The sequence below is a fragment of the Zosterops lateralis genome (genome assembly GCF_965231275.1).
Source record: "Zosterops lateralis genome assembly, chromosome: 4".
In the NCBI taxonomy this organism is placed as follows: Eukaryota; Metazoa; Chordata; class Aves; order Passeriformes; family Zosteropidae; genus Zosterops; species Zosterops lateralis.
Genome location: NC_139765.1, coordinates 18,708,931 through 18,853,109, shown reverse-complemented (window position 1 = coordinate 18,853,109; position 144,179 = coordinate 18,708,931). Strand labels below are relative to the sequence as shown.

The following is a 144,179-nucleotide window of genomic DNA, read 5'->3' as shown; positions in this document are numbered from 1 at the left end:
TCCCAGGAGCCAGACAAGGCAGTTATCTTATGGAGAGGGATGATTCTGAGGTTCTAAAAACTTTAGAGCTACTAACTAACCCTGTGAATTTAAGCAGGCAGCTTTGTTCTGCCTTCAGAAGGAGTTTGCACTCCCAATATCAGGTGGAACTAACACCCCCTGTGCTTCCTGGGAGCCACAGGCCCATTTACAGTGATTTTGCAATGAGTGTAGAACAAAGCATCTGAGTCAGGTTCTCTGCTGGTGAAATCAATGTACTTGGTCAATGAAGGGCCTGGCAGTCTGTATTCAGGTCCTGCTTGTGCGGTGTAGAATGTCTTTATTAAACTGTAATTGGAAATCAGCAAAGAGATAATTGGCATGTGGATTACTGCAAAATATGCATAAAATAATTCTGCAAGGCTTAGGCTGTAAATATGTACCTAGAGGATGTGCTAGCAATAAGCTGCTCGCTTGCTCCTAGGACTTAATTACATGTTACCCTGATCAATGAAAGGTTAAAACAGTTGAATCAATATTTTATTGCACTGCTGTAAACTGTGGTTATAGCATATTAGACTATGAGTGGCTGGCAAGTTGAAAAGCATGTAACTGAATCAAAGTCTGAGTAAGCATTGTGTGGCAATTTAGGAACAGTTAATACCTTCCAATTGAGAGGATTTGTTTCTAATTAATATAAAAGCTGTTTATTTAAATCCTAGGCAGGCAGTATGTAAATACACAACAAGTCACCTGGGAATCCCATCTAAACCACTTTGTGGAAAGCTGTTATGTTGTGCTGAAATAAATCCATGAAGTAACTGTACTCTCTTCATTCAGAGTGTCAGAATGGTTCTCTGCGTGCTGTTTTCTTTTTTCTTCTTCCTGAATATGCTAAAATATTCTTGGCCTTATTCCACATTAAGGACGAATGAAAGTTACAGTGTTGCTACAGTTTCCTGTACTCTTATGGCCTGCATATCCTCAGTCAGCCATTGGAAGCACTTGTTTTGAAAAGGTGTCACGTATGAACAAAATGAAAGATATGCACTGACAAAAGCAACACACAAAGTCAATAAGCTGGAGACATGCAGTATGCTGAACAACACAACATTTACAGAGTTTACAAATTATAGTTTCTAGGGCTCCTAGAATACATGAGACTAGGACTTTGTTTTCTTTCAAGTGGACTTAAGATATTTTTTAAATTTTTGTGAGGTTTTAAGGGCTTATAGGTATCTGGGATAGCAGCATCAAAAGGTCTTATAATCTTGTTAGCAGAAGAATTGCAAATTTCTTTGACTTTAATTTTTAAAATTATTTTTCTTTTTCCTCTTGCTTGAAAGGGTAGAATAAATAATGCTTTTATTACAAAAAAAAAAAAACCAAAAAAAAAAAAAAAAACCAAAAAAAAAAAAAACAACACCCAAAACCATTTGAAAGTTAAGAATATTTCTGCATAATATGGAGTGAAAGAGTTTTAAAAACATTCACAATTTTGTGCTAATCCATCTTTCATCAGCAGTACATACCTGTCATTCATTTTCTCCAGGTAGCTTCATTTTCTTCCCTCCATTTCTTCCCTATTTCATCCAACCTCTCCATTCTCCATCTGTGTGCACTGTGGTGACAATGACACCTTCAGCTCATCCTGGACCATATCAAAGAAGAGGCCACCAGCACTGTGAAAAGTGGTACTGGTAACTCCCTGCTTCATCTGCAGTTCAGAGAGTAGGCTGTGAATTTTAGCAGTTTCATGAAGTGGGGGAGTGGGTGAGGAAAACTTTGACTGTTTGGGCTAGATTTTACTGTGGGTTTGTTGAGCTGGGTCCATGTAACGAGTCAGCAATGACCAATTCCTTTACTGTCTCATTTTTATCATGCCCATCACATGACAGATGAGTTTGTCCCTTGCAAACTTGGGGAAGCCAATGCCTTAATTTCATTTTCTCCTGGCATAGTTGTAAAATCAGCCTCAAATAACTTTCTCTGCTTGTCAAACATGTGCTAATGAGGTTTTTAATGAGTATTTATTCCTTCACACATCTTCCTCCAAGCCTCTCAGCTGAGCTCCAACTCCAGCACTGCTCGCCCATTGCTGCCTCCACTTAGCCCAGGGATATTTGCCCTGCAGGAAAGCAAGAGTGATGTAAACGGAGATTTTTAGCTGGCAAGTCTTTCTCATGCCATTGCATGAGGCAAATTTCTTTGAAAGGAATAAACAAATCAGCTGATTAAGGTCTATTTCTTCAAGGCTTCTCTGCTGCAGATGGTTTCTTCAGTGTGTTTTGTGGCACCTCCGTAATGTGCAGCTTTAAAATCTCTCAGGAGAGTAAAACCTGGTAGTTCAATCAGTAGGATGGAATGCCATTCTATCAGGACTGTGGAGCAAGGAATGTTTGCCATGCAGACAGTTGTAATTTACAGGCTATAAATGAATCTATTTAGATAACAGAAAAATGAAGCCAAGCCTTATCTGTCTTTTTTCTTTTTTTTTTTTAACCCAACGTAAGAGAGGTTGCATTGCCTCCTAACAAACTTGCTTCTGCACATCTCTGCTTTTTCCCGTCTGCTGCACCTCTTGGCAGCCACCTCATAGTGTGTTTTACGATGGATGTGTCACTAAGCAGAGGAAAGCAATTTCCCATAACAATGATAAATTCCACTGTAAATTGAGGGCCAATCTCTGCATGAGGATCTTATGGATTTTAACTACTGACTGAAAGACTAGCACAGCTTTCAGTAGCTTTGAGGATGCCTTGGCTCTAGTAATAAGCTGGGTGGTTGGTGGCATGAGGGTTATCAGGAAGTTAGATGCCATCTTCTGCAAGGCTTTGAATAGGCTCTCCATAAACCACAGGTGCATTATGTTGGGTTAAGCCATTTCAGATTGGGCAGCATGCCTTGGGGTGAATCCGGAAGAAATCAGTCAGTGATCAAATATTGATATATTTTCATACCCACTGATGTTACCATAATTTAAGTCTTTTATGAGTCTTTACTTAGTGAAGACTTAGAAGTGTGCTAATTTAGAGCCTGGGTTATCTCTGATCCTATAGAGCAGGTGGCCAGGCAGTGCTCAGGTGGGGATTATTGCTGCTGACAGTGCTAGAACACTTGTTTTGCACCTGCCTCCTCCTTAGAACAAGCACGCTAAAGATAAAAAGAGTCCGATTCCCTGGCACTGCCAACCAACTCCACCAATCTTTCAAAAACAAATACTCAAGCCTGACTGTAAAATTAAATAGAGAATAAGAGTTACCACTACCTTCTATTGCATGTTGATTGACCTGAGCACTCTCCAATCGCAAACATAAAAGATTAGATATCACTTTCCATACAGGTGTATGCAAACCATTTTTTGTCTAACTGGATGAACGAATTGTTCAGCGTTCTGGAAAATGTCCGTGTGCACTTTTACAAGTGTACTTAGCAAAAGGAAGGCATTAACTTATGCCTTCAAAGGTGGTGATTTACAATGTCCTGTCTAGTGTTTCCAAAATCAAGAATTTTGTTTAAGCTTTGCAAAACGTACTGAAAGGAGATTTTTGTTGCAGTGTGTGTTTACAGTGCAAATACAGGAATGGGCTTTTTAGAAGTTAATTACTCAAAGTGATCACACAAAGGAAAGAGCTGGCACTATAAGGGATGGGAGAGAGAATCTTCTCCTTCTTAGAGGCTGATGTAAGCCACGAAGGAAGAGAAGGTTTCATGAGATAAAGTCAGTCTTGGGATAAATGAGGGAAACAAAGTGAAGACACAATTTCTGTTTGGAGGAGATGGATAGCATCCTTGAGTGTCACAATGGTTTTGAATTCAAAATTCATTAATTGTCTTTACTAAAAATGTTAGATGGGTTAAAAAAAAAAAAAAAAAAAAAAAAAAAAAAAAAAAAAAAAAAAAAAAGGAGGGAGAGACAGAGGGAAAAAGAGTCTACATTTCTGAGAAAATACCAAAACTTGGTTGCAGTGCTGAAAGCAGCTCATGAAAATTTTAAGATCAATTTTCAGCAAGTATTGATCATTTATTTCACTAAAGACTGTTCTATATGCTTCCTAAAAAAGTAAGTTTGAGCAATGATTTCTCACTTGTTTCTTGAATGGTTTGCTATTCTCCAAAATATGTGAGTCCTCAATTTCTCTTCCAGTGCTAGTGAAATGAGTATTTTTCAAGAATTAGAGATGGAATTTTTGCCCCCCACAAGAAAGGGCCTACCTTTGCAGCAGGTACCACAGCAAAGAGAAAGTCTGTCCCTCTTCTGCCTTCAAAGATTAGTTATTTCAGAGGCTAATTGTCCTAGTCTGAAAGGATTTATTGATCCAACAGCTGAAAGCAAAAAAGCAAGTTAACAGTTCTGCCTGGGCAAAGACAGCTTTTTTCCTAGTTGAGAGAGACTGTTAGCTGGCTGCTGCTGTGATCTATATCCTTGTGGCTATTTAAAATCAAGGACAAGATTTTCCTTTTCTTCACTGGTGTGTTCACATAGTGTCTCATGACACAGGAAAGCCACTGAGGGGGTGCTGTGTTTTAGTTGCTGGCGTGTTTCAGGGCATGGCCCAGCAATGGTCAGAGTCAGTGGGAAGCTCTGGAATGTGCTGTGGTGGACACGAGGTTAGGTCCACACTACTTCATGACGGTTTCCACATGAACATTCTCCAGGTCTGACAGACCTCATATCTGGGCAGATGTCTGGTGGGTCTTGGCCAAGTGGGAATTCTGAGGAGTTGGCCCTGGCACTCTCACATTTTCCTGGCTCTGTGCAAGCACCATGATTCCCTCTAGGAATAAGGCAAGTGGGAATCACACACCACCATCACAGCTGGAGTGGTGAACACCTTTTCGTACAATATAAACAAGCAATTTTACGTTGTCCTCTTGTCAGATTCATTTCAGAAAACTCTGCCCAAAATTCCATTTTCTCTCTTTTATGCAGTCACTTCATATATTACTGTGGGGAAAAATATTCCTATTACATTACGGGACATTTGTCTTTTTTCCACAACTATTTTTAAAATGCTTTTCTATGTTTATTCCTTTTGTGGAAAGTTTCTTGACTAATGATTTGGGCTAGGAGATGATAATTTGTCTTTTAAGGCCTTCATACTTCTTCATCTCACTGTTTTCCTTTCAATGGGCTCTACAAATCACAACTGCCCACCCTTCCTTAAGAGGGTTTTTTATTATGTTTTAATTGCCAGAGGCTAATAGAATTGACTCACAATAGATTGACTCACAAAATTCAAGGCTTTTTCCACTCTTCAGGCTGTAATATTCAGGTTGTTCAGTCCCAGCCAGGAGGTTGAAACTGTAACTAGATGCCCTGTTTTCCAGGCTGCATAGGATCTGTACTCATTCTGAGACATGTCAAAGTCTGCATCACTAAGCAGCTACTCACTAAAGTGATGCTCACCTCCAGCTATGCTTAGGCATCTGCTCATCTGCCTTTGGAAGATGTATATTCAATTATCATCTCTGAAAACACAGATCGGAGATCTTCCTCTTCAGTTTCTTAGGTTTCTGCTGAACATCCTAACTTTCCCAAAGTGTCTCTGCATCAGCAGGCAGGGGCTAGAGTCCTTGCTGCACCATTGTCTCCTGTGCTGCAGCCGGGAGGAGGAGATAAGCTGTTTAGAGGATTGGGCAAACTTGCTTCCTCTCTGAGCAAAGGCCAACTTGGGGTTTTCAAGCACATGCTGCATCTCTTGCTCTCAGATCTGTATTGCCTGCATTCAAGCTCTGTGGTGATGTCATGAATTAGACCCAAATGCTGTTTGACAGCCACAAGGCTGAAAATAAAAATGTAGTAATAAAGCCAGTACTTTGTTACAGCACTATACACAGTATCTGGTACTGTGTTTGTCGTGGAGGATGATTGCAAAGAAATCTAAGAAGCTAGGATTGGTAATAAATGACAGGAGTGTCTTTCCCTGTCTCACATCATACCTCACAAAACAATCAGAAATCATGAAGGGGAGAGACAGAGGAGGGTCTTTTACTCTGCATGTTTGGCTGAGCCTCAGACAAGGTGAGAGAGATCATGGCTGCATTGTCAGGGAGTTTAGTGAAAAGACACCCTGTTGGCTCTGAATTTGCTAGTTCAAGGCCATGCATGTGTTGACAGAGTGCTGAGCTGAGCCCAAGTGAATACTCCTGGCTGAGATGAAAAGCCTGTGTGTGTGTCAGGCTTGATAAAGCTACTCATCCTGCTGCAAGTGTGTCTGCATGGCAGCATGCTTTCCCATGGAGTCCCCCTGAGCACTGTACTCCACTGAGCTCTGCCCTCCACTTCAAACTGATTTGGGAAACGAACAATTTGCTCGCTTGTAAAAGAGTGGCTACAAAGTTCTCTTTCTCCCACCTGGTGCCCGTTTAAACTGTCAGATCTATTACAGCTGTGAAAGGGTTGTATCTGGCACATCTACACCCTTATTTCTCATAACTATTGCTAATTCAAGAGATTCCGGAGGTGTTTATGGATGGTTGAACACCACAGAGCACTCTAGAAGGGTCTCATGGTCATTGGACAAAATTTGTACTCTGCACAGCACATTCACAGAAAATCAGAACACACTTTCTATTAAATGTGTTTTTAAAATCCTAGAGAAATGACTACACATGGTATCTGAGAATCACAGTTTAACTGTGCTTTAGTCTCACATCCCCAGTTCTCCACAGCTCAGGGCTTGGCTGGGTGAATATTGCCGTATAGCACCCAAAATCTGTTTCTTCTGGTATCATGAAAGGGAGTGTTGATACAACAAAGAGTGTCTGTATAGTTGATCAAAAAAGATACTGGCTGATAGCTGGTGCTGAAGATGTTATATTAGGCTTTTCACCTGAGCTCTGTGAGTAGTACATCTAGACCAATGCAGTATGAGCAGAGCCTACAGCCAGTGGCTCTCAGGGTACGGATGTCGCTCAGACCTGCCTGCCAGTCACAGAGCTAATTTCTACCCATAGACTGTATGTCATCTGTCCATGAATCTGCTTTTCTAAATATCACCATCAGGCTCAGCCTGCTGCTCAGTCTTGCTGCTGAAGCAGCCTCTTTTGTGCCCAAGTAGTGAGCACTAAAATTGGAGAACTCCAGCTGTTGTGTCCCAATAATGCCAAGCATGCTTTAGCCATTACAAGTTTAGCAAGAACCACAGCCACGTTCACCTCAAAGCTAGGAGCGTCATCTCAGCTAGGCCACTGCTTCTGAAGTTTTGCTGGCTAAGGGAGAAGCTATTATGTGGGCTCATGCAGGAGTATGAGGAGGTTCAGTGGTGTTGTGGCTCATATCACCATGATGCATACAAAGTATTAGAAATGTAGCTGAGAACACCTGGCCATGGCAGCTTTTCTGTCCTGAAGTGCAGCATGGAAATAAAGCTTTTCTTGATGTGCTCAGCTGTAGGAATGTTTTCCAGATAGGCATGTTTCCTCAGTATTTAAACCAGGTGATTCAAATGTTCCCTTTGAAACTAAAGGGACTGGGCAGGGATTTTGGCTTGTGCATGTTGTGGGAACTGAGAGCGTTTCCCGGGCCAGGTGTGGGCGGGCGATGGGCGCTGTCCATGCTGCTGCCCGGCGGCGGCAGGGGGTGCCCGTGTGGGAGGCGTGCGCGTCCGTGCACCCGTGTGTGTGCACAGGTGTGAGCGTGAGTGAGGGTAAAGGTGTGTGCAGACAGGTCCTGCGGGTAGGTATGGTTAAGTGCATCATGGAATCACAGAAAAGGTTGGGCTGGAAGGGACCTTAAACACCATTTAGTTCCAAACCCCCTGCCATGAGCAGGGATACCTCCCACTACACCAAATTGCTCCAAGGTCCATCCATCCTAGCCTTGGATACTGCCACGGATGGAGGATCCACAACTTCTTTAGCAAACCTGGTGCAAGGCTTCACCAGTCTCTTTTTATGATAAAATTTAAAAATTGTATAATTTTGATATAATTGCACAGTCAAGATCTCAGTGCAACAGTACAAGTTCCTTAGACGCCTGCAGTTTTCAAACCCTTCACAAGATAGATAAATCAGCATGGACCAGTGAAAACTGTATGAGTTAGTATTGTCTTCATATCCTTTTACTTCCTCTGTTAGAAACGTCACAGATTTTAAAAGAGATTGAAATATTTCAAAAACCTTTGAGTTATTGGGCTGATTATTGTTTTCTCTGCTTGGTTCTGGTAGTGAGCAGGATGTGTCCCATTATTTATTGTAATATTTCTGTCATATGATACTAATGCTGCTGGTGATTTTAAAACTTGCTGGAAAAAAACCATCCTTTTTGCTACAGTCTGCCAAGCTTGATTCATTCATGTGATTATGAGCACAGACACCACCAGCCCAGGTATGGGAATCAATATTTAGTATTTCAGAGAAACCAGTAAAATTGTTGGGCAAAAGCTGTCTTGCAGATTATGAGATATGTCCCATTGCTTCATTTCTGAGCAGCATTTCTTTTGCTGCTTATCAGCTAGAAAACTATTTTGGATCTATTGAAGAGGCACAACCTGCCCATTCTGTCATGTTCTGCTGATGGCAGGTACTTCTTGATGTTCATGCTCTCTTTGATGTTCATGCACTCTTATAAATAAGCAACCTGTGAAGAATAACAGTTAGCCCAGTAGGCTTTTCACTGGCAGCAGAGTAATGCTCCCCACTGTTAGAGTATACAGATGTGGGTCTGAAATTCCATTCCTCCTTGGGGTGGTGGGATGGTTACTTGTGTAGACTTCATGATTCACAATGTTCCTTTGCAACTCACCCCAGAAGAATTACCCAAATGCAATCACAGCTAAGCCTCAATGGAGAAGCCCAAAGCCTTTTTCTGTGTCTCTCTCCATGTATTTTGATGGTGTCCTATAGGGTACCAAATCCTTTCTGTGATAAATTTGGTGTAAAAATTCGTGTATAAAATAATAATCCAATGTATAAAAAGAATGATGTTAATAAAATGTAAAGTCTAGTAGGTAGCAATCTGATCCCCAGCCTGCACGGCTTCAGTTGCAAAACAGGAGAAGGACCATCAGACTGAACAAAGACGCTAGCCAGCCCCGATAAGAATTGCACCCTTTCCAATGCAAGGAGAATTCCTTCTTGACGACGATGCAGATTTCATCAATGCCCTGGCACGATATGCAAACTGAAATCAACATAAGACTGACCTGTATAATTGGCATAAGAAAGAACCTTCCCGGAATGGATCAACGGGACTTGACAAGATCTGGGAAGGCCATCGAAAAGAAATTTGGACTATTTGGCCCACCCTGGACACCTGGACTGCCTCAGGGCAGAAAAATCCTATAAAGCGGTGGACTGAGGGCCTTTCGATGTGGATTTGGGCGTCCTGTACCCTGGCGTGCAGACCCCTATCCACCCAGCGCGGCGCTGCTAATTTCCTATTTTGTGGTCTTCTCTTTCATTGGTGATTGATATCGTGTTATTAATAAATTGTTTCTTTGTTAATCCGATATTTGCCATTGCATTTATAACACTTTCCTAGGATCTTAGTGTAGGGAATGTAACAGAGACACTGGGGGCTATTTTGACTCACAGGATGCCCACAGCAGCTGCTCCAGCTCTGGCCAGCTCTCGAGCACCAGAGATGCAGCTGCTTTGCACTCACTGAGGATCTGGGGATGATTTTTCCATTGCCTCGTGCTCTTGGTTTGAACCTTCCAGTGTCTCTAGGCTGACCTTTGCATACTTACCCTCCTCTTATTGGAGTGAAAGGGACGAGTAGTTCTTGCCCCTTTGTTTCAGAGAGCAGTTCATTGTCCACTCAGTTTTCTAACACAAAATAAATAAGGAAATAAATTCATCATTAGTTGTTAGTTTGGCTGTTTTTTAATAGGGATCTAGGGCAGCTGCACGGAGGTTTGAGAGTTTCCTTAGAAAACCACAGGCCTTAAATACAAGAAGGGAACTCTTGGATAGGGTAGAGAATGACAATGTACTTCGCTCTCTGTGTTTGGCAGAGCTTGCAAATGAATATATAATATGTCTCCTAATCACAAGGAAATCTGTCATGTGATCAATTATTCTTTAATTTCATCACTTCAGTAGTATGTCATCTTGGATTTGTGACACTGTTGGGCAACACAAATGACCAATGAGGGGGATTTGGCCTGTGTCAGTGAACAGCATCTGCTCAGCCTCATTTCTGCTTCCCTCAGCAGAAATGCCTGAGGGAAGGTGTGAGTTTAACTTTGTCCCTTCCTCAGTAGATTCCTGTTTCTAGGCTGAAAACAAATATAGGATGTAAGGGAAATCATACAAAACTGGAAAATCCATTCTGATTTACAATTTAATTCAGTTGGGTTTTACCTTTGTTAGAAACCAGAGGAAAAAAGCCAACAAAAGAACAATAACAACAAAATCCTAGCTATTTTGGATCCCTGAATGCAGGAAAGGTATTAATTTAGCTACTTATCTGGCCCATTGCCTAGAAACCTCACACTCCAGTGTTTTCTTCTCCACCACCACCGGACCACAAAATGGGTGATAATCCTTACTTTACGGACGGAATCTGAAATACACGGAGGCAGACTGTAGGGCCAGACTGTAGGCCAAGGCTACTTGGCTTTTCCAGCTTGCCTTTCACTATAGCATACCTCAGTTTATGCCAAGAGGACTCTCTTAGCTTCTCCCTTTCCCTCTTCCAACTGCAACTTTTGTCAAAGTTTAGTAATCAGGGTATGAAAGGTGTTATAAATGCAATGGCAAATATCGGATAAATAAAAGACAATTTATTAATAACAAAATATCGAGCACAAGAAAAATGAGAAAGCCACAAAAATAGGAAATGGTCAGCGCTGCACTGGGTGGATAGGGGTCCGCACCGGGGTACAAGACTCCCAAATCCACGCCGATGCAGCTTTCAGTCCAGCATTTTATAGGGTTTTTCTGCCCTTAGGCAGTCCAGGTGTCCAGGATGGGCTGAATAGTCCGAATTTCTTTTTGATGGCCTTCCCGGATCTCGTCAGGTCTCATTGTCTCATTCCGGGAAAAACTCTTTCTTATGTCAATTTCATGTGTTAGTCTTATGCTGATTTCATTTTGCTTGTTGCGCCGGAGAGTTGATGAGATCGCCAGTGAGTTGATGAGATTGGCATCGTTGTCACGAAGGAATTTCTTCCTTGCATTGGCAAGGAAGTGATTCTTATCAAGGTTGGCCAGTGTCTTTGTCTAGCTTGATGATGTTCATCCTGTCTTTGCAACTGAGACTGGCAGGCTGGGGGGTAAACGATTAGCCCTATACTGGATTTCACGATTTTTATTAACATTATTCCCATTACACATCAGGTTATTATTTTATACACTAATTTTTACCCGAAATTTATCACAAAAGGTAAATAACACTTTCCACCAAAGATCTCTGTTGAGCTCAATGCTTCTCCATGAATCAGACTGGCATCAGGAAAACAGCTGAAGACGCATTCTGAAGCCTCAGCCCCACAGGATCGTTAGGAATATTACTGTCCCGACCTAATGAGCTACCACTGATCCTAAACAATGTCTAGGACAAAAGACTAGAGGGGGATTGGCTCCCCTCACCCTGCTGCCTGCAGACTTCTGACAACCCATTAAGGTTATAGCTATTCAGCTCTGTTCAGGCAGCCCTTTTTTCCTTCTTCCCCCCCCCCGCCCCCCCAACAACTCCCAGCTAATGAGCAGACAGCGTTACTTTTATTTTGTGCAGGGAATGTATGGCTAAACAGGTGTCTGTGCATGGCTCTGGAAATTGGAATGAGATGAGGAAAGCAGAGGAAGAGAGACTGGAAATCTTTTAGAAATGTCCCCACCACCTTCATCTGTCAGACAGAGACCCTTAGCTGAGGAATTCCCCTCGCAGGGATGGGTGATGATTTGGGGCTGAGCCTGTGACATATAGGGCTCACAGAGAGACAGCAGCCCAGTCCTGCTGATCCCTAGTTTTGCAGAAATGGGCAGGGGATGCAAAGCTAAAAAGCATCTTGGCATGGGCCGTCGGCTCTAGACACTCCTTGGACGCTGCCCTTGCCGTGTGCCTCCATCTACTTTTACTATAAAAATTGCCGAAGGCGCCAATCTCTCTTCTCCTTGTGCCTGGCCCCCCTTTCCCTCGTACTTTACCAAGTGATTGGAGTTGCCCTTTTCCTTTTGTGCCTTCCCACCTCCTTCAAGCTCCCTCTTCAGCGACAAGCAGCATCACTAATTGCTTTTTAGGGTCTCTTTTCTGCTCTCTGTTCAAAATTCATGGGGCATTCCCTGGCCCCATTATGCTCCTTTCTGAACCTTTTCAGCTTCTTTTACAAACTTAGTACTTTCTGTGCTTCTCTTAGCCTTTTGGAAAAAAAAAAAAAAAAAAAAAAAAAAAAAAAAAAAAAAATTTAGGTGGTTTTTTTTTGCAAGCAGGCGCCCTCCCTCTGCAGCCCCCCCCACTCCCTGCCAGAAAAGCACATGCACAGGCCCGCCTCCCATTGAATGGCGGGCTTTGTGCAGGGAATTTCCGGAACACAGCCCAGGGCTGGAGGCGCAGTGTGAGTGGAGGGGCTTTGGGCAAGGAGCCTCCCTTAAGCCCACCCCATTACCACGGTCACTGTTTGCCCTGGGCTCTCTAAAAGGACTATTGTTGCCTGTTGCCAGGTATTCCCTAGCAACACTTAAGCCAAGCTGCCTCCTCTATTTATGGCAGAAACTTTTCAATGGTCTCCAAAACACGTGCTTGTCAACTTCAGAGAATACCTTCAACAGACACAGAGGGGGAAAAATAATCCCAAGCACTTGCTTTTGTTGAAATATGTGAGTTGGAGGTGTTTTTCAATTTCTTGTTATTTACCTTGGATCAGAAACCCAAACTACCACAATTCGAAAAATGAAGAGATCCCTCCCCATCACCTTCTCCCCCTGTCCTCTGCACTGCTGAGCCTTTCCACTGGCAGGTGGGTGGTTTGCACAAAAGATTGTTTCATTATTTTAAGACAGATTGTGATTTCTGTGTTTGTGCCAGAACCCTTACAAGAACCACCAAACTTCTTGTGTTGTCCACAAGCAAATGGCCAATTACCAAGGGGGATGTAGGGTGGGAAAGGAGTCACTAGTATACCTGTACAGCATAGACATGGCACCAGCAAGTCACATAACCAAACAGTTAAGGTAATCCTATGTGCTGGATGCACACACCTGTGGATTTATTTCAGGAATTCCTGTGCTTGCATTTCTGCAGTCATTTTGTCAGTTACAGACAGTCGTTCAATGAGAGAACTAAGCTGCTGCATCTCAAAAAAGTTGCATACATATTTTTGTTAAAAATGGGCAGGAGACAATGTTTTCTCCTTAAAATGCCTTTATTGATCAGCTCTCAAAGGGGTAGCTCGAGGGATGGTCTGAACCCTCGCTGCTCTTCCTGGTTCACCTTTGAGGAGGAGGTGCAATTCGGCTTTGCAGCTTTAGTCACTGCAGAGCCAAGAGCCCGCTCTTGCAGGTGTTCGCACAGCTCACTCTAGCCAGCCCGCTCCAGGGGTATCCCCGCCTTCTCGGGCACCCTTTAAGTTACAGCGAGATACAAAAAAAAAACTGTTTACCAACACTTTAGGGCATAGCCAGTTCAGTACTGTCTTTTGTGGGTCCGGATTTTGCATCGGTTTGTCTCGGCTGGGGATTTTTGGTGCCGATTTTTTTCTGGCTTACAGCAGGGTTCCTGGGTGTTCTACTAATTTCCATGCCAGCAGGAAATGCCGACGGGGCGCACGCGGTGGCCGTGCCAGTGGCGGCGGGGCGCACGGGCGGAAATGCAGACGGGGCGCACGCGGTGGCCGGCAGTGGTTGAAGGACCTGCGCGGCGGCAGCTGCGGCAGACCCGCACTGCCGGGGGTGCTGGGCCAGGCCTGCGGCGGTGGCCCCGCGGTGGCGGTCCAGGGACGGTGGCGGCGGCCGTGGCAGCGGCGGCAGGGGTGGAGGACTTGCGCCAGTGGGGGCGCAGGACCGCACCGGTAGTATTGGCGGTGGCAGTGACTCAGGCGGCCCTGCCGCTGCTTCCTTCTCGCGGGGAGCGGGGCCGTCGGTTTCCAAGGAGCGAACGTGCTCCCTGCCTCTGCAGCGAGACCACGGAGCTGGCCCCCACTGCCACACCACAGGGGTTTATTACACAAGTGTACCACAGTACACTTATTACACAACCAGAGGATTTTAACACTTTAAACTTTCAACATATAACCAGGAATCTTTTTTACTTTATTTCAGTCATTTTGGTGATCAAGTGTAATGATGTGAGAGAAAAGCTTTTTACAGCATCTCACCTGATAAAAATAGTCTTTGTGTGATGTCATGCAAAGAGTTCCAGCATGGAGTCTTTGCTTCTATCACATTACTTGCAGGTTGTTACTAAAAGCACTGAAATTATTGTCACTTTTGGGAAAATCTTATCAGATAACCAGAAAATGTAAGTAAGTAAGAATTACAAAGACAGCTGAAGCAATGTGGCAGCTAACTCATCGTGAATTTCAATGGACCATGAATAACCCTGAGCTGTCCACCTACCTATCCATGATAGCAGTGGGGGCATTCCTAGTGCTGTGGAGGACAGTACACTGCTGTGGTGTCAGCACCATGTCTGCAGTAATAATCTGAATTTTTCTCATCTGCAAATTTTCATTGTGTTTCCTGACATGTCTTTTAAAGCTTTGGTACATTAACGTGACATCCTGGCCCTGGGACTTTTTTCTTGGCTGTACCCTCCATTCTGCCGTGATGGCCCCAAGAGCTGAGCTTCCCAGAGCCATGCAGTAGGGCAGCCTGAGGCAGCTGCCTGTTGTGGGAGCACCATGGAGGACTTCAGAGCTAAAGCAAAGCCCCAGGAGTGAAATGGGACTGACTGACAGAGAAATGCTGTGCTGCCATTTGCTGCTTCTCTCCCGAGATGGCCAAGGTCAAAGTTGCCTTTCTTGCTCTGAGCAAGAATCTGAAAATATTGCATAGATGCTACTCATTCTGAATCACAGAATCACAGAATGTGTAGGTTGGAAGAGACCTTCAAGATCATCGAGTCCAACCCAGCCTTAACACCTCAACTAGGTCATGGTATCAAGTGCCACATCCAGTTCCTTTTTAAACACATCCAGGGATGGTGACTCCACCACCTCCCCTGGCAGACTATTCCAATATTTAATTACTCTTTCTGTGAAAAACTTCTTCCTAATATCCAACCTATATTTCCCCTGATGAAGCTTAAGACTGTGTCCTCTCGTTCTGTCAGTTGCTGCATGGAGAAAGAGACCAACCCCCAGCTGTCTACGACTACCCTTCAGGAAGTTGTAGAGAGTGATAAGGTCACCTCTGAGTCTCCTTTTCTCTAGGCTAAACAACCCAAGCTCTCTCAGTCATTCTTCATATGGCTTGTTTTCCAGTCCCTTCACCAGCTTTGTTGCCCTTCTCTGGACACATTCAAGCATCTCAACATCCTTCCTAAACTGAGGGGCCCAGAACTGGACACAATACTCAAGGTGTGGCCTGACCAGTGCTGAGTACAGGGGAAGAATGACCTCCCTGCTCCTGCTGGCTACACCATTCCTGATACAGGCCAGGATGCCATTTGCCCTCTTGGCCACCTGGGCACACTGCAGGCTCATGTTCAGCTGGCTGCTGACCAGAACCCCCAGGTCCCTTTCAACCTGGGCACTGTCCAGCCACACTGTCCCCAGTCTATAACGCTGCAGGGGGTTATTGTGGCCAAAGTGTAGGACTCGACACTTGGACTCATTAAACTTCATTTTGTTGGACTCTGCCCATTGACCCAACCATTCCAGATCTCCCTGCAGAGCCCTCCTATCTTCCAAGCGGTCAACACATGCTCCCAGCTTTGTGTCATCCGCAAATTTACTAATGAAAGATTCAATACCCTCATCCATATCATCAATGAAAATATTGAACAGAGCTGGTCTCAGCACAGACCCCTGAAGAACATCACTGGTGACTGGCCGCCGGTTGGATACAGCACCATTCACCACCACTCTCTGGGCCCGGCCATTCAGTCAGTTCCTAACCCAGCAGAGAGTGCTCCTATCCAAGCCCCGGGCTGCCAGCTTATCCAGGAGTATGCTGTGGGAGACAGTGTCAAAAGCCTTGCTAAATTCCAAATAGACAACATCCACAGCCCTTCCTGCATCCACTAGGCGGGTCACCTGGGCATAAAAGGAGATCAGGTTGGTCAAACATGACCTACCTCTCCTAAACCTCAGGCTGGGCCTGAGACCCTGGCCATCCTGTAGGTGCTGCATGATGACACTCAGTATAAACTGTTCCATTATCTTGCCAGGTACTGAGGTCAGACTGACTGGTCTATAATTACTGGGATCCTCCTTCCTACCCTTTTTGTGAATGGGTGTCACATTTGCCAGTTTCCAGTCTTCCGGAACCTCACCAGTGAGCCAGGACTGATTGTAAATGATGGAGAGTGGCTTTGCAAGCTCATCTGCCAGCTCCCTCATCACCCTGGGATGAATCCCATCTGGGCCCATAGATTTATGAGCATCCAAGCATCTCAGCTGTTCCCTGACTGCCTCCTCTTGGATAATGAATATGGTTTTGGGCTGTGACTCTCTGATGAGCTGTGTTAGGCTTTTAGAAAGATTAGAGCATATAACAACGCGGTAGTTCTCTTTTATGATCTATAACTATGGAAGCTACTCAGTCAATGAGAATGCATGCTTACTCCAAAATTACATGTGGGTTTTATGACAATGCATCTTTTACCAGATGTGTGTGCCAGCATCTCCACAGCAAAGTGAAATATAGTATAGCTATCTATCAGCCCTGGTGCTTCTGCATTCCTATCTGCCATGGAATAGTTCCTGCTCTCAGCTCAACCTTCAAAACTCCGGTTTGTTTCCGTTTCATAGAAGTACTGCAATTAGAAGATGCTAGATTTCCGCTGTTAACGTATTCCCCTGAAGAGCTTGACGTTACAGTGAATGTAAATGGTTTCATGAAGTGCAAGATTAGGGCTGTTTAAATAATTGTTGTAATTGGAAATATGTGTATTATTATCTCTCAAGATGTTTTAGATTAAATTAATGAAGTTCACATCTGGAAGAGCAGATATTAATCCTTTATGCATTTCTGATTCCTTATCAAGGTGATCTGAAGCTCAGATTTCTGGTCCAGCCTCTATAACACAACTGTTCTTAGCTTTAAAAAATACTGTGTTTTATACCTTGATATTTATTTTATCAATCTCTGGATTACACTTGTCTTAGAGCAAATACATCAAAACCTACCAGCTTGGTCTGTGGAAAGTCTGTCCCATAGTTCCTACTAAAACCAAAGGAGTACACAAGACATAATAGAGATTTCTGCCTGGCCCTGCATTTAGTTAAAAACTATATAGCAAAATATTTCAGATAGCCAAGATTTTTATTTCTGCATTCACTGTTGCCCTTCTGCATGACTAGAGGCAGCGTGGGAAAGAGGCATTCATATTCCTTTTCTAAGTCTCTCCAAAGTTTTTAACTATTTTAGCCCTATGACCCCATTTAACCTATCTTTAGCACATAAAGGTGCTCAAATAACTTTAAAAAAGCATGGAGAAAGGGATTCTCTATGGAGGGACTGATCACTCAATACTTTCTATTTATTTAAAAGGGTTAACTTCTAGCTCCTGCCTTTGCACTGGCTGACATCCATCCTAAATGTGATTCTACCAGCTGGGCAAAAATGGTGATTTCTGGGTGAACAGAAGGATACAGAAACTCTGAGTAAGCTGTTCTTCTGTGGACAGGCTTACCTATGAATAGCTGTGGTCATCCCTGCTTGCCTCTCTCAAATGACACAATTTTCACTTTAAAAACAACCCATAAAAATGTTTGCAATTGTCAGCCACAGTTTGCCAACGGCCAGCACAATTGTCTGTTACACCCATTTTGAATAAATGATCTACTAACTGAGATAGTCAGTGGGTGTTAGTTTGGCAACTACTCATTGATATATGTCCCAGTGCCTGAAGTGATTCTGGGGCAGATTTTTCAGCTTCTGATTAAATTCAGCTTTCTTGTCTCACTGCCATATGTAAAATCACACACCTGTCCGCATTCTTGAGGGTACAAAATTTACTTTCATCAAAGGAGAAGCATGACTTCAGTCATCCTCAGATTCCAAAACACATTAGTTTGCACCTTGCAGACACCTGTAAAAGTCTCTAACTTCTTTAAGACTTGAATCCCAGCACTTGAACTCTGGCCCTCTAGGAATACAGAGCCATCACTGAAGAATACAGTCTTTCCTCCTGAAGCACCTGGACTACAAAAAGATGCCATGAGCAAAGCTGGAGTGATTCTTACTTCTGTGTCCATATGCAAGTCATTCTTGGAATATAAAGTGTGTATCTTGCACACCCAGACACCATGGTCTTCACCCACCAAGATCTCTGGAAATCTCCATCCAGTTCATCTTTAAGCAACAGTTACCTTCAAACTAAGGTAACTAAAGAAACAGAGAGGGTGAGAGGTGTGAAATAAGGTTTAGCTCATCACACTGTCCAGCAGATAGCTGGCTGTCTCACAGGAAGCATGTCCCACATCTGTAATAGCTGGTTCCAACAGAAAAGCCAAGGACATGGCTGTGGTGGAGATACTGTGTCCTTCTTGGTGCCATGTGACACAGAGCATGGTAGAGGTCTGATGCCAGTGGGGACCCTTGCCTTGTTCCCATCCAAGTTATGATCCATATGGATGCAAACATGCCAAGGAACTTTCACACACAGGAAGCAACTAAAGATGCTTTTGTATAAGCATTAATTTTTTGTTGACTTTTTCATCTTTCTCAGAATCACAGAATATGGGCTCCCAGACAAAATATTTCCCCTTCATAGGCCTGCTGATCCTTGCTGGCCCTTTTTTAATTTTGTAGAAAGGGCATACTTTTGTTGCTTCCTGACTTCAGTGAAGTCACAGGAGTCCCAAATAGACTTGGAGACACCATCTACCTGGGAGGACAGTCATTGATTTATAGAGGCACAAACAAGGCTGAGAGCCAGAGGCCATGGCATGCTGAGTGAAAGGGCTCCCTGCTGCTGCCTTTGCTTCATCCAGGAGAGTGGTTGTCTCACACAGGCCAACGATCCCACTGCAGCAACAGGTTTTTACCTTTCTGAGGCAATATCTTCCAGCTACCAAAGCTCTCTGTCTGTCCTGCCTAACCCCTACTTTGGGGCTGATAACCACAGGCTAGAAGAGCATCGCTGAAAGGTTGTTGACCCTCATCTACTCCAATCCTTTGCCCTGAAGGCAGTGTCAGCTACACAACCATTCAGAGGTTAATAGACTTATATGCACAGCATCACTATCATGGCTGTACAGAAGTCTGCTCACAGCTGATTTTATTTTTTTATGTACATATTTGAGGCAAAGATTAGTTTAAAACCTATAAAACAGTAGGACATCCACAGTGCATAGCTGTGGGTTGACTCTTGGCATAAGGACTGGAAAGCCTGGATAAAGAGAGGGTAAATGTTGCTTTGCTTGCTTGTGTTCATAGCTGGACGTTTCTTACTTCTTTCCCCTATCAGTAGGAAAGGAGTAGGAAACTGTAACTGTTCTGAGTCTTCAAGTTGCATACTGTATTTTTCCTGTTTGTGTTATAGTGTTGAAAAATTTCTGAAAGCAGGTGTTCTCTACCACACTGGACTCTGAGGCTTGTTGCCTACAGTGGAATTGGAAAGGCCTTTTTCCCAAAGGCTTAGAGCCATCTCTGTCTTCACTCTGGACATAAACTCAACTGTGATTTATTTGATTAAACCTGGATGTGGAGAATCACTTACACTTGTACCTAAATCTGGGACCATGAAGCCTCTCTGCAGTCAGGGTCTCAGGGCATTATGGACTGGACTGGGAGACAGCATTCTTCACGGGAACTCAATGTTCTTATGAGGCTTCAATATTAGCACAGTGTTTAAAGGTCCTAAGCACTTTAATAATAATAAAAACAACAACAACAATAGCAATAACATAGACATAGATGGACATGGGTGCATGGACGTTATATTGCCCCTCTAGTTCACAATCTCTCTTGCCTACAAAAAAGACAGAAACTAAAACTAGATGAATTATTAAACTGAATGTGACTGCAACCCAGCTAATACAGGAACTCTTTTCAGTCGTGGCGGAATTATTTGGGCTTTATATTATAACTAACAATGGAAACAGGAACATATTTATACTATCCTAAAATTATTTTTCAAAAGATAACTTATGTCTGAAAGACAGACTCCATCAGTAGCTGTCTTAACTTTTCCTTTCTATTTAAAACAACCTTATAAACAGAAACTGGATTTTCCAAAATCACTCTTATTAAGGCTTATGCTTTCAAAAAAAAAAAAAAAAAAGTTTGTAAAGCAGTTTTTTACAGACAGTTTTAAACTGGGTACAGATCCAATTGAAGTCTGTAAATAAATTCCATAGCCTATTTCTGTATAGAAACTGAAATGAAGACAAAGCTTTCACTTAAAAGTCTGCTTGGATTTTCAGATTTCATTACGGCATGAGTTTCCAAAGATTAACTTTTTCACTTTCACACTGCATTAATAGCATTAGGCATCAATTAATCAGATTCAAAATTTGGAAACAAAGAAAGAATTTTGTCTGTATAATCACTGAGAGGCCATATACCAAAATCTTTTCATACCAGCCTTTTTAATGACTATTTCAGTCCAGATTTTTTTAAAGGAACCGCTAAAATCTAGGCTTTGAATTTTGTAAATGAGCCTGCTGCCCAGTGCACCTCTCAGTGAGATAAGGGCAGAACGGCATTTGCAGAAATGTGTAGCTATCTTTCTAACAATCCTGCTTGGTTGTGGGCCCCTTGGTAACAGCTTGGCAAATCTGCAAAAGGAATGCGACTATATAGTTTGTATGTGGATTGTTGAGTCATTATAGCCTCCAAATTGCACAGCAGATCATTAATCATAGGCCAAGATAGGCAATCACTGCAGAAACCTGATGAAAAGGCTCCAGAATAAAGCCTGCTAAATCATGTTTAACATGCAGACCTTGCCTGTGCAGATATGGAAAGGGGGAGGTAGGGAAAAAAAATTATTCCCCTTTTAGGAAAGAAAACTTCTACTTATCTTTGATTTGCATTCAGCCCTCCCTCAATAGTCCTTAAGCCTGTTATTTAATTCATTTTGGTGCCAGGTCCCATCACAAAGCAAAAACCCTAACCAGGACCTATGCAGTCTATGACCTCCAAACTCTCTGTCTTTTCTTGTCAGTTCTATGTCATTTGTGCAGTTGAACTCCACCAATTTGAAATGCTGACCTCTTCCATAGACAACCTTATTCTCCTTGAGTGAAAGAAAGGGCCAAGGCCTACAAACCACTCAAGCGAGAGATGGCAAGAAAAGAGAAAAGTGGTTGACTCATAAATCAATTTCCACAGCCCACCCAAAACCCACATGAACAATAACGATGGTATTTTTTAAAAGTTGTGCTGTTGTGGTTTTCTTAATAGAGCTTATTCTTTTTAGAAAAAGTTTTGAGCAAGGAAAATTGTTTGTTCAGGGTGGAAAATTAGGTCAGATCTTGCTCCCGATCCACTTCAGACCAGGGTATATTTATATGGAACCTCCACTCCCACCTGTCATTTGCATAGGAAAGGAGTATATCCTCACAACAGGTCTTTGTCTGCACTGGAGGATGTGCAATATCTAAAGAAAGGGAAGCATTTGGGGCATAAATATGTCTGTGCAGTACCAGCATGCAGGCGGAGTGATGGTACCTGTCTTTGTGCCGCACAGCCTGCCCACATGGAAGTTGCTGAGCAGCTCTGTCTTTGGGCCCTGCCAGCCCAGCCCCACGTGTGTGTCTGTGGCCTGTCCCAAGCCCCTGGTGTCCTGTGAATAGCAGAAGAAGGCAGAATAGCAGAAGAAGTAAGGGCTGCATCAAACCAAGCACACGTAACATGCAGTACATACACATGAGCAGGCATGCAGGCAAAGAAGCCAGGGAGAAACCTGCCACCACACAGTGAGGCCAATTTTTAAAGACCTATATTACACTCCCTGGGGGCCTTATTCTGCCTGTGTTGCTTTCTCAGGAAGTTTTCCTACTCCTCAGGTGGTCTTATTGGATTCAATAGCTGTGTCTTTGAAGAGCAGATGCAAAAATTGTCTGGAGCACACCATGCCCCAGGCCCCCATCTCCATTAGCATCTTTACACTTTTCAGATGCCTGAATCTGGCTGTGCTGTTTCTTACTGCATAATCACATCTCTAGGTGTAAGTCTGGACATCTTGAAAGAGCATTTCATGTCTTCTCAGTGGGAAATAGGTCCTCTTCCCTGCCAGACTGCTGTTTCTCAGTCCTGCTCTCCCAAGATCATAATTTTCTGGAGCATGGGATGGCTTGTTAGTCTCTCAGCAGAGGTGGGTCCAGCCCTTAGGTTGAACATAACAAATGATTCTTTTAAATTTTCTCATTGACTGGGTTTAGTTTTATATACACCCAAAGCTTAGATTCACAACATATTTATGTCAAGGCAGAAAAAAATCTTTGGGAGGAATTAAATACGGTATCACTGCCTCGGCTCCTTGAGCCATAGGACACTGAAGGTAGTATTACCATGTGCTTCCCTTTTGTTACTTTTTTTTGATTGTTTGTTTTACCTCTAGCATTGGCCCTTTCTGAGCTATTCAAACCTTCCCTCCAGCCTCGCTTTCTTGAAACAGAATGCTGGTACTTTATGATCTGAAAATGTGTGATACCTTACAAGCAAAATTCAGTGTCATGTGTTGTTATGAAGGTAGGAAAGTTACTCCATCAGAAAAGAAATACCTACAATGGGAGACTAAGTCCTCCAAGGAACCTGGTCTATTGCATTGTATTTTCTCAAAATTTCTGTGATAATGCTGGTGGGATATAGTTAATGGGAGGAATTCCTCATCTGGGAGAGCAGATGCTCCAAAGGAATCTGCCTGTGGAGCCTGCTCAGCCAACATACCCCCATCGGGTCTGTGCCTGCTTGCTCTGGGGCTTACCAGCTCCGAGCCCTTGGGCAGAAGGGAGATTTGGAGCTGTTTATCCCACTTGACCCTCCATACAGATGACCTTCCATCATCTGGGGCCAGCTAATGCTAAGCAGTAAATTAAATTCAGTGGCATGCTGTCTCAGTTCTCAATGGTGTTTTAATGCGAGTGTCGGAGCCCATAGAGCAGGGCTCATTACACGCTGCTGCAGCAGCTGGAGCTGGGGGGTGTCAAGCTCATTACCTTTTATAATATGCCCACCGGTGGAGCTAGGTGTGCTCTAGATGGATTTGTCAGAGGCCAGCACTTTTGTCTGGGAGTGAAGCATTGCATTAATCTGACAGGCAAGACTCCACATTAAGGAAGAATTCAACAGGAAACAGATGCGTGTGGATAATAATTGATCAATGTTTTTGCAACCTGCACCTCTGAATACAGCATCTGTAGCAGTAGAAAGAATATATTCTCTCCTTCCTCATATGTTTTCCTCAGCAAACCGAAGCTTATGATAAGCAGTTTGCAAAGTTTGACTCCAGTGCTGTGAAATCCTTATGCGGTACTGAAGTTTTCAGCAATAATTTTCTTGATTTTCTTGGTCAACTTTGCGTACATCATTGTCAAGCTCAAAATTCAGAGATGATTTTGCCTCTGAATTTTTGAAGTAACACACCAAAATCTTTATTCTACTGCTCTTCTTACTATTCTAGCATACACTTCCATTTCAAGCTCACCTTCCAACACAGTTTTGTTTGGAATGGATTGCAGCACGTTTCAGTAGTCAATGTGTGTTCACCTAATTTGTTGTACTCCAGAAAAAAAGTGACATGCCTGTAAGGAAGAGAAAATGGCAAAATCAGAGAAGAAAACTGGTGGTGCCCAGACTCCCTGGATAGATAAGGCATCTCTTGAATCCATTCATTAAAATCAAGATCTTTGGGGAAAAAGAACCTCAGATGTATAACAATGAAGTCAGAAGAATAGAGAGTTCCTTGCTGGCTACTGTCCACACAGCACAGCAGTGGAGAGCTAAAATGGAAAATTTGAGTCATCGTAGACTGTCTTCCTGGGAGCTTTGTTTCTTAAGATTTTTAAGGATAAGAAGCTCTTTCTGAAATTCTGAGCTCATTAGTACTTATTGATTACGGCCACTGGTGTACTGATGGTGTACTTCTTACTCCTCTGCTAGAGGAGTAAGAAGTTTACAGAGCTAGGAGGAGATGAGCTCAAGGGAATGCACTGACATTGTACACCTTGTCCTTCCAGTGCCCCCTGATTCACATTTCTCAAATCCCTGATAGAAGAAGTAGGCAGCTCTACCATAGGTGGGAACCTTACACAGGCCCAATACTGGTGCAGACAATTTTAATTTCCTGTTTCTTAGAAAGGGAGATGGTAAGGATATCTGTGAGTGGCCTCAATTACAGCAGCAGCTGCTAGCAGGCGTGCATTTAACAGTGGTGTTAATTAGGCACATGCTCCTGGTCATGTCTCACAGAAGTAGTTGCTCAGCCTCTGCTTCTTTCATTCTGTGGTGTCATCTGGCACAGTTAGATCCTTGTTTGGGTTATTTAATTGCTTCTTTGCCTGCCTTATGCAAACTCCATTTATAGCTGGGCTTTTGGGCAGTTGGACCCATGATTGCACTGCATTTAGTAAGTACTGCTCTGTCTGTAGGCAGGATTTCACACAGTCACCCAATGACTTTATTCAGTTTGCTGCTCCGCAACATTATTGTCACTCTGCATCATTTACCAATACAATTTTCACAAACAAAATTAGCCATTGCAATGTAGGTGTATGGAAGCTGTCCCACTCTGGAAGAATTCATTAAAATTCCCATAATAGTCTTCTTGTCCGGACTCTTGCCTGCTGTCTGGGAAGTATTTCAACAAATCTGTCCTACTGTTGTATTAATTAAACATTGTTCTATTTATAAATGCTCCGTTGGTCAGTAGCATTTCCCCACACACAGAGAGAGGAGTAGTGGTAACTAAAAGTGAAGTGCCAAGAAGATGGAGGTTGACCATGCAGAGAAGTCAAGGGACAACCCAGACTGAGCAAAGTGCCCCTCTTGGATCTGTCACTGTCCTCGGGCTGCAGTGGTCCTCTGATAGCCAGCTTGGAGTAGGGGAAGAGGGAAGGAAGTTTGCTCACTTTCTCCAGCAACTATTTTATTTCTGTTTGTCTGTACATTGTAATCTCTTCACAGTGATTGCCACAGGGTCTTGGAGAAGGTGAAAATACATCAAAAATACATCTGCCTTCAGAAACAGATCAAGTAGCTGAATTAAGGATAAAGCCATTGTCCTCCAGTGCTTGTTTCACACTCCTGCCAGCCCTCTCTACAAGCTTCTCTACTTACACAAATACATCTCTTCTGACATATGCAAGAAGAGGGACCTGTGGGAGCCCTGGGGTGCTGCTGACTCCTGTGGAATAGTATCCTGGGGCTGGCACTGCCTGGGTGTCAGGAGCTCAGCATTGCTCTTTCTATATGCTCCCATTTTACTCATCAGAACCACGTCCAGTGCCAGCACTGCTGTTTGGTAGTGCCCCTCTCCCTGTCATGACTTCTGTGACTTTCTGCCACAGCATCTTGCATAGCATCCTCTGACACTGCAGGTCCATGACATCCTCCTTTCTGCACATGTAGAGACAATTCTCAGCATTTTTACCCAGTGTTATTTTCTACAGGTTTGCTGGCCTCAGAGGCAGAAGTTGGCCACCATCCTCACCAGCAGGTCCTTAAGGGGCAGAACCCGAACCTTTGCGAAGACCAGGGGGATTTGGGATTCAGATAGGTAGTACCTGCTATTAGATACTTCTGAAGGCTTCATTTGTGCTTTCTTCTTGGTTTCCTGGTCTCCTTCCAGCCCATGCTTGTTCTCAATATACAGTGCTAAGGAGAGATATGAGAATGTCTACATGAAGATGTTTGCCAATGGGTCTTTACCCTGGAAGCTGGTTCTGGAATAACTCTCAAGCTGGTGCAGGCCCAGATATGAGAATTGGGAGGCCAAAGAGGAAGAAGAGAAGGAAGCAAAAATGAGACCAAAAAGCATAACATCTGTCTAGAACCTTAATTGGCTGCTGAATTCCAACTTCAAATTATTGAGCATGCAAAGTCTATGAGAACCATGTAAGACTCTGGGGTTCATCTGAGCAGCAACACAGCCAGGCAGAGGTGGAAGCCATACTCTGGAAGCATGGAAGTTGTGCCTCCTATATATATATATATTTTTTTTCTTTTTCATAGGCATTGTAAGTGTCCTTGCTAAGTTGGGGCTCATAACTAGGTAGGCTTACATGATGTGCACTAGAGTAACCTAAAATGTGGTTTGCCATGAAACTTAAGATGAAGCAAAGTATGTCCCACTGCCTGTTTTTCAAACTTTTGCATCAGCTGCTCCAAATGGAGTCTGTATGGCATGGAGGAATATAGACACATATATATGTGCAAGTAAAAGAAACTGCAAGTAAAAGTCTTGGGTCTTTAAAGAACACTTTTCGACTACAAGTTTCAAATGGCTGGTGATTAGTGGTTAAAGTAACCCTTCGCTTGTTAACCAACAGTTTGATATTATTCCATTTACTGTCTTAAAGCTACAGCTATTCTACGGAGACACAGTAATGGATGTAGGCAGGACTGTGGGTTTTGTTTCAGCTGGTTCTACCATCATTTGCTGCTGTATTCCCTGAGATGCAAAAGTGAAGATCTCCAGTACAAGGACCCTAAAGCATGTGCCTAAATGTGACTGCCACTTAAGAGGTGGGCTGGCTTCCTGCCTTGCTCAGGGAAACCTCCATCACCCTCTTGCGGGCCCTTGGCAAAGCAGGGTGGGGAACCTTTGTGCTGCTGCTCAGGCTGTGTTTGTCCTGGACATGATGCAGGACTTTACTCTCCTGCACTGTCAGTCGGTTGCCTTTCAGGAGCACTGTGTTCACATCTACAAGTGCACACATGAATTCTTGTTTACTCAATAACAAATCAAAAAATTCTCTCCTATTCAGAGCAAACCATAATGATAAAAGAGAGCTGATTTCCACTATTATGAGTACCGATTGATGTGTTCTCTTCTCTTGACTGTCTTTATTTCACATACAGGTGGCTTTTCTTTTTCTTTTTTCTTTTTCATTTGAATATGTCATCACCACTTAATTAGCAATGTGTTGCTACCTGAAAGTAAGAACAAACCTTAGGCCATATGTCAGGGTTTTAATCTACACTGTCACGGTATAATCATGTCAAAATGGCTTCCTTTTTCAGTCAAAACTGCATTTCACTCACACTTTACTAATATGGGGCTTTTCTCTTCCTGTTCCAGACTAATATAGCCCTGACAGTCCAGCAAGTGCAAATTAAAATAGCTCCAAGCAGTGACCAGCAGGAGGAGGGGAGAGTGAGCAAGAAGGGACTGATGTGACTGGTGGGGAGGGAGGAGGACCCCTGCCCAAAACTGGAACCTATGCTCTTTCTGTGATCTGCTTCTGTGAAATTGGACCAAATGAGTTTGAGGTCCATTTAGGAAGACAATTCCCCTCCTCTATAGCGAAGGCCTGGATTATGCCACTGGGGCCAGTTACTGGGAGTTTTGTGAAGTGTACCTTTCCTTCCCCAGTGCTATTGGGGATATATAGAAGCAGAAAGCAAGAAAGCTACATGCTTGTGCTAAGCAGGAGTGACCAGCAAAAAACTTTTCAATTTGCTGTAATTTTTTACAGGGTCTAAGAGAAGATTGAAATACATGGCTTGTTGGGTAATATTTTCAAAGGAATTTTACTCCTAAGCAACTTACAGGTAACATATTGTACAACATACAGATGTTCATTCTGATGTTTTAGGATACATAATTATCCTTTTCCAGGTGTTAGGTAAAGACCAAAACCAGGATTGAATCCTGTTTGCAGTGGGATAAAAAGAAACATGGGTTGTCTGTCCCCCAGAAAAATAAGGCACACTCTTAGTATGCACTGGCTCTTCCCACAGCACCTTGCACAAAGGAGAGTCTGGATCAGAGGCCCCCTCTCTCTTGGCAATTTTCTCATGTTTTCCCAATGCTGTATATCCCCAGCTATCTGTGAGGAATTACTTATGGTCTCTATTTGGCACCTGTGGATCTCAGGCTAAAATGGATTGAGTCAGGACAAAGTCATAGTCAGTAATGAATCTAGATACCTTCAGTCCATGATCAACACCCTTAGTTTCCCATGCCTGCATTTTTACTCATCTTATGCCTCTGTGATTAGAATTATAAGTACCAGGTAGCCAGATAGAGGGACAAAAAGTATCTCTTTAAACTTCTCCCCTCTCCTACCAGTTGCTTATGTTTCTCCAGGACAAAAGTGTCAGAGCCAATGAAAGTCCCAGCTATCCGTGAGGCTTTTCTTTTGCATACATCCTTCAAAGGACATATCTGGTTCCAAAGCCACAGGAGATCCCTGCCTTCTCTGAAGGAGACCAGCAAGTATCATTTTGTCTGCATATACTGTGCTGCTCTAGGGTGTGTATGGGATGGAGGGCTGGAGTTCCTGTCCCCAGGGTTAGAGTTTCCTCCCCACAGGATATATAGGAATCATACAGCTCTCTAACCATGGGCAGTCTGATGTTTTTCACATGCTGTCTAAACTGTGTTGCTGTATCCCTTTACAGATATAACCCCTGGAAAACCACAGACTGGACAGTTGGAGGTACTCTTTCCCCTCAGTCACTTTGTATTTTGCTGGAATTTCATTTTTTCAACCCCCATATGAATACTACAATGCAGAGCAGTAATCTCCCCCACTCTTTCCCACCCAGCAGAAGGCTGAATATAGAAGCTGCTTAGTGCTGATCTGCTCCTTATCAGTTATTAACATATACATGTATTTGCAATGAGACAACAAAGGCAACAAGGGCAAAAGAAAAAAAAAAAAAAAAAAAAAGAATTTAAGTGATGCTCTGAGGTTTTGCTCACTGTAAGAGACAAACCAGAGCTCTCTTGTTATTTAAATGACTGATAAAACTCTGTGCTTTGACCAGGAAAGTCAAAGTCTAGATGTTCACTTACAGAAATCAACATCAGTGTAGGGAAAGCTTTAAATATTTTAGTGTTCTTGTCAGTAGGTATTTAACTAGGGAAAAAGACTCGAGCATATGGGTAGTTGGTCTGGCTAGTTAAAACTGAACATTTGAAACAGATTTTCCTAAAAAATTCTAAAGAGTAAGATAGCTCTGGTGCTATACATAAGCACAGCTTCTCTGACATGAGGTCTTTCAGCCCAGCTGCAGTTTGGCCACACTGGACATCTGCATGGATACAGACATGGGCACTTAGAAATGAGAGTGGGGGGAGCAAAAAGTGGTAACACCTCTGCCAGGCTGCTGTTTCACCAGGTACCTCGTGTACTTGGCAGGGCTGATGCAGGAAGGGGCTGGAGGTGTAAAGGGACAGTGTGAGTGTGTGTGTGCAATGGTCCTGAGAACAAATATAATTCTGGAGCATGAAACAAGATGAATATCAAGTGAGAACATCCAGCTGCAGGTCCTTTCCCCTTCTTTTTTCCAGCTTTTGGATGAACTGCAAAGCCGTGGGGGACTGTTAACTGCCTGGGCCTGTCCATTTGTCTCTCTCTCTTTACTTCTCTGTCCCTAACCGCACCCCCCCCCCTCCCTCTGGAGGGTGGAGGTGCAATTCGCTATGCCCGTTTTTTATTTCCAGCATGCTTGACAGGCTGGGCGAGGAAGGCGTTAATGTTTTCTGACAGGCCCCCTCTAATTGTTGGAGCTTTTCTTCTCTGCCTTTTCTGTGAAATTCTGACTTAGGCGAGCAGCATAACAAAATGCTCTGGCATTGAAATGTGCACTTGCACTACACTGGGCTCGGGGAAACAGCATTATTCATGAAGATTTTCAGCTGGTTTTGTCTTTTAACTAACCTTTGAGTTTGATCAGAGGCTAGCCGGGCTCCCTTTCTCAAAAGGCGGTCTTGGCAACCCGACAATGGAGCCAAACTGTTTTCCCTTTTAAAGAGATAACTATGCCGTTAAGTTGGTACATGGAGGAAATTAATCTTCGGGCGCATACAAATGATAGCTTTACCTCAGTCTGCAATCACCTGCATGGGATTATTAATAGGACAGGGGTAAGGAGCAGGAGAAATTCAGGCTGGAGCAGGGAACTTAAAAAGCCAAAAAAAACCCACCTAAGCCCCAACCCCATCATTCCTTTTGATTGTATAAAGCCTGCGATTGATTCTTCACCACTTGCCTTTTGCAGCAGGAATTAGCCCCGCATTGTACGGCCTGACACGCTAAGAGCTCGCTCACTTGGGAGCTTGAGGTTGCTGCGCGCTGGGACGAGCTGGGGGGGAGCGGGGCGGGCGACCAGGGGCGGGGCGCTTCTCCCCTCTCCCATTTCCAAGAGGCGAGGAGCAAGGAGATGCAGAATCGCCCCACGCTTCAAGTCGAGCTAATCCCTGAATGCGCTGAGTAATACACGCTGCATTATGGAGCGGCGAGCCAGGGCGTCCCGTGTGTGCCCCCCCGCGCCCCGCCCGGCCGCACCCGCCTTTACTTGGGCAGGTGCCCGCTCCCCTCGCGTGCTGCCGGCCCCGGCCGCCGCTCGGCCCGGGCAGCGCGGAGCGGAGCGACGCGGGGCGGGGCGGGGAGCGCGGGCGGGCGGCAGCTGCGGCGGGCGCACACCGCCTCCGAGCCCGGCGGGCCCCCGCAGAGCCGCCGCCGCCGGGATAAAGGCTGAGGCACGACACGCGCGGGGACAGCGCTGCCCGCTGCCTGTCCGGCCTCCGCCGCCCCCCCGCCTGCCCCTGCTAGCCCGCACACAAAAGGCAGGACCTGCGCCGCGGGGAAGGGCAGGAAAGAAAAAGGAAGAAGGGGGGGACACAAATAAACTTTTTTTTTTTTTTAAAAAAAAAAGGTGAGGGGGAAAAAAAAGTCGTTTAGAACAGGGAAAGACCTCCCGGGCTCCCCAAAAACCAGTACTAGCGGAGCTGGGTGCAGGTCGGCGCTTCTCTCTGAGGGGAAGGTGAGGGGAGGGCTGGGGGTAAGAGGAGGCTCAAAGGGGTGTCCGCAGCCCTTCCCGTGACAGGGCCTGGGGGGCTTCCCGCTCCTTTCTTAGCTGTGGGGGAGGGGTGGAGGGCGCGAAGGCTCCGCGGGGTCGGCGCTGCTCCCGCATCACGGGTCGAGGAGGGGGAGGGGGGGGGTGGTGGATGTGGGGAGGGGGCAGCGGTGGAATAGGAATGGGAAGTGCGGGTACGCCTCACGCCGCGGGGAGGCTCCCCTCGGCTCCCGCCCGGCTCCGCGGGCGCGGATCCCGCGGGCCGTGGTGTGGGGAGGCGGGGGCAGCGCTGCCCAACGCCGTGGGCCTCGCCGTGCTACCCCACTACGTGAGGGTCTTGGCTTGGGGGAGGGCACATACTCCGGGAGGGGCATTTGTTAACGGGACATTTTTCGTGCATTACGGTAAATAAACACACAGGTAAATAAATTAATAAATCCATGGCCAAGCAACCTTCATCTGCACGCATATTCCCCATCCCGCTCCTCTTCCCCCACCCCCCACCAAATCCTGAGTAGTTCTAAAACTTATACTGCGCCCAAAGAAGTCCCTGATTTATGGAGTTTACTAATGCTAACTGAATACTGTCTGTCAGGCAGCGCTGAAAGGCTCTCCGCACTAATACAAGAAAAGGCTTTGTGTTGCTAAGCGATTAGAGCAGATGTAATGAGATTTACCCCAATCCTGCTTTGCCCTTTCCCTATCTTCAGTAAAATTGCGTGTGTGTGTTTTCTTTCTTTCTTTCTGGAGGGGGCTGAGGGGAAAAGGGAGGGAGGAGGTGGTGAGTTTCTGAGCCTGTCTTATACATTGTAGCGAACAACAGCGTAACTTTGCATTTAGTTTAATGAGTCTGGATATTTACTATTCAGAAGTGAGCAAAAAAGAACACCTGTCTACACAAGGAAGAGAAATTTCGCCTTTGTAACAGAATGAAACATTATCCTAATGTTATATTCATAGCTATAAATTACTCGCTGCACTTTCTTTGCATATCTTATCTGTACACTTGCAAAAGTGGGTAAATAAAAAAGGAGATGCTGTAAAGGGAGAGCGGATGGCGGCATATAACGGTTGTTATTTTCATTACTAAACATTAGTTCCACGAGCGGTTAAAACAATGAGTGTTTGTGCTGAAGTAATGAGGGATTTCGTGACCCCATCGTGTCCCGTCCTCCCCTTCCTCTTCCCTCCCTGCCTCCCCCCGCGCGATTAAATCACGTATTGATCATTTCAGGGCCCGGGGGGAGGAGGTCGAAGGGGTCGACCTGTGTATTCTTTTAAAGCAATGCAGGAAGGGCTATGCATTGACATACACACGTAAAAACGTCCATGTGTGCATATGCGTCCGTACATATATATATAATATATACATATGTAGTTACACATACACACAGAGGGAAAATTCTGGGCTCCTCCACCAAAGTTTTTCTCTCATCTTTTTTAAAATTCCCTCTTCTTTTTTGTGCAACTCGACGGCACATTTGTAGCGGAGTGGACTAAACTTTTTTTCTTTTTAACTCCCTACGACACACTGGCTCTCCCTGGTCTTTTTTTTTTTTTTTTTTTTTTTTTTTTTGGTAAGATGCATTTTGAGCTTAGCTTTCCGCTTGGCTTGGTGCACGCAAACTGAATTCGCAAGTGATGCAGGAGCCAGGCGAAAAGAAGGCGAATTCTGGTCACGTCCTTGCTAAGTTAGGCTAGCAGGCTAGCCAAAAAAAAAAAAAAAAAAAAAAAAAAAAAACACAAAAAAACCCCCCCAAAAAACCCACAAACAAACAAAAACAAACAAAAACAAAACACAAAACAAAACAAAACAAAAACAAAACCAAAAACAAAACAGAGAATGGAGGAAGAGTCCAATTTCTTTTTGAGTCTTGGTAACTGGGTACTTTTACAGGCAGATCACGCTATTTGGGCAGAATAATAAATTTGGAAAGACCAATATCTCTACGCTGCCACTGATGTCTACTACTTTATTTATTTAAATTTATCTCCCTTCTCTCGCTTCCCGTCTTCCTCGCCACGGTTTTATTTTCCCAGCCACTGTCTTCGCAGAGGCAACACAGCGCCCCGTGTTTTGGGTGGCGGCGGCTTTGCCATCCCCCGTGTTTTCTTGCCCCGTCAGTTCAGAGCCGCGGAGGACAGGGTTACACCGCCGAAACGCGGGATGGAGCGCCCTCTTTTTTTAATAGTTGGGCTTTGGGGGGAATTTTGTAATGTGCAGTGCTTTCAGGAAGGACAATGCAATCATTAATCATCCCCTCGCCTTTTGATTTGGATACACATTTGCAACACAGAAGGGCAAGAAAACAATGGTGATAGCGCTAGATCTTTGCATATTTATATAGAGATAAAGATATATATGTTACATCCATCAGATAAAAACACTTCATATGCAAGTTAGCTCCGGTATAACATCGATTAATATTCTGTCCTTACATTCATCGTTGTCAATGGCAGAAAGAAAAAAAAAAATTGCATGCAGTAGGAAGCTGTTCATTTTAATTAAAAAAAAGTTTTATTACAAAACTAGTTTGTATAAAATAGGGTTATACAGGACCTTTGTAAGTTTGTAATAAAACAGTAGGAAAGGCAGTGGGAGGGGGGGTGTTCGTTTGCTTATCTGGTGGTTTTGTTTTGTTTGTTTGTTTTTTCCCCCCAAAAGGCAGCATATGAAAACAAATGGGTACCGTTTTGCGTTTGGACAATAGCTGCATAAACTTTGTTCACTTTGAACATTGTTTAATGACATTATTAATACATTAACAAAGTTTCTATAAAGTAAGACACATTGGTGCTAAAGTACATCTGGAGGAAATCCAAGTCCTTTACAAAACCAGATACAAAAATGGCAGTTGTAAGGTAACGTTGACTACGAGTCTAAACATGAAGAGGTAATAAGCATTACTCATTAAAAAAAGTATCAAGATATACACATTTTAAACCATTTGTACAAAACCTCTATAAATCTCTCTCTCTTATGTACAAAAATAGCTTAATATATCCCCAACCGGGTTACAATAGATACAAATAGATTTTCTTATCATAAAAAAATTCACCAAAAAAAAAAAAAAGAAAAAAAAAAAAAAAGAAAAAAAAGACTGGAAGCATTCTATGATGGAAACGAGAGGAAAAGCTTGGATCGACGGGAGGGAGAGGCACGGGGAGATGGGGGATGGACGGGGCTCCAGGGACTTCTTTGAGTACAGCATAGCTTGACTTCAGCATCTCCACAGACATCGGGAAACTGTGTCCACAGGTGATGAACGCCAGTCTCTGAAGGGCCGCGGCGGCGGCGGAGTGCGAAGATGGGCCGCCTTTCTGCTGAGGAGGAGGAGGAAGAGGAGGAAGAGGAGGAAGAGGAGCTCCTCCGCCGGCCGAGGAGCGCAGCGCCCTTACCCGCGGTCCGGGGCTCCCCCGCTGGACACCCGCTCCGCCGGGGCGCAGTCCGTGGCAGTGCGACGGAGTGCAAAGGCCGGCCGGTCTCCAGGGCCGGGAGCGACCGCCCCGACGGCCCCCGCGGCGCGCAGCGCTGTGCCCGCCCGCCGAGAGACGTGCCCACGCCGCCCTCCGACGGCAGAGAAGCTGAAAACGCAACAGGTTCTTTTTCTGCGTGGATTTTTGTCTCTCTGTGTGATCTGTTTTTGTGGGTGTTTTTGATTTTTGTTTTTCTTTTTGTTTGCTTGGTTGGCTTTTTTCCCCCTTTTGCTACAGTCCTGTAACAATAAAGGGGAGAGGAGATCAGAGCCGCGCCGGCGGGACTAGTGCGGCGTCGGGCCGCAGAACCGCTCGTATGTACCGCGGGACCCGGTACTTACGGGGCAGCCCGAGGGACAGCCCCAGCTGCTCCTCCTCCCCCGGCGGCTGCGGCCCCGCACCCCGCGCCCGTCCCCCCGCTATCGCCTCGGCCTCCCCTGGCCCTCCGCGGGTGCCTACCCACCTGCCGGGAGGGCGGCCGGCGTTCAGAACCAGCTTGTGAAGTCAAGAAGCTCCTGCTCCTCGGGGCTGAGCGGGTCGTAGGAGCCTTCGTCGGAGGAGTAAGAGGAGACGGGGGACCCCGCCATGGAGTTCATGTCGTGGGAATAGCTGGGCGAGATGGTGGGCGAGAGGACACCTGCCTGGAAGGCGGCGCTGACGGCGTCATGCTCGTCGAGCAACTGCTGCAGGGCGCGGATGTACTCGACGGCGGAGCGGAGCGTCTCCACCTTGCTCATCTTCTTGTTGGCAGCGCCGTTGGGGACGTGCTCCCGCAGCGTGGCGAAGCCCAGGTTCACCAGCTTCACCCGGTTGCGCTCCCGCTCGTTGCGCCGCGCCACGGCCGCCGGCTGCTGCTGCGGCAGGTTGTACCCGAACCCGCTGAAGTTGAGCCTCCTCTTGCAGCGCATCAGCTCCGGCGAGGCCGAGCGCTGCCGCTTGGCCGCCCGCGGCGCCGAGGGCTTGCCGCCCGGGGAGGGTTGCCCGCCCGCGGGGCTGAGCTGCGGCGGCGGCGCTCCCGGGGGCGGCCCCGGAGGGGCGGCGGCGGCGGCCACCGCCGCGGCGAAGAAGCACGCGGGCTGTAGGAAGGGCGGCTGCCCGGCGGCGCTGGACATCCTGGCGGGGCTGCCGCTGGCCATGGGCGAGGGGACGTCCTGCGAGGCGGGGGCGCCCGAGTGACGGCTGGTCCCCGTCCCCCCACCACCACCACAAAAGAAAAAAAGGAAAAACTAAAATAATCAAAAAGAGAAAAAGGAAAAACCTGCGAAGTTAAATTCAAAATTAAAAAAAAAAAAAAAAAAAGAGCCAGGCGACAGACGGCAAGGGAAAAGGAAAGCGGGGACCGACGGGAGCGGACGGCGGAGCCGGGCAGGCGGCGGGGACGGCTGCGGCTCTGCCCGCCCCCCTCCCTCTCGCCCTCCGTGCGGCGGCCGCGGGGAGGCTCGTGGCGCTCGCGTGTGCGCAGTCTGCTTTGCAAAGCCCCTTTTGCAAAAAAGTGGCTGAGGATTGTGTCTCTTATAAGGGGCGGACGGGGCTCGCCCCCCCCCCCCCTACACACACACACACACACACACACACACACACACACACACACACCCCTACTCCTCCCCCCGGCACCCCCTGCGCTCACACACACACACACACTCTGCACCTTACGCTCCCCGGCTTTGGCGGCCGCGATGCGCGGAGCGCCGCCGCCTTTTCAGCGCGGGACAGACAGACAGACACACAGACACAAACACACACGAGCCCCCGCGCCCCCCGCCGCACACGCGCTGGCGGCCGCGCGGCCGCGGCCCCGCCCCCCCCCCCCCGGCGCCGCTCCCCCGCCCCGCGCGCCGCCCTCGCCGCTCGCGGGTTTGTTGTGGCAAGTGCGTGCGCCCGGCGCGTGCCGCACTCCCGGCCCTGAGCAAACACCCGCGCCGGGGCGCCGCGCGGGCCGGGGGCGGGGCGAGGGAGGCGCGCGTGGGCGCCGCGGGGCGGGGAGCGGGGGCGCGGGGGCGGGAAAAAGGGGCGCGGGGGCGGGAAAGCGTAAGGGAGAAAGGGAAAGTGGAGGGAGCTCTGCCCCCCGAGGGGTGTCCCGAGATGGGGTGCGGACCGGGCTGCGGGAGAGGCAGCGGGTGACTCCCGGCGGAGCCCCAGGTTGTGCGGGGGATCCCCTGATGGGACCACCTCGGCGGCACCTGCCGGGATTTGGAGGGGAGGGAGAGCCGCGGTGCGGGATGTGTAGGCACGGAGGCGTCCCGGGCCGTGGGCAGCAAAGCGGTGCGCACCCGAGAGAGGAGCGCCCTCGCCATTGAGGGACGCGGCGCGTTCGGGGAAACTTCGTGTGCGGGACCTCGGCTTCTCCTTGTCCCTAGAGAGCACTAGGACGCCCAGTATCGCTCCCTTCGCTCACCGAGCGCTGCTAGGCTGAGTTCCGTGAGTGTCCGAGCCCCACTGCCGGAGGCTGCCGTCTCCCCCCGCTTCCAGCGGCCGCAGCCGCGTGTGCCCGGCACCGCGCACGCCTCGCAGACGGCCTGATGGCTCTATTAGCCAGCGACAACCGCGAGGGAGCCGGGCTGGGTGATAGGACGAGGGCGGCTGAGAGCAGAGCAGGGTAGAGACTTCTCGGGAGAAGTCACCTCGAATTCCCCCTCTGGAATGCTGAGCACCACAGGGTAAGCCTGTCAGGAGAGAAAGAACAAACCGCTCTTGGGTACGTCCAGCACGGGGAGGGAGGAGGTTTGCCTCATAAAGTAAGGGTGTGTTGAGCAAAGCTAACAGGGTGTCAGCCCATCCTTCACTGCCAGATCCCATTTCCCAGGCCACACGGTGCTTTCTGGGCCTGGGACAGCCACTGACACCGGGGAAGCCACTGACTCCCTGCTCCTCCCATAGCATCCTGCAAACTGGAAGTATGTCACCAGCTTTCCAAGCAGGCAATAGCATTGGCCTATGACTGGGGAGTCAGGATGGACTGGTCTATGCAGGGGAAATTATCACTGCTCCCAGGTGAAGTCTCACTTGTGGTTCAGGACCAAATGAGGAAAAGCAGCACTGAGGTGCTGAGAGTTTGAGGATAGGTGTCACACTGACCTTGAGGCTGCAGAGGTGTAAGCAGCCTGGGAGGCATGGCCAGGCTCCACACCGGAGAATGCTGATCTTGGCATTCTCTCCCTGCCTTCCTGCCTTCCACATGCCCATGTATTTCTGAAATCTTTAGCAAATTTTCTGCTTTCTACTCTGTCCCATTTCCACTTCTCTCTGCACCTTTCCACTCTGTAAACTCAGATGTGTGTGCTTTCTAACTCACTAAAAAGAGCAGAGCCATGGTATGACAGCCTTGCCATGGTGTTATTATGGCTCTAGGAAGCCCCTGGCAAGTGGCTTTAATCCCTGGTACTCACACCAGCTCCAAAGCATGAAAGGAGGGGACCTGCACAGTCCATGTTAAGGTTTCAGTGGAAATGACTGCAAAAGCAAGCTCTGTGCTGTCGCTGACCTCAATTACAGCAGCCTGGAGCTGTAGAAATCACTTCTCATCTGCCACTGCATCTCTGACCCCAGCTGTGTGTGTGAATTTAAAAAGTGCTAACCAGAAATATAGCCCAGAAGAACCTCAATGTGGACCTGCTAGCTAGTATTTTTATATATTTTTTTTTTAATATGTCAGCTTTTAATTCATGTGTGATGAAAAATGTGGAATGGTTTGGTGTGGTCATATTTATTTTGGGGCTTCTTCCCTGATCACTGACCAGTTTCTCACTTCTAGCCTACTGTCTCATCACATGGGAAATGTTTTAACTTATTTTATCCACTCTTGGGCAGAACAGCCAGACATTAGCAGGATGAAATGTTTGCTTGTATTTCCTGTTTGGGGAGCTCTCCTTCCGTTCCAGGTCTCCTGGACTGTTTGTTCAACATCCCTTGTGTGATGTCAGAATGGACTGCACTGGAAGCAGGTTGTATCACCAGCTCTGCATTGTGACTTTGGGAAGAGCTAACAGAAATATCAAAATAATTGCATCCCTGTAAACTAATATATGTATTTAAACAGACTAGTTCTTCTGGAGCAGCCCACTTCCAGAACGGGTGTAGAAACACCATATAGGGACATTCCTGCCCTTTCTTCCTGGAAGTGGCAGGTCTGGGTCCCTTCTTCTCCATCTCAGAGGGCTCTTAAAAAGGCAAAACTGGTGAGTCCCAGAGGTCACTCATGTGATTGTGCCTCTGTGGCCCTGTACCCATTTGGCTACCCTGGGTCATGGTATGTGTTTGTGTGGGGGATGGATGAGGGGGGCAGAGCCTTTTCCTCCCTTCTCTCTTTCCTCCCACTACCACCAGGGAATGAACTCTCCTGTGTGAGGTAATTCCAATCTCACCAGCTCCTCTGTGTGCTGACTGCACAGAGTAAGGGCTCTGGGGCTCTGCTCACTGTGCAAAGTAAGGGACCAGATTTCTAGATAATAAATATTGTTCCAAGATTTCCCACCTCCACCCACTCCTATGCACAGTCTTGCACCTGCGCCTTAAAATTCTTAATTCTAATATAATGATTAATAGCTCTTGCCCTTTCCATTTGTCACTTTTCAGTTATTTATTTATTTATTTAATCTTGAACTGTCATTATTTTCTAGTGACTTTTTGTGTGCTTAAATTGTAGCCACACTCATGAGGTCTTTTGAAGTCCTTGCCTTTTTAAAAAAAAACAAAACCAAAAACAACTCTGGTATGCTTTTTTTTTTCCCCTTGCCATTTCTTTTCTTTTATAAGGGCCATTTACATTATGATTAAATGCTGTCTTGGAAAAGCAGAACGAAAGTCGTTAATCTATATAGATCTTCAAAGAATCAATACATTTGGGACTTCTGTAGGATTTGTTACACTCCATTTTGTTACAGTAGGCAGCTCGTCTGGATTTGAGCACATGTGTTTCTCTCCCTCCTCTTGCCCTCCCCCTCGCCTTTCCAGCTTCCCCCCCAAGAGTGAAAATAAAGTAAAAGGTCTTTCATGGTAAACAAAACCAGCTTATTCTCCACATAGAACACATGAATAGCTGGAAAAAAAACCTTACAATAAATGGTGCATTTTTTTCTCTGCTGGGTATAGCATTCAAGATCAGTCCAGTATTCAAGAAGCAGTCCATTTTTTGCTCAGCAAGAGAGTTTAGAAAAGAAGCGTGGGGTCTATTCAAGGATCTTTTCCCCCTTCACAATTGCTGGGCTTTATGAAACCTATCTTCCATGCCTTGTCAGAGTATTTCTGGGGACCAATTAGTGCTTTGTTGCAAGGCTTCTTTGCTGAATCTTTGAGCAGCAAGAAAAAGCTCTCTTGAGTCTCCCCTTATTTTGACTATTTCAGTCATTACTCAGTGTAATAATTAATATGACAACTGGACGCTAAAGTTTGTATAGAAACACCTCGGCTGCAGGAGAGAGCGTGCAGTGGGTGGTAACAAGCTACAGATCAGACCGAGAAGCCACACACACAAGGAAGGGTGAAAAAAAGAGAGGGAGAGAGAATAATGAATGAAAAGAAAGAGAGAAAGAATAAAGATAAATAAATAGTTGGTGCAGCCCGAAGAAGCATAATACAGACTTGGAAGGAAAAATAAAAGCACTTAGACTGGAATGTGTGTGGGGGGTCAACCCCAGAGAGGTAAACTTATTTTGAAACAGTTTCCATGTGAATATAATTTTCAAAATTTTCTACTTTCAGAAGTGAGGAAAGTGATTTTCTCCTGAAAATGCGAGATGTTCCTTTGGGTAAGTAATTTTTACAGACCGTGTGTTGGCACTTTTGCATACTTGAAAAAGTTTAATGGCTCTTTCTTAGTGTCCCTCTATGGAAATAAGAACTCAACCTTATTCTTGAGTAATTGTTGCCTATCCTGTTGCATAGGATGGAGAAGGCTGGTTGTTGGGCTAGCAAGCTCGAGTTTTCTTGGTGTTGTATTGTCTACAAGAGGAATAAAGCCTGTGCCCCAATGAAGAATTAAAAATGATGTTTGACCAGGGCCACTGCTGAATTCTCCTCGAAAGGCATCTTGGGATGAACACTCATCACTTTGCAGACGTTTCTTGGGCTGCCAATTAGAGCATAATAAATAATTAGAGGTTTTAAGCATATTAGATACAGCTCATGCTAATGAGCTACATCAGGTCTTGTGCTAACCTGAAGTGACAGTTTGCATATAGGGCTGTAAAAAAAACCAAAAAAACCAAAACAAACAAACAAACAAAAAAACACCACCAAAACCAAAAAACCAAAAACAAACAAACAAAAAAAAACCCCCAACAAAAACAAACAAAAAAACAGAACCCCAAACCCAAACCAGCTGCCGAAGCAGTTCTTCCCCCCGCTCGCCCCTCCGCGGCTCCCGCGATTCCCGCCGGGGGATGCAGGCCGCTGCTCCCCTGCCCTCCGCGCCCGTGGAGCGGAGCCCTGTGCTGCCGGCTCTATCAGGTGGCCCCATTGTGCGGCCACGAGTTGTGCGACCGTCACAGCCACGGGGGATAAATCCTCCCGCATACCCTCAGCTCCACTTTTTGGAGAGCCAACTATTTTGGGTGGGGGGTGATTTGTTCCCTGCTCCTCCGAAGCGGTGGTCCCCTGGCAGGAGGGGTAGGAGAGGGTTTGGGTGATGCCTGCGCAGGCTGGGAAGCGGATCCCCCGCTATTCCTGGGGAGAGCAGGCAGCCAGGACAGCCGGGATCCCCACTCCCGCCAGCCATCCGTGAGGACACAGTGCCACCTCTCGGCCACCTCGCCCAGGAGTGAAGGAGCCAGGATAAATCGGGGAGGGATGGATGGGGTGCACCCTTGAGGCCATATCCGGGGATATGGCTGAGCGGCTTTGCTAGCACGATGCAGAGGGAGGTGCGAGGAAATTCTGCCTGTCTGGAGTGTAAAGGAGAGGTACAGCACCCTGATAGCTCTAGTAAATGCATACACGATATTGGTAAGAGGGATGTCTCCCTGTCATGCACAAAAATACAGAATACTTAAGATACTCATGGAATCCTCATCTGGGAATTTTTCCCACCAGCTTCTGTTTCCATTAAAAAATCCCACTTTCATTGCTCACTCACATGAATGGGGACATCCTGAACCAGCAGGGAAGGCAGAAAGCTGCAGGCTAAGGATAGGCCCAGTGTCCTGGCACAGGAAGGGACATCTTTGCCCAGACACAAAGACTCACAGCTCCAGAGAAGCCGCCACTCTGCAAATGAGTAGCAGAGCAGACTGAAAAGCAGCCAAAGTCCGTGGCCCCTTGAACTCACATCGTGCAGGCCAGGGGAGCCTGCCAACTTCAGTGCAAAGAGCCCTGTGAGCTGTTGCTGAGAGCACAGCCAGAAAGGACTACATGTATATGCGTGTACCCAAAGAAAGTGTGTTTTGATTGGAGAACACATGTTTTTAGGCAAAGGCAAGGTGGGACATCAGTGCATATCTGCATATAGTTGAAAGGAGAGGGGTAGCATTGTGCTGCAGCAAAAGCCCGGAGCAGAACTAACAGATGTAAAGCCCAGGTGCTCACACTGGCTGGAGAATCAAGCACATGAGGGAACCTGAAACCCAAGGGGGAAAACCTGGTTGGCAGTTTCACTGCATGGGGATGAACTCATGCTTGTTATGCTGAAGTAGTACCTCAAAGAGGACAGGGAAGCTCCAGCAGTTTGGACTCTGAAATGGCCCAAGGTAACAGATGCTGATGCAACTGCATATTCCTAGAGTAACATAACTAGACACACACATACGCATCCCCACACACCACTTCACTCCAAAACAAGAGAATTTGGGAATTCCTCCTGGCAAGACAGAGCTTTGTTTCCTCCTGCTAGAACCTTTTGCTACCAGGCAACCTTTAGCAGTGGAGACTGATTAAACAGTGAACTGGTGGCAATACACTGATGATATTATTATGATTGTGTAACAACAAGGGTAAGAGATAATCTTGTAAAATAAATACAAGATCAGGGGGTAGGAGGCAAAACAGATAACTACAAAGATTTCGCATGAGCAGTATTTTGGGTATTTGATATTTGACTTTGTCTTGCCACTACTGTTGGGTAGAGTGAACATATGTAAGAAGAGGGATGGAGAAAGGGAAGGAACAAAGACCAAAAGCATGTAAAAGCCACAAAGAAGTAAAAGCCACAAAGAAGTAAAAGAGAGAGAAAAGATTAGTGAAAAGAAAAGAAACAAGAGAAGAAAGAGGAAGGCAAAAACAGAGGAAATAATAGTTAATCTTATTGAAAAATACACCAGGTGGCAAGGCATGGTGTGTGGGAAAAGTAAACAAGACTAGTTGCTGTGGTCTGTCTTGTCCTGCACAGGGGATATAATCAGACTTGTCACCATCTTTATCTCACTGTTACTTTTTTCCAAGGTGGCCTTCAGTCTCTCTATCATGGATAGGGCTGTGCCTTGCACTGCACAAACACAGGACACAAAATATTTGCTACCATAATAAATTTACTGTCTGAGTAGTTAAACCAGTAGTTTTTCTACTGCTGGCAATTACTGGGGATACTTTCCCCTAGTGCTCTGCCTTTCCTTGCCCCATCCCACTGCCCATTTGAGCAGGGTCCAGTGTGTTTAGTGTGCATCACATTTAGCTATCTTGACCTGTCAGCCCATACTTGCTTGTTGATCACTTCAGAAATAACTTTCTATACCTAAAGGCAGTTTCAGGATGCACAAAGAAGCAGCTTTTCTGGAAAAGGTATGTATTTGCACCCAAAGCACTGAGTTACTTCAGATGTATGTTATATAATTGATAATTTCAGTGGGATGGATTCTGACTCCATAGTCATGGGGTCCAACATGGATTTGGATTGAGAACCACGAAAATGGCTTCACTCGGTTTCTCCACTGTAAGGCTGCTGGGATTTGTATGTTATGTATGAACAATTTACAGTAAGTCTTTGCTAGTGTTCACTACTAGCACATGCACAGGTATGTGTAGTAGAGCTTCCCTCAAGGACAAAATAACAGTAAAGAGAATTTGTCTTCATCATGAAAATATAGCACGGTGACCTGCCTTGGCACAGTTTGTCTCTGTAAGACTTCACCTTCCCAAATAGCAAGATACTTGCCTTGTTGCTTCATTTTTTCACCTGCCCTCTGATATTGGGCTAGAGCTTTCCAATTTTTTACCCCCTTAGGTGACTCTTATTAAGCCAAACCTGGGCTCTTTCATATCAATACTTTACTAACTTTTCCTGAAATAATTTATGTGTCCCACCCTGTTCCCCTTGTGCTTTCCATGGCTGACACCATATGTAAGCACATGTACATCATCTGCAGTTTTTCTACAAATTCCTGCCTTGGAGCTCTGACCTACTCTTTCCTGCTCCTTTTCTTCCTTTACCTCCTTCCCTTTCCCCATTCTCAGGCTCATATCCCTGTGTGAGGTTCATGCAGCTAACTCATATCTCATGCTTCCCTTTTCCTGTGTATCTCTCCTATGTCTGGTGAGTGGAGTGGTGTCTCCTGCTCTCTGACCTCCTTGGAAGCAATCCCAGAGGCCCTACTAAAGGACAAATCCATAAGCTGCTGTACCTTGCCAGGGCCTTCTGTGCCTGATGTTTGACATCCAAAGAGCACATCCTGGAAAATGTCTGACATCTGCTCAAGGGGAGTGACCCCACCCCGATCGGAAACCCACCTGAGGCTGAAGACGCAGCTGCAGTGGGAAGGAACGGATGGGAGGCTGAACTGAAAACGATGTGTTGATGTGAAAAAATGAAAACAGCTGATGTTGACCAGGAGGAGGAAGGCTGTTAATTCGGAACATGCTGCTCCTCCACGTTGGGTGTAGATAGAAGCAATCTGCTGGAGAGCCGCTCCACTCAGGCGTGGAGCTCCCAGGGGATGGCTGGCGTGGAGCAGCTGGTTCATGCGCCAGGGTGGGTGGGGTGAGCGTGCAGGGAGAACGCCCCCTTGGCATGTTGTCCAGGGGAGGGAGCTGGGGAAGGGGTTGGCTTTGACTTGCTTGCTCCGCTTTAAGTACTTTTGCACAGATCTCTGGCCACTGCAGTTCAGTCAGAAGGCTTCACCTGCTATAGTGAAGAGATCTCTCTGTGTCGGCATTGCTGCCTCTGCAACATGGACTCACAGCACTGCAGAGTGAATGGTGACTCTTTCCAGGTAAGTGATAGGGTGTGTGCCTGCTTTTTGCAGAGGTGGAGGGGTGTCCTGCCTCACTCCTATGCTTGTCTTCCACTTTCTGAGAGGCAGTGTGACCCAAAAGGGGAAGAATCAAGGTGGCCTGTAGTGATGCTTTGCAGTACCTGAACAGTTTTGGCAGCCTCCATACTTGTCAGCTGTTAATAGTGCTCGCAAAAAGGCAGTGAGAATGCACACAAACATCACAACATGCAAGTATCCTTGCACACATGGGAAAAAGACAAAGAATCAGAAAAACCAGAAGCTTGTTAAAGCTCTCGAATGTATGTAATGAGAAAAGCTGTCTTCTTTTGTTAAAGGAAAACAGATGAAGTTATGTGCTCTTCTGGTGGAGCTTTTTGTTACATTTTGGGACTCTCTTGTCCTCTTTTTTCACATTTACTGATTGACTTTGAACTCTGTGCTTTGGGAAATACAGGAAAGACCTGAAGATCATGCCTTTTGAATACTGGCATTGATGTTACTGCAGGGGGAAGTGATGTAACCTGAGGCCAGCATAGTTAATTATTAGGACCAAACTTGCACTTATGTGTCCTATGCAATGCTGCTGAAGCCAGAGACAAGCTGCATCAGATGTGCAAAAAAAGGGCTTCTATTTTTTATAGGAGCAGATATGCCAAGGAATCCTCTATTCCTACTGCTTTGTGTGCTGAGGCTGGACTACCAAAATACTTCTCTAGGGTCTCACCTTGCTGCTTATCCAAGTTGTGTAATTGCTTGGTTTCAGCCACTGTGGTGATCAGCATTTAAATGCCTTAAGAAATCTGACTTGGAAGCTAGTTCTATTTTCACAAGTAACTTAGAAATCTTTTAATTTGAAATATTTTTTTCCCTACCCCCCATTTTGCCTATCTAGTAAGTTTGAACTTTACAACAGAGAAGTGAGAATTTTATATCCCTGAAATTGCGAAAAAAACTTTCTGAGGCTTTAATAGTGTTGGACTCACTCTAAAGGACTTTAGCTAAATATCTCAGGAATGGATTAGAAGGCTGACAGGATTATGTTATTGACCCCTAATATTACCTGTGTCAGAATGGCAATACTGATCTATGTGCAAAGTGGCTAACTAAAAATGCAGCTGTGTGCTCAGGAAAACCTACCCTTGCATCTATATAACACCATTTTCTTTGAGACTGTATTAGGTCCAGGGATGGTTGTTCATGTTCATCAACTGGTTCTTATTTTATTTCCTGGAAACAAACAGACCTGGAAGAACATTAGGGATGAATTTATTGCACACTGTAAATCACAAATACATATCACAGAGACAATACTTCAACACAATAAAATTATTTCTTTGACTCTGAATCAAAATCACAATAGTAACACAACTGTAGAACTACCCCAAAGCTGCAATTCCTCCCCATATGTTGAAGAACAAGAAGTTTAAGTCCAAAGCGAGAACAGAAAAACCGATCAGCAGTTAAAACTATGCGTAAGTACTACAAAAAGCTCAACAATAGTGTGAGTACCTGTGTTTTTACTGCTATCACATCCAGTGCATATGCTGAGGTTTATTGTCTGCAGTGTGTATTGATGCAGGCTACTTTCATATACACTGATAAGAACTGGGTACCAGGAAACCAATCATTTTAGTCTTCTCCCCCTTTGCAATTAAAGATGTCACCTGTTATCAGGCTCAGGAATGGAATGATGCTTGTAAAAGACTTTTCAGGGAACTGAAGGCATATGCAGATGTGCAAGCAAATATGGGGCTGTGCACAGCATTAGTGCCTACTCCCTACTGCAGTGTCTTTCTCCTAAGCACCAATATAAATTCATTTACAAGAGTGGGAAAATGACTGAGGACACATTGAAAGCAGCTGATATCAACAAATCAAGGCTAGCGACCAATGAGTTTGAAAAAGTTTTTGAAAGCTTATTTGTGCAATCTCATTGTAAAAAGAGATCAATTATTATAATCAGAATTACATTGCAGGACTTCAATTTTGCATTATATCTCCTGCAAGTATCCAAACCACAAATTTTTCATTTGTCGCACACATTTGAGTCAATCTGTCCTATGAGTTGGTCCTCACACTGTGACTTAGTAAGAATATTTTAAATGTATTACTGCATGTCTTTTAGAGCTATTTTATTGCAGCCAGTGACAACCAAAATCTTGATCCAATGGACAGACAATGATGGAGCCAGTTCTGTCTCTAAGATCAATTTTGTCTGTGGTGGTTGAAAACAGAAGGAAAAAGCAATGCATGACAGTATTTGAGATGACAGTTTTGGCCACACTGCCATAAAATTTCAGTACTACAGACATTTGTTTTGGCTTTTGCCAGACTCCTGTCATCGTTTTCCCTTGTGGTTGCTTGAGGTGTAAATGGGTTTCATTAGCCAGCTGATGCATCACTTCCAGCTGCTTTTCCTTGTGATCCTCCCCATGTAAGAGCTGGGCTGACTCCCTGGCTGGATGAGGACTCAGGGGATGCAGAGATGCTGCAGGAAGTGTCCCAGCTGAACAGGTGGCAATCTTCCTTCTGGTGTGTAAAGCCAACACTTCTACTACAGTTCCCACTCGAGGTCCCTCAGAAAACTGGAAAATATTTGTAAAACCAAATATTTTTGGTTTGGCAGTCTGGAAACTAAGCCAGATAGAAAAACGTGTGGCCAGTCTGTTAGTGGCAGCCTTGAAGGATCAGCAATTATTTACTTTACAAAAGAAGGCAGCTCTTTGTAGCTCTGCCTCAGGAAATATTGGCCCACCAAGAACTTTATGGCTTCAGGGCAGTTGCATTTGATTATTAATTTGTCTTCTACAAAGGCTATCTTTACAGAGGACAGTAATTGGGAACTGGGACTCTTTTTACTCTGATTTATATGTTCAGTTGAGCAATAGCCATAATGAGGGAAAGCTCTGCCCAAAAAGTAGAGATCTTTATAAGGAATATTTGAATGGGTACCTTGAATCAAGCTTTTGCCCAGAACACCAGGACTCATCTGTGCTGCAGATGTCTGGTGTGATCTTTGAAATACCAACCACAAGCAATTTATCTAAGGCCAGTAGATGTTATTAAAAAAACAAACAAACAAAAAACCACAAAACCAAGTAAGATGTTAATGTGGCCTCCAAAAGTTTGTGATGGTTGTGCATCAAATTTACTCTGGTATCAGAAAAATTAAGTGAGTGAAATCTCAGCAGGCATTTACCTGCCAAGTACCCATGCCAAGTTTTCAAGACCTTCCCCCACACTAGGGCTTTTTCCTCTTTCTGAAGTGGTGAAATAGCTCTTCCCTGCTTAGCAGGGCTTTTGTGAAAATAAACACATGTAGAGACATGCAAAGACATTTTAGTAATGAGAACCATGAAAATAAACCTTTGAAAGTACTGGAAACTGCCTTTTGGAATTTGTAGAGCAGAAAATCAATAAGGGAAAGTAAACAAATGTAAATGAAAACACATCTTGCCCTGAGTCTTTACTCATTATGGGATTTAGGGAAGATCTAAATATTTGCTCCAATCCAACTTTTTTTTTTCTTTTCTTTTATTTTCTTTACTCGATGTTGTTATTTTGTTTTTAAATCACCTTCCATATCCTTCCTATGAACACTACCTCTCTCCTGGGGATACCTGGAAGGCACAACCAGAACTGAAGGGTAACACAAATCATGGTCTGCATCTCTATACAGAGCTCACCTGTGTTCCTCTGCTTAACCCTGAGTGTTGATGAAAAGGAAGCCTGAGGGAAGGACTTTGCACTGTAGCTGAAACCAAAGTACAGTGATATTTCCAGTCATCCCTAAGGGGTGAAATGAGGCGAGGATGGTATTAGGCTTACTTGCATGCCCTTTTTGACTATGTTGCTCTCATGAGGGCTCTAATTTGAGAGAAGGGATTTGTGCCTCTACCATCATAAATCAGAGCAGCCTCAGAGCTGCTCTGCTTCTTGCAGCAACAGTTGCCTTGATTCCCACTTAGTTACTTTATACCCTCTTTACATTGCTGGTGCTATGCAAAAGGGAAATGGAGAAAGGCAAAACTGACTCCTAGGGTGAATGGTAATAATTTTTGGTTGTATTTTTTTTATTTCCTTTCAGGAATCTAGCTACATTGAAGACTCCCCCAATAAAAATGGTGTGATTTCTTTGATTTTCTCTCTGAAAGAAGAAGTTGGGGCATTGGCTAAAGTCCTGCGCACATTTGAGGTAAATATTTTCTGTCAGGTCTTTACAATTTTGTATTGCAGCCACATTTTCTCAGGGTCTTAGAGATGACGTTTGTGATTCTATTTCATTGCTATTACAGGGGAAAGCAGCCTGAATTTCTTTTCTGGGCTTAAAATCCCTTAAAAACTTGGAGCAGAAGTAGTTTTTTAAAACTAAAACCTCTACCTTTGATGGACATGAGGGTGGGAAAAAATGCATTTTCCCACTTAAGAGGGAAATATTTAATCATAAGTGCTGAAGTAAGAGGTAGGGGTGAGTTGGCCTGTGCCCTAAGATTGACTTATAACCAAATAATTCACCTTATAGCTTGTAAGCCAAATATAAACTGCTATGTTACGTTTGAGCTATGTGACTCACAAAGCACATCAAACAAGGTATTTCTGCTGAGGGCAGCTCTTAGCTCTTGTCCACCTCAGTAAATCTGATATAAAAAATTCTACCATCTCCCACCTGCAGTACTTCTACAAGTGGGTAGAGGGTGCCTACAGAATAGCACAAAAATGACAGCACTTTTTTTTTACACCGGTGGGACTCAGTAACTTATGCTGAGTGTTTTGGAAAGCTTTTGGGGAAACAAGGAGCTATTTACCTTTCAGGACATTGTGTGCCTATTTATTCTTGCAGAAATATTTCCCAGATGTCATGAATGTTGTTTGAAAAGCATGAAATCCTTGCAATTCAGACTGGTTATATTGCAACACACGCAGCTGTGTACTTTGTGCTCCCAAGCAAATACACTTTTATATTGGTTCTGTGTGTGTCTTTTTTTTTTTTTTTTTTTTTTTTTTTTTTTTTTTTTTTTGTAATAGTTGTGCCTGAAAACAGCAATTTCTTTAGAACATTCTGAGAAGAAGTTATGACCTGCATATTTTCCACTCATTAATTGAATTTACTGGGAAACGAAAAGTTGTGTGTTATGGGTACAAAGGAAAAATAATTATGAGTTATAGAACATATTTGATTCATTAAGATAAAAGAAAATCATATGAGCAACAGAAGACCAAGTCTAAATTTGTGAACTGACCAGTAAAGTCCTGCAAAATGTCCATATGTCAGTGATGTGCATGTCTGTAAGTGAATTAATGAGACTGTTGATATTCTCTTGTTAAATGCATTGCTGTCTACTAACTAAATTGCTGTCAGATCTAAAGAAAAATTTGTAGAGGAGTTAATACAGGAAAGAGAGAAATAACCATTTCTTGGATGTGACTTTTCTTGCCAAAAGCAGATACCTAAACTAGACCATCTGAGTCATGTTTTTTCCCAGTGACCATGATTGCAGCTGAGAGGTTGGGACTCAGTTGGTTTTCCATCCCAACAAAGCCAATTCTTTTTGTGCTAACTTGCAGCCTCCTCCAGCACCAAGGCTTGACAAGAGACCTGACACAGGCGCTCTTATATCAGTTTTATATTTGGCATTGTAGTGGGGAAATGGATGGATGGGATTTAATGGTACAAGAACAGCTCCTCAGGGCTGTTGTTAGTGAATTCCTGGTGTAAACCAGAGCTGCTTTTGGGCTGTTGTAACTCCATTCCAAGAGCTGTGCAGAGGTATAAGTCTTACATACATGCACAACTGAGATGGCCTTTCCCCTTTTCCAACTGGGCCATCACTATGGTGCCTCAGAGAGACAGACTTTGTGCTCAGTGACATCCACAGCACAGACAGGGAAAGTGGTGATGTGCAGGTGAGAGTGGAAACAAACTGGAAGAACTTGAGGGATTTTTTTCATCTTGTACTCCTTCACTGCCTAATAACTTTAACTGTGAGATGCTTCAGGAGTTAGCTGAGTGTCTCTGTGGGTGGGCTTCTTGGGCAGGGAGATACCCAGCCTTGTCCCCTGGTTTGTGTCATCAGCTTGTTGCTGGCTTGTGGAAATGTGGTGGATTTGTCTCAGAGGGGCTTCACAAGAGGAGATGTGAGGGTGGCTGCTCCAGCTGTCATTGCCCCATGCAGAAGGAAAAGAGAAAACTGACAAGCCACAAATATGATCAGGCTGTTTCCAAGAGCAGATGTGGCACTGCAATTGTAGACTTCATGGGGGGGGGACGGGGGGGGGGGGGCGGTCCACACCCTGTGCAGCTGCTAGTGCTGATGGCCACGTGTTGCATGTCTGTAAACTTTCTGCTCCTTGCTGAGGCTGGGAGCTGCCCAGATTCCTGGCACCTCTCTGGGCACTTATGCATGGGATTGCAGGCAGAGAGCAGAGCTCAACCCTCCCCTCCCAGCTCAGATTTGGGAGTGATTAAGGGACAGTGCCTCCAGCACTGGCTTTGAGGATTTTGCCTCTTTTCTAGTCAGTCTGTATAACTAGTCTGGAACATGAAGGAGAGAGGAGGAGGGTTGAATGAGCTGTAAATATGAAAGACTCAAAAATTTGCCCTCTCTCCCAGAGAAAGAAGCATGGAAACAAGATCCAGATTGAGTAATGGGAAATTGAGGGGATACCTAAAGAAAGGAGAATTCCTGAGGTGCCATCAGCACACAGGATGTCTTTCTGTAGAGGAGGTTTCTGTATGGACCTGAGAAAGTCCATAAAAGCCTCTCCTTGGTTTAAGAACTGAAAAAAAAATTACTCCGGGAGTATTGTTCAGCCACTCTTGAGTCTCTTCCTGGGACACACTCCTAGGCTCACATCCTGCCCATGTCTCACTCTTATGCTGGGGTGAAACTATCCAGACTTTAGCCCCTGTCACAAGTTGTTTTCCATGAGCAGCAAGGGCCTAAAAGGTGTGCTCAAGCCTGGGTCTGCCCCTGCATATCATGAGGTCCAAGACTTCTGGCTCATCAAGCATCATGGCATGTAGAATCTCTACTCACACGCAGAGTGAACCACCCAGGAAAGGAATTAGTGTCCAAACACAGCCCAGATGGAAGGGGTAAGCCCCCATTATGGGAGCCTGGAGGATGGACTGAAGGTAGGGGACTCTCCTCCAGGGAGGGGAAGGCTCAATGCTAAGGGCTACAGATTGCTTATGGCACAGAATTATATCCTCTGAGACACCAAGTTTAAGAGAATTTCAATGTGTTTTGTTGAAAAAGTAATGTTTGTCCTAATCCAACATCCCTCAGGATTGCTCATGCAGTTGGCAGAGTACTGTGCACTCTCACATTTATTTTTTTTTACTCAAAGACCCAAACTCTAGTTTTCTGTTCAGGTTCCAGTTGCACACAAGTATGTGGCTACAATGACAACTCTTGTTTTTCCTATGTAGCTTGAAGGTGTTTCTTTTGCTGAGGAATCTCCTCAATGAACTCAGCTCTTTTTGTCTGCTGGCTTTATGTCCAAAACATACTTGATTATTTTCACTTTTCTTATGTTTACTCAGACAGACCCATCTGAACACCAGAGCTCAGCAGGCTTCTAAGATTTTCTGATCCCTGGCTTTTGTCCCTTCTCTCGGTTTGCAAATCCTTGCCTGACTGCATGAATCTCCTCTTCCTGGACTGCTCTATGCCACTGCTGGCAGTGCAGCCCCTGCAGCCCCTTCTTCACCTGTCCTGTGGAGAGATGTGTCTGCAGCGCCAGATTCACACTCTGATGTGCTGTAAAGTGTTAGGAGCTCAATCATGCGCTGCAATAAGCAGATTGCTAAAATTGAATTCACTTTGCTTCCACACTAGCTGCTTGGTTTGTATATTGGGATGTGGCAAACATTCACTTTTTGCTTGTCAAACCCAGTTGTTTTGCACTTGAAAAAGTCCCTTTGTCACCTCTGTCCTTACTGCAGGCTTGAGGGTGGCTGTAGGGACAGCACAAACTCACCAGCAGGGTCTTTACACTGACTTCATTTTAATGGGATCTGCTGTACACTGAGGTACTCCTTGGTGCAGCCCTGTGCTGTTTATTTGTGTCGTAGAAAATGACAGCTAGGCAGCCAAAACTTGAAGAAATACTTCTGTCTGCAACAAAACTGCACACATGAGTAAAATATCATGCTTAAAATCAGGAAGACAGAACAGTCATCATGAAATTGTGTTTCTGTTTTCATTCACTGGGCACATCAAAAATGTTCTGAGTATAAGTTAAGGCCAAATAAAGAGAAATCTTCCAGGTTTCTTACCAAAACTGAAAAAAACAAAACTGAGCGCCTTGTGTTGACTCAAGTGTTACACTTGGTAGAAATATTTGTTTCTCTGTAGTGATAAAAGCCCATTGAAATTGATATAGTTTTTTTAAACAACAAAGTTCATTCTGAATGAAAAAAGTGAAGAAACCCCCACATTGCTCCTCCTCTAAGACTGCCTTTTCTGTAGTTGAATTTGCCATTGAAAATATCAGAAATCAGAATTTCTATATACAAAAAGGATCGCCTTCAGTTTCAATTGCAGATTTTCCACATGAATTTGTGAATACACTAATCTTCTCTGAAGTTCTTTTTCTAATGGATTTACAAGTAGTAAATCATCAGCTGTTTTAAGTGGCAAACATTGGAATACGTTACAAGTTTGCTTAACCCATTGTCAGAGAGGAGTCTTCTATTCTTTTCTCACTAATGGGACCTTCTCAGACACGGAGCAGGACTTAGTGCAAGGTACAGCCACAAGTGGTTAGGGCTCTAGCTCAAAAGCAAAAAAAAAAAAAAAAATATATATATATATATTTCCACCAAGTACTCCTGCTCCCAGAGTAAGTTACTGTCCCATGGGGGTAAGTTATTGCTCCATGGAAGGATGGGATGGGAGTAACAGGCTAAATGAGAGCTGGCACTTTCAGAGTCAACAGAGGTAACTGTTCAGGAACTTTATTCCACAGAAAGTCCTATGTGACTGTTATCTCTTTGTCCCTTGGGAAGCTATTGACTCTGCAGTGGTTGGGGTTGTTTCCAAATCAGAGGGAAAAAAACAGTCACTTTGGCCAGGGGGTGTGTTGGAAGTGTCTACACTGATAGGTGAACAGGCCAGGCTTGCCTCTACCACAAGATTGTTTTTCATTATACTGAACACTTGCACAGCAATGATCATCTAATTACACTGCTCCAAATCCACATCCTTGGTCTTATCCCTCCTCTTCCTACAGCCACAAGAGCAGGACTTCTTGATCTAATGAACCAACATGCGTTTAAAGAGAGGAGTGGCCTCTTCACAGGTGCTTATATAATGCCACACGCTGGCACATGTTTTTTGTTTGTCGTGCTCCACTCATTTTGTAGCCAGATTCTGCTGCAACCCTCATGCCAAATTTCAGGGCTGAAGCAGAAGTGCTGAGTGACGACACCAGGGACCGCTCCAGGGCTAGTGGCCCTCTGGCACTCTTTGTTGGTAGGGGCCTGCTCTGAGACACTTTTCCTCCATGAGCTGGGAAAGAAGACCCTACAGTTGTGAAGGAGAAGAGGGGAAGTGCTGTCTCCAGCTGAGAAGCAGGCCCTTGGACAGTAAAGCTGAATCAGATGGCTGCCTTTGCCATTGCTTTGGGAATCCATGGCTGAAGGCATCACTGTAACTTCCTAAGTCCTCTCATCTATGAAAATGAAGCACCGACCTTATACTTGTGCACCTGAAAGTGTCCTCCTTCAGGAAGCCCTATACTATACCATGGCAAAGGGGTTTTTTTGGTACCAGAAAGTGCAAGTAAAATCCTTTTTTTGGGAGGTTTTACCCAAATTCTCAGTTAGTGGCATCATAGTGTTGTCAAAAGTTCTTCATTTGGTAACAATGGGTGGTCTCATGATGAAGCAAAACTTCATTAATCACAACAGTCAGGAAAACAAGCTGCAGCTGGATTTCACAGCTGTACTTAGTTTTAGAATCATATATAGGCACATGTAGTAATCAGTGAACAGAAGGATGAGTGAGTATCATGGGAAATAGTAACTCATAATATTTTCAGAAAGTATTCATCCCTACTGAAAGCTTCCTTGTGTAGCTATAAACACACAACTTTCCTTTTCCAGTGACCAGGCCATTAAACATGGGGTGGGGCTAAATTCTCTCACCAGTGACCTCAGCAAGAGTGCTGATGTAGTGCAACACCAGTCTGGTTTTCTCCTGCTGGTGTAGGGCAGCTGCAGCATAGGTGGTGCTCAGTTAGGATGGAACAACTGGAATAACCTGGGCAAGGGGCTAGTGCTGCTTCACAGACTCTGAGAGGGAGCCAAGGCTGAGATCCAACACTGTGAGGTAAGGCAGGGAGCAACATGGGCAATCTCCTCCCTGCATCCAACCTTGTCTCTGTTTTAAATTGATATTTGTATCATTGCCCCCTTCTAACTCAGTTAGAACTAATTCTAGCTTAATTTTTGAGCTCCGAGAACATGTCTTGAGACTTTCTTCTCTAATGGGAAGTGATAGAGGTACAGCTGACTTGGATATTATAATAACAAAAGCTGAGTTTTTCTACCCCTAGAGTGGAGATTTTAAGAAAGGTTTAAGAAAAAAAAAGCTACAGCAGACCCATGGTTGTATGACAGAATGTGTCCATAGGGAAGAGACTCCCCGGTCATAAACCTGTAGAGAAGGATGGAAGTACCACCCTGCTCTCAAAATTCCTTGCAGCTGCAATGCATGGTGGAGTGAATTCAGCAAAGACACGTCTAATCTCATTTCATGGGCTCCTCTGATTCCAACCAGCTCTAAAATAGAAAGGGCAGAAGAGATCCATGTTAATAGTTCAGGTGGGAATCCAGCCACAAACATGTGACAGTTGAGATCTTCCAAAGGTGTTAGGTTAGGAGTTAGGTTCCACCAACAAAAAATAGCTCATAAAACTGGAATAACTTTTATTAGCTGACTTTTGAAGGCATACGTTGTCAAGATGTCAGTCTCTACTAAAAACCAGATAGATATTGAAAACTGCTTAAAATGTGTAGAAACATCCGTGACTTACAGGGACAAGGTACTCTGCAAACTTGAGATATTCTAGAATATGTGGTTTTATTGCAAGGGTGGTGAGTAGAAAGGGCCTTCCCTTCAGCCACCAGCCTCAGCTGAAGAGAAGTCCCAGAGAGAGAATGAGAGAGAGCAAGAGGGTAAGCTGGCAAGAAGAGGGGAGAGAGCTAGAGCAACGTGGCAGGGGTCAGAGTGCAGGGGGAAGAGAGCAGAGGTATGAGCAGGGAAAGGAGAGCAAGGTCCAGAGAGAAAGAGCGAAAAGGAGAGCCAAGAGAGCAGAGACCAGAGAGAGCGAGGTTCTGGTTACAATACATTATATCTCCTTTTGTGATGAATATTCTAATTTACAGTGACCAACCAATACAAGACACAAAATTCTATAAAATTTACATACAGCCTATAAGAACTACTACATTACCATGTGTTATATTTTAAACTCTAAAAACTACTCTTTAGACTTTTCTGTTTTGCTGCATTGACCTTTGGATCCCTTAGCCAGCAGAAAGGTATTGTTCAATCAAAAGGGATTCTCCTTCAGCTGGCTAGGCTATTGTCTTTAGGTTATATAGTAACTAAGACTCGGTATCCTACAACTCAAAGTAAGCTTCCATTTCTATTTCGATTACAGGTTTCATATTTTCAGAATCTTTTGCTAAGCAATCATATTTATAAGGTTTCCCTGATTCATCTTTCCCAACAAAAATGTACAACTAAACAAACAAAAAAAAATTTCCCCCATTCTGCTTTCTCAAGTAACTACTTGTCTCCAGAAGTTGGAACTTTAAAGAAAACGCCAACTATTGGGAGAAACCTGATGCAATAGCATGATCAAGGATACAAGGTTCTAAACAGTGTGAAACTATGAAGATTAAACACTAGATGGAGTAGTTGGACTAGAATGAAATTGGGATTTGTAAAGCAACTCTAGTAACAGTCACTGTAAATATTTTGAAATCAAGGGCCTAGTAGCAAGGCACAGCACAGCAGAACACATATCTCCAGGAGTGTCAGTTCAGGGAATTGGACATATGCTGCTTGATTCTTTCTCTAAAAACCATCACCAGAAGAGTTCTCCCTTCAGCTTCTCTATTGTGAAGTCCTGAAATCTCAGCACAAAGAGGTAACAGGTTGGTTCTGCATGTTGCTGAGTGGCAGATATCCCTCAAATGAACAGCAAAACAGTGTGGCACTCTGCTTCTCCCAGGTGTAAGAAAGGAGGTAACTCTCTCCATGGGCTCCTTCTTCCATGGACTCCTTCCTCCATCTTCTTCCCCCCCCGGCTCTTTTGCTTACTGTCTTAGGTTGTGATAGTTTGAGAGGTATTGATACTCCTGCTTCCTTAAGCATGTTTCATGCCCACCCTGCAGCTTTTGTCTCCATTCCCAGCCGTTGCATCATTCCATTCATTCTGGGGGCATTACTGTCTGTGCAGCTGCTCACTGAGCCCAGATGGTACAGTAGAAGAGTCACTTGATCAAAAATCAAAGGGATGTAGTTTAAGGAGCCTTCAGCCCAGAGAAGGTGCTGGGGAGATCTTATTGTGGCCCTCCAGTACTCAGAGGGGTCCTAAAAGAAAAAAAGGTGGGGACAGCGTTTTTAGCACGACCTTTTGTGGTGGCACAAGGGGTAATTGTTTTAAACTAAAAGAGTATAGATCCAGAATAGGCCTAAGGAAGAAAAATTCTAGGATGAGGATACTGAGACAGAGCAAAGGCACAGCAGCTCCCTGTGCCTGCGCTCTATCAGGAGCTCACAGTGCCTCACCCACACAGACTGGACAATGTGCAGTCTGTTTGGGAAACAGAGCTTTGGAGGCCTAAAACAAACTGTCCCCAGGGCCAAGGACAGTGCTGGCCATTCTCTCCTGCAGATGGCCCTGTGAGGACAGCTTGTCTCAAGAGCAGCAGTTGGTGAATGTGCTTTTGACCTTTTCAACTTATTGTATTGGTATCTAGCCAAACAATTTGAGTTCATCTGTAGTGTGCAATACTCAGGAAACAGAGTAATGACATATATGTTTCCTAGCAAGGAATAAACTGCCTTTTGTGGAGGAGTAAATCAGGCCTTTGCTGCTGATGACCAGATGCTCTCCCTTGCTGTGCAAGCACTGAGAGGAGCGAAGAAAACCCTAAAGGGGCTCAGAAAGAGGGATGTACAATTAAAAAAAAATTTCCCTTTTTCTTCCTTGTAGGTCAAAAGTAAACCTTCACAGCATTACTTTGTGGATGAAATCCTGACCTCACTGTAGCAGGGGGTTTGATATTTACAGCAGCAGGGCCATCACTTCATCCCATGCAGTTTGGAGTCTTCTTTAGCTTGAAAGACAAAAATCAAGTTTCTCCAGGGATGCTGATCACCATGTGTCAGCCTCTCTGACTCTTCTGGGGGTAATGATTCTATGATTCTGTGCTCTTCATGCCCAGTTTTCCTCCAGGGATTTGTATATTCCTCCCAGGGGACAGAAGCCCAGACCTAGCCATGGCATGCTGTGTCTGCAGCAGCAGTGTGAACCTGACAAGATGATCAGGTGGCAGAGTCAATATCCATGGAAACCTGTTTAAAAGCTTTTTCTCAAAAAAAAAAAAAGGAAATAAAGCAATATTTTTGTATTTAAATTAGAGTGCTCAAGAAAACATTTGTTAACATTTCAGTTAACAGGGATAGATTTTCTTTTGGACCTTTTTTTTTTTTTTTTCCCCCTGGACTTTTTGTTGGAAAAGTAGGATTTTTAGCTACTTGTTGCTTACATATCAACACGGCAGCATGTCTGAGGCCAGGTTCCCACTGGTTATAGTCATCAATGTTGTAGTCATCAGTTGTCAATTATCTCTTTCTTCAGAGCTAGGAGACACTGCTGATGGTCAGCAAAGATATTTGGTGAGACAGAACTTGAATTTCTGAGCTAAAGAAAATAATCTTCTCTAAAGAAAATAACCTTACCTTCTCTGTGAGGGTGATTAGGCTTTGTGAACTGTTGCCCAGAGAGACTGAGGAGCCTCAAAATTTGCCATAGCCCTGGGCAAACTGCTCAGACAATCTGGGCAGATCGTTGTACTTGCTGATCTCCAGAGGTCCCATTCGACCTCACTGATTCTGTGATTTAAAACACCCATCCTTTTTATTTACACAAACCTGGGCTGCCTTTTTTGGTGCAGATCCATGCTTCCCTTTGGATCTTTGCCCAGCAGCTGCTCACAGCCCTGGAAACTGTGCAGGTGGCTTTGCAGGTGACTATGCAGTTTGGCAGAAGTTTATCTCACAGGGTACCCAGGTCCTGCTCATCCAATCTTCTATCAAGATGCTCATCAAAACAGCATTCAGTTTCCCATGAAGAGGGTACTCCGCAGGTGGAATGCCTTCTTCCTGTGTTGATCCTGGGGAAATGTCTCTGTCAACACAGACAAGCTCTCATTATGTGCTTGAGGTACTGGAGTTGCCATTTACAATACAAAGCCTGTTTACAACTTGTATCCTGCTTCCACCTTTCTCTATGCTTTCAGTAGTGCCTAGCCTTGTGATGGTGCTCTGTGCAAGGGTGAATCCTACATATTTCTCATTCTTCCTTTCTGTTTCTTTCTCTGTTGTGAAAGTCCTCAAGTCCAGTGGCCGCTTTTGAATTATTTGGACGGTACAATATGCTTTGTTGACTGACACAGGTATTTATCCAGTCTTTGTGTCATATTCCTTTCCCCAAAAAACTGTGGGACCAAAACTTTTCTTTCTCATAGGAGAAAGGTATAAACTTGACCCACATTGAGTCCCGACCTTCCCGTCTCAACAAAGATGAGTATGAATTCTTCATTAACTTGGAAGGCAAGAATGTCCCAGCACTGGACAAGATCATCAAATCCTTGAGAAGTGATATTGGAGCAACAGTCCATGAGCTTTCACGAACAAAGAAGAAGGATACTGGTAAGGATATGCTGACAAGGTTAACATTGACACAGGTGATTTATGTCACATACTGAAATTACTTATTTTTCCAGTAGTAAAGGAGATCCTCTTGCATCTTTATGGCTATGTTTCTTTCTCTCTGTCTATTTTTCCTATACTGTAAACCTTTTTATTTGGAGATTTTCTGTCAGTGTAAATTTTTGCCGTGATTCTGACTAGGTGTCCTGGGAAACTAGAGAGGCTCTGCCACCCACTTTGGTGGGAACAGGACTAACTCTTCATTGCTGTATGAAATCCCACAGAGGTCAGTTGCAGTTCTGCCTTTGGAGGGAAAGAAGGAAAGATTTTGTGAGTTGTTCATATTCCTAATTATCAGAGATTTGCTGCAGTTGAGGCTGCTTGGTGCAGTGGTGGCTGTCCAGCAGATAGTCTGAGACAGACTTACATGCCTCTTCAGATAACAGATGTGATTTTAATAGGATTTCAGACTTTAAATACTTTAGGTCTGGATCTTCCTTTTCCTTCCTAGGAATGACATGAAAGGACATTAATAGCTTCTTGAGATCAGTGTGGGTAATCCTTTTACCATTTCCTTTGTGTTCTACCCATGACATTACATTTGAAGATAAAAAAGAAGAAAGCAGATTATCTTTGGAGTCAGTTTTCTCCATTCATAGACAAAGGGACAAAAGGTTGATTAGGTGACTTATAATCATGTCAAATTAAAGAAGTTCACTTTTGGGGGCTTTTTTATCTCCAGAAGAAAGCTACAGCACCTACCAGGTCTTAATATTAATTTTTCTAGTTACCATGAAGACGTTAATAATAAACTTTATTAAACAATAAAGTTGTCTATAAACATATGCCAAAGTCAGACAGAGATATAGCTCTAAGTATCATCCAGGAAAGTCTCGCATGTCAAATTCTGACCTCACAGAGTCAAAACTCTTGTGGTCAGCTGTAGGATTAGGATTTCACTGCATGTTACTATGTTGATAAAAGGAGTTTTTTGAGCTAGATTATCCTGTCAGTGCTTCAGAAAGGGACTTGATCCTCTTCTGTCTGAGAGGATAACTTGTGTTTGTTTGTTAGTTTCAGCAATTCAGAAATAGTAAAAATGGGAACAATTTATTGCCAAGGAGAGAGAGGCAGATTGATATTTCTTTTTGCCCTTTCTCTTTTTTTTTCACTTTCAACTCCTCTCATGAGTAATAAGGGTCTAGTCAAACTGAAATCTCCAAAGGACCATGTTTTGAAAGGTCAAACAAGCCCTGCTTAGGGGATGAACTGTGGGTGGCAAATCCTGGGTGGAGGCAACTACAAGGGCAGAGTGAAATGGGAACAACCTGAGCAGTAGGAAGTGTGGTGAGATGCTGTCCTTTATCAGTGATGGCATTAACAAATAACAGGCCTTGTGGTCAATTTTAGGCCAGCTTGCCTTTCAAATGTATCCTCCTGGCAAATCTGGTCATAGTCCACAGACGTGCTTGTGTGAAATCTTATTCCCAGAACAAGAGCACTATGCCTCCAGGGAGCAAAATCTGGCAGATGGTTTATGGGGATGTTGCCACACTTGTCTCAGTGGGCAGGTAAAGGCTGGGAAGGTTTTCTTCCAGAGCCAGTCTGGAATCCTGTGGAACTGATTCCTTTACTGCTGCCTAAGATGCTCTCATTTCTTCCCTGCTGAGGATTTTGCTCCTGCTAATGATTTGAGAAAGAAAAACCTTATTTTTCTGTTTCCAGTGGGAAGCACACAGTCCTATTCTTGGGGCACTGCTTTGCAGGCACTCAGAGGAGACTTATTTATTCTGTCTCTTCTGTATAGCTCAGTGTTAGACACTGTGTGTATGTGCTTTATTGGTTAAGGAATAAAGGAATGGCTTTTTCTTTTTTCTTTCTCTTTTTTTTTTTTTTTTTTTTTTTTTTTTTTTTTTTTTTTTAGCAGGGGGAGTCACTTTAGCTGCTTTTAGTATCTTGTCTTAACTAAATGTAAAATTTAATTGATACATTCAAATAATTACAAATATCAGATTTGGATCAACAGTGCAATTTTAGGTGAGAGCAGGCCAGCAAAAATGCTCTAAATCCAAATGTAGCTTTAGAACTTCAGATGAGAAAGGCTGGCGATTGCTGGGCCAAAAGCTCTTTGTGTAGATGGAAAGATTTGTTGTAAAATCACAGTGGATCTTTTAATGTCTCTTTTTGGAAACAAGATGGGTATCTGCAGTCCACTTGGAGCCCATGAATAAAAGTAATTAAATATTATTCTGTTGCAGAATTAGGAAAATGCAGACAATTTATTACATTTCTGAAACAAGCTGGGAGCTGAGGATCTGTAGGGGCCTTGTTTGCTAGACCCTGAGGCTGGCCCGAGCATTTGAGACTGTTTAAGAAAGGGCTGAACCTGGGCCTTGAACTGCTATAAATTGCATAGACCTGTCTTTGACCCTCCTCACAATGGTCCAAGTGGAGGATTCTGCAGAAGTCCTCACTGCCCCTCCTTTGCTGCCTCTCATATAAATGGCTTATTAGCATTTGACCCCACGGTAATTTGGTCACCACTTGGGTGTCCAGCACCATCCCATAAATGCTGCTGTTTTGCTTACAGACAAATCAATATTTATTACTTATCAGCCCACATTTGCTCCTCAGACCTTCACAGAGGCCCAGTGTTGCAAGAGCTTGCCCTGGCAATTCATTAATGGCTGTGCAGACAGACAGTGAGTCTGGCAAATGGGCTGGAGGAGGATGTGGCAAACAAAATATGGGATAGATTCAGCTGGGGGTAATTTAATTTGATCTTTTGAATAGTTTCTGGGAGGGCTGGGGACAACATCCTGGCACATCACATCTAGGCAGAAGACCCACTAGTAGCTTTTTTTCACCCTGGCCCTTGATGTAAGGGCTGTATGGACATAATGCAGTGCTTGCCCCGGAACCGTGCTCAGAGTCTTTGAATCTTGTTTCTGTGAGAGATGAGAAAGTTCAGCACTTTCCACGACTCAACTGAATGACTTATGCTGGTGCAAGCAGCACTAAGTGTCCTTGGGATTTCCCTTTCACAGCTTGCCACTTTCATCCAACTCTGCAAGCTCAGAGCTGCTCTCGTTTAGCTACTGCTGGTGTTTGGGTAGGCAGGACCAGGACGAGATGTCAGGAAGATAAGTTGCTTCTCCTGTTTAGGGAAAAAGCAAGCCACCCATCTCCACACCCAGGACTGACACCACATCAGCCTGGAGTCAGTTTGAGGTGAGTTTACAATGAGGTCTGCACCAAGTACAAAAGCAATCTTTGAAGAATCAAATATTTAATGAAAGTAATTCAGTATGGAAAGTAAGTCAGCAATGGTTCAAATCCTGCCCAGCGAGAGCTTTCTTAGCCCCCACTGATTTTTCTATACAGCCTGGACTCTTCAGGTTATTATGCATCCCTGAGAAGAGTGGTTTACTCTCTAACACTGACAAATCCTTTGCTGTGGGGCTGCCAGGCAGCTTTTTTCCCCTGGTGCCTAACACAAAGCCATTCATCGATGTGCCTCACCCCAGGCTGGTAGTGGGCACTCTGAAGCACAAAACAATGAGGCAATTCCTCACCATCGCACAAAGCTCTGTGATACAGCCAGGAGATAAACCCAGACAGAAAATGGTCAGGACACGGTGTAAGTAGTGACCCCTCTCTGTGGATCAAACACACCTTTTTCTACTCCCCCTGTGATTAGTTTAAGTGAAGGGGTTGGAGGTACAGGAAACTTTCTGACAGCGAGAGGGGAGAGAGAGTTTCTGGAGCAGCTGATAGAACCAGCGGTACATCCAGCAGGAAGGAAACCCATTTGGAGATCTTCCTGGGTCTGCTGCTGCCATCTAGTGACTTGCTCAGGGCTGGTTTTTAGGGCACAGAGAAGCGTGCGCATCCTGGAGAGGGGAGGACCAAATCCCACTTCTGCTGGGCGGGAGAAGGGGAGGCACCACAGGGGGTTCCACTAGGCGCCGCGGCGGGTCCCTGCATCCCGGGAAGCTCAGGCGTCCCGCGATCTTTCTGGCCAGCAGCCGCCAGCTGCCTGCTGGAAAAAAACTGTGAAGGCGCCCAGCATGGAGCCAGGCTGGCGATGGGATAGCAGTCAAGGGAATGGACACTCTCTCTGCGTGGGGGCCCCCAAAACGAGCCCTGTAAAGCTGCTGTTGCTGCTCCAGCACCTCTGTGCAGGTGCCTTGCAGAACCCCAGTGGCATAAGCACCCTACATGCTGTAAGGATCGGCACAAAGCATGGCTGAATAGTCCTGGTAATGGAAATCCTCCTATCTTGTGTGGTCCATCAGGTCTTAGATGAGCCCCATCACCAAGGCGCTTCAGGGAATTAATTCAGCAGCTGCCGGCCGAGGATCAGGTTCACTTGGTACAATCCCCAAAATAAGATGGGGAGGTATGGCCGAGCAGCAGCGCTCCCAGCTGAGGAGAGAGCCACAGAGAAATCAGCTGTTTTCCAAGCACTGTCTGAGCAAGCAACACCCATTTTGTACAAGAAAGTCTCTCAATGAATTGAAAACTTTTTACTGATAGAGGCTGCCCCTGTTCGGTCCTTGTATTGAATTGCCATAAAGATGCTTGACTTAACTGGTTTTTTATATCTCAACACATCACAGCTGTAAATTCCTGTGATTCTTCTTTGTTCTTCACCTTATGTCCTGTAATGAGAGGGTCTATGGGCATTACACTCTGTGTGGTCACCATGGTCCCTTCTCACGTGCTGGCTGTGCCTGACACAGTGTGTATAGGATATGAGTTACAAGGCAATAGAGAACCCGACCAAGAAAGTTGATATATTATTGTGCAATGACTGCAGTGATATGTTGCTTCGCATATCTGTCTCTCAGGCCGGTCCAGCGGTCGGCTGGACCACCCTGCTAGCTCTGATACGCCTCAACAGTACCTTTGCGTGGGTCTTGGCTCCGCAGTACCTTTGCCTTGGCTGTCACGGCCGTGGTTCGAAAGAGGGGACACTCTTAAGGCTCAGGAAGAAGGTTTTATTCGGGGATCACAGGGGCAGTCCCTGGTCCCAGGCCTGTGCCTCAGGAGAGTGACCCAGGGCCTGGTTTGCAAGGGGTTTTTGTTCACCAGAAATCTCAGGGGTGGGCACAAGTTACAAGACCAATGAAAACAAAGCAAGGTGGCTAATGCCAAATGCAATACACAACATTAACAAATCAGGTTAATTGGGGTGGGGTCCTGGGAGATCCACCAATCACTGTCCGACACCTCTCTGAAGGTTTCGGGCCTGGGAGATGATGGGTGGGGAGGGGAGATGCATTGAGATGCGGGAGAAAGACAATGGGATGACTGAAACTCCAGGCAGGGGATTAGGTTGTCTTGGAAACTCTTATCAACTTCTGATAAGAACATTCCAGGACAGGAGCTTTACCTGGCTAGGGTTAAAGTCCAAATCACATCAAACTTCTAACTAAAAACCTAAAAACAATTCCAGCACCCCCACAGTGATACATTGCTAGTCTGAGGTATTAGGATGCCATTTATAGTTTTGTTTCAGAATCCTAGCTCAAGTGGGACCACCAAGTAGGTCTTAGAAAAGAGTGTTTCAGACAGTCCAAAAATTCTTTATCCTTGTTGTGGGGTTTCTTGTCGTTCCTTTGAAAGGGATGGCTTGTGAAAATTTTCTGCATTTTGATAAGCCAAGAGACCAGAAGTAATAAAGAGAAAATCCTAAACATTACAAGCCAGCTCTGCACCAAGGGTCAGATGCTCTTGATGCTCTGTGTCCTTCCAACAATGTAAAGCAATCACAAATTCAAGAAAACTTGCTTGGTTTGTTCTTGTTTGAGGGAAAAGGATTGAAAGAATTTAGCCCCTTGCCTATGTTTTTTTATATATATGATGGAAAGGTGAAAATGTCAGTAGAAGGCCCAAAATCAAGTAACAAAGAAGGACACCAGCCTCTATTTCTTTTCTATTTTGCAGTGCCATGGTTCCCAAGAAGTATCCAAGAGCTGGACAGGTTTGCCAATCAGATCCTAAGCTATGGAGCAGAACTGGATGCTGATCATCCTGTAAGAATTATTTTTAGCATTTTTTCTAGTTATTGGCACTGATGTTTCTCTCATTTAAATTTGCTCTCCTTTAGTACAGATCTAGTAGAGTAAATCTCATGTGGTACAGAACAAGAAGGCTACCACATTTCTAGGGTTATAATCAGCTCAATCCCTGGTCATGGAGTAAATCAACCCAAAGGTTGCTATAATTGAGCAAATGCCAGGAGATCTTAAAAGTTGTAGTGATTTTCAGAGCACAGGGCCACCACAAGGACCCATCTAGTCTTCCCAGGAGGCTCTGATGTACTGATTTTAGGCTCACTTTTTCCATCACTGACAAGAAAAAGAAGCTACATATCATAGTCTAGAGAAAGAAAGACTTTTTTCATCCTTGATTACCTACACATGATTTAGCTCAGTGTACTGTTATGTGAATGCTAAATCTGGTATGGTACTTTAATGGTGAGACAAAACAAAATAAAAGGTTCTTGGTTCAAAAAGTTTGTGGTTTAAATGGTAACATCAGAAAGTTTTGTTCATTGACTTAGGTGATAAAAAAATTTGTTTTGTGGTTTTTCAGTTTTGTTCAGATACAAGAATATTTTCTGCCTCTATTCCCTCTCCAAGTAAACAACAACTTACTTTCATTTGTCAAAACACACTGAGTTCCATGCAGTGCATCAGAAATTGCTGCTATTAGTTTAATTGAGATAGGATGATTATAAATAAATTACTTGCAGTGCAACAAAAATTGCTGCTATTAGTTTAAATGAGATGGGGTGATTAGTCATTCGCTACTTATTGCTTAATTCAAGACATGTTATGTACCATGTGCAATGATTAATGATGTTCACTGTGGTCATATGAAAGGCAGAATGAAAGGAGGTACACTGAGCCAATGGCCCCCTTGTGTGTCATGCAGGAATAGAGCAAGATTGTATTTGAAAAAGGAACAAAAAAACCCCAAAAAACCAAACCAAAACAAAACAAAAAACCCCACAAAAAATCACAAAAAAACCCCAAACAAACAAACAAACAAACAAACTGGAAAAAATACATAAAAGGGAATTAAGCATCTCTCCTCCAGTTCCTGGAATTAGTGAGCACTGGTGCCTTAGAGAAGAAAGCCAGCTGCTGTGGTAAATAGGTGTGACAGTCCATGGAGTGCAGAGAAAGAGAAATTAAAGGAGCCTGTGTTTTTAGCAGTTACATGATGCATGGAATTTGATCACAGTGACCTCCATGACAGGTTAATCTTGGACAGTGCGGTTTTTTGGCCATCGACTACCTCTTTTTGATTAACACACTTGAATTTACACTCCACTTCAGGTGCCTCCTGTACACTGGTTGTGTTTTGTGGCCCTCAGTCCAGTTGTGCTATTCACCACTAAGAGAAGCATTTATGGACTGCTGCAGTGCCCAGGGAGCTGTTCCTATTTGCCCTGCAGAAGGGCATCCTAGCTTGGAAGGAGGATGTTTCTGCACTCCAGGTGGTGAAGGCACTCCTGATCCTGAGGATCTTTTAGTCTAAACAGTAGTCACGCTGGGGTAGGAGAATGGTGATCCCAGATGACGATTTAGAGGTTTTATTTCTTATCCTTGGTTTTATTGCTAATTAGCTGCAAAAGTCAAGCTCCCAGCCACAAGGTCTATTAGACACTCTTTGTAGTCATTAATTGCCTTCAAATGGTTGAATTTGTACTACAAATAGAGTTTTTTGACCTGCTAAATGGCTACTGATCCTCTAGCAGTTTGAAAATGAACCACACTTTTAAGTGTGGTTAGCAACAAGCTTCAAGGGAAACCAGAAGAGCATGGTTATCCAAGTACTGATAATTATGGGTTGCTCTTACCAGGAGCACCTTGTTGTTGCTGTAAAGGAACAAGTTTCTCTATCTTATAGGAAGTGGAAATGAGAAAAAAAAACAAAACCAAAACAACTTGGGGTCGGGGGTGGTGAGAAATTTTAGCTGGATGGCTGCTCCAGTGGCTCTGCAGCCCAGGAAGAGCCTGGGGTGAGTGGAGCCTGGCAGAACGGAGACAGCTTTCCCATCGACCTTGCTGCACTTCTTGGATGCACCAGCCATGCCTAAGGGTGCTCAGTGGGAGGGAGGCTCTTCACCTTTTGCACTTATATGTGGGCCAACCATTGCTGTTTGCCTCCAGGGGTTCAAAGATCCTGTATATCGGGCCCGGAGGAAGGAGTTTGCTGATATCGCCTACAACTACAGACAGTGAGTACCCACTGCAGGGGCAGAAAGCAAACCCTCATCTCCTGCCCTTTCCTAGGGTGCTCAACCTGCTGGCTATCCCTGCTTTTCCACAAGCATCCTCCTGCTGCTGGCTTTTCTCTGCCATGTGTTTAAATCTTCCTGTTCATGCATTTATCCCCAGGTCATAGCAAAACAAAAGTAAATGTTCCAGGCACACTTTCAGAAGGGATGTATCTCCCTTCTCTCCCCACAACACCCCTCTTTCCCAGCTTTGTTGTCTAATTGAGCAGCAGACTGTTGCTGCTACAAAGACCTGAGCATTGAATAAATCTGGTATTCCCCATTAAACCGGGGCTGGGGGAGGAGTGCCTATCATTAACATTAAAGCAGGATCTGCATCCACTATTAAAATAATGAATAACTTATGGTCTGATGCTAATCCAGTGTCTATTACCCTACTTTTATCATGTCTAATCCAGCTGCAATCAGCAATTTAGGCTTTCATTTCCCAAGAAAAATAAATTAATAGAGATGATAAATTCAGTTAGAACAGGCTTGTTTGATTGCTTTCAATGATAGATCTGGAGGAGAAAAAATTCTGTTCGCAGAGACACTCACATGTATAGCTCAGTACTACTGGGCCTGATTTTTGCTGAGACTGGTAAAAACTGTGTTTGCAAAGAAAAAATTAGCATATATTGTAAATTTTGGTTTATACTTTGTACAGGATCAAAAGATAGCCCCTGAGCCAAAGAGCCAATAATGTAATCACAAAATAAGAGAAAAAATTGGACTGGTTGATAGAAAGTACACAATGTCAGGTGAAAAAAGTCAGAAACCCAATTTATAGCTTGAAAATTTGTATAAGATTTTGTGTCCAGATGTGAACAGATCTAATGTCTATTCTTAGGTACCCCACAGAAGATACAGAGAAGTGGGCAGGAGGAGAGGCACAACCAAAGTTATCAGGCTTTACTAAAAAGGCAAGGGTTCTTAAGTTGTGAAGGTGCTACGCAGCTGCAACAATGAGATGGGTTGGTGGTTGCTTGCCTTGTATTCTTCCTAACATTGGTTTAATCCTTTTCTATATCCCTTTTTTTTTGCCTCCTTCGTGATAGATTTACCCACTGCTTTTGTTGAATGCTCAAATTCCCTGACTTCTCTTTTCTTTGCTTTTAACTTGCCTCTTCCACCTGCCTTACTTTGCTTCTGGCCCCATTGATCCCTAGTTGTTTTTTTTTTTAAAATTGAAATTTGAAAGGTTTTTAAATAGCTGCCCCCTGTAGCCCTGGAAGGTGGTTGAGGATTATTTAGGAGTGTTATAGGAACAAAAATCCCCCAGGAATCCTCATAATTCAGCATGATGTTTAAAGCTCCACAGATCAAGGAGAGCTGATATGGAAAGACAGAAAGTGATGGTTCCCCAGAGGTGCTGCCTTGAGGCTCAAGAAAAAGTGAGGGAGTGGGAAGTGGTAGGGTGTCATGAAGAGTTCAACAATAGATTTCTGGGGCTTGGAGAGCTTCAGCATTATTCCAACAGTGTTGTTAACTCTATTAAGTTACTTAACCACTTTTGATTTTTCCAAGCTGCTGGATTCACTTATGGCCTTAACATTATTGCTAAGGAATTGGTTATTCACATTGGTTATTATTGGCCAAACTGCATTGCTTGTGATGTATAACTCCTGTTAATTTCAACATGAGCTAAGCATGTGGAGACCTGAGGGTGGGATTTAAATCATAATTACTCCTTACAGTTATAAAAAGTCAAACTGGCCGGACCTGCATCTGTTATGGAACAGAACACAGATCAGAATTTCTTGCCACTGCAACAGAGTTTTATGGAGTTGATGGTTTCATGTTTTTTACAAAAACAATTAATATAATGCTCACTAGAGCATGAAATAAAACAAAAAAAAATCCAAAAAAGATACGATTTCTTTATATCTAGAAAGAAAAATAAACTGAAACCAACAGCCAGTGAGTATTTTTAGAAGAACATCTTTAAAAGACAAATAAGCACTGATTTACTTTTAACACAATAATGCAAGGAGTTGTCTAAAGGCCATAATCTCAGCCAAGTTCAGTACGGTCCTTTCCAGCCAGTGCCTAGGCACAAGTGAGGCTCCTTTTGCACCTGTGCGTCAGCCCAAAAGCATCTCCCCTTTTGCACCAGCAGCTCCTGGCCAGGCCTAGTAAAGCAGCATGAAGCAGAATAAGAAAACTGTTTTGAGAATGGCAAGTGGGAAAGGACAAAGAGCATGATGTTGATGGCATAGGATATTTTCTGTGGCTGCTATTAAGGGTATCCATTTTCTTTCTAGTGGCCAACCTATTCCTCGTGTCACCTATACAGAAGAAGAAAAGAAAACTTGGGGCACTGTCTTCAGGGAGCTGAAGACTCTGTATCCAACTCATGCTTGCTATGAGCACAACCACGTGTTCCCACTGCTGGAGAAGTACTGTGGCTACAGGGAAGACAATATTCCCCAGCTTGAGGATATTTCAAATTTCTTGCAGAGTAAGTTTGAAGCGCCTAAAATAACCAGATTAAATGAAAGGCCTCAGCTATCAGTGGGGGTGGTGCTTCTAGAGAAAGAAAAACAAGCCCTGATTTATCAAAGGCTCTCTATGATGTTTGGGCACATCACTTAGACTGTGTCCGAAGTCCTTCTCTAATGCTTCGAAGGTACAATGGGCCAGATGCTCAGGCACTGTGCTGCTGGTATACCTGGGCAGAAAATAGCCTGCAATTAAACTCTATTTAACTCTGTTTATAAGGAGACTAGGAAAAAAACCAAAACCAGACCATCAACAAACTTTTCCCACTGTGAGGAGTCTGGATAAGGATAAATCAAACATATCAGCTGTTTTCAAGGTGCTGTCTTTCTGTCCCTTCAGGCTGCACTGGGTTTCGCCTGCGTCCTGTTGCAGGCTTGCTCTCCTCCCGGGATTTCCTGGCTGGGCTGGCATTCCGAGTGTTCCACTCCACTCAGTACATCCGCCATGCCTCCAAGCCTATGTACACCCCAGAGCCGTGAGTACCCTGGCACACAAAGGATGTAAAGCTGCACCACACCACCAGGGTCAGGGTCAGTCCAACCAGGAATAATTGCGTGGGTTAATACGGTGCTCTGCAGCACTCCTGGGAACAGAGCTAAGGAGGAGCAGCCAAGGGACTGCTCTCTTCTGAAAACATTTATGGAGCATTTCTAGTCTGTTTAACAATCTGCACCCATTTCTGCAAGTTCTCCTGGGGCAGATGAGATAGTTTTGCTACTGAGGGCCTGCTGGTGTGGTGGCTGGGATGTAAGAGGGCATTGTGCAAGGGCATTTAGCTAAGCTATTAACATCCAAGTAGTGCAGCAAGGACTCAACCTGTTGCAAGCAAGCTTCTGGCAGTAAGAGAGGAGAAGACCAAACCACTGAACCCATCTAGTTTTCTGTTTGGAGTGTTTCTCTCTGTCCCTGTCCATTGTCCTTTTCCACTTACCATTTTCAGAACAGATTATTCTGCTTCATACTGTTGCAATTCTTCCTTGGTTTTTTTGCTTCCTACTTCCCACAAACTCTTTTCCCCTTCTTTTTTCTATTTTTGAGTCTTCTGATTTTTGTTCCTGCTTTTATTTACCCCACTGTCATCATACCAGGCTGAAATGTCTTCCACAGACTTGGTCTTTTTTGGACATCTTATCCCCTTCCCTTTTCCATCTCATCATATCACTTCTCTGTATTTGAAAAATCCAACAGTCCCTGCTGCTGAGGGGTGTATGATGCAAAAGCACAGAAAACCTTCAGGTTGGCAAGCATTTCTATCACAAGAATAATTTCAGAGCAAAATATTTTGCTGTGAATGATATCTGCTGGTAGGAGCAAATGCACTGCACTCTTGACCGTTTGCTGGTTCTAAGGCATTATTCCAGAATTGCTGGGCTTTTCCTGAATCAGTTATTCTGATGTGGTTTTCCTGCAGTGATATTTGTCATGAGCTGCTAGGACATGTGCCTCTTTTCGCTGATCCCAGTTTTGCTCAGTTCTCCCAGGTAAGTTACTTGGTGGTTATATTATTTATATAATTAAACACACAGTAAAGCAGAGGATGATCCAGAGCTGTGAAGGGTGGTGCAGATTCACCTTTAAGCATACTATGTAAGAATGGCTGAGATGGTTTGTTTATTGCTTGAAATCTGGACACAATTCACATAGGTGAAATCATAAAGTCCAACTCCAATCATGATCTTGTGTGAGTTGCTTTTTGACAGGCCCTGTGAAGCCATCATCTTAAAACCTTTCTGCAGATGTTGATCGTTCTGAGTAATGTCACATAGCTCATTAGTCAGATGGATTATTACTTCACCATGATATTCAAATGTTAGGGAAAGTGGAGATTTTGTTTTGTTTTCTGTTAAAGTGACATTGGAGGCTGAGTAAAGTGAGGAACTGTCTCAGCTGAAAACATGGGAGAAGGCTGGAAAGGAGATTTCTTTTTGGTAGTGTTAATGTCTCTGGAAAAGAAGCCAAACCCTGGAGAAGCAGTAAACTTTTGGCTGCATCCTACCAGAAAACATGGAAATACACAAAGAGAGAAAGGCATAAAGACAGAAAGACTGACAGACAGAAAAGAATAGGGAAGGGGAGAGCGGAAGGAAGGACGGAAGGCTCGATGTAACATCTCAAAAGAAAAAAGTCAGTTTGATCTAGTTAGTAAGTTCTCATTATTGCCTTCAGGCTTTGCCCTTTCCCAGAACTGGTGTTTCCTTCCAGATGAGCCCTACTGTACCTTGGCTTACTAGGATTTGACATGGTGATAAGCTGTTCCAATGCCTTTGCTGTGTGTGTGGGGAGGCCTCTGATTTTTGCACTATGCAGTCCTCACTAGAGCAAATAAAGAAAGGAACCTGGTTATATGTAGTTTCATGTGTCTGTCTTTTGAATCCAACTATTGCATGCCTCCTGGAAAAATCTCCATTAGTTCTAAAGGTATGAATAAGCTCTTTCAAATCATGCCCTGTCATCAGAAAAAATAGCTCATTCAAGGGTCCAGGAAAACTCCTTTAATCAGGACCGATCAAAACAAAGAGAAATATATAAGGTGTGTAGGTGTGATTGGTTTGCCTCCTTTTATCCCTATCATTCTCTCAGATGTTCATTGTAGACTTGATCAAAGGCCTGTCAAAGCAAGAGGAAAATTTTATTTGAACTCAATGGGCTTTGTACCAGGCGCAAAGGATTAGGTCTTGTAAATGACATTTGGAGAAGACGCTTTGTTCATTTTTGGAGAGATTTCTGGCTTAAAATTGATCTTGTGTGATAGGAACATGTCCTGTAAACATTTGTGTGTGGTAGTAAGCAATGGTAACATTTAAAATGTGAGCAATTTCATAAGATGGGGCAGGAAGAATGTTTGCAATAAACAGCTTGAAGAATAATGGTTTATTGTTACAGGAAATTGGACTGGCATCTCTGGGAGCTCCAGATGATTTCATCGAGAAACTTGCTACGGTAATTTAATAGAGGAGGGCTCAATTTTCCAAAGTGCCCTGCGTTGTCTTAATTCTGCTGCCACTGAAGTCACTGATAGAACTCCCATAGAGCTGAATGGGATCAGAGTGAAGACCATGATTGGAAAACCCCACCCTGAAACAGTTGCACTAAAGGAAAATAGCTTTGGCACCCCTTATTCAAAGTGACAGTTGTGATTAAACACAGAAGCCCAAACTAGATTTCCTCTAGCAAAAACATATTGGGCAAGAAAAGATTATATGTTACTACATCCCCACAGGAAATTCCAAGTGGCATCTTCTGTAGTTGTTTTACCTTCAAGCATCTCTTCCACTTTGCCAGGTAGGCAATATCCTCTGTAGTCAACACAGATTATTACCTGGATGCTTCTCTGTTGAGCTGCAAACTTTGAACAAAACTGGAAATATTCCTCTGAGTTTTGGGTCCCCAGTGGCAAATGGAGGCCACCTATGAAAAGAATTCCACCAGCTTTGACACTTCTGATAGATAGGGTATGTTTTTTTCTGAGCCAGGGCAGGTATCCCTTCAAAATGACAGACCCAGGAGTTAGGCCACACACACCGTCTTCCTTCCCTATTGCACCAACAGCCTGTTCATGCCCCCGCTGCAGTCAGATGCCTTGTGTAAAGCAGGACTCAAACTTTTCAAAACTAAGGTTCAAACTTCCACTGGGTTGGCCAGCCAAAGTAAAGATTTATTGCTGTAATTTCATTGCCCCTGCTGACAAAGATAAGCACAGTAAAACACAACTTTATTTGTCATGGAACTGGACCTATTCTCAGGCCCACAGAATCTAGTGCTGTGCAGCTCCTAGGCGAAGAATTTCAATCTGAAGAGATATTTTTTGCATTAATACACTTGAATTTGATACATAGCAACATTTTATGTAGAGATGAAAACTCCAAATGTATTCAAATAAATGGTGTACACGTATTACTTTTCATCAAACTCCAAATGTATTCAGATAAATGGTGTACACATATTACTTTTTATTGAGGAATCATTTGTTTCTGTCTCATTTTCTTTCCAGGTTTATTGGTTTACAGTTGAGTTTGGACTATGTAAGGAAGGAGATGCTCTCAAGGCATATGGTGCAGGGCTGCTGTCTTCATTTGGGGAGCTGCAGGTGTGTTCTAGAAAATACTTCAAATATGTTTATAATTATTCAAATTTCTTTTCTGAATGTCTTCAGACCTTTGGTTTTGCTTCATACCTTGTGCATAGAAATAGCATGAAATGTAGTACTTCATTGTAGAGCTCTGATAAATGTGTAGATGTATGGAAACACAGGGAACTCTCACCTCCTTCTTTCCCAGTAAGTGACATTATCACTGTATATCACAGGAGCAACTCCTCCCTGTCTGAAATGGGGTGGCTCTTTACTTCTTTCACAGCTTGTTCAAACACTTTTGCACTGAAATGAATTTTGTACCTTTTTGTTCATAGTATTGTTTGTCAAGTAAGCCTGAGATTCAGCCTCTTGTCCTGGAGAAGACTTCTCTGCAGAAGTACCCTGTTACTGAGTTCCAGCCTGTCTACTATGTTGCTGAAAGTTTTAAAGATGCAAAAGATAAGCTAAGGTACTCCGGTCATTCCAGAGAAGAACCCATTCTTGCCTGCTGTAAATACAGTGGATCTCATTGCCATTATGGGTCTTGGGTTGACAATCATGTTTTGAGTGGCATTAGAAAAATCTGTGCAATACTTAAAGATAATAAATTTTTTATCCTCAGAATCTTGGATAAAAATGAGTAGTAACAGGAATATATCTTATGTATGAAGCCAAGAATTTGTGCTTAGTGTATACAAAAGCTTCATTCTGTCTAACCAAAATGCAACAAAAATAATTATCTGTTCAATTGCAGTGATGCCAACATTTAAGGTCAAATCTGGCTAAATAATGTAAACCAAGCAACTTTACCATTACTAGAATTAACAGTTCTTGTAAAAAAATATAAATCTCATGGTATCTACTCCTTTTCCTCTGAAGGTATGTCCAGGTTCAATTCTGATTCTTGGAACAGGAATGGTTCAGCCTATGTTGGGGTTCAGCTTGGTTTTCACCTTGACAGTATTTCTATTCCTGTTAAAACACCAACACACAACCATATTTTTGGATGTTAGTCAAGCCACGGGGGAGAGTTTGCTTTGGTTCACACTCAGCATATTTCACTTGGAGATGCCACACAAAAACTTGTCCCAGACCTGCAGTCCCTTATCTTTCTACCATTCACAGACAAATTGTGCTACACCCCAAGATATCCTGCTACCTCAGGCTTTCTAGCTCTGAATTCTTCCTAGCTCCCTCCCCTGCTGCTTCCTTAGTTGTCATAAGTCTGCAGCTTCTCCTTGTGCTCTTTTCTCTGGGGAAATACCTGGGAAAGATGGCCTTCTCTTCTGGGCTGTGCTATTAATATCATGCACAGAGCTTCTATCTTCTCTGTATACATATCTAACTGAGTAGCAAGCTCCTTGAGGAAGATGCTGCCTTACTTAGCTGCAACAAAAAATCTTGGAGCTTTTTAAATTTGTTTCAGTGACCAAATTGAAAAAGCAGTTAAATTAAAATAGGGGTTCTGGGGGTTGGTCCAGTGCCTGTGTTAGTGGCTTGCATCTGGACATGTGTGTTTGTGGGTAACAGAAAACCTCTCTGAAAAACTGTTCTGAGGTTGACTTAAAAGATCTCAGCTTCAGGCATTCATGTCCTAACTGGGATCCTGCCTTAAGATGAGATTTAGGAAAGCCATTTTCTAATGTGATCTCTCCTCTTAGAAAAACTAGATCAATGCTGCTAAATTCATCATAGTCAACGTAATATTTTTTCATTGTCACGCCATGTGGCCTGTTCATACTGAATTTTGTCTGAGACAATGTTCTTAGCTGATACTGAAGAAGCTTTGTGGAGGTGGAATCCAGCATATTCCACTGTTCTAGGAGTATGGGATTTACCCTGCTGAGTCACAGTCTGTGTAGTGGGGCTCCATAATCAGGTCCTGTATGCTTCCTTTCCTCTTTCAGCAATAACTTCAGTAATCCAAAACAGATATATAAGCCAGTATCCTGCTGGGATCCACAAGGAGCCTGAAACAATAGCTCTGACCATCTCATCCCATTCAGAGCACTTCTTTCCACAGTTCTGTGGTTATGCAAATTAATATTTTCCCAAGACACCAAAATCTTAATGCTTCTGACATGGAATTAACTATTTTGCAACACAGACTGCTGCTTCACTCCATTAGCTATTGCCTAGCTCTTAAATTACCTGGTAGCTTCCAGGTAATTTAAGAGCTAGATCATGCCAGAAATTAGGTCTCTGCTTGCTCCTTGGCATATCAGGATGCATAGATCCTTGACCTTAACTCCCCAGAAGCTCAGACTTGGATTAGAATTCCTACATTTTGCAGTAATGAAAGGAAAATGAGGTTTTCAAGCTCGGCAGATTCCAGTTGCTACATAGTTGGCCTATACCAGGAACAGTGTTGCCATGCCAATACCTTAGTTAGTCCTGTTTGGAAAAAACAGAGGTGATAAAGACAAATGCAGTTTCAAGTGTGTTGCAGAACATTGTAGGTCTCAGATCAGTCAGTAGGAATTACAGTTATCTCCTCCCAGAGATTTTCTTATACTCACAATCAACAAATGCACACACTAAGAAGAGTTAGTGGGAAAAAAACTTCACTGTACATTTGTTTATGTTTTCCCCTCAGGAAATTTGCTGAAACAATCCCTCGTCCTTTCTCTGTTCGGTATAATCCCTACACACAGAGGATTGAAGTCTTGGACAACGCAAAACAGCTGAAGAACTTAGCTGACACGATCAATAGTAAGGAATTGCAGATTTGTTACCTTGAATTCCTCAAACTTGGGCCAGAAATAGGAACCACAAGGCGGATTCCATCTGGTTGCATTTAATGCTCTAAGCCTATCCAAGATAAGGCAGCACACATCTCCTTTCTCATGAAAAAATTACTTCTCAATTCCAGCCAAGCTTCAACAAGCATTTCCACTTTACTGTAACTTGTTAAATCTAAAAAAACTAATTTTGGGGGGAAATGCTAGGAAATGCCAGATGGCCTTGAGGTGGATCCTGATGTGTAGCTCTAGCTGTTTTCAGTAAGGACGAGAAAGAGAAGCATGGTGCTGATCCCATTTCCCCCCTCTTATTGGCTAGCCTGCTGAGAGCCAGCTCCTCTGATCCTGTGAGCCAGACTTCTTATGGCTAACGGAGGCAAAGGTATGACTCTGAAGACCTAACTCCAGTAAGACCCTAATAAATGTGCCTAGTTCAGCACTTCTCTGCTCACCTTATTCTTTAACAGAATGGATATAAAGGGTAAAAAACATACAGGAGTGTTAGAAATGGGCTAGTTCTGGAATTAACTGCTCTGATTATTTCCTTTTGCAGGTGAGATTGGGATCCTTTGCAATGCCCTCCAGAAGATCAGATGAAGATTTGCTGTAACTTGCTAGTGACTGGAAGCTATCATGTGCGAGTGCCAGTCTTGATCTAGCCTCAGTCTATTATCTTCTAGTGTACTGCATTAATACTTTTGTTATATATCTTAATTATTAGAGATTAGCAGTGAAGCAGACCTCTATAGGTGATCCTCAACTCTTCTGGCCTCCAGACACTAATCCATTTTTTTTTTTCTCACTACTGTATGAAAATTACCTTATTCCTGGGAATCTGGGGGAAGTCTGTATATGTTTTGTGCCAAGGGTTAGCAGAAGGAGATCTTCATCATGCAGAGCTATAATCTGCTGCACCTGTGAGGTTCGGGACCAGGGATGGGATATCAATGATGAACAGAGTGATCCACCTTACCTTCTCTCAGTCATTCTCCCCTCAGTGCCTCCCAGTTGTCCAAGGTTCCCATGAAACTCTACACTTTTCAAGGTATACAGGGAGATCTTTCAGGGTATATAGGGAGATTTCTCTTAACAGGCATATTCAACTACTCACAGTGGATGGCTGATGTGTGAAGGCTACATTTTTTGTGTGTGTCATTCCCTAAGAGGCATCTCTTAACTTTCTGGTCTCACAACCTAGAAGGTGGATACCAGCACCTTGGAAAGGGAGAGGAAGGGCCTGTTACAATGCAGCTGAAGACGTTGGACCCTTCCAACTCCTAACTCACTGTGTCTGTGGCTAGAGTCCCCACCAAAGCCATGGAAGACCTGGGTCAGCTGTGTCTCAGTCTAACTGCCTTCAAACCCAAACATTATCTTTCAAGACAGGTCCTAAGTAACAACACCTTTTTGTATCTCCACTGCCCATCTGAGCTTAAGCAGTTTTATTTTTCCTGGAGTATATCTCACCTGAGTCAGCAAATGGAACCAAAGGTGATTCCTGCTTAAATCAATGGCCGGGCATGGAGGGAGAAGAGTTTTGCTGTTCAGGAAGCTGTTTCTGTATTTATCCAATAAATTTCACCTAAGCTAAATGCTCTCTTGGACTAGTCCACATTGTATAATGCCTCCTTGTAGCTCCCTGGTTGAAGGAGGGAACTCAGCATTGGAACATTGGAGCAGAATGGAGTGGAGCAAAACAAAGCTGAACAGCATTTCCAGCTTGAAACAATTTTGCATCATGACACTAACATGGCTCAGGGGTCACATTTCTGTTAGAAGATTGAAAGAATTGAAAACCCATGAGTCTCATAGTACTAATTTTGTATTTATAGTTTGAAAATCAATACTGCTTTAATGTAAGCATCATCCTTTATGAAGACAGAAAGTACAGTTCTTTCCATTATATATATATATGGTGGGTGATAACATTAATCTAAGGATACCAGCTGGAACCCTTTTCAATAGACATATACTTATGCAAAAATGGTATAATTTTGGTGCTTTGAAGTAATCTTTTTAATCTCAGTATCTTTTTATTCTTTTTTTTTTCTCATCACACTGTCTCTCTAGATCTTTCAATCCCACTTGACATGTATTTTCAGTGTGACAGTAGCCCATATTTTTCTCTCTTAATATAATAGGACCCATGAAGTAACTGTATGCTATAAAGAGACAATTTCATCCCAAGTGTAAAGTCTTTCAAACTAATCCTCAGACAGCTTTCCAGACTCCTGTGATTCTGGCTGCTGCTATGAATGACAGCAGCAGTACTTCTGTAATGATATCGAGAGCCCAGGATTCATGACTTTCTTTTATGTGCAAGTGGAATAGTTAGAGAATATTCGTGCCACATGTCAGATTCTCTGTCCCTTAATGCAGGTTTAAATGAGCAATAGCTCCAGCCAAAGCAGCATAGCATGGCTGCTCAGCAAGACAAATGAGAAAAAATCAAATGTTCAGCATTTTAAAAGCAGAGGAAATGTATGGAAAGTAGTTTTCTTGCAGAACAAATAATGTTGTGCGTTAGTACTTGAAATAATACAAATAAATCATATTTTATATTGTACTCCATAATGGGTGACTTCTTATTTCCATGCTTAAAGAACGTTCCAGCTATGTAGGAAAATTCTTTTTGCATTATCTGACTGGTGTAAATCCTCCTTGTATGGTAACACAAGTCAACTAGAACCAAATACCCAGCTAGAAGGGAATGCCCATCTGAGGTGTTCTCTCTCTTCTGCTGGTTTACTGTCACTCATCTAGCCAAGATTATGAGACTGATATAAACACTTCCTAATATGGGCCATCACTTAGAAATGCACAACAAAGCCCAGCTTACTCTACATCTGCATACTCTGTAAGTCTTTGAGTGCTACTCTGACTAACCTATCCCAAACTAATCTTTTAAGGAATCTTCCTCTCTACTATCCCACTATGATCACATTTCTTGGTGTCCTCACCTCCAGCTTGGTTTCAGGTGATCAAAGAAGGTTCAGGTGAGGCCCTTTGCTTTACAGTGAGCTTGGCCCAGGTTAATGATTGTGATGGAGGGAGGGCTTGTTGGCACTGGTGGGTTTCTCTGGGTGTGTTAAGATGCCTACATCTGACAGCAGCCTTGGAGAAGGGACATTTTATTCCCCAAAGAATGCAGAAACTGTTGAAGAAGGGATTAAGCACAGGAGCAGTCCACAGGAAGGCATTACTTTTAAACTTCCCTTTGCTGCTTCAAACTGTGCTGGCAGCTGTCAGAGAAGACATTTTGATGTTCAGATATAGCCATCTAAATAAACCTAAATAAACTAAAAATACTAATGCTGCATCCCTCTCAAATGAGTGGTGCTCTGCTCATACAGGATAAAGATACCTGCAATGGCACCAGATTAAAAAAAGGGCAGGTTGTTTGTGGTGATCAGGCATGGCCTTCTTCTCCTGTGTCCAGCCTTGCCACCACTCCTGGGGGATAGTGGGAGTGGGAAGAGCTTTTTTTCCTCTTAAAGCCCATTTCTCCACCCCTCTAATTCAGTTGCAGCTGCCATTCAACCACCTCTGAGGTGCCCCCTTGCCCTCCTGGAGTCACCTGAGACACAAGCCATGCTTGGAGGGTTCTGCATCAGGGGTGGGTTCTGCATAACAAGATGCCTTCTCCATGGCCCCTGGGCCCAGGCTGAGCATGGCCGGGACACCCCTCTTCCCAGGTGCAGCAATGGGGAACAAAGACACACAGACCCCCCCGTGCATGCGAAGGAAATCACTTTATTGTAGAAAACGCTTCCCTTATATACCTTTAGTTTCCACTGGACATTGCTAAAACTTAACAGAAGGGCACCCATTGGCTGCCCAGCTGCAGTGCTGCTGTCCATGCCTCTCACCACCCAATTGGCTTCCTGCTCACATGCTGTCCATGCCTCTCACCACCCAATCAATGCTGTCCATGTGTCTCTCCCCACAGCTGCCTCTCACCCTGCCTCCTCCCGCCGCCCCCCCCTCCCCCCCAAGCCTGTTGCTGTGCCCTGCCACAGGGCTTTCTGAAAAACATAACTATCAACACCTTTAACAAACACGACCCCATACCCCACTCCCAGGCTGGTGCTCACCAGACCCTGCAAAGCCCACTGCACCTGAGGTCTGCAGGAGCCAGCATTCCTCAGGATGCTAAGACCTCCTTCCTGGGCATGGTGCTGCGAAATCCAACTTGGGCTTGTCTGTCAGCAGGGAAATAGATAAGGAAATCAAGACCTTCCTAGTGCTCTGTCTTGGCCCAAGGGAAAATATGATGCTGTCATGATCCCTAGAGAACAAAATTTTTTTATCTTCCCTGTCCAGGAAAGAGGTAAGAGCACGATAACACTTAGGGATGTGACCAAGCCAGGATAAGCTAAGTGGCACATAAAAATGGCTCCATCTGCAAAGGGAGGCCAGAGTGGTGGTCTTATCTCTGGACCTGCAGGATGACCTTCACAGGGGGTCAGGGCACACTGTAAATTGGGGTATGAAGATATGGGTGCTCATATCCAGAGACAGTTTTTTGATGTTGAGTGTAAGCGAAGGGAAAATGTGCCCTCCCTGTCAGGACCAGAGCTAAATCCCCCTGGAGCTCCCCTTTCTTGTGGGAGGCTGCCATGCTCAAGAAAGATGTGACCCTGGTCTTTTGCAGAGCCTATCTCACTGGAGATAAAATCATAACAGAAAAAAGTTCCCGTGGAGGAACGTAGCCTGGAGACAGCACTCCTCTCTTGGAGGGGTAGGGTAGAACAGGTTCAGATCCTGTGGGCTGGAAAAGTTCAGAAGTAGGCAATGAATTCTGACTCTGGCTGAGGTCTCTCTGGCACTCCCAGAATTGTGTCTGGGCAGAGGGGACAATACGCAGATTGGGCTGTGATCTGGGAGAAGATCCTGTTGGTTCACTGGGGATGTAGACAATGCAGAGAGTCCCAGTGAGGTAAGAGAGAGTGGGGATAAAGGACAGTCTCAGACATTGTGCAGACTGGGAGATGTAAGTGGAGCTCAGGCTAATTTATTACCTCTCCACAAAGGAGCCCCTATCCAAGGCTAAACAGCTTGCAGACACCTTCAAACAGAGCAGGAGGACTGCACTTTGAAGTTACCCAGGGGAGGAGGGCCACCTTGGGCTCTTGTGCACAACCGACACGGGTGACTGCCCTTGATGTGTCTGGCATGGCCAACATAAATGTCCCTACACCTAGCACACAGCACCCAGATTGTGCCCCTGCTTCTGGCAGCTTTGAGCTCACCACACACAGACACACTGCATCTCCAGTCCCACCAATTCTCCTGGCCATTGCTCCCACACCCTCAGGCGGTTTCCACTCAACATCTGGCTATCGCAACCCACTCCCCTGTCTCCCAATCAAGACTGATTTGGTGGGGATGTCAGGCCCAAAAGAAGAGGCCAACAAAGAGAAGGAGATGTGTGGCATAGAGTCATTGAACAGCCAAGGCAGCCTGGACTCCAACAGGGAGGATGACAGAGCTTCTCTCATCCTGACCCTCACTCTCTGCAATGTGAGGAAGATTGAGCTCTGTAAGGCAGCCAAAGTCTTCGAGGTACAGACCCCAAGATCCCTTTCCTTTGCTGAGCCCTCTCTTCTGTCCCTACTGTCTTCATGTCTCCCAGTTTGCCTCTCTCCTCCTCTCACCCTTCTCCTACTCCTTGCCTGACTTACACCTTATGCTGGCTTCCCCCTTTCTCACTGTCATGGTTTTGCTCCAGCTGCTCAGAGGTTGTCTGGTCTCATGGCAAAGAGGAGAGCTCTCTGGAGGAAAGGAGCACCTGGGCACAGTCTTTTAGAAGGATCACCATTTCATGCAAAGGCTGTTTAGAGGAGACACGAATCAGTTGCTTCTTTCTAGCAGTAGTGGTGGCTGGCATTTCAAGCACTCAGACTCTGGAGATATGAGAAGCCAGTGAATTTTCTCTGCATATTTGACAGAAGATACAAAGACTATAAGAGCTGTGAACCACACAGGCATTATGTAGTCTGGGCACTTGAAGTACCCCTACCAGGTGCTCACTCTTGTCTGGGAAAATGAATTACTCTAAAGAAAACTATTGTACTTGTTAATTATTTTTCACATTTATTTAATGATTATGGTGCTATTATACGTCAATAGATCTGCTTTCATTCTAGCAGGGTTTTAAGTTACCCGGTGACTCATTTGCTATTTCGGCACAGATGAAATTCTACAGTTAAAAGTATCTCATCTTTCATCTCCTTCTCTGTCTACCCAATGCTACAGTGTTTAATCTTTAGTTCTCTCTGTATTTTAAGCTCATTGTAAACCAGACACTATTGGACTTCATTGCTTAACACTTACTTTTAGTTAATATCTCTTTTAGTCACCTTTTAAAGACATTGTAGAAATGTATCTAGACTTACCTGGATTTTCAGTCTTTGGAGAAGCTTCATCATACAAACACTTGGTTCTTGCAGATATTTGAAACTCAAATCTATCACTTTGAAACCCGTCGAGCCAAAACACCCAAGAACTCTGTGGATGATCTTGACATTTTTGTTGAATGTGAAGTTCACAGTGCTGATGTTGGTATCCTTATCACCTCCTTAAAGAGAGTAGCAAAGGATGTGAAAACCAGCAGAGAAGACAAAGGTAAGAAATGTATGCATCTCTTAGTGCAGTGCTTTTGGAGTAACTTTTTTTAGTTTTAGCTTCCATTTCATAATAGTAATTCAATTTGTCTGGAAAGCCAGTGAGTGTGCACTCATTATTTGTCTCTGTATGGCTGCTTTCCATTGCCATTGGTGCAGAAAGAGAAGCACATCATCATAGCCAGTGGAACTGAGGTGAGAAGTGTTCCAGCAAAAAGGGAGATGAGAAGGATAGAGCAATAGAACAAAAAGCTGAGGAGAAATTAGAAACTCCTCAATGGCAGGAGGATGGTGTGCTGAAAACTGTGCAGAGAACTGATTGCTTCAAGACAAACACAGAGGCAGACAGGTATTTTTCCTGTTTGCAGGCAGGAATGGGTGAATACAGCTGTTAGAGACCTTTAATACAATCCTGAGGATGACAGATGAGGAGGCTGAGGGTCCAGCTCACAGATTGAGTTCTCTGAATACAGAATTGCTATGGATTTTTCCTCCCTTGACAAGGCAAGACCGATATTTCCAGAGCACTTTTAATTTACTCAGCCCTGTTTGAGCTCCTTTGGGTGTTGTTTGAAATTCACTGTCAGGCTAACCAGGAGAGGCAGTCCTCACCAAGCTGTTCTCAGGAACCGTGTCCGTATCAAAAGAGCATCACTGTTATCAGGGAAACTGGAGAGCCAAAGAGGCTTTTGAAGCTGGAGAAGCATTTCTTTTAATTTTCCTTGGGATTTGAGAGGTTTCAGATGTGCCAGGATTTGGAACTACAATAAAAACAAAAGACTGTTAAAAGAGGGTGGGTTTTTTTTTTTGGTTTTTTTTTGTTTTTTTTTTTTTTTTTTGTCTGTGACGAAGAGGCAAGATGTGTATGGGGACACACTGGAGCAGCTGTTATCAGGTACAGGTTTTGAGGGGATATGACAGTAGATGGCAGGAAAGGTACCTTGTATGCTGAATTGGTACAGCCAGAGACAAAGGCTCAGAAAAAATTCTGGGTGCACATAAGGCATCTGTCAGACAGGTATTTCTTCCTACTTGTCACAGAATCAATCATAATGCATGAAAAAACTATAATTTCCCCAACATCTGAGAGTATTTTTAGATTTGTACTTCTCTAAACTTGATGTGCTTGGATGTAATATAATACAGCAAAAATTTATTTTACCATTCAGTAGAGAGATGTTTGATATCTTGTCCAGTATGAGATTAAGGTGATCCCAAATGGAGCTTTCTGAGTTGCAACACAGAAAGTCTGATTACAGCATCATTCGGACCTCAGAAAGCAATATCAACTTCATGTTTTTCCAGCATTTCTATTTTAAATTGATTACTCAAAAATTATGGCATTTAAATTAAAATGGTCACATTTTATTTTCATTTTAGTCACTGTAAAAGCTTCCCACTTCATGAGAAGGAAGCTTTTGGAAATATAGCTAAAGAATAATATTGCTGGGAAAAAAATGAGCCAGAAGGAAAAAAATGAAGATTCATATTCACCTGTTTGGTTTCTAGAAATTTTAGAAATTTCATATTTTTCTTTTAAAATATTGTTTCACTTTTAAAGATATGAAAATGTAAAACTGCTTTTTAGACGAGATCAAAATATATTCTTAAATCAGAATGTAGAAATAAATTTGCTGTCCTGTGTCAAACAGAAAACACATTTGAACTAAAAAATATTTTTGCCTTTAAAAATTGTTTCTACTAATTAAAACTGAGATATTATCACAGCAAGTTAATTTCAGGTAATTTTTCATCCAATCTGCCAATTTGGTCAGGAAACAAGTCAACTACTGAAATGTATGACAGTTATGGTAACATGTAGATATGAATATTCTTGGATATTGATGAAAAGAATATTTGTAATTTTCAGCACAGCTTTTATTTTCTCTGTCTTCTAAAATTTATTTGATTCTCTCTCATCTAACTCCTTCTGCTTTCTCTCCAGTGCCCTGGTTCCCCAGAAAAATCCAAGATCTGGACAAGTGTCACCATTTGATCACTAAATATGATTCCGGTTTGGACCATGGTCACCCCGTAAGTTTAACATTACTGTTCTTTCATCTTTAAAAGAGAAACTCTCTGTAGGGAGATTGTTGTAAGGGAAAATTCAAGAGTAAACAAATTCTCATGAAAGAAGAGGAAAAAGAAATTAGAAGCAGATAAAAGCTCATCTTCAGTGGAATTAGGGACTGTATGAGTCTCTGCAGGAATGGACCACAACAGCTTTATGTGTGCACTCTTAGCCATGCCCTGAGCACAAGCTCTAGCAGAAGGGAAGAAAAATGCAATGTAGAGTCCTGCTCTACTGATGATAATAAGGCAAAGTACTGGGAGCAAACAAACAATCAAACACCCATTTCTCATCAGTTTCTCAGCTTTACTACAGATGAGATGTGAGTTAGGCACAGACACAAACAGGACTCCAAAGGGCCATATGTCCCTTGACAAGGCAGGCCACAGAAGCTTTTTATTCTGTCAAGCATCACATGAAAGGGATGCATAGAAAGGAAAAAAAAAGAAGACATACTTCACCCTGAGAAATGCAGTGAAGTTGTAGATGTCAACAATCTACAAGAAAGTTTTTGTCATTCCCTTCTCTACATGTCTGAATTCTATTTAGTCCCTTTCATTAACCTACACCATGTTTTGTTGTGAGCTATGTACGGTCCTGTGTAATATAAAATAGACCTTTCCAAGTCTATCTTCTGTTTTTGAGAATCACTTATTCAACTATAATGCTCTAGGAGAACTTCATACCATCCTTAACGAGGACATCTTTCATTCTTCCTTAAACAGTCCAAGTGTTTGTAATTTTCCTGAGCTAACTCTTAGGCTGTTTCTGATTAGATAAATGAACACACATAGGGAATTCTTTGAACAGGACTAAGTTTCCTGTCATCCTTTGCCAAATAGAAGGTGTGAGCACTGAAGAGATTGAAAGCAGTGGTGTTGTGTTACTGAAGCACTCAGTGGGGATAAATCTAAATTGCAGAATCTAGTGCAATTTAGAAATACCTAACAAGTTGAAAACAAGTTACCTCAGGCATTGAGCATCACTTGTCTGTGGCAGGAGAGAGCACAGCATGGGCTGATTTACCAAGCTTCTGAGCAGGGCTCAAAAATGGAGAGGTTGGAGGAAAGCACAAAAGAAGCTGATGTACAGGTAGCTCAGCAGAGATTTTGTAAATACATTTCCTACCAAATAGACAGTTTGGGATTTTTATCTCCACACCTTCAGTTTGTTTTTTACTGGTCAAAACAATCAAACTGGTGTCACTGTGACACCGATTTCTAGGCTACCCTGTCACCAGCTGCAGGTCCCCCAGGGAGGCTCCTGCTGTCACAGGGTGGGTACAGAGCCCACACAGACAAAGCTGGGATGTCACAGCATCTGTGTGAGTTTGGCTCAACAGCTTCTAATGTGTTTTGCATGGACCTGTTACAGCCACTGACAAGCAAGGCTGGCACCTGAATGAACATATCATCTACAACACATGACAAAATAACATGCTCTCGGGATCCAGCGCTTTCCTCAGATTCATGCACACAGCACTCATTAACTGCAGGGTTACTGGCATTATTGCTATACTAAAAAATATTTGAATAAACCTAAGGGACAAATTTGGCTTGTAGAAGGCAAAGTGGTTCCAGTAAATTCTGAATGTTCTAGAATATTAAATATTTGTACAGTGATGCTGATCGATGCTGTTTTATGAGTTGCACTAGCACACAGTTCCAGATTTAAGTTTTAATTACTATTATGAATGATGTAAAATTAAAAGGAATGTGATTCCATGTCTGTATGCATATTCAATAGCTGGCAAAGCCTGTTTGAAGTTTTAGTTCTAGTAAACACAGAAGGAGCCGAAAGAAAATGCTGGTATCTTTTCCAACAGTATTCAGCAGGTAAAGAGATAAACAGATACCCTATAAACAGACACCACTGAGTCTGTCTTTATCACAACATAGTAATAAATGGGCAGTGAGAATTGGGTGGGGAGCCTGTACTTCCCACAGATCCAGTGGTGGTTCTGATGATTTCTACTTATGCCCACAGATCTCTCAAAGTAAAACTTTTTTTTCCTAATTATTTTCTAATCCAGGGATACTCTGACTTTGAGTACAACAAACGGAGGGCATTCTTTGCTGATTTGGCCTTTAATTACAGAGCGTAAGTACAAGGCTGCTGAAGGGAAAGGTCAGTCACATGTTCTTTCAGACTTCACATGCAAGAAGTGTCAGAGATGTAATATTTTGTCAATGTATGTGGGGCCACTTTTGAGACAACAAAATTCAGCCACAAAATCTTTTACTCCATATGAAATAGACTTTTGTGATGACACAGCAAATATATTTTAAGACAAAAATCTTAAGATTGCATATCCCAGTCCAGTTCTGGATTTTGTTTTAGCAGAATATGACCCTTTATTTCAATTTTCAAGTTCTTTTTAGGACTTGGTCCTGATCTGAGGCTAATCTTTTTCAAAAAAATTTGAGGAACAGCATTTACAAACATATTTTTGACAGTGGAAAGCTATTTACTAATTTTGTTGTTTACTTTTTTAAATGTCTCTGTCTATGCATACCAACTACTTAACATAAAAAGCTCTCAGTTCTCATGTAAGTGATGGAAAATGTTTCTACCTTTGTGTGTAAACCTTCACTAGAACTACATTGCTTTCTCATAAGGTAAATCAAAGGTATAGGCACAAATGGTCATGGATTATCAGCCTCACGGTGTCCAAGAACTGGTGAAGTGTCTGAAGTCTTGTGAGACTTCTGAATACAGTTTTCTCTCTTCCATCAAATATCAGAGTCAGCACAGCTCAGAACAGCCCAAAAGCAGAACTGGACTGATTCAGAGTTACAGATGAAGCAACAGTGAGGAAGAGGAGAAAAGACCACACATCAGAGAATCAGTGCTAACCACTCGGCGAATGCCTGGGCAGCTCTCTGCTCATGGGTTTATGAAAGCTTCTCTGTGATGGTACTGTGCTGATCATATCCTCCAGAGAGGATCCTTCCAGGTACACACTGTGTTTTGCTTGCTAGATTGCCTTCAGCAGAGGTGATGGCAAGCCTGGAGGTCTCTTATTCCATCTGAGAACCAGAATACACCTCCCTTTCTTACATATCCTTCTGTTTCCTCCCCACACTGTAACAGAAAACACCCATATTAGAGTAGACCAAGACAAACAGATGGTTCATTATTTACTATTTTAGTGTTTCTATTTTCACTACAGCAAAAATTCATGGTGCAGACAAAAAAAAAAAAACAACTTGGAAACCGAACTTGAAATCTTGAGATGTGTCATATTTCTTCTCTTCATTACAGAGGAGACCCTTTACCTCACATTGAGTACACAAGACAGGAAAAAGCAACTTGGTGAGTTTTGTACTTATGCTCCAACTTCTGGGCCATTCCATAGCAGTCCCAGGAAAGACTGGCGATATGAGACAGCTTTAACCTTTTTAAAATATTCATCCACTTCAGATTTTACTCTTTAGTTAAATGTCATCTTTTGGTCATTTGTTTTGCAGAAAGCCATTCTCAGGGCTAGTCTTAACTATTCACTTTCTAGAGCAAAAGGCATTTTCCTGACTGTCTCCCTGCCTGCTGATCCTATCAGGTTGTTAGAAGCCAGAAAACACTTGGAGCCTATAGAATAACTTCTTGTAACTGACCTCTAATTCTCTATAACTGTGGTGCTTGCAGTAATGTCACGTTTTCAAACTTGTTACCAGGGGAAAACACCCACTCGCAGGACACAAATTCACTCAGATGACATGGCTAATTCAATATTCACAGGAGAGCTGTGAATACTTGATCTCCTTCAAGTATTCATTGCTTTTAATGTAAATATTTATAATTTTCTCAAACTGAAGCAGGAGGAAATTTGGAAATACCCTTCCAGCACACATTATTTATACAGCAAAATGGCCTTAGATATCATATGAAATAATGGTAAGTTACTTTTACAAGGGTGCAACATTTCTTTACTAGGGCTTTTATTCTCCAGAAGGTTTGCCATTCTGGGAAAAAAAAAAAAAAGAGACCTCAGAACACAACCAATGAATGAAACAAAATTAATTCAATTCAAAGTACGTTTTAAAGTATGTGTATGAAGTATGTGGAATATTTGAATGAGAGCAGAGTTCTTATTTCAAATCCCTCTGTTTCCACTTTCTTCCACTAACTTCAAAACGTATCAGTAAGCAGTAGTAATTCCACATTTGGGTGATACTACAAAGCATTAATATGTCCAAATCACTCAATCAGAATCCTGGGATTGTGCAAGGTGCCACATGTGCACATAAGAGAGTCTTTGTTCAGAAAGGTTTACGGTTTAATTGGAAAGAAGGCCTAAAGGTAGGGGAAAGGAAGAATGAAGACCACATTTTCTAACTGTGTAACTGAAACCCCTAGAACTTCAGTATTTTGCCCTAAATCACATGCAAAGTTTATTTCAATGCCAGGATTGAAATCCATAGAAATAGATGTCTCATGCCAGAACCTCAACCACACTACCATCTCATCACTTTCAACTTAATTTATTTTAAATAAAATCTACTGTGCCACAGAAATGGCACAGTGGATCTCCATGACCACATAAAAATCTTGAATCCAGCTCATCCAGGAGGACACATTTTTATTAGGCTCAAATAGATTTTTATAATGTCTTTCAATAGTCAAAGATTGATGGTCAATGTCATGCTCATGACTGCTACCACCAGCCAACAATCTTGGCATGGGATGGTGTGTGGAAATGTCATATTTAAGAAAATTTAATTTTGTGTTCTTTCCTGTTTTTCTCTTTTGTTGCCAACCTTCAGTCATTCCAGCTTTTCTCCATGTAGAATTAGATCCATTGAGGCAACAGAATAGGCTTTTAAAGGAGTATCTGCCCATTTCCCTAAACAGCCAACCCCAGCAACCCAGGTTGTCTTGTTATGTAAAGCTGTTTCCAAAATTAGCTTTCCCAATTGTTATCACAGCCCCCTGAGGCTGTGCTCTGAGGTCAGCTGCATTGCAGCTCAACTTAATTGAGCACTGTGCAATTGCAGGGGAAATTTTTAGCACAGACTAAATTCCTTCGGTGTCACTCCGAGGAAGTTGCTGGATGCCTTCAGTTTGTAGCAACATGGTTATAAAAATGAAAACCAAGCCAGTGAAGAACTACGACTTTCAGAAAACAGAGGGTACAGATGATCTGAACTTTTGTTTTCAAAACAACTTGTTGGAAGGCCCTGAAACTAAGTACTCAGAGGTGCCATATGGGTAAAAGCTGTTTAAGAAAAATGGAGAAATCAGGAGAAAATTATGGGGGTGCACCTGTCCCATCTTCATAAAGAAGCTGAATAGTGCCATTTTATTTTTCCTGAACAATATAGAAACCTACCTAAAATGAGGTTATTGCCTTTAAAGTCTTTCAAGCATCTGGCTCCATCTTTTGTTAGGATCCTCCTTTCTAGAGTGTTTCATAAAATGTGCTTCCATCAGTTCTTTCATACCTGCTACTCTCTTGACTTTGGAGAGTACTTAGACGATTGTCTTAGAGGAACACTTAGCTTTGGATAATTAATCACAGGTCTCTGGGGCTGCCTGCACTTCTGTTGTAGCTAATGTTTGGACATACAGCAGAATGACACTGATAAAAGAGACCATATGTGCAGAAGTGTAAACAAGCCTGATCTCTCTAGACTCCAGTAGTCAGTAGTATCCTATGAGGAAATAAGCCAGGGCAACACTTGAACTCTAGTCCTTCTCATTTTTTCCCAATTCCTCCATGGAAATGGTCCAGTCTCCCACGGCTTTTGCAATAGTGACAGCAGTGACTCTTTCCCTGTTTAAATTTTTTTCCTCCTAAGGTTTTCCTCCCCCACTTCATTATGGTTTATTACTCCCACACTGTGTAAGACATTCATACAAATAAATAGCCATTACCAGGGACTGGCTATCACCTCCATAGCAACAAGAGCATCACAAAAAGGAGAATAATTATAATAATAGTAGTAAAAAAAATTTACAAAACCAACAAAAGGTCATTTCCTGTACCCAGCATTTCCAAGAATGATCTCAATTTTCATGAAACAATGTTTATAAAGTTGTTGACAGCCTAGGGCAACATCTGAACAAAAATAACCGTCTCTATAAGGTTCTTTGCGATCCTATTATTACTTTCTTATTTTACAACAGCTAAATATATTCCAAACTACAACTCTAAATCCAAGTACCATCAAGTTTGTGAGAAGTTTAAAGCCTGTGCCCAAATCAGGTTACATGTGTTATTTTCAGCTGATTTTTTTTTGTATACTGAGATAAATGCTTCAAGAAGCTGGCATATCTTTCAAACACATAGCCCATGCCAGGCATTTCGAACTGCAAAAATAAAAATCTCTTCACCTATCAGTATCTTAAAAGGTGTTTTCTCCAGAGGCAAAACCAGGCTAGATTTCAGCATGGAAAAGGAGGGACCAGCATTTCAAGTTGTACCCAAAAATAGAAAGGAGGAAAATACCTGATTCATTCAATTCTTAAACTGAGCAACAGGGTATCCCACATTCAGCTCTCTCCCTGGGTGCCTAATCAAGAAACAGTTCTGTATCAGAATTAAAGTTCTCTAACATTTCACTTTTTCTGAAGAAAAAGTGAAACAAAAAGCCCTTATGGTTTGCTACATCCAACCAGCACCAGCTTCCAAGTACCAGGTGTCCCAAGCTCGGAGTTTTAGACCATGATGTATGCTAGGGATTTACACCTCTCTGTACATCTGTAGATAGTACAGATAAGTACTGCTTTATTGAGGTGGCTTGTGCTATCCAGTTTTTGATTTTCAGGAGAGAAGTCTACAGGAAGCTGAGGAACCTTTACCCTACTCACGCCTGTACACAGTACCTGGATGCTTTCCTGCAGCTCGAGAACCACTGTGGCTACTGAGAGGATAACATCCCTCAGCTTCAGGATGTCTCCAGATTTTTAAAAGGTCAATCATTATAAACCGTGGTTTATTCTAGGGCTCCCTACATATATTTGTGCACTACAAACCTTTTCCTAGGAAACAGGCTGGTGAGCAGAGCTGATGAGCTGTAGCATCCCCTCATGCATAGGAGCTGTAGCACAGGGTGCTTGCACCAGGCACATCGAGGGACAAAGCTGTAAGTTTGTGTCTGTTCTGTGAGTGGCAGCAGCTACTGTGGCTAATCAGCTAATCCCAATACTAGCAGCTCTACAGTCAGAGCAGATCCTGCTCAGCACAACTTCCACACAGCCTTTACTAGGTTTGGCTCTGTTTTGTGCTTCTGTAGCCATGCTGATAGTAAGACCCAAACACAAGTACAGGTACATACCTCTCAAGTACGCTTTTATCCTGATCCACCAGGCAGGATGAGGATGTGTGCTAGAGAAAATGATTTCCAGGAGATCCTGCTAGTCAATCAGCAGCTGCCTTGAAACAGCTCTGCTCCTTTCTGTCTCTGTAGCACCACTTGTCAGACAAAACTTTCTGGTGCCTACCACATGGCTGACAGGAGAGTACAAAGGCTGTGATGCTAGTCCATAAAGGCATGAAGAGGCAATATTAGGAAAAGGACGCAAAAGTTTGCTAGGCTGACCAGCAGGGAACAGGAGAGTAAGTGAGCCTGCACTATTTTTATGAGGCCACAGGCTGCAGGTATTTCCAAAGCCAGGTGCTTTGTGTAAACCACCTGATTATCAAGAACTACTAAAGAAAGGTGATCTTTAAAGCCTCCTTCTCAGTGAAAAGATGTTCCAGAGAGAGGACAGCTTATCACAATGCTGAAATAAACAAAAAAGTATATGGATAAACTTTAAATAAATTGTATTTAAATACAATACTCAGGAAATTAAGTGAGCTACTCTGTATAAGAGTAGGGGATAGTAGTTAGCTTGAATAAGCTTTCTGTGTCTGACGAGTTTTCTAAGACTTTGGCATTTCTCATAAAGATTAAGCTGTCTGATGACAAGGTTTTTATTGCATGTTTAGTGTAAGGGAAGGGAGGGTTGCCATGTGAAAAGCATCTTCCATGAACACCATTGCACCCACCTGTAGGAATTTCTCTGTGTAGGCATTATGTATTTTCTCATGTATTCTCACTTCTATTCAACTACACATCTTACTTCCCTCTTATAATAACTAGGCTGATAAATATTTTGTCTCTTGAAGTAGTTGATCTCAGTAGTAGCTGACAGCAGGGAGCTCCAGGAATTGTGATTCTAACCTGATTATCACAGATATTTGTGTCCTTTAAGTGTATCAGGTGATTTCAAATTAGAAGAATTTAGGATAATGTAAGACTATCCTGCCATAATTCTATCTATATTGCTAATGTTAGTTGACAGGATTTCATTGCCTTGAGTCTGCTCACTACCTTCACAGGCTCTGGTTCTAAATTTTCTCTGTGTCATAAACAAAACAAAATAAACAAAATAGCAACTCTGGAAACCCAGCCAATAATGTTTGGAAAGACGTTCTCAATGAGTTTCAGCTCCTTTACTACAGACGTTCTCAATGAGTTTCAGCTCCTTTACTACAAACACAAGGTGTCTTGTACAAGCTAATTGTATGAACTAACTGGGAATGAGTATCAAGCGTTTCAGAGGCATTTTATTCCATTCTGAAATGGACAGCTAAGGAAAGTGTTGAATTCTTGGGACCACTGGTCCTACCATCATTAAACTGTAGATTAAAATTGGATTACTTTAGCCTACAGGTTATGCATGAATTAAACAGATTTTTTTCAGAAGAGCTGTGTTAACAGCCAGACAAAATTAAGAGTGAGGAAAATATTTTAGTCCCATTATATGAGGCTTTGAATAGATATCTTGGTTTGCTCTCCTCTAACAAATTCATTTCACTGTGCAGAATACTTCCTAGAGCAGCATGAAGATTGACATCATTGCAAGGCCCAAACTCAGTCTGAGTAAGAAGCATCTGCAAAGTCTAAAATCTGACCAAAAGTTAAAAGATGTTGTTAAGGACATTGTCCAAACTCTTCTTAGATGCTGTCAGGTTTGGGGCATTGACCAATTCTCCAGGGAATCTATTCCAATATTTGACCACCCTCTCAGTAAAGAAATGCTTCTGAATGTCCATTCTGTTATAAATGGGCGGAAATAATATTTTTCTCCTTAAAATGCCTTTATTATTCAGCTCTTACAATGGTTGCTCAAGGGGTTTGGCAGCCTGGTGCGCCCTGGAGGAGGAGGGTCCTGGTCAGCTCTGCAGCAGGAAGTTCAGCAGGGCTGGAAAACTCTTCCCTCGTCGAGAGTGTTCCCAGAGTTCTGAATTCTGTCTGTTTGCCTCGGGGTCTCACTCCTGGTTTGGTACTTTTAAGTTACAGTGAGTTACGAAAACTGGAAAAATCAGTTCCAGTGATGCTCTAGGGTACACACGGCCTAGTATTGGTTCTTGTGTGTTTAAATTTTACTTAGGTTTATTTTTATAAGGGGTTTTTGGTGTTAAAAGGGTCCCGAGATGCACCTGGGATTTCTAATCTGCATGTACGGGGTTGCCCTGGGGCACAGGGGCTGCAGAGTCTCTAGCAGCCTCACGGCATGGTTGTGCTCGGGGAGCAGGCGTTTTGGAGGTCTCGATGGTGGTGGGGCTGTGAGGTGGGGACGGAGCGCGGCGGGCCGCTCCCATCGACTGTGCCACACCGGAGCGGTGGCAGGAGTGGGTTCTTTTTGGAGCGGGGTGGCGGTCTGGCGGCCACCCGGCTGGTTGCGCCACGTGGTGGTTTTGCGGGCTTTGGGGTTTTCCGCACCGGGCTCGGGCCAGCCCGCTCCCGGGGTCTGTTTTTAAGGTGGTCCGAGGTCTTGGGGGGGGTGCAGGCTCTCTCTCTCTCTCAAGGCGGCAGGCAGTCCACTCTGGGGTCGGAGAGAGGGTGCCTGCGGGCGGCTTCTAAGCAACCAGGCAGCCCCCCCCTTCACTGTCCCACCCCCCCCCGCCGGGCGGGGGGGAGGCACGGAGGTGGCTTTTTACTGTTACATTACAAACTAAACATTCAAGATATTAATACACTTATTACATAACAATCAAGGGTTTCAATTCTCCAAATTTCATTTCTTTCACATTCTGAACCTCCCCTTGTACAGCTTTGAAAACAGGCAGAGAGGGAGAGTGAGGGATAACCCGGAAAGAAATTGAACATGCTAAAACCAGCCAACACAGCCGATGAACTTCCATCTTCTCTTTAACTTAGTAGTATCTGTGAACATAAGAAAGCAATTCCTTTTGATTTGGTATGAGATCTGTCTGGTTTTACCTACTAGTGAGGCTGGTTTGAAGAGAAATGAACTGTACTTCATAGGTATTTCACAATTATTTAAGGCAGTTAAGTGGCAAACAGTGTGATCATTTACACATGGAAAGTGTTTTTGTAAAGGGTTAACTAGATGAACTTAGGCACATCTTTCTTTCTAGGAAAGATGTTTGGATTTAGGCAGTCATTGTGCTCCACAGCTGGAAGAAATTACAGCCACTGGACTCAAGCAAGCTCACAATACAATGCACAGGCTGCCTGTATACACCAGCTTTTAGGCCAAGAATTAAGCCTTGTAGATCACTTTAGGTCAACTGCACAAGACATTCTCTGCAGTGCACTTTGATTTCCCAGATCTTTAGGCAGCAGGTCCAACCAACCGCACCCCCAATTCCCTAACAATTCCTGGTTTTATTGTGCAGTCATGAACTAGTTCAAATTTTGCAGATATTACCTTCAGCAGATAATGTTTTCCTAGGGCTTTTCAAGGAAACTGGCCAAGTCTGTTCCATCAGCAAGTGTCTGATTCACTGGCCTCTATTTAGGAGGACATCTCAGGGAACACAAGCTGTAATCTTCATTTTCCCTCCTTGTCCTCCAACATGGATGCTAAGGCTGTATAAATTTCCCTAGACTCATAGTCCTTCCAAAACTGAGTTACTAAGGTCTTGATTTTCATATAATATATTTTTCAGCTAGTGCAATATTCACTTCACTCAGAATTCAGCCCAAAGATTACCAGATTCTGAAATTTTCTCATTCCTCTGGATTGGACCAGCAAATAGACAAAGGTAGATACATAATCTCCATTGATTTTTAAAAAATTGGGGTTTTTTGAGGCAGTTCTGTACTAATTACCTCTGAATTGAGTGGGGCCATACAAGATAACTGGGGCAAATGCCCACCACCTAGTCCATCGCAATGTCAGGAAGAAGCATCCTTACTGTCCTGTCATTCCTAATTTCTTCATGTATTTTGCCACTTCTCTGAATTTTTTTCCTTTTTTCTTTCTCTGGGTGATTTTTTTTTTTTTTTTTTTTTTTTTTTTTTTTTTTTTTTTTTTTTTTTTGTGGTGTTGTTGTTGTTTAATGGGAAAAGTACTAATAGCCTGACAGAGTAAAACAAGAAATTCTGGAAGAAACATGAAAAACCAAACCAAAACAAATCTTGTAAATAGCTTGGTTTCTGGGTGGGATTTTTTTTGTTTGTTTGTTTACATAAAAAAGGGAAAACAAAAGGTTATAGGCATCATACACAATAGAATACGCATAAAGAATGCCATTTCTGATTTTTTTTAAATGCAGTTCATGCTTTAAAGGAGACGAGATGTCATTTATGGGACCTGAGAATGCAAGACAGATTTTGAATATAGGACTTCAAAAAGATTTTCATTGGCTCACTTTGAAAACAGTGATTTTCAATTTTCTTAGCTTTGCAGACCACCAACATGTTTCCCATGGAAATGTAGTGTGAATTCTATTGACCACCAGACTGGTTATCTTATTTGGTTGTCTCTCACAGGCCTTTCATGGTAATGCAGGGTGCTCTGGGGTAACCCTGGATGTACAAGCTGAAATCACAGTGCAGAAGTGTTGTATTCTTCTGTCCTGTTCTGTGGACATGTGCAAAGCAAAACACCTATGATCACATCAACTGGGAGGCTGTGCAGTGAGTTCTAGACAAACAGAACGGTAAAAAAAAAAGAAAAAAAAAAAAGAAAAAAAAAAGATGCAAGTTTTGTTCCCTGCTTGGTTGTAAGGACCATGCATGACCTCAGACATCACTGTCATGTAGAACATAGATAATTGTGTGTTTATGTGCAAAAAATGTGCACTGGAGTGGGCAGTACTTCCACACCTCATGACTTTGTTATGTGAGTACGCACAGGATGGATGGATAGATGATTCCATGTTGCAGGAACTGGTCCTATACCAGCACAGGGGCACATCAATAATGACAAGCCAAGGTGTGCCTGCTGTGGTTGGTGGAGGGAACTATTCCAACAGAGCAGGAAGAATCCATGAAACTACTATGTAAAGTAAATGTGCTGTGTAGTTAACCCAAGAAAGTGCTGAATTTGGTGTCCCTTCCCTTTGCAGAGAGAACACGTTTCCAGCTGAGACCAGCTGCAGGACTGCTGTCTGCTCGTGACTTCCTTGCCAGCCTGGCATTTCGTATTTTTCAGTGCACACAGTATATAAGGCATTTCTCTTCTCCTATGCATTCCCCAGAACTGTAAGTTTGGTGCCCTGGCATAATTCCATCCTTTTGAATGTGTTTAGGATCATTCTCTTGAGACTGATTCTGGATTTCCATCAAGTAGTCCAGAATGAAACAGAATGAAACAATTTGAGAAACTGGTAGCTGGAGAGTTAGAAGGGGAAGTCATGCATGAGAGGGTGTGGTTCTCTGTCTCTCTTGCAAAGTTGTCTTGGGAAAGAAAAGACTGAAGAATATCTGGTTTAATCTTTTTTATCCTGCCTTCAGTTATCATCTGCTGGGGTTTGGTTTCCTGCTGTGAAACTCTCCCAGTAAGTTCTGGCCAGACAACAGCAATTATATTTAATGAGAAATTACAAGTTCGCACAGACACTTTTGTTGTATGCTGGGACAAAACAGGGACCTTTCAAAGTTGTTGTGACATAGAAGGTTAGTGCCCATGCCATCTCAAGAAGACAGTAGACAAGGTGGCAGGGGGCAGCTGCCCGCCTGCAGCAGGAGGGAACGCTCTGATCCTTGCAAAGCCAGGCCAGCTATGGAAGCAGACACTGTGGAGCAGCAGTCACACCAGCTCCCTTTGGGATCTACTGGCTAAAGTCCTTCACAGGGAGTTCATGAAGGGCAGTAAAGGAAGTCTTTAATAAACAAGAAGGTTACTTATGTTCCAGAGACTGCTGCCATGAGTTGTTGGGTCATGTTCCTATGCTGGCTGACAAGGAGTTTGCCCAGTTCTCACAGGTAAGAACATTTTCTGCTGGCTCTTTAAGCAGCTGCTCTGGATAGCAGACCAGAGCTGTCTTAAATACACACAGCTCACCATGAAATGCAGTTCTAAGACTGGATTGTGCCTGAATCATGACTTCCAGGCATGGTGGGAAGCAGTGACCTGGGAGACATTTCCTCCAAGGGAGTGGTAGCACCGCTCCCTATGGACACAGTATGAAAGGAAGGGCAGGCAGAACTTGTGGGACTTCTCTGTGGGAGGGCTGTGTCTGTCTGGAGAAGGATGTCTCTGTGGGGCTGGATGTTGCCTCTGGTGTGAGGCTGGCGACCTGGTAAATCGGGGGCCATGGCGAACTTACAAACTGGCCGGACAAACCAAGCGTGACACCAATATGATGAACGGTGGAATGCGATTTATTTCCCACAGGCACCTGCTTAAGTAACCTCAGTGCGCGCACGTGACTCTCGGAAGGGGATGGACAGCAGGGTTACGGGGCAGCAGCATGGAAAGGAGGAGGACCCTATTCTCCTCGTACATCACGTGATCTTCCATGTGATTTTGCTAACTACATTTCCCCCCTCTCTATGACTAATAAAACTTTCAACTTATACAAACTGCATAAACATAACAACAACAAAGAACTGGAACAACTTGTTAGTAGAATGTGCGAGCAAGTTAAACTTGTTAGCCAATAAATGCTGACGTTGTTGTTTTTTCAAGCTAGCTGTCTTTGCTCTAAAAGCATAATGTCAATTCTGCTTAAGCGAGCTTTAACAAATTTGGTTATTTTGTTAAGCAAACAAGGGCCGAACATGAGGGCAAGCAATATGGTAACCACTGGTCTGATCAAGGTGGAGACAACGGGGGCAATCCAAGGATGTTGGCTGAACAGGGAATCGAACCAGTTTCGCTGCTGGAACGCTTGGCCACGGCGTATAAGTCTTTCTTTAAGTTCTGCCATGGATTGCCTGATCGGACCTGAATGGTTAACATATGTGCAGCATTCCTTGTTCAATGCAGCGCAAAGTCCTCCCTGTTGCATCAGCAACAGGTCCAAACCTCGTCGGTTCTGCAGCACCATCTCCGACAAGGAGAACAGAGATTCTTCCAGTTTTAAAATGTTTTTGTGAATCTCAAGGAGGTCTTCATCAATTGCTCGCTGGAGCTGCAACAAATTCTGTTTCTGTGTGACCAGCGAAGAGATGCCTGTAGCTGCTCCTGTTCCACCTAGAGTTAGAAGTACTGCCAAACTGACAGCTGTTACCAGTTCTCTCTTTTCGCGATAGCGTGCTTCGAAGTGGAGCATTACCTCATCATCTGTGTGGTACAGGATCCTAGGGATGACAGCGACTTGAACACAGAAATCGTTAGTTGCATCAAACTGCCTGATGGAGACACATGGGGTGATACCTGTGGTATGACAAGCCCACACACTCCCTGGTGCTGGAATGGCCCATGACTGTTGTTGGTCTAGGGTGATCGAGGTGTTACAGTGCTGTTTGTTTTGAGTGGCTAGGGATCTGGTGCCAATGCACAGTCCGTACCCTGAGATCATTCCCAGAGTAATTCCCTTGCGGGAAGTGTCCCACTTACATTGTTTGGGATTGGCTCTTTTAGAATATTCAAACATTGTGCTGACACCTATTCCTTCGTAAAAGGGTGGTTTGGCGTCATAGCACAACCAGCATGACTTGGTCAGGTTAGGTTGTGAGTAGTTTAGTGACGCAAACGCAGCGTATAGCATTCGATCGAACAGACCCTGCGAGGCTACTTCGGGTCTGGGACTGGCTGGTACTGAATCGGGCTCTGCTGTTGCAACGAGCGTTTTCTCTTTTTGTGAGATTATCAGCTCGTTGGGCCCTACTGCAATGTATCGTGTGGGTGGATGAGTTCTGATGATCTGTATAACTGTGCCACGGTCAGGGGCCAGGCGTATTGGGTCGTCTTCACGCCTGTACACTGACCACAATCTGCCTATTGCCCATGTTGGGTCTTGGGGTCGCAGTACTGTGACTGTGAGGTGAGAGCAATTTCCTGGGGATTTACCTTGGTATGTACTTTTTGATATACAGCTGTGAGTCCAACTTGTTACTTTTAGGAACTCATCCTCCCTTGGAGGTTTCCACCGGTTACCTGTTACTATGGTTTCACAACCCCAATACCTACAAAACCAGTAACCTGATTTAGTGCAATAACTCTTTCCAGGGTTGTGGCTTGGACACCAGTATGTCCCTTCTTCAATAACTCTTGCCTTACCGGATCGGTCTCTCGTAAAGATGTCTGTCAGACGCACCATCCACGCAGGTGAGTTGGTTTCGGACCGACCTATCACATCGCCGGTGATAAAGTTCCTAAAGGTCCAAATGCTTGGCTGGTAGGGATGATTACCTGCGCCTAGGTGAACTGATGGCAGCGCAAAACTGATACACAAGAACAAAGCCGGAAGTTTGACTGGCAACCTGTAGTGGACAACCTGTGGAAAGACACTCGAAGGCAGATTGTTATCTAGTCTTTTCACTGGAAATATTCGTGCTGCAGCCTCTGGCAGGTCTGCAAGTGCTGTTTGTATCTTTCCCCAGTCTGTCAGGGGCATGGACTTAATCTTTTTTCTATGTGCATGCCTCATGGGCAAGCCTGTGTGTTTAAAGAAAATTGCTGGTGTGTCCTCTGTGTCTGTACTAGAATCTGAATCATCACTAGATTCTTCACTGGTGTGGCTGTGTCCCTTATATTCAAATCCCTGTCCCTTGTATCCACATGCCTGTTCCTTGCACTCACGTCCTTGTTCTCTGCACTCACGTCCCTGTTCCCTGCATTCACATCCTCGTTCCCTGCATTCACGTCCTCGTTTCCTGCATTCACATCCTCGTTCCCTGCATTCACATCCTTTGCACCACCCCTCTCGGACCGGCTTTGAGACCTGCTCAACCTCCTCCTCCTCCGAGTGAGAGGAAGTGGACTGGTCAGAGACTTCCTGTCTCCTGTGCTGTTTGCTCTGACTCCGCCCTCTGGGTTTCTGGTGGGTGGGTGTGCCACTCCTCCTGCTCTGCCTCCTTTTCAGGGGCATCTCTGCCTTAAAAGGAATGGCTGGGGAACCCGTTCTCCGATTGGGCTCCGACTTCTCCTCCCCTCCGCAGACCGCACCTCTCCCTTTGTAGTCACAACCGCGCGTGTCTGTGGCGCGAAATTTCACGGAGCTCCGCCCTTCTTCTTCAGCCTCGGTGCCATGTTGTGGCGCATATGGAGGTGGCTTCAAGTCTATTTGCCTTAAATCTGCACTCACAACACTTTCTCTTGGGCTTGGGGGGTTCTCCGATGGGTTAGACCCGACCGCGGAAAGGGACTTTAGGACCGGGGATGAGGATCGCGATCGCGAATTAGTTTCAAGCGCCCGCTCGCTCTCCGTGCCAGGACTCCCGAGCACGGACCGCGAAAGGTTATCTGTTTCAAGCCCCCGTCCTTTCTCATCGCGATCATTTTCAAACGCAGTCTGTTTGGCTGCTCCAATGCCCAGCCTGGGAGTTAACCTCAGGCATTTTTGAGCTGCAGCCCGATCATTTTCAAACACAGTCTGTGTGGCTGCTCTGATGCCCAGCCTGGGAGTTAACCTCAGGCATTTTTGAGCCGCAGCCCACGTCTCCTGCTCCTCCAGTGCTTTCTGCAGCACTTTCATCACTTTGCCCCAGCTTTTAAGATTTTTGCTGGTGGCTGAGACTAGAACGTCTCTCGCGAGTGCATTAGTACACCTCTCCCAGCATTCTGAATACAGAATATTAATTCCCCACTGTACGTAAATCTCTGAAATTACGTTGCTAAGCATTTCCATGCCAGCGGTACTGAGGAGCGTCCTCCTCCACCAGGGTTGGTCGTAGCGCCCTGGTCGCCTCCCGTTATCAGTGTGTCACCCGTCGCCCGTCGAGCGCACGCTCCGCGTGTCGGGGGGGGCGCGTTCCCGGGTTTCGGCACCACTTGTTGCCTCTGGTGTGAGGCTGGCGACCTGGTAAATTGGGGGCCACGGTGAACTTACAAACTGGCCGGACAAACCATGCGTGACACCAATATGATGAACGGTGGAATGCGATTTATTTCCCACGGGCACCTGCTTAAGTAACTTCAGTGCGCCCACGTGACTCTCGGAAGGGGATAGACAGCAGGGTTACGGGGCAGCAGCATGGAAAGGAGGAGGACCCTATTCTCCTCGTACATCGCGTGATCTTCCGTGCGATTTTGCTAACTACAGCTGGAGTCTGAGCTCTGCTGACCAAGCTGCTCCCCTGGTTTCCTGTCCTACACCAGATGAACCTACACAGCAGCATCTGCTGAGCCTCCAAGCTGGTTCTCTCTCTGGATGTACATTCTTGTCTCACAAGAGACTTTAATTGTGCCCATCACCATTTCATTCATCAGAGTGTTTTTCCCTTTGTAACTCACCAGATTCTCACAGCATTGCTCACACTGGTGAGGAGGCTCTGAAAAGCAAACAAAGCTTCTTTGTACAATAAGGGGCTATTTAGTACGCAGTCAGTGTCAGACCCAACTGAACTCAATGACCTCTCATAATTAAAGACTTCAAAACTATGAATGTTCCTCAAAACCATAGCAGAGGGAAGAAGATATCTCATTGTCTAGACTTATCAATCAGGGGCCAATGTGGAAACTGGTGGTAAGATCAGAGGAGTAACATGATGTAGATCACAACATGATGTAGGTCCCTAAAGAAATATTTTAAAAGAAAATCAGTTCACCATGTAAGATGTGGTTTCCAGTTCTGTCAACGTGAATACATGCCAGCTACCATTTTGATCATAAATATTGGTTATTAACAGAATCAGAAGAGTAGTATTTTAAGTATCCTAATAATCTATAATCTATTCTGGAGAAAACCTCTTCAGTTCAATACTGGAACTTAAGGCACATTAGAAATAAGAGATTACAGCAATTTCAAAGCTTTCAATTTTCTTCTTTTCCTATCAATAAGACAGACTATACAACATGAGGTCACATTCAGTGAATTTTCACATTTCACTTTTTTGTCTCCACAAAGTATTTTCACAGTTGAAATTCACGCCATGAAAATTCTTTTTTGCTCCATTCAATATGAGAAGATGAATGGTGAAAATGCCCTGATTTTGTTTGTTGCATGATATGGCTCCTGGGATAGCAAAAAAGAGACATCTGCAGATTCCTGTTGTGAGAATAACATTTAATAGGGAGCACAGATGAAAATAAATAGAATCATCCCTGCACAGACATGACCCACTCATAACAGCTGTCAGAAAGAGTGAGGGACAGAAAGGCAAAGATAAAACCCACCTTTGCTGTCCTTTCATCTCATGCCTCTCTGTAAATTTTTGCCCTGTGTAGATAGCCCAGCATTAAGACAAGAGATGGTAAATATTACACAAGAACACTGAGGATTAAACACTCATCTAATGTGGCTCCCAGTGGTATGTAGCTGGGGGCCAGGGAGAGGTAGGCATCCTGGAAGCTGTGGAAGGTCATTTTGGGTGACAAAACCAATGAACAGTTCATGTTATTCATGCTAGAAATGATGTGGCCCTCCTCCTTCCCCTCTTTCTCTCCCTTGGGCTGAATAATCACACTAGTGTAACACTGTCTGTTTGCTTACTTGCTTTAGGATATTGGACTGGCTTCTCTTGGATCATCTGAAGAGGAGATTGAGAAACTGGCCACAGTAAGTACAGATGGCAGTTTAATATTGGAGGCAAACCCCAAACGATTCACTGCATATCCCTTGCTGTGCAGGGAAGGCTCTCTTTGTGTTTCAGAATATTACAAAAATGGAAGCATCAGCAGGATTGTCTATTCTTCTCCAGAGGTTAGGAAGGTCCTGGAGCAGGGACTAGAATCCTTCTGGGGGAGCCCAGAATGGTGTGATTCCACCTGTGGAAATGCTTACACTTCTTGGTTTTATAAGAATATATTTTTTAAGCTGAGTTTTTACAATTTCAGACACAGGATGGTCCCAACTCACATTCCAGATTCACCTAAAGCACTAGATATCCAGAGTATTACCTATATTTTCTCCTACACAAGGTGCAGAAAACCAGCAGAATTTGGTTCACCTCATATTCATTTACCTCATCAAATAGGTGAGCACTTAAAAGCAACTTGAGAGCGGGTACTGCTGTTCAGTTCTGAGTCACTAGGCTGTCTACAACTGTCAAAATTATTTGCACAGCCCCTTACTATCATCTTAACTTGTTCTGAAAATCATCTAGAGGCCAGGTGATTATTTTTCTGATAATGGCAGTCATTTACCAGTCTTAATGATTTTTTCAGAGGCGGAGAGGAGCCTTACCCTCATCAAGCTGTGTGAGACTCATTTAGTACAGGCAGTGAATGAGAAGAGAATGTAACTTCTGAAGTTCCTTACCCAGTCAACAGTCCCACTCAGGAAGGAGGTTGTAGCTCACCTAAAATCCATCTGTGCATATTCATCCTTGGATTAGGACTAAGTAAGACTACCATTATTTTGGAAGATTGTTACAAGTGCTGAATCCTTTGTAACTTCATCCAGGACTGGTGATGTCAGGAGACTATGACTGCGACAGTCCACATTTCCTCTTCCACTATCTGGGTCTAGAGAGGCTAGAGGAATATGAAGACCCATGCCTTTACTAGAGTTAAAAAATTCGAAGTCACAGAGAGCCATTTTGTATCATTCCCTAGGTCGTCGTGAGATTGGGTTAAAGCCTGTGGTTTATACAGCATTCCTCTGCAAGCAGCTCTTCCTGACCCTGAACTGAGTAGGTCTAGACAGGAGGTAGGGTTCAGAGCAGAAGAATTATGGGTCTCCTGTCTGAAGCTTTCTTAGAATCATCTAGGGTTTAGAGAGGTAGAATAAGGGTACCTTTTTGAATGGGCTGCCTGCAATTCAGAGTCTGTGAGAATAAAATTTTGCAAGTGCCATTCAAGTATTCTGAACAGTAAACCTATTCTGGATTAACATCCCAATATTCAAATGTTTAAAATTTATATACCTAATCTAGGCACACTCTTTGAGCTCCTTTTCTATAAAGTGAAGATAGAGAAAAACCTGAAGTGTATTCATTATCCTGACATGAAAATCCAACATGAATTCTCTGAAGTGAAATACAGGATATCTTAAGAAACACTAAAAACCACTCCTTTGTCTCATTCTGCAGTCAAAAAAGCCTCCTGCAAAATGAGGAGATACTAAATAGACTTTTCACTGTGAAATAATTAGAATCGAGATTATTAACAGAATATAAACATGTAATTATTTGCTGAACTGTAGAGAAAGCAACTCAGGATCCTGTAAAAAGAAAGATCCCAGCAGGTTGTTTCTCCTGTGATAAATTTGAAGGCTAAAACTATGTCATCAGAATGAAAAGGTGTGTGAGAGAGGGTAGGAGAAGGATAGAGAATATAGGAAAGAGGCAGAATAGACAGAATAATACAGAGCTACACATTATTTTACAAATTGTCTGCAGTTCTTTAAGCAGGGTCCCGAAAATGCCATACTTGTGAAGCCAAGGTCTATTCCTGTGTATGAGGCAGCAAAGTGCTGTGTCTCTAAAGGAACCTTGAAGAGTTGTGACAGAAAGCCATATTCTTGGAATGCCTCATTTACCATGTTTTCCCTTTGCACAATGCCTATCCAGCTTCTCAGGGCATCAGGCTGTGTCCAGAACTGGTCCTCCACTGTCCATTTCCTTAGATTTTTTAATATGGGTAGGACTAAGAGTTTGGCAGAGCCAAGAGTTGCTTTCATCCCACTGTTGTCCAGCAGGTAAAGGACGTATGGCTCTAAGTATGCTTTTATCTCAAGAAAAGCCTAGAGAAATGTATCTTTATTTTCTGCTGGAGCATGACTAAGATATGATTGGCACAATATGGAAAAAAGTGTTCTTCAATTCTTCTGAATGAGATCACATGGACAAAGAAGGAGAGAAACTCTCTTTTCAAGTACCTGTTCAAAGGTCTTGAACCCTCTGTCAGGATCTACCCCTTCTGGGGGTGGTGGGTGGAAATCTATCAGCTTCCACTGGCAACAGTGAGGCTCTGGATGAAGAAGTTGCAGGGTAATTTGTTACATCTTTCAAAGAAAGAAAAAGGTATGACTTTATTTACTCATCTATTATCATTCAAAAAAAATTTTTTTTTTTTGTCTAAGTGGGACAACAAGTTTTGAAAAAATACATGTTTAGTGTGTGTTGTATGCTGGGAGAAAAAAATAATTTTCTTAAAATATGCAACAATAAAATTTGAATATACAAAGATATTAAGGAATGAGGATAAAAGAAAATTAAAAGAAAAATGGGAAGTTTAAAAATTCCTGCTTTTTCAGACTGTTTTTCACAAGTTGTTCTTATTCCCAGCTTTATTGGTTCGCTGTGGAGTTTGGCCTCTGCAAGCAAAATGGATTGATCAAAGCTTATGGGGCAGGACTGCTTTCATCTTATGGGGAGCTGAAGGTATGTGTCAAATGCATGATGTTGAAAGATTTCTATAATCTACTTTCCTGAACTCTGGTAAAAACAAACTATATTTTCCTTTAAAAAAATTAAGATGATTAAAAATTCAGATTTTTCTTTTACAAAGAAATAATTCTCCCTTCACAAGAAGCTACTGAGTAGGGGAAAAGCCATCCCATAAAACATTAGATTTGTTTCTCCTGCCAGCAGTACTGCAGCTGACTTTGACACAAAACTCACGTTCCTTTCTGAATTACTCACTAGAGGGCAATATTATGCCTATTATGAGCTTGGCTATTTTGTCCATGCCATTGACATTCGCACACATATGAACCAGAAAAGCACAGATTGACTGGACCAAATGAAGTGCAAAGAAACTGGGAATAGCATGGACACTGACAAAAATAAATTGCTTCAGTATTTTTTATTCCTAAATACATTTCAAAACTAATGTCAGCTCTAGTTTTACACGGATCAAAATCTGCAAGCACAGGTTTCATGCTTAACTGTAGAAAGAGGACTTGAACACTTCTACAGAAAGTGGGTTTCCCCTCCTTTGACTGAACAGCTGATAGGAGAGATAATAATTTCTCCTTAATTTTGAAGAGCACTGATGCAGGTGATCACTTTTTAATTGCAACAGCCCTAAATTGGTATCAGCAGGGCTCAAATGCTTCAAACTGTGTAGATATTGGAATTTTTTTCAATTGGTAAGAAACAAAGGAAAATAAGTACCACTCTTTTCAATAATTTTTATACACTAACCCCCTTTTTTTCTTTTTTTTTCATGGGAGATATATTTTAACACATACACTCAGCAGCCCAACAGCCATATATATGATACATTCACAGTGAATTGTGGCTGAATTAGCATAGCTTGAATTCCCAGAACTAGAGATAGTTGGGTTGTCCTGACAACAAACATTTTACAAAACCTTTCCAGTTGTGTACAGGTCAGCCAACTTCCCAGTCAATTGACAGGAGGGAAAACAGCATTTTGATGTATCACAGGGCGTTTCAAGTAGGAGTCCCCACAGAAGGACAGCTGAAATTAGCGCAGAGAAAGAGGAACCTTCCTAGACATCAACCTTTAGTTTTACCGCTTGCTGAGTTTAGTACTGTTTTTCCTCACAACACTTGCAATTTGGAGATTTTTGTGAGGTAACTCTGTGGAGAGCTTTCTCTCCTGATAAGTGGAATGATCTTCATGTTCATTAGCCTTCTAGAGGAATAAACGTGACTTCCTTTCTGCATAGCAGCCTGATCTTGGTCTCATTGCTCTTCAACCTCACACTATGTACTGTTGAAGCTACTGTTTATCTGGGAATCCTTTAATACTTCTTATATTCACTGACAACAGACAGGAAACATAAACTTGCTTTCATTTATCTGGTAAAATCAGAAATGTACAATCAAACACAATTCAAGGCAACATTTATTCTATTCTGCCAGGCTTAATACTTTATGGTTTTAAATCAAGTTCATTTACATGTTAAAAGGGCAGAGGTAATCAGATTGCTGATATTTATGTAGCTTTCATAGTGATATGCATGGCAAAATCTATCTGATGTGGTTACCTCCTTTTTCTGTTTAAGTTTGACTCAAATGAAGGTAAATATTTCATCAGAAATGCTCATTTTTGGTGTCTGCAGTCAAGTACACCAGACTTGTACTCTCTCTCCTCTATTTTCACCCTTTTCTTCCTCAGACACCAACAAGCTCTTCTGCTTTTGGCTAAAACAGTAGGAGAGGACTGCTTGTGCACAAAACTGTGCCATATAGAACAAAAAAGTACAACTGCATCTCAAACTCCCTACCTCTGAGGCTGAGAGTGGAAGTCCTGATAGTTTCTGAGCTGATAAATGGCAGTTTCTTGTCATTACTTTTACCCCTGGTAATTGCAAGGTAAAGCTACTGGATAAACTTTTGATAAAGCTGGATATACCTCTGTGTTCATCCATCATATTACTGAAAATACATGCAGGAGTGATAGCATTTATATTCAACCAGTAATGAATAGGATTATCCCCGTTTCAGCGTGTTCATCTTGTATATAACACCTAAATCAGAAGTTGGATGAGCAGTTAGCTAGCAGTTCTGCTATGCACTCTGCAGAATCCCCTTGTGAGCTCTGAAAGTTCCTCACTGTGCTTCTTCTGGGACAAAGGCTTAGTGGTTCTGTGCACTTCACCTTGAGCTCCTGAAACTTGTTGTACACAAGTTAATATTATCCATTAACTTAAGTGCTGAGGCTTCCTTCTTGAGATGATTGATTTAATCTCATTGATTTTTATTCAGGACAAAACTGAAACACAGAAATATTTCCATTTATTCATTGTAGTCTGCCTGAGCATCTAACTTCAGTATAGGCACTGGCAGTGTGGGTAAAGTGGTGAGGTCCAATGCCTAAGCACCTGTTAGCAAATTGCAAACCTGTACCAACTGCTTCTTTTACAGTTGAAGAGAGAAAATATGTGTAGTTCAGTGTTTGTTTCGTAGAGGAGATATTTTTAGAAATATAGCAGTGTCTAGACAGATCCGTTAGAGAAGATGAAGATTGCAAGATAGTGAGGCTCATGATAGACCAGTTTATTCCTCTAGATAAGTTTCGCTGCTGCTTGGCAGAAAGCCATTATCCAACATAATAACTATCTGCCAGGCTTGTCAGTGGGCCCAGACACAAAATTCTGCATGGAGGTCCCAGACTTGATTCCCTATCATTTAGCTGATCAACACATTTGGTACAGGCAGTGAAGTTTTGGCACTTTGTTGGCAGTCAATATAACAAATACTGTAGGAATCTCACTGCAAATCGTGTGTTGAAGGAGACACACTGCAGCAGCCTGGGCAAGGGTGGGGTTTCCTTGTACCTGAAGGCTCCTAGTCCAGAAGTAGCAGAATGATTCAGTCACCAAGGAGGGAATAAGGGCATGAGTTACTAAGGTTAGATGGTTGGCTACAAGAAGATAACAACTAACCAGATGGAGAGGGCAAGCAGCTGTCATCCAGCTTATGTTATATGAGAACTTAGCATCAGCAAGAAGCCTGGGAACATCCCTGAACTGCAGCCTGGACTGGCTGTCTGTGGGTGTGTGATAGTAACCAAGGGAACCACATCCTGACTATGAAATCTTCAAAACATTTCCCTTTTCCCCACAGCACCCACTTTAACCAGTTTGAACTTAGCTTCAGGTAGATATTTTCTGTGGATAAGTTGATCCTGCCCAAACTCAGGTCATAATTTGGGGTAAAGGCAGAGGTTGAGAGGTAGAGCTAGACACACTCCATGAGTCTTGCACTTGAATCTTGCACTTAGTTGTTATCTAACAAAGCATTTAGTAACAGCAGCTAGGTATCAGAAGGATAACCATCCCTGTGTCTAAACTGAGAAGTTGTAATGGGTCTGACTGCTGGCCAAACTTGCCTCTTCTGAACTGTAAGAATTCCTCCCCAAAAGCTCTCAGTATTGCACTGTTTATTTCACTTCATTCTGTCAGTTCTATATTATCCCAAATGCTTCTTCTGTTAACATTCAGCTGGACTTTGTCCTGCATACTGTAAAATCCTATGGTTCATACCACACTTCTGGCAACACTCAGTGCTACATATGCTTTTCTTGCAGCACACCCGGTACTTAACTTGTAGAGGCCTTTAAGGCCATCCGGTTTCGAGCTGAACTTCCACTGAAATCAATGGGATTTTAGTTCTGCTTCAACACTGACAGCATAGTGGGACCCCTGTCAGGTTTTGAATTACTGAAATCTTTTCCCATTCATTCCCCAGAGCTTCTAAGATTCTAAGAGCAGCCTCATGTTTGTGTATACCAACCATCTTAGATTGTATGAGTGCTATCCAAGGTTTACTCTTCAATTACACACTGCAAATGAAGAGCAAGAAAACCGTCATTTTTTATATAGTCTTGGTGGTTTTTTTTTGTTTTTTTTTTTTTTTTTTTTTTTTTTTTTTTTTTTTTTTTTTTTAAGGTATTTAAAGGTATTTATTTCTGCACCAGTTCATCAAAATGTCTAAATATGTGCTTAGGAGTACTGTCTTAATTTTTCCAGCTAGGAGATTGAACTGAAAGTCTTGAGAAGCATCACCTACTCTTACTAGTTATTACAAGTAGTACCCTGATAGCTGACATTTGGGTTAGAAAATGGTGAAGGGAGCCTTCTGAGGACTGGGGAAGAAGAGAGAAAGGGAAAGAAGCAGATCTGAGAGAAGGGTGGGTACTAAAGACGGTCCCTAGGTGCATGGGGCCCACTGTCCAGTCTGAGGGTGGGAAAAAATGTCTCAACACTGATGGGATGAGTTCCTTTTTCCTTCTGGTTTGTATCCAGTACAATTCACCAACCTGGCCAGCTGGAGCCCCAACCAGCTTTTAGTCACATCTGTGATGCAGTTCAAATGTCACTGGAGCTGAGCTAGGTTTAAAGTACCTCTCTTGGGTTTCAGGGGCAGAAAAAGTGCTAGGGAACTCACTTTAAGCCTAAGTAGAGCTGCCTCCCAGGACTCTGGGCAGGTGGCAAACTGATGTAAAAGGCATTTCCAGTATATGTAAACAAACTATATAGATGTACCTATGGACTGCAGGGCAGACAGAAGTGGCTTCTATAAGCCTCCTGCTTACCTGAGGGGACAATGTAAAAGAACTGGAGAAGAAGATGTAGAAGAACTTCTGTGGGTTCAAAAAATACAAACATGCACATGCAGTATAGTGTTTATTTATGTCTTGGATTTCAGGGAAGATTTTAGGCTGCTACACTGGCCTGGGAGCTGTGCATAAAATACTAGAAGCATTCTGTCTTCTATTCTTCATTGCAGCAGGAAGCATAAAATTTGTAACATGGGCTAGAGGACTCTAAAGTTATGCTAGACAGGACTGCGAAACTTCTGTGATACTATTTGAAAAAGTAGCAAGATATTTTCTTCTTCTGGATATTTGTATTTTGAAGAGTGGCATGACTTTTTCCCCTTCCTGTCTGATGCTATCCAGTGCTATCCTGTGCTATCCAGTTGTACATCACTGTAATACAGGAAATATATATATATATTTATCTTTAAAAATATTTATTATTTCGTTTATTAACTGCTAATTATGAAAATCAGCTCTGACCTATGAAAGAACAGGGGTTTATATTACCCCTAACTATTCCCCAAAAAGAATGTCACAGCCCAGCAGGGACTAATTCTTTCTCATTTCATTCACCTGCTCTAACTGATGTTGTTCCTGCTACAAAGTACGCTTTGTCAAACAAGCCAGAGTACGAGCCATTTGATCCAGAAGTGACTGCAGTTCACCCCTATCAGGACCAAGCCTTCCAGCCTGTCTATTTCATAGCAGAAAATCTGGAAGATGCCAAGGTCAAGCTTCAGTAAGTAAAGTTTGTGGGTGTTTTCAATGAGGAGGGGTACACTGGGTTGATTCTTAATCTCAAATACATCGATTACTATTGTAACAACCATGCCCGGCTATCTTGCTGCATCTGCATTGTGGCTTTTGTGCAACAAAGTTAAGCATGAGCTTGTTTATCTCAGAAAAAGTTCACAGAAATTCAAAATTTATTTTTTTGCTATACCCTGTCCCATAATTAATCTTAGCAATGCTTCATTTTGGCACCTTCTAATGTAAATTCTTTAACTGAACTGAGAGAGTGCAATCCCACCCTGTGTGCTAGTCCATACAATCAGGGGATCATGAAGAACTGATTTACCCAAGGTCACATGGAAATTTTATAGCAGTCTCTGGAATTAACATAGATCAGCAGGAGCCTTAAAAACAAGATTGCCTTTCTCCTCTGATTATATCTGCACAGGAATCCAGAATCAGCATTCATGGGCAATCTAATTTCTATAAAGTAGCTGTCTGCAACCTAAATAATATTATTTCAAATTAACTTGAGGTGTTTCTAAACAGTTTTCCTTCAGTGTGTAATGTTGTGCAGCAAGGATTTTTTTTTTTTTGTTTATTTTTTTTTTTTTTAATAAATAAGCAGAGTTGAAAATTCTGGCCTTCATCTTCATCTCCAATTGTTAGTAAAACATGACCAATTCTGGCTGGAGACAGGATGTTGGCTGTGGAGCTACTGGGGAGCATGTAGGAGCTGAAATGAGGAATTTATTAGAGGAAGAGAACATGAGCCAGACTTCTTCTCTACTCTCCCTGCCTCTTCCCCAGAAGCACTGCCTGCTGGGGCTATAGGCATGGGGCCATGGCTAATTAGGCTCCTCATCTTAAATCTGAATGTTCACATTAAATTTTTAATTTGTACAAAACCGTGGGTGAGAACTCACTGGCAGAAAAGAGAGGACTTGCAAAGCATTTGACTCAGGCAAACCTGCAAAGAACGTACGAGGACAAGGAATATACCACTCTCAGGCATGAAGCTTTTTCATACTTTTTTTTAAGACAGTTGCACAGCCAAGGCTGCTCAAAATAACTGAAGGCACAAGAATCTGTCAGCATGGAAAATATAAGGCAACATCAGTACAGGGGGTTCCTACCAGTGTGTACTTATTGGAAATATTGTCAAAAGTGGCAAGCAATCATTTTTTTTTCTAATAGAGACAGAAAAATAGTCCAGGATGCCTAGTATCAACAAGTTTTTAGAATATTACAGAGAAAGATCTGCTCCAGGTTATTTCTTGGAAGTGAAGGCAGCAGACATGCTGTGCTCCTGCATTCCTCAGCTTGTGGATGTAATAACTGAATTGTGTGAACGCAGAGCTGTGGGAGCACAGACGGGTCTCAGCCAGCCAGGCTGAGATGAGGCACTGCAGATCTTTGGGGCTGCAAGTGGCTCAGCTGTGGGTAGGATGTGCTGCACCAGGCAAAGCTCAGGAGAAGCAGTGAGGAGGTGTTACAGCATCATCTACTCCCCAGTCAGGCCATGACTACACCCTGAGAAATGAGGTCCTGCAGATTTTGCACTTAAGGAAATGCCTTTTGAACTAGAACTCTGTCCTGTCTCCCCACAGGAACTATGCAATGAAGATCAAGAAGCCTTTTGCTCTGCACTATGACCCCTTCACCAGCAGCATAGAGGTTTTGAACACACCACAGAGTCAAGAGGGCACTCCACCAGGTAAAAGAGGAACTGAAAAACTTCTGCTTGGCCCTTGAACACGTCTCTTAAAACCAGAGCAGTACATCTTACCTGTCACTGACATACTTGTAAATGATGCTAGCACTTGAAGGATTAGTGATGAAGTTGTACTCGCAGGCAGAAATCTTAAATGTACAAACCAGCTTAGTTCAATCTTTTCAATGTAATTTAGGCTACTGACTTAGGTGAAATAATGAACTCCTGCTTAGAATGTTTCAATGACAAGCAAGACTTACTCCAGTTTTTGGTAGGTGGTATGAGCTGCACCTCTTTGTAGCATACTGATGTGTTATGGGACTCATGGATTTTTTCCTTGCCTTGCCACCTTTTCAAGTTATCTGTCACAAAAATAGCATAGTAACTTTTCATCCACACAGTGTTGTACTTGCTGCCTTAATGACATGATCACAACCTCTTAGTGTGGCTAGCTGCCTACAGTTAGTAGTCCTTGCAACTAACTCCTTCCTAGCAATAAGCATCAGCTATTGCCCACAAACTGCAAATGGCTCCCTAAAAATATGCAAATGCAAGAGTTTGTTAGAGGAACACTTCTGGTCCCTATTTATTTTTAAGTACTCATACAGAAGCCTTGAAATATTACAAAACAATTTCTTGTGACATTTAAGATCACAGAATATTTGTGCCTTCATTGAAAGAAAAGACAGAAAATAAAAGGTCCAAGATACTCTGGCTCTGTCATACACAAGGATGCTTAATTTGACTGGGAAGTTTAATTTCTGGGAAGGAAATTCTTGTGGAAGGAAAGATTTGTAAAAAGCCCTTTAGTAAATAGGCCTCTGTTGTGTGGTTGTTTTTTTTTTTTTTTTTTTTTTTTTTTTTTTTTTTTTTTTTTTTTTCCCCAGAATTCAGATTCCCCTGGATACCATTAGAAATCTTTGCCTCTAATTGATGTCATGATGATTGTAGCAATGATCAAAAGGCCAACTCTATGGAACACCTAGTGGGAAGCCTAAGATCAACTACTAGCAGCTGTATAGCCTTGCTATGGGAAAAGTATCTGGTATGTTCTGAAATTCATCTTGTCTCCCTCTCCAGCTCCTGAGATGTGCACAAAGTTTATTTATATTCCACAGGTCATATTTCCCAGAATCAGTCCTATTATTGCCTATTCCAGGCTTTCATGCTGTTTGTGTCCCCTTCCTTCCTCTACATTGCACAAATAGAAGGTAGTTCAGGAAAAGAAGATGATGCTGCAGACCAGAAGGGTTCCCTCTCCTCTTAGCAGCAGTGCAAGCAGATGAGGTCAATGCAGGTTACAGGCATGGTATGAGAAGGGAAAATGTGGATCTCATGGCTCAAACTGGGTGATAGTTATCTACAAATGTAAAGATAGATTTATTCTTTGCCACTGAGAAGCTCTACTTATTAATTCAAAATTGTATTTAGTACACAGCTGCCTCATCCACTGCTACCCACTAGCTGCCAGTGTACCCAGTCTGAGCTCTGAGAAAAGTGTGAGGTGGTTTGGCTCCTGATGGAAAAGGAGTTACTGGAAAATGAGTTGCCGTCTCTGTCTGAACTGCTTGCTGTGGGATAGGAACATGTACACAGATAGTCAGTACAGAGCAATCCACAGGCTATTTCATACAGACCTTATCTTACTATAATTTTTCCACTTGTCAGGCTCTATAGAAACTATCTTATTGAAAGTTAATAGAATGCTGGTTCTTAAAGCTTTGTGTCTACAGCACTTCTGAAAATTTTCCCATGAGCAGTAATATTCAGGATCCATGGATCTGCTGCAACTGCTCCTTTTTATTAAAATGTGGTGATGCCTGAAAATTTTGGAAGTATCTTAGCAAAAATGGCTATGAGACCCCATCCTTCTTGACAGCAGGAACAACCCAGACTCCTTTTTTATTTTTATTTTTTAAAAAATTCGACTCCAGGAGAACACTTGCATATCGTAAACCCTGTTTTGCTAGAAATTCAGCCAGGAACAGAGCTGAAGTGAGTTCCTTTGCTTCCAGTGTATTTCTGCTGTGATGGAAGATGATCTCTCAGCATGCTTTTATGGGTTTAATTCTAGTTATCCTGCTCATAAACACACAAATACCATTCTTCCTCAGAGCAATTTGTTTTCTTACATATTGTAATAATTTATCTGTCTGCTTCCTGCCAATTTGTTCATAGGCGAAAATATTTGATAGCTCACAACAGATTGCTTTCAGAAGTATTATTTTCATCAATCAGGTTTTTTACAGTGAAAATTGAATCATGTGCTCCAATTCTGTGTGTTTTCCTTTTCTTTCTTTTTAAGTGGAAGATAATGCCAAAGCGGAAGAACTATCAAAATATTTTCTATAGACGGACTCTCTGGGCCATAGGGTCTTTTTCATGTATTCCCTCTGAAATGGTTGAACATGGAATTTATACTTGAGTTTGGCTATTACTCAGAACAGGCCTATATTTAGGAGAAATGAGAGACCTGATGGATTTGTTTTGCCCAAGGCCTCACACTTTCTTTGGAGGGATTCCGGGCCCTCCCACACACCCTTGTCTTTCCAGGTCGTGTAGCAAGGAGAGGAAAAGAAACCATTTTGGAGCCGGATTCTCCCACCCTTACACATGCTGGGTAGTACCCAGCCTCTCAAGCAATCCCAGACACAGCACTAAGCCTGTTTAAGGTGCTGCACACAGGCAACAAGAGCAAGATTATCAAAACCACTGTGGGTGTACTTGCTTTTTCCTTGCCTTAGTGATAGCTAGCTGGCATACAGGGCTAGGGTAGGCTGCCGTGAAACTTGGTGAAGCTGAAAAATAGACTCAACTACCTGAACTTTTAAGATGCACAAATATTTTTCCAAAGGAGGTAAATCTTTCCCTCCTTGATCAGGCAGAACTTGCCCCAGGCTAGCCACGTTTAACACTCCCCTATGAGAAGGTCCAAATCCTTTTCTTTTGACTCAGTGTAGTGACAAAATAAAAGCCTTCAGGGTTACGATCTTTTGAGTTACACTGGTCATTCTGCTCTTCCAATAGTCATTCTTTCATTTCCTCACAGAAGCCATCAAGTACCTCATCCTCCTGTCAGTCTAAGGCAGCAGTGATGGGAAAGGCAGTGATGGGGCCTCCTGATGAAAATAATGGCACAGAGGAAAAAGCACCAACCAGTAAAAATACGTCTTTTTGTCAGTTTGCGTTTCAGCAGTTTCATATTAATCTTGCACAAAAAGGTTCTAAAGCCAAGTAAAACACATCTTGTGACTTGAAACTGAACTGATGAACTCCCCATGGGCCCTTTGCTTATCCCGATAAACTTATTTTTCCTAGATGGAGCGCATTTAGAACAAAATAGTGTATGCTATTAAATCTGTATTGTGCTGTTCAGTTATACATGGGAGAGTTAGTAAATTCAGTTTGTGGGTTTGGGTTTGTTTTGTTTTTTGGCCAACCAAGTCTGTCTTCTACCAGTTTTGGTCCACCTTCAAGCCTCCAGCCGCTTCACTGCTTCCCTGCAGATTTGCTAGTGATGCCAAGGGTACCACTGTGTAAGGAGAATACACAGTTATGCAATTTGGGGAATTTGGCAGGAAAGCAAGAGGAAATTTAGGCTGGCCTCCCACTCACTCCCATGAGAAATAGTATTGTATTACAAGGCAGAGCTGTCATCCTCAGAAAGACCTTCTCAATCACTTCCCTCTAGTTCCCTTAACATTTTGATCTTTATACTACCTGGTATAAACCTTTCTTAACCACTTCAAGAATGCTGGGATGGGGGGCTGAGGTGAAGGAGAGGTGAGTACAGAAAAAAAAAAAAAAAAAAAAAAAAAAAAAAAAAAAAAAAAAAAAAAAGAAAAAAGACCTTCAAAGCAAGGAAGCTTCATTACCCTCAGTCTTCTTTGTCTCTGCTGATCCATGAAGAAAAAAGAAAATAAATCAAACTTCCATGGAAAAGATAGTGTATTCCCAAAGAAATTTACATCATAAAATTCTCCCAAGTAAAACATCATTAAATTCTTCCATGAACTTCATGCATGAATTTCACTGCACTTCCATCACTGAAATGCCATAACTCCCCCAGTGAATCTTGACCACCAACTGACTGTGCACAGAAGTGCTACACGACTTCTTGAGTCAGGAGAAGAAGCTAGCAGGAAAAACCCTGCAGCAGCTTTGCCTTTGCCTTACATACCTACTGCAAAAACAGAAGGTTCTCTGAAGCCTGCTTCCATAGATATCCTACAGTATGGAGAAATTCCAGTTGGCACAGAAACAGAGGGGTACATACACACATCCCAAGTAATCTCACCCACCACTCATGGAGGTTTAGTAAGAAGACCTTACTTCGCAGCGTTCTTCAGCTGGCACATGGTCAGAGGTTGGCAGAAAGGGTTATTGGCTGTATCATATTAAATATACATTAGGTTTGGGTAAAGCTGGTGGCTGAGGCCCAAACTGAAAGCAAATCTCTAGCATCCACTCCCACCACACAAATTCCCCAGGGGAAAGAAAGACAGACTAGAAAAAGAGCAGAAAGGCTGACAACTGGCAGAACAAAGCGATAAAGAACAGAAAAGACCAGTAGATATGCCTGAAAAATGTTTGCTTTACATAGGCTGTTTCATTATATTTGAAAAACATTTCTATCTGAATGGGAGCTTTTTAGCATAAAGGATGAAATTTTTTACCTGTGAGAGTGTGGAGGAGTCAAGGTTACTTAAGACTTTTTAACCCTGCCTGAGGAACCTTAGCCTCATCTAAGACATTTAACTTTGAACATGGGATATAAAAGATAGAGAACAGAAAAAGAGATCTTTAGAAAAGAAGTTTTTATGTGCTATGTGGAAAGCAACACACCAAAGAAAGGCATGAAATCTTGTGAAGAGTCTAGAAAACATCTTATGAGGAACAGCTGAGGGAGATGGGTTTATTTAGTATCAGGAAAAGGAGGCTTGAGGGACCTGATCACTCCCTGATAGGAGGCTTTAGGGGGCTGGGGCTCAGTCTCTTCTGCTGTGCCTGCAGTGAGAGGACAAGAGGAAATGGCATTCAGCTGAGATAGGGGAGATTCAGACTAGATATCTAAAAGATTTGTTCCCTGCTAGGGTGGTCAGGCATTGAAACAGGTAGCCCAGGAAGGTGATGGAGTCACCGCCCCTGGAGGTGTTCAAGAAGTACTTGGATCTGCACTGGGGGACGTAGTTTAACTGTTCAGGGTATGTTACAGTGGTATTACTGGGTGGACAGTGGGACTGGATGATCTTAAAGGTCTCTTCCAACCTTAATAAAAAAAAAATCTCTACTCCCATCCACAACCAGTGGTGTAAATCTTCAAGGTATGTCTTTCATAACATTACCTGTGATAGATTTAAACATAAACATTTAAATATAAAACATAGCACCTACCACTTGTTAGGTACAGTAACTAGAAGAATCCTGTCTTTAAAAAAATTTGGATACCATATACAATGATGTGTTCTATTTCAGCTGTTGCTGAAGTTGGAGTTTGGGCATGGCATACAATAAAACAGAATGTACTGCTGACTTTAGTGAAGCCAGTCTTACTGATCATTCAGAATCAATAGCTCAGAATCAACAGCTAAATTTCTGTTGAGCAGGCTAATAGCTAAAATGTGGAAGTAAAAATAGAGGATCTATTTACAGTCATATCACTCTGCAGATTTAGTACTTTCCTATTATATTTACTGACAGAGAAAAAAAAACCCCAACTGTCAGTATTATGAAATATTTCTTAAAGTGGTAGACTGGCACACTTTAGATACTCTGATATAAACAGACAATTAAAATGAATTAATGGAAGGAAAAGGTCTATTAATCTGTTAATTAACAAATGCTGTCTTTCAATAAGATGTCACACGATGACACAGATGATCAATGTGTTTTGTACAAGGCTGTTAGGAACAGTCTCAATAGAATCGATAAAATAATTTAAAAAAATTTTAAAAAAAGGGAAAAGAAAAAAGGAAAAAAGGCCTGGTTTTCAGTATTTCCTGAATTAATCCCAAAACTGATGGGTTAGAAATGGAATGTGTGTTGGATGACTATATAAATTTTGTACAGTGTTTAATTCTTGTACTTCAGACATTTTAATTTGATTCCAACTCTTAAATTAGTTCATATTTCTTGGTTTAAATCTAAGTTTAAAAAATGAGTTAACTCAATTCCTGTGTCTCTAGTGTCCTACAAAGGCAGGCTTTGCAACTGAATCTGAAGTTTAGCCCCTTTGTGAAATACTGTGTGAGCTGCAGGGAGGCTGAGGAGGAAGGAGTCTTGTAAATGAAACTTGCTAACCACTGTTGCTTAGTAACTTTCCCCCAATTATAATATTTATCCTTGGGTAGAAAACAAATTAAAGGTCACCAGAGTGGGTTTTCTGTAACAAATGTATCATCCAATATTGCTATCATGTGCATTCACAGTTTGAGAATGATTCTACCCCATCACTAATGTGATACTGGCTTTCTGATGATATTGGCTGTCTGGGCAATTTCTCTGTACTTTATGATACATCATTAATTCCTGTACTGCTATATTACTTTCTTAAATGGAGCTAAAGATAGATTAAAAAAAAAAAGATATGCATGGAAAAAATTGACTTCCTATTGCCTTGGCATCTCTATTTGTTCAAGAACTAGACTGAAAACATGAAACAAAGAAGTAATGATGTCATTATACAGAAAGCTAGAGAGCACATTACTCTTTACTACTTAGATGGAAATGATGGACTCTACAAAGAGTTTTTCCTGATGAACTTCTGAAAATTCTTCCTCACATTCATGAAGTTTACCCAAGCCTTAGAGTGTTGACTAACAGTTGAAGACACTAAAATTATTGCAGAGGACTGTGGGGCCCCGTATGATTCATACTGATGGCTTAGTTCTGTATTCAGCTGATAAAAAGTGGTTCTGTATTCTTAGTTCTCATTAAGCTAATAAAAACAGAGTTTCGGAAGAGCTCTCTTAGGCTATCCTGTATTGTGTGTTGTGTTGCCTGAGAATTCTGGCAAGGAAGTTCAGTTCTTTTGCTTTCTAATATAATAGATTTGAGATTGTGAAATCCTGTTTATATTTGTGTGCAACTCAGAGCAAGACAAATTATATCATTTAGGAAACATGGAGCAAGAGGAAATATTCTTTTACATAAGGAGCAGCACTCATATATGTGAGGAAGAAGGTACTCATGTAGCTGAGGGCACCAACAAAAACCATCAAGAACCGTTTTACTCTGAATTTCTCCTACAACACCATCACAGTCTTCTGTTAGCAATTTCTCTCCAGAGAAACAGGTTCACCATTTGTCACATTAACAGACTTCCACCCTCAGCAAAGGAGTTATTTTGAGCATGACATGAAAATCTTTCACTAACAAGATATCTTAGTAGATGAAATTAGCACATCTTCAAGATATGTAGTACACAACCTGTTACTCCACAGCAGCTCTGCTAATTCACACTATTGGTCAGTGGAAGAGAAAAGCAAAAGCACAGCAGGTGGGAAAAAATAGGAGAGAGTCCTGGATGCATGGTAGTTCTGAGTAGAATTTTGCTGTGCTTGAAGCAGAGTAAGGTGTGTGTGATCTGTTCCTGAATTAGAGGACCACTCTCACACAGAGCTGGAGTGAAAGAGCACCTGCAGTGTACATACTATTACTCATGCCTCAGGCATATCCTGTGCTTATGCCACATGAAAAGATAATATATACTTTGGCCTTTTCCATGTCCTTGGAGACAGAAGCTGAGGACAGAGATGAGCTGTGATGTTTCAGTAAGTTTTCTTGGGCAACAGAAGTAGGGCACAGAAAACTGCTGAAGAGAGCATGAGGACTCACTCATGTCCCAAAATGACTATGGGCTGAATGTTATCCTGAAAGCAGAATCAAAAGATGGAAATGTTTTTCATCTCTGTCAAAAAGGGAAAAGGAAGTTGGACATAGAATTATTGGTCCTATCAAAACTGTGCCTGGAAAAATAAATGTCTTACTGAACAGAATCACAGACTTTGGAAGGGACCTCTGGAGATTGTCTATGCCACTCCAACACTCTACACAGAGAGGGTCACCAAGAGCATGTTGCTCAGTATTGTGTCTAGCCAGGCATTGAATATCTCCAAGGATAGAGACTACACAAACTGTCAAGGAAGCCTGTTTTAGCATTTGGCCATTCACAATAATTTAACAGACAAACAAACAAACAACTTCTAAAATTTGAAAAGAATTTCACATATTTGACTTTGTGCCCATTTTCTTGACTCTTTTCACAGAATGATGCTGAGAAGATTATCTACCCTCTTTACTGTCTCCATCAAGTATTTATACAGATTGTTCAGATCCCACTGAGCTTTCTCTTTCCCAGGCTGAAAACAGCTCCAGTTTTCTCAGTGTCTTTCTGTATGTCACATGCTCCAATCCATGGATAATCTTCATATTCCTTCAAATCTTCACATTCCTTCATTAGCCTTGCCCCCTTGTATGTTTGTGTCCTTATCCTTGTGGCTGCAGCACTCCAGATGTTTCAACACTGGTGAGCACAAAGGAAAGTCCACCTGACTCCATCTGCCTGCAATGGTCTTCTTCATGCCATCCAGGATGCTGTTGGCCACCTTTGCTCCCAGGGCAGATTCCTGGCTCATAAGTCAGTTTATTGTCCACCAGTACCACAGGCCATCAGGCCCTTTCCGCCAAGCCACTTTGCAGCTGGTGTATCTCCCTGGTCTGTACTGGTGCCTGGGGCTAATCACCATCAGGTGCACTGTTTCACCAAGATTCTGGTTGTCCCGTATCTCCCGCCAAGAAGTCATCAGCTTTTTCTGTGGTCTCATTCAGCAGCAAGCCTACATTCCACTCCCCCTCCCTGCTTTTTTGTTTTTCCCCTGTAAATACACTCGTAGAAACCCTTCCTGTTTTCTTTTATATCCCTCACCAGATTCAACTCCAGCTGGGCTTTCATTTTCCTAACCTCATCCTTGCATGGTATGTGTCTGTATTCCTTATAGGAGATCTGAAACTAATTGCTCTTCTTGCATGTTTCCTTTTTTTGTGTTTGAGGTTTGTCTGGAGCTCCTGTTTCATCCATGCAGTCCTCCTGCCATCTTTCCTTGGCTTCCTGTCTGTCAGGATGGGTCATTCTTGAGCTTGGAAGAGGCAATACTGGACTAAATGCTCAAACTGTTTTATGAAAATGTAGAGGATGGAGGAGGAGAGAGAGAAGGAAAGCAGAAAGGATTCTACTACCTTCCACTGAGACAACCTGTAGTCATGTTAGAGATCCAAGTTCACTGTTCGCTACAGCAGTCACCTAATTTACCATGTGAAGAGGACTGCTTTAAATGAAGAGCAATTGAGAAAGGCTTGTTCTGTGATATCAGATTAACTGGGCCTAATAGACAGATTCTCTGGATGTGGAAACCCTCGATAAGATTTTGAATCACATCCCAGCCCAGAATTTGGGATCAGTATAAATCTGGAACTCTGGCCTGTTGACTAACAGGAGCCTCAGTTCCTCAAAAGCTTTTGCCTTCAGCCTATCATAGAGTCATAGAATCATTAAGGTTGGTAAAGACCTCCAAGATTCAGCCTTTGACCAGCTGTCACCATATCAACTAAAGCACAACACTAAGTTCCAGGTCGAGTCATTCTTTGAACAATTTCAGAGAAGAATGTAACAGATGTCAGAGAAAAACACTTGTTTTTAAAATCCCTCTGTAGTTACATCTGAGGAGGCACATCAGACAGTACATCTGATTGTGCAGCCTCAGATGTTCAGAGAGATTCCTTCAGTTTTAGAGAAAAGGAAAAGAATGTTTTGAATACATCTTCTCTTGGAATCTATTAAATGCCATGGGGTACTAAATCCTGAAGGGATAAAGAGGCAACCAATAATATTCTTATTATTAACGTATTCAGTAACTTGATTAGGTGGCTTTCTTATTTCTATTCTTCCCTGAAGGACAGCACAGAAATTCAAGAGAGCTGCAGCAATCCTGGAATGTGGAGAGAAGACCATGGAGGTGTTGGTACTCCAAGGCAACACACTGCCAAGGAACTTGTCAGTGGAGTTAGCAAGTGGAAGCCAGTCAAAGAACTTCTAAGTAGCTCTGAGGGTTGTGGTTAAGAGCAGACAGATCAGAAGAGATACTTTATATAAATGCATTGGTACTCTAGTATAATAGGAACATGATTTCATCCTACTTGCTTCTCTTTATATCTTACAGGAATAACATACTGTCACACCCCTTTGAAGGGTACCCTTCACCTGCTATCACACTTCAGAGCTCCAGCAGATTTTCACAATCTGCTCGGCTTCTCTTTGCTCCCCAAATCCCGAGCTGTCTCAGCCTGGAGGAGCTAGGCTGTGCCGTCCTTGGCGAGCAGAGCGCCCACGGTCACGGTGCCCGGCCAGGACCTGCCCCTGAGTGCCGGGCAGCCCAGCGCGATTTACCTTCTGCCCACAAGGTGGTAGCGCAGCATTACATTAATGTAAATACGGGGCTTGCCTGGGCGCCAGCCCTCTTACCTGACATACTTCTACTGCTGGAAAAATGCAGGCAGTTTTCTTCCTTTTCACTAACTTTCTAATTAAAGAACAGCGTGATATATTAGGCCAAAAGCCTAATACTTCTGTAAGAATAAATATCTGAGAATAAAGAAGAGATATCTATTCCATGCCCCAAAGAACTGTGTGGAATGACTGATAGGGATAAAATCATGTAACCCAGCTTGGAGATTTTGACTTGTTTCCAGAACTGGGGAGGCCAGATATTATCAAATACTGCTCCAGGGGATGAACCAATCTGGGCTGCAGTGGTCCCTATCATCACACTCAAGTGGTTGCAGAGTGTGATAGATTGCCCTTTCAAGGCCCACCAGAATCCATGTCCAGCAGCTTGTAGGACAATAAGTTGGGCATCTCTCTAGTGAAATATTTGATGTCTTTTCTAAAACTAGTTGAAGTGACAGTTTTGTCCTTGGCACTACTACCACTACTGGTTTCAGACAGTCCCATCTAAAACCTCCTCTAACTTTTCACCATTTGTTGCTACACACCCCACATGTCAGCATAACTATGACGGATCAGGAAACTACTTTGCCATTATTATTCCCTCCCGTATAAAAACTGTTTTTTCTCAACCAGCAGTCAATTTAAGCAGTCCAACACAGGTTCATGAACTGCTGTGCCATCACAAAGCAGACATTCTACTTACAGCAGAGGGTCAGGAGTGGGGAGAAACACATTAAACCAGAGCTAAGCCCATGAATCCATTTTATCATGGACCTATGCATCTTCTGATGGTGAACAAGCTCTCTGTCCAGGATTTGTGTCTTTTCAGTCTGTAGTACTATATGAGGTAAACTTTCCTTTAAAACATGTAATTCCCCTCAATGTTACAGAGATAACTACTTAGAAAGTTAATAACAAAATAACTATTCATTTTCATATCATTATTAAAATATAGCCAAGCCAATGAACACCTCATGAGAATTCATACATGCTCAAATCCTCTTCATAGAATTAGGTCACAAAATAAAAGTTTTTAGAGTGTTTTATTGTAGTCAGTCTTTTGTTCAATAGAAAACCAGAGTAAGCCCTTCAAGGTGACATCCCACCCCAGTGAATTATGCTCAATTCTGGGATATGTAACCTAATCAAATAGTGATTTTTGTTGAAGACAAAGAGGTAGGAAAAGAGCTTTTTATCTCCTAATTAGTGTCATCTCTATCATCATATCACATAATAGTTAGGGCTGATTAACAGATCACTCATTGCACTGCCTAAATTGTTCTCTCTTTCAGCAGGTCACCAAAGTGTCTGTAGCCTCAAACCCAGGCTGCTGGGCTTCCTACACAGGGTTGATGGGACATGGTGTGTTAGTACCAAAGAAGGTTTTCAACCTGGCTGGTACCAGAATTTAGTACTGGAACAAAATTTCCTTGTTTGAGTTTATTTACCAGTAATTCTAGGTGGTCTCCCATCAAAGTGCTGGAAAGTCCTCCTCGGTGTCATAGCGACCGCCCACAATCCTTATAACCAAGACAAAGTGTTGCACAAACTACGCAGACTCTTTGTTCCCCAGGGCATCACTACATACCATGGGTCTGACTACAATCCTTCCTCTCTTACTGTAACTGTAGTAGGAGGCCTTTATTTATGTCAGAGTACCCTTATAGTGTGCTGATAAAGTATTACAAAGTATTCCAAGGAATGGACATAGCTGTCTCCAAGAAATGTAACTGCTGTTCCAGTCTAGTGAAACTATCCAGTTGAGTGAAAATACTTGTACTGATAAAAACAGTTTTGCCAGTATGCTCATGCCACTGTTGGGGATCTCACACTCCTGACAGACAGAGCCTGGCAGGAATTTGGAGCATAGATGGGACCTAGATCAAATGAACAATTTGGAGTTAGAATCATATAGCAATGATCCTTTCAAAATGCTTTTATTTACAGAAACCCTTAACTGAAATAAAGTCTCTTAACAGGAGGTCTTGATTACTTTTCCATTTCCAAACCACACATCATAATGGGGATGGAATGTGGTTACCATAAATTGTTGGTTTACAAATCATCATTGAATTGTTAGCAACAGCTAGGATGTTAGAGTTAGAGCAACAGTTTAGATGTGATAAAATAGCAAGGGCCCATTTTTCATGGCATTGTTGGAATGGATATAAATTAATTCTTCCCAGAGATTCACTATGGTGGTTGTGGTAAATAAAAAACTGCACATTTCCTGCTGATGTTGAAATCAATGGGAGTTTTGTTTTTGGCATCAGGAGAAGCAGGATTTGACCTTAATAGAAAAGAGAAGAGGAAAAGAGAAAAAGAAGAGGAAAAGAGAAGAATGCATTTGAGAGTTCTAAAATGACTAGGGCTTCAGTTGCCTGGGTGGAGGCACTTTAAAAATGGAGCCTGAAAAACAGAAAACTGGGGCTCCTTTTCATTTGGATTTTCGTCCAAATTTTCCTGTGAATTCTGTTTGTGAACATTGAAACTGAGGAATAACCAGTAATACTCACTGCTGAAAATGCAGATTTTCAAATTTTCCTTTTTCTTGGAAATGTTTCTGCCTCTCTAATGGCACTGAAGAGTTTGCTTATTGAGTTTTGGATCAATCCTATAAAAATCAACAAAGGCGTTATTTCGAGGGAAGGCAGCACAAACTTCCATGTTTGTATTTATGTCATGACACAGTCATGACTATCAGTCTTTTAACCTTGCTGAAGCAAAATACATATTTTTAAATAGGCAGAATTAGCAACCTTGCCTCTGTCATAGAGGTAAATCTTTATGAGAGAAATTCTGCATTAGAAATATAGAAACTAAGATCTAGCCCAAAAGAGGTCATTACACTCATTTTAACTTAAAGATTAAACTATACAAATTTATGTATTTCTCCTCAAATACTCTATAAAATATATTAACCCAAACAAAATAACAATATATGCATTCTCACCACATGGAAGAACACATTATGAACTTTTATTATCACATGAATTCAAAGCGCTCACCAGCATCACAATTCCTAAATATAGTTGTTTGAACATTTTAAAGAGCAAAATCTGGTACTCTGAAGTTGACAGAAGAATTTCCAATTACTTCACAGACACCAGAAGAGATAACTAGCTGAGTAAATTTAATACCAGTGGTATTATGTTAGTCTCTACTAGCTGAACGTTTAGTACTTGCCCACTTAGATTTTAACACAAGAAACATGTAAGCATCCTTTCAAAGTGTAGATGTCCTTAAAAATAGATAATGGGGGTGGCCAATAAATATACAAAGAGCAAAGTCAAAGAATAAATCTTCTGCCCAAAAGAATTATCTGCCCATTTAATTGGTGTTTTATCCTTCAGTGCTCACAAACCATATTTCCTGAAGTACAAGTATACATCCAAGGACTCTGTTCTTTAAAGTTCACCAAATTACTCATGCAGCAATGCAAGGCAGGATGAATTTTAACCTTTGCTACCCTGCACCTGCACCCCTTCCCACCCCCCGAATCTGCAAATTTGCAGTATAAATTAAATGGACTCTACCACATGGAGAGGGAGAAACCAAGTCAGAAACCAAGTCCAAAACCACCTTTTTTTAAATTTATTTATTTATTTATTTATTTATTTTAATTTTAAAGGGCTAATGGAATTCATTACTTCCCATCTGACATATCTTTTTAATTATTCATGCAAAATTCTCATTGGTTGTAAATCAGCCCTTTAAATAGCATATGTTGTCCTAGTCAGATAAAGAAGGTTTGTAAAAAAAGTTGTGTCTAATAAATGTCATTTTTCCTTAACAGATTCAGACATTGTTGAACTTTAGCATATAGGAGCAGATGATCCAACTGAGACTATCACAAGAAATCCAAGAGGAATTTAATCCAATTCTTTGAACTTTCAGTAAGATTACTGAACTGTGAACTACACAAGGAACTATGTTGACTATTGTCGTATTTAGCTAAAGACCCCTCATTTTACCAAAGCATTCTCTAGAAAATGATCCTTTATCCCCGAAGTGTTTCTGTTGTTGCTTGAAACAGACAGCAAACACTGTTGAGACTGATTCTGAAGGAAGTGCTCTTCTTGAAGGAAATATTGTGTTCCAGAAAATCCTAACCAGTCAAAATTTCCCTCTTCTGGGGCAAAACATAGTTCGTGCTTCTCAGAAGATGCACTTAAATTCATTAGCTTCATGTATCTTTTTCCTGGACACTTACCCAAATCTAATCACTGGAGTATACAAAGTCTCTGCTGAAGAGGCAGCCATTGCCCATTTCACTACTGTAATAAATTTGTTTCTCATTCCTCCAGAGTGGAACACAGGTCTTGGGTCTAAAATAGCAAAATGCATGCATTCCACAACACGAAAACTTTCCCTTGTCACTGCACTGCTCTGCAGAGGATTTCAAAAAGAAGCATTTCAGCTTCACTGCTTTCCCTCAACCACTGGGATGTTCAAAACAGAAGCATGCAAACTAGTATCTTGGAGGTGTGTGGTCTTTTTTTTGGAAATTTTGGATTTGATTGCACTAGTTTGAATTAATTACTGTGACTATTTATACACTGAATAAGTTTGGACTACGGTTTTACTAGGTGGTAAAATTTCCTAGACTCATAATGAATAAAAGTACTGCTATTAGAGGAATTTCAAAATGTTTCAACATTTCTCTACGTGGCAGATGGAATGGTTTTGCAATGTAAACTTATCTAACCTAAGCTGCCTTGCTTGCACACCGGTAGCTGACTCACTGTGCCAGCAATGAGCTTAGTCAGGGCTAATTTGTCCATCTTGAGAGAGTTTTGCAGCCTCTGCTGAATTTTCTGCTCCCATGACCAGAATTGCCCTGCTGGCACTCATCTGCAGCTGGAGGCCAAGTCTGCCACCTCCACGTTTCAGTGGAATCACAGCTCACTCAAAACTCACTCCTAAGATGTCCTAGTATGTGCCATAGTAATACCAGTTAATGAAGTACTTGCCTGACCTACATCAGTTTTATTAAGAGCAGAACAACACAAAAAAGCAGGTTTGGGACTCCAGAAAACATGGACCAGAATATTTAGAGGCTGTGCAGACCTTCCAGAGCAGAACAAGTTGCATTTGAACGTACTAAAATTCAGGCATAAAAAAGTCATTTTCTCTAACAAGGTGTTTAGGTCCAGTTTGCTCTAATTCTGTACTTTTCATATGTTTATTTGCCAATACCTGAGCAGTTCAGATAATGATGTTATTTCAAGATTATCCGTTTATCCATAAGCACTTCTACCTGCCCTTTCAACTACATTTCTCTCCTTGAACTCAATTCTTAGAGAATGTACATATTTCAGCATTCTAGGGCTTGAGAGAAATGTGTAAGTGCTTCTCAAAAGCCACAGTTAATGCAGGGAACAACTCCCAGTCAAGCAGAGGGCTGGGAGGAGGATTCATTGAGACCTCATGTTTGGGAGGCACTGAGGGAGGCAGCCAGCGCAATACTAAGGATGCCCAAGAAGTTGACAGACTCTGTAGAAACTCCTGTGGAGATCAGAAGATGCTTCAAACTGAGTGCTCCTCACATCCTGCTCGATGGATGTAATGGCAACTGTTCAGGAATCTGGTAGCCTTTGGCTATGTGCTTCCAAAGGACTGTGCAGTGATGCACACTGATCAAACAGCACAAAGGCTCTTGGGTCTGTGGTTTATAAGCAATGCACAAGCCAGAATGTGGTATTTGGAAAGCTGATGTGTTTCTAATGTATGTAGAGGTTGTTGTAAGTAATATCTAAATTATAAACACTACCCCTCCTCCACCTTCCAAACCAAGTCCAAAGTACCAATCCTTGCCAGGGACAATAAAGTAACCCAAGTTTGGAGCTTCTTGGTCAAGATAGTTTTGAGTCATTACATTTCTTTAAAATAAACATCAGGAAATTATCCAAAAAGTGAGATCACCCCACTTTGTAAAGTATCTTTGTATCTCCCAAATATTTTGCCTCATATTAGTCACATTTTCCTGGAAAATTGTAGACCGACATAAATGTTTCCCTGTGCAATTTCAGGTGGATTAATTTCAGCTTGACAAAGTCAGAGTGGGGTTCATAATCAACCTTAAAATGGAAGATCTTGCATCAAACTAAATTATGGAAGAGCTTCTCCATCTTGTATTTTCTCTCAGCCAGCTCACAATAACTGTGCCTCTACTACTGAACATCTGAGCCAAAAAAACCCAGAAAGACAAAAGCCAAAGCCAGACCAAAAGACAAGAAGCAGAGACAGCAAAGAAGACAGAGACAGAAGAAAACAAAACTACCTCACATAAGGACCTTAATCTGAAAGCTCAAAGATAAGAAGAACAGCGTCTGTTATAGTCAATTTCAACATTAGGAGATGACAGAAGCAGCAGAGGTGGCAAAGCACCCAATCTGACCTACAATAAGAAAAGATTGGAAAAATATGGGAAGCTTGTCACTTTAAAAGGAAAAAGTAATTTTTAATACTGAGTCTATGCAAACCAACAAAATGAGAATTTAGATCAGAATTTGGATCAGATCCATATCAAAGCAACTCAGCCTATAATTACATGAGAATCAAAAAACAACAAAATGCATAATAAAGATACTGTAGAGTACTTTGTGTTTTGTGGAGCAAGCCCATTCATACCACCAAATAAGGAAAAAAAGTAAAAAGGAGTTCAGCATAATGATTACCAAAAGGGAACCATAATGGATAGGAATGGGCAGAACTGGGAAGGAGAGAAGAAAATGGGCTGAAATTGACAGCAGTAGTAAGTGAAAAAAAATGAAGCAACTGTGTATGAAACTGACACCTGAGAAAAATCTATAACAGGAAATCACATATTGAAGAAATTCCCATATCTAAGATTGCAGAGAAAGATAGTATCTCACCTCAGTACAATGAATACTGTTAGGAAATTAAAAGCATGCCTTCAGAAAAATAGATCAACCTTCAGGTATGAAATGGGAAAAGGATTTGAAATGCCCTGAAGATAGTTTGGATTTCCAACAGTATCAGGTGGAGTAACAAGCATATCACCACTTCCCACAAAATTAATTTTGCCTGTATACTTAACCTGCAATAGTTATATCAATAAGTCACTAGGAATCCCCAGAACAAAGGATCAGATATAAATTGATCCATCTGAACTGAGTAAAGTGAACACACATCTAATTTCATCAGCTAATAAATCACTTCAGAATCTGCCCAGCAGCAATTCTTAGTCCTAATTCCTTGACAGGGAATACTACTGAACATGCTTATCATGTATCTTTGCTCCTGTTGGAGAGAAAGAAAACCTTAACCTATAATTTTGGTGGGAGCAGGATGAGGCCAGCTTTGAAAAATCATACCTATTTCAAAGAAAAATTCTGTGACTTATAGATATATCCCATAATTCAAAAATCAAACAGCAGAGTGCATGAATTAACTCCTTTTTTGTGCATATAACATCAAATATCTTTCACATTTCTTCATCAGACTTTGAACTGTATATCAAAAGAAAAGAAATGGAGAACAAGAGAGCAAACTTATCACCAACAGTTCTACCGATGGCAAATGGAATGATCAAATCCTCTACCAAGTAAAGCCTACTATGTCTACAGAATGCACATTTTTACTAAAGGGACAGCAACCTTCCGTCCCCAGAAGCAAGTTTTTTTTCTTCTTGTAGACACCTCATTTAATCTTGGAACATAAATAATAATCCTAAACTTCCTGCATTTTATCCTAGATCTACTACTGCCATCAATGGGAGTATTGAAAGAGGAAGGCATAGGCACTGGCCTAAAGCTTTAGGCTAAAAGATCTAAATCCAAGTCCATGCCATTTTCTATGTCTGAATTTGGATAAACTGTAATTTTATGGGTAAACTGTAAAAACAATTAAAGTAACTGTGGTGGTCTGACACTGCTTAGATTGTTTCCTTTCCACTCCCCAGCCTTTTAATGTGACCAGAGCCATGACAATGATCTATCAGAGCTGGGGCCAGACTTGCTACAGAAAACTTAATATGACCTGAGAACTAAAAGTCAGTCACAGCCCCAAACAGCTCAGGGGTGAGATGAATTATTTGTCTATCCTGTATCCTAAATACATCCAAATTATTCCAGTATCCATATATCTACATGGACCACTTAACTCCCTCTTGAACTCTCCTTAGTGCTTTAAATTGCTTGTCAGCCACATGTGAAAATATCTAACTCATCTAAAATTTACATTCCAGAGTTTTCTATCACTGATTTCTCTCAGCAGTAAGGTTGCTTCTGATCTCAGTGCCACTGAAATGGTGGGACTGATTTTTGCACAGATACTCAGAATTGTGTGTGGAGCAGAAATGTGATGAGACCTGGGTCAGAATTTCAGCAGTCCCTTATTTAGGGCATCTGAGTGGGGGAGGGCTAGCTGAGATAACAAGGTAATATGACTGCTGCTGCTGCTGTCAAGAGGACAGATGTCAACATTGCCTCTTGTTTTCACAGAAACATACCTGGCTTGATGAAGAATAGGTTAGCAAATATTTTAATACAAACAGCAACCTCAGCAGAGCTGCCAAAGCAGGCTCCAAAGAGACTGACTTGTTTACAATCTGGAATCTTGCCTTAAAACCTGACATGCTTATTCAACAGAAAATTAACCCCAAAACGGGTATCATCATTACTGCAGGGAGAAGCTCCAGAAAGATAATATCCTAACTCACTCCAGATGAACTCAGGACATTGTCCACTTTTTATCACATCCAGTGCCCTGGTAGTCATTCAGAATAAACAAGCAAATAAAGAAGTGAGGTGTATCACATGTGATAGATTGGGTCACTGGGACTGCAGAGATGTTGGGATCTGGCCCAACCTCAAGTAATTCACTTGAATTACTACTGGAATCTAACTTCTTGCATTGTTTTAAGAGACTAATTTGTTCTCTCTATGTACTTTGGTCATCCCAACTCAGATGTTATCTTTTTCTTTCCCACTCTAGTTTTTGGCCACAAAAAATGTACATGAAGAAGAATGCTGAGAAGAGCCTTTTTTTCCCAGCTGCAGTGTGTGTGTGTCTATGGTACTGTTCTCCCTGAAAAGTCTTTGACAAAAAGTGTCATTTATGAGGTCATTTGTTTAAGAGGTTACCAATGATCCTCATGAAAATGAATACCGCTATAGATTTGACCTTGGAAGCAACGTTAACAATACCAAGCTGGTGTAGGTAAAAAAGGAGACAAGAAATTATTTCCAAAGTTACTGTAGACATGAAGTGACAGAAGAAACTTTCACAGGGAATGGTCACCGCTCTGGAAAAATCACTCTGCAGAGGTGTCATAATCTTTAGCTATCAAATTTCTTGGAAGATGGAGAGAAACACTGGTCCTGGAATTATTATGCTAAGGCCTGTAATACTGGATTTACCAACAGAGACCTCAGCCAGCTTTCGTTGCTTAAGTCAGTTCATTTCGAGCAACCTCATGGGGGAACAAGAGAAGGAGCTGAAGAAGGACAGGTATGAGCCATGACTTTCCTGTGTGACCTGGTGCCAGAACTCTGTGTGAGACCACACCTTGCCCTGTATCCCAGTTCTTTGTGAGAAACTGACATCAGAACTTCATACAACCTGGAAACTAAAGTAACTGGATTTGTATTTCATGCAAGATTTAATTTTTTCTTCACAAAACTTTAAATGAAACTAGGAAAAAAAAAAGCATTTTTTCTATCCCAGATTATTGCTGTCTCAGACTACTGGGATAATATCACCAATATTAAGAGACAGCAGTTGTGGTCTAAAAGAAAGGGTTATTGCTAAGAGTGGCAAAAGGTGATAATAATTTGTGATGGCCACTCTTGATGACCATCATGGAAGGACATGAATTACTTCCTTGTTCATCTACTCTTTCAGTGAATTTGTAGCTGGACATACAGGCTTTCTGGGGCTGCAACAGCATGCCATTTCTTGTAGGGATGGAATAAAAATCTTTGTCAAAGTGGTGAACTCTTTAACAATGCAAAACTGAAGCAACTTGGAGTTATCAGGTTACAGAAGTTTTTTGGATTAAACACATAATCCAGCTGGGATTTGGTGAGAACTGAAAGCACATACTTGCTTCCACTGAAAATACCTACCAGTGCCTCCTTTGTACTGAAAGCAGAACAGAATGCAGTGAAAACTGAAAGGTTTCTCGCAGTTACCCATAAAGCTTTTTAAAAGAATTCTATCCCTTTTGTAGAATTCTGTAACTGTTTATAAACAAAACCAGAAAAACCCAATACTGCTTCCTCTTGTGTCTGTATTTTTAGAGTACTATCCACAGAAACTTAGAGCCAACCCCACTAAATTCCTTACAATTGTCCCACAAGGGTGGTTCTCAAAGTAAAAAAGGAGAAAAATGCTGGCAGTTTGTGTAATATCTTTTTCAGTTATACAATCTGAGAAGATATCTAAGAATTTTAATGGTGTACAAGTCTCTGGTGACAAGAATCAGTCTAGAAGAACCTTCTCTACAAAGTTAGCCTTGTTTATCTGCCTGTCCTCTTATACACTTTTCTCCCAGCTCTCTCTCTGCTCCCGAGAAGACAAAGAAAAAAATGCATTTTCTTGAAAATCAACAGACTGAACTAGAATGCAGTATTTGAATGACAGAAAAAAAAATCCTTATACATTTTATAGGAGCTGCTTCTGGGTCTGTTTTGCTTGAAGCAAATATTTGCCTACCAAAAAATCTGGTCAGGTTCAAGTGGCATAGTAAAATGTTCCCTAAATAATCCTTTCTCAATTTCCTGCCTTTCCTATAAAAAGCCCAGCTTCCTTAACCTTTCCTATCAAAATTCAGGAGCAAACAGCAGTTTGCTCCTCTCTCCCTTGCACCATATATAATCTGGAATTCTGGACCTTGAAATGCCCAACTTGTACCCTTCTTGCCATTTAATGACTCTACCCTTGTACTATTTTTCTTCCTCACATGTCTGATACAAAATGTTAAGCTTCCTTGTGACCTTTAAACATCCTGCACTGTTCTCCAGCTCCTCTTTACATGATCCAGACTCATGTCCACCTCCTCTTAGAAAATCCTGTGCATGCACCTGGCTTGATTACATAAGCATATCTGCACACAGCTGAGCTAAACATTTCAATGAATCTAATGCAGAAGCAAAAGGAAATGAATACCTCTCCTTCTGTCTGTAATCCAACAGTTGCTCCACCATGGTATCCATTTGGCATGAAATGAGTGTTATCTGTAAATGTATTTCATTGTTACCTGAATGCCATGATGTGGAGCTGGAAAAGAACCAGCCTGACAAGAATCTGATGGTGGCCTCTAAAGAATAAAACTGTTTCATTTCCCCATGCTTGAAACATCACCTCCTATTGGTGTTATTTTTTTTCCCTTCCTTTTTTACTAGATGAAGTAACCACATATTCCAGGAGTAAAGCAAAAGTTGTATGAGACACATACCACTTACTGAAAGCTACTACAGAATTCACATTACATGCAGACAGCCCAGCAGTTGTATTTCTCAAGAATGCTGCTACACATATGGTATTTTTCAATATTATTTTACTGTACATGAGTAGGTGATGCCTCTTTCTTTAACCTAGACAATGAGCATGTGGGAAACACCAGAAAGAGTCACAAGGGTCATATAAATGAACATGCACAGCAGCACATTTAATCTTTAATCCTGAGTTTCACTGTACATACACAGACCTTTTTCCTTCAGGGGTAGAGGGCTAATGGATTGAAGGTTCTGTAAATAACTTCTGACTTCTGCTGAGCAGAACAAACCAGTGAACAGAAACACGTGTTCATCACAGGCACTGGTTAGCTGAAGGAGAGCAGCACTGTAGGAAAACAAGTGTTACTAGGAATAAAAATTCTGCTCCAGATTCTTGTTCTGAACTTGACACCAGAGTACCAAGAAAGTCTCTGTGGGAGAGTTTGGAAGACTTCAATTCATGTCTGGTGGAGCAAACAGCAGTTGTAAAATCTCAAGAGGTGAGGGCCACCCAGAGTGTGTCAGTTTATCAACTGGATGGCTGTGGTGTGTCTACAAATGCCAAACCATACGCACATTGGCAGGGGAAACAGGAATTGTGGCCAGCACTCAGAGAAGTGGCTCCTGAGTTTCTGAATTGCCTGCCTCTCAGAGCATGCTTATGGTCCAGGCCAGCCTGCCAGCTCCAGCAAGACTACTGTGCAGCAGCTCAGAGACATAAACACGCCTCACACCTGGCTCCATAGCCTTTGGGAAGGGCTCTGGATTAGAGAGGGTGGCAGTTTCGGAATAGTGCAGCACTCAGCTCAAGTCCCTGCATTGGGTAGGGCAGCAAGAAAACAGTGTAAATGGGAAGACCTTATAGCTTCATTGCTCTCCAGCTTGAGAAACAGCCCTTTGGGAGTTATGAGCAGGGTAAGAAAGGGACTTTCTGGTGGTAGAGAAACCACTGAGAGGCTTGACCAAATGCTCTGGGATCATGGGACTAGGAGCAGTGCAGTAAAGCCACTTTAACACACCATAGTGGTTTTACCAAAAAAAAGAGAGCCACATGTCTTCCATGCAGAGTCACTTGTTGCTGATAGCCATATTTTCCACCCACTGGAAAACTGAAAATCAAAACAAATTACTCAGGAGAGGAAGACAGAGAATTATGCCTCAAAGAGGAACTTGGGCTACAGTGACAAGATAACCAATGTCAACAACAAATGCCTGAGGAATGTGAACATGAAGTAGATTAAAAATTGAATGAAGTGTTATTCAAAACACACACAGTATTTTATATCGGTCTTAGGTATTCTTCAGATACTTTATAAGCTGTAATATTTATGATTATTGGTGTTTATAGTAGTAGCAGTAGCAGCATTAATGTATCAAGGTTGTGAAGAGATAAACTCTATTCCCTAATGTATTCCTAATGGAGTTCTAGTAAATCCTAGAGCATTCCACTTAGTCCATTCTGAAGACATTGATTAGGGCATAGCTTGTCAGGATTTTAAGCTCCTAACACTGGAAACAGGGGCAGAGGATTATCCAGGCTTCTTAAAATCCTTTAACCAGTTAACAGTTAGGTAAAGGCAAGAAAAAATAGATGTTGTTTTTGCTCTGCTATCCTCAGGCCTGGTTTTCTGGGTTGTTCTGGCCAGAAGCATTCTCTTGCTTTTCTTTACTTTCTTTGGAGAAGGATACAAACCAGCAGGCTGGGATGCACCCTGGAAATGCCTGCAGATCTTCTAAGGTTAAGGGAGAGGGAAGGGCATTTTTAGAGACTGACAAAAGATCCAGTCTGCCTTTCCACTGACTTTGTTTTCCTTGTGAAGAATCAGTTTCCCAAGAATCCTTGAAGTAACATGGACACTTTTTCCTTGCAAATATGGAGAAACAGTCTTAGGGTATTATATCAACCAGGAATCAAGGATGGGTGGTGCTGGATCCTATTGATAAAAGTTTGCAGCAACTACTCAAATGTCCCAAAGTCCAGCTTATGGTGACCATCATGACCACAACATAGAGAACATCATAGACTGATTTAAATTTGTTCCCCAGAGAGATGACAAATCAACATGTGGTCCACATCAGGTGGGTTGAACTAAATGACTATAAAGGGTCCCTTCCAATCCAAATAAGTATATGATTCTATGATCTCTGAAGTTCCTCATTAGGCGTTCTGGAGCTAATAGTTTGAGAGATGGGCACTATAGTCCATCAGGAAGCAGGTGGTGATTTAGGATATCAGGGAATTTAAGGTGTGTGCTACTGTGAGAATGAGAGGACCCCTGATTGTTGTTCTGTTTTTCTGTTCCTCCACATCTGTGAGATTTTGTGTGTATTTCTTAATAACTGACCCCTGGCCCAGCCAGCTCCTCCAGGGTGGTGTGAGGGAAGGCAGGCAGGGCTAAGCAGGCTCCAGCTCTGGCCATGAGCACAGCTGCCAAGTGGCACTGTCAAGGAAAACGTTAATCACCTAAAAAACGTGGTCCTGGCACTCAGCTGATGAATCCTTTCTCTCTGTGAATCAAGAGGATGTGGGTCCATTTGACACAAGATGACTCTGGTCATCGTAATCCCTGGAACTCTCATCATAATCACAGAAAAGCATGAAAAAGGGAGAAAAAAGACACCACAAAACCAAACCAACTTGTTAACTATTTACCTGTAAATACCACATCTATTAAAATAATCTTTTGGCTACTGAGATCAGAGTGAGCAGTCAATTTTGCCTAAAAAGCGTGAAGAGAATGAACTTCCCCTTTGAAACTTTTATGGGTATAGTCAAGCACTGCTTTGCAAAAGAAAAAAATATCTATCTTATTAGCTAGAGTGCATAGCTATGGATCTTGTTAGGACAGCTCTAACAGGGCAGAAGGGGGAAATGGTTGATGATTAGTCATGAATGAAATGCAGCCACAAAGAAGATGACAGCTATGACTCTAGCATGTCTTGCTAAAGAAAATGAAGCATCGTTGTCATTCCAGAAAGCTTTGGCAAGCCTCTACTCTGAATACAATACAATTCTGACAACTCATGTGTGGCAAAGATGTATTGAAAATGAAGAAGGTACAGAGAATGGCCACAGAGCTGATCAGACCCTGCCTTGTAGAAGAAGATCTAAACCAACTGGTTGTTCAGCCCAGCAAATCAAGGGCTGCTGGATGTCCCAATGATCAAAAGTTCGGCAGACAAAAGGAGAAGTGTAAAACTGGATAGAGAAAAGAAATTTGAAAATCTAGACAATAACAATATTAGTGGTTGCACATTGGCTAGGACTAAAGTTAGGCTGGAAATTAAAAGATTTCAAATTTCTGGAATAATAAGTGGAACTTTGGTGCTCCTCTCCCTGCAATCCCCACTCTCTGCTAGTCATGGTCTCACTGAGTGGCTGTTGGTATTTCTCCTATGTAAATATGATCCAAGATTACAAACTGGCTATCAGACTGAATGGGGCCTTCAAAGTTCCCAGGAAATCACATTCAGTGAGCAGCAGCTGTCCTTCTGTGCACTAGAAGTGAGCAGGTTTTTCCCTATCTGTTAATCCATAGCAAAGTCAAAAGGCTCACATTCCATCCCACTCTTTAACACAGCATTCAGATTTACAGAGCAAAACAACACCTTTTTTCTTTCCTAAAAAAGGAACCCCATAACTTTTAACAGCAAAAACCACAATGTTTTTGCCTAAAACAATGAAAAAGACATAAGGAAAATCAGTTTTTTAATAAGAACATATAATTCAACAAAAGCACAAAAGATGAGACTGGATACTTTAAGATTATCCACCATCCAATACAAAATACGTTTTTTACTAACTGCTCCATACCAATAAGTGAAATATCATTCATCCATTCCATTCACTACTTTCATCTCTGCCACATACTACAAAATGTAATACCAACGATAAGAAACCATCAACAGCAGCTGCACTGCTCTCAATAAATCTGCTTTCTACTCTTCTAAGAAACAAAACCAACATCTGGATTAATCTTTAGTTATTTGCAGTAGCAAATCCTTATCTTTAGTCTGAATTCTGGAATAAACTCACATAAACAAAGACTAGTGTAAGAATATTGAAATGCATTTTATTTATCTGCATGAGAACATGATATTTTGCCCATAAAGAAAGGAACTGTCATATTTAAATATTTCTCTAGTACAGTCATAAATCTCTCATAAATGAAAGTCTGAGCTCTCTCTTTGAACTTTATCTTGCCTTTACAGAAATGTGTTGTCTATGGTTTGGTTGTTTGATTTTATTTTTTTTTTCAGTCGTTTGCTTGCAGTTTTGTCTGCTGTCTTACAGTTATCTGGGACTTGTTGAGTAATCCTGTTACAAATGAAGACAGAATGTCTACAAATATAGGTATATAGGAAGACTTGCACTGGAAATACTGTATACTCATCATCCTTATCCCAGGTCCAGTGAAGTCAGAAGTGGTTTTTTACCCATTCAATTTATTTTTAATTAAGCCTTCTAAAAGAGACTGGCTTCTTTCCCCCTCACATATGTAGAGCTGATGTGCAATGTAAACCTCAGGAAAGTTCTTAGAATGTGTTCCATAGGTCAGATGAAAATGCTTGTCTCTATGGCGCAATATTATAGACAAGAAAGAAAAAAAATAAAAAAAAAAAAAAAAGGAAGAAAAAGGAATTTCACTAGAGTCTACTGGGTCTTGAAAAAGCAAGTACTGGAATCCAAGAATTTCACTCATTAGGATGTGGTACTACTCAAAATACAACAACAAAAAGTTTAATAGTGATATCATGCAATTTATTCTATACTGCACCAATAACAAAAGCCTGGAAAGTCAGCCACTTCTGCAGGAAGGTTTTCCTCTAATTTGTATATTTCATACATCTCCCCTGAAATCTCTAAAATTTCTATAGGGAGGTTATATTTTCACTTTCTGTTCTGCTGTCCACAATCAAATGTTATAGTGCCAGATGTCATTGTTGGCCATGAAAGGATTCACATGTTCATAAAATGAATGGATAATATTGCTATGAGACAAAAAGCTGAAGGAGGGAAAAAAACTCTATTAACAGCACCAGAGAAAACAAATTCTCAGCAGCCAGTATCACTGCAAGCTCTACTTCACCACAGCTTTTAAAATGACTGTATCACAAGACACTAGTCTTTGCCAGAGACAATCTTCCTCGTTATCCAAGGCGAAGCCTGCAGGGAAAGGTTGGATAGACTCTGCTGGCTTACTGAGGTAAGTGCCTTGTTATCCATTCTGACATAAAGGACGTGGGAGTGATCCCCCAGAGAAGGGCTCCAGAAGACAGGAAAAATTTGGCAGAAGGAACCCTACAACCAGACAAGCCTGGGGAATTGGCAGAATATATGTGAAATTATTGCTAATGCATGGATAAGTAACAAAATTCCAGAACAGATGGACTCTTCAGATCCAATAGGAGTACCACTCCCTATCCTTCTAATCCCATGCCACCCATACCAGGCATGTTGAGGGCAAGTAGGGTTCTCTTCCAATGTACTTGAAGCACATCCAGCCACTGTCACTTTCAATACCTCTTTGTAATGTCTGCAGCCCTAAAATTGCCCTGTAGGAAGCAGCTGCTGAATGAAAAGGGAATGAGCTTCCACTGGAAAAAACCAAAAATCAACAATTTCTGTTATTGAAAATAGTCATTACTTCACCACTCAGCATGCTAAAACATTAAATACAGGAAATTGCCTCCCTCAAATCTATTATAGCTAGACATATCAAAAAATACACAGCATTTGCAGGGCTCCATCTTTGCTACTCTCAGTTTAAAAACCAACTTGGGCCCCCTGTGGAGAAAGCAATAAACTCTATGAGTACCTCTAATGACATGGACACTAGCAGCAAGGCCAGTAGTCTGCAATGAAGACAATTAGGAAGGCCAGAAAAACTTCATTAAGGAGCAGGTCATTCCAATGGTGACAATCATGCCTTCCATAGAAGACCAGAGCCCAAGACAAATTTCATGCACCTGTCTGTGCTGGTCATCAGAAAAATATTGAATGATACAACGAAAATCTAGCAGACCTTCTAGATCATCTCAAAGAAATATTGTTCTTACCAGCACCTTATCATGATGTGGAGATCTTTCCAGTCATGCTCTCTAAGGAATATTTACCTCAAAATGGTTATTGCAAACTGCCACAAAGCACAAGCCAAAAACTGTGAAAAAATGTCAAAAAGAATTTTCCTCAAAAGGCCCTAAAGCCTGAGTAAGAAATTTTTTGAAGCTTTCTTTTCATCCTTTTCTTTTGGCCATGGTTTTATGTCTTTTCCCTGGACATGTACTGTCTTAACTCAAAGCCAATGAGTAAATAAATGTATGCGCACATATGTTGTAGGGTTACTGAATGTCGAGGAGGGGAAGGAAAATTTATCAGGTCAAGTTTTCAAATCTGAACTAGATCTCCTTCTAAAAGATACCATAGCAATCATAATGAAAAAATATGTTCAATAAAGCATTTTCTAGGGAATAATTTATGGCTGGGATTATACAGAAGGGGTTTGAAATAAAGGGGAACAATTCAATATAAGTCAATAGAGGGGGATCCAAAATCATTTGCCTCTCGAACAGAGAAGATTCCATCTGTGCTGGAGTTGGGGCATGTGGTAACTCTGAATTCAGCTGGATCCAAGAGCCAATACCACTGAGTTGGGATATGACCTCTGGCCTGAGGCAGTTGTTCCTGACCCCCAGATTCCTTTGAGGTCTCTGTCCAGGGAGAGAAGCAGTGAAGCTGCTCCATGCCATATTAGAATAGAAGCAGCTCTTTTGGGCTCATGGGTTTTGAGGCAGTTTTGCCATAAAGAAAAGCAGTAAATGGGCCTCACATGAGTGTGGTAATAAACACAAGCACAATCGGAGAAACTCTGCTAAGCCCAGTGGCAGATCTCTGATATTGTGTCTAGTTAACTCTTTAAAGAGAAGGGAAAGTACACTGTGTCAAACTCCCAGAGCTCCTTTCAAGCTCAGCATTTGACAAAAGATATTCTGATCAGTGTTGTTCCTCAGAAAATACAGAACAGCACATATGGGAGAAGTAGCATCTCTGAGCCAGCATGTGTCATTTCCTCTGTATAGAAGGTCTTAATGGGAGCAATCACTGAATCATTGATTTTCTGGGGTACTGCAAAAAAGAGATATCTCATAAGAGAATGCACTTGCATTTTAAAACAAAGGAAACCAAAACACACCACAAACTCCACAAACTTCCATATTCCCTTGAAATGCTTTGAAGTGCTTCGTGGTAGTTTGCAATAACCATGTAGGAAATCTGATTAAATGAACAGCAGTTCTTTTTGCTCTTCTGAAATTGAAACCTATGAATTTCTATTATTTATTCACCTTTTCATCATGAAATGTGTAGAGGGGCTTAAACATCAGAAACCTCAGGAATATTTTTTATCAAGAGACAAAAAATGGTTTCCATTTCTTTACATATAAGACAGTAACTCATCTCAGTTTTGCATTTGATCTCTATCAATTCTAATTCAAGGGCCAAGTCTGTAGTAGAAAAAGTAGAAATCACTATAATCTATACTAGAAGAAATGAATATTTGTTCTGGTTGACAAGCTGGCAGGAACTTAGTAGAACAACATAAGAGACAAATCTCAGAAAAGGT

At 42.7% G+C, this 144,179-nt stretch overlaps 3 protein-coding genes across 4 annotated transcripts; 2 read left to right on the top strand and 1 right to left on the bottom strand.

Annotated features, from left to right (window-relative positions):
* Positions 1-33,324: 33,324 nt before the first annotated feature.
* On the bottom strand, positions 33,325-36,052 carry ASCL1 (achaete-scute family bHLH transcription factor 1). The gene is made up of 2 exons (XM_083860140.1): positions 34,952-36,052; positions 33,325-34,727 (listed from the first exon to the last, which is right to left on the bottom strand). The coding sequence occupies exon 1, from the start codon at positions 35,622-35,624 to the stop codon at positions 34,974-34,976; it is 651 nt and encodes a 216-aa protein (XP_083716266.1). The 5' UTR covers positions 35,625-36,052; the 3' UTR covers positions 33,325-34,727; positions 34,952-34,973.
* Positions 36,053-44,442: 8,390 nt separating this feature from the next.
* On the top strand, positions 44,443-80,498 carry PAH (phenylalanine hydroxylase). Of its 2 annotated transcripts, none has more exons than XM_083859554.1 (13): positions 44,443-44,621; positions 48,712-48,819; positions 59,398-59,581; positions 65,534-65,622; positions 67,771-67,838; positions 70,142-70,338; positions 70,719-70,854; positions 71,791-71,860; positions 73,263-73,319; positions 74,371-74,466; positions 74,787-74,920; positions 77,048-77,163; positions 77,512-77,689. In XM_083859554.1, exons 1-13 carry the CDS (start codon positions 44,580-44,582, stop codon positions 77,517-77,519), a joined length of 1,305 nt encoding a protein of 434 aa, XP_083715680.1. In that variant the 5' UTR covers positions 44,443-44,579; the 3' UTR covers positions 77,520-77,689. The 2 variants fall into 2 exon arrangements, with proteins under 2 accessions (XP_083715680.1, XP_083715679.1); XM_083859553.1 differs by lacking the exon at positions 77,512-77,689 and adding an exon at positions 77,746-80,498 and having other exon boundaries at positions 44,444-44,621.
* A 1,869-nt stretch (positions 80,499-82,367) lies between these two features.
* On the top strand, positions 82,368-115,522 carry LOC310908772 (tyrosine 3-monooxygenase-like; the record flags this gene model as incomplete). The annotated part of the gene is given in 14 exon segments (XM_083860136.1): positions 82,368-82,757; positions 83,645-83,819; positions 85,764-85,852; positions 87,922-87,989; positions 89,154-89,204; positions 92,657-92,753; positions 92,757-92,802; positions 98,200-98,335; positions 98,989-99,058; positions 104,683-104,739; positions 107,411-107,506; positions 112,748-112,881; positions 114,485-114,591; positions 115,476-115,522. Coding segments are annotated over 14 exon segments (1,563 nt in total).
* Between the last annotated feature and the right edge of the window lie 28,657 nt (positions 115,523-144,179).

Excerpts from the sequence above, each read along its gene's own strand:
- ASCL1 (XM_083860140.1), bottom strand. The coding sequence starts at position 35,624 with ATGGCCAGCGGCAGCCCCGCCAGGATGTCCAGCGCCGCCGGGCAGCCG.
- PAH (XM_083859553.1), top strand. The coding sequence starts at position 44,580 with ATGGACTCACAGCACTGCAGAGTGAATGGTGACTCTTTCCAG. Across the intron at positions 70,339-70,718 it reads TATTTCAAATTTCTTGCAGA|GCTGCACTGGGTTTCGCCTG; the intron begins GTAAGTTTGAAG and ends CTGTCCCTTCAG. Across the intron at positions 71,861-73,262 it reads GTTTTGCTCAGTTCTCCCAG|GAAATTGGACTGGCATCTCT; the intron begins GTAAGTTACTTG and ends TTATTGTTACAG.